Source organism: Paramormyrops kingsleyae, chromosome 21, assembly GCF_048594095.1.
Source record: "Paramormyrops kingsleyae isolate MSU_618 chromosome 21, PKINGS_0.4, whole genome shotgun sequence".
Lineage (NCBI taxonomy): Eukaryota > Metazoa > Chordata > Actinopteri > Osteoglossiformes > Mormyridae > Paramormyrops > Paramormyrops kingsleyae.
In genome coordinates, this window is record NC_132817.1 from 14,662,529 (window position 1) to 14,804,163 (window position 141,635).

At 46.1% G+C, this 141,635-nt stretch overlaps 8 protein-coding genes across 12 annotated transcripts in view; 7 read left to right on the top strand and 1 right to left on the bottom strand.

The window, feature by feature from the left end:
• Window positions 1-389: 389 nt before the first annotated feature.
• LOC111836546 (follistatin-related protein 3-like) lies at window positions 390-7,398 on the top strand. Its single transcript, XM_023797911.2, has 5 exons — window positions 390-866; window positions 1,739-1,924; window positions 4,578-4,793; window positions 5,463-5,690; window positions 5,801-7,398. Exons 1-5 carry the CDS (start codon window positions 800-802, stop codon window positions 5,836-5,838), a joined length of 735 nt encoding a protein of 244 aa, XP_023653679.1. The 5' UTR covers window positions 390-799; the 3' UTR covers window positions 5,839-7,398.
• A 2,326-nt stretch (window positions 7,399-9,724) lies between these two features.
• Window positions 9,725-13,008, top strand: LOC140581530 (uncharacterized). The gene is made up of 2 exons (XM_072704465.1): window positions 9,725-11,864; window positions 11,964-13,008. Exons 1-2 carry the CDS (start codon window positions 11,092-11,094, stop codon window positions 12,427-12,429), a joined length of 1,239 nt encoding a protein of 412 aa, XP_072560566.1. The 5' UTR covers window positions 9,725-11,091; the 3' UTR covers window positions 12,430-13,008.
• Window positions 13,009-18,020: 5,012 nt separating this feature from the next.
• Window positions 18,021-25,920, top strand: sugp1 (SURP and G patch domain containing 1). Its single transcript, XM_023798131.1, has 14 exons — window positions 18,021-18,114; window positions 18,863-19,025; window positions 19,309-19,412; window positions 19,756-20,007; window positions 20,531-20,654; window positions 20,868-20,971; window positions 21,873-21,996; window positions 22,349-22,662; window positions 23,009-23,115; window positions 23,278-23,455; window positions 23,543-23,649; window positions 23,948-24,093; window positions 24,514-24,643; window positions 25,337-25,920. The coding sequence occupies exons 1-14, from the start codon at window positions 18,096-18,098 to the stop codon at window positions 25,361-25,363; spliced, it is 1,899 nt and encodes a 632-aa protein (XP_023653899.1). The 5' UTR covers window positions 18,021-18,095; the 3' UTR covers window positions 25,364-25,920.
• Window positions 25,921-27,894: 1,974 nt separating this feature from the next.
• stk11 (serine/threonine kinase 11) lies at window positions 27,895-48,183 on the top strand. Its single transcript, XM_072704491.1, has 11 exons — window positions 27,895-28,053; window positions 28,929-29,949; window positions 34,750-34,833; window positions 36,731-36,820; window positions 37,855-37,987; window positions 38,195-38,331; window positions 38,683-38,810; window positions 39,905-39,962; window positions 41,609-41,814; window positions 45,735-46,001; window positions 47,895-48,183. Exons 2-10 carry the CDS (start codon window positions 29,666-29,668, stop codon window positions 45,953-45,955), a joined length of 1,341 nt encoding a protein of 446 aa, XP_072560592.1. The 5' UTR covers window positions 27,895-28,053; window positions 28,929-29,665; the 3' UTR covers window positions 45,956-46,001; window positions 47,895-48,183.
• A 1,457-nt stretch (window positions 48,184-49,640) lies between these two features.
• LOC111836536 (CACN subunit beta associated regulatory protein) lies at window positions 49,641-63,086 on the bottom strand. Its single transcript, XM_023797896.2, has 10 exons — window positions 62,973-63,086; window positions 60,357-60,435; window positions 57,945-58,090; window positions 57,271-57,332; window positions 57,029-57,191; window positions 55,396-55,540; window positions 54,910-55,062; window positions 54,185-54,413; window positions 52,803-52,956; window positions 49,641-52,489 (listed from the first exon to the last, which is right to left on the bottom strand). Exons 2-10 carry the CDS (start codon window positions 60,402-60,404, stop codon window positions 51,160-51,162), a joined length of 2,430 nt encoding a protein of 809 aa, XP_023653664.2. The 5' UTR covers window positions 60,405-60,435; window positions 62,973-63,086; the 3' UTR covers window positions 49,641-51,159.
• Window positions 63,087-64,358: 1,272 nt separating this feature from the next.
• On the top strand, window positions 64,359-67,949 carry atp5f1d (ATP synthase F1 subunit delta). 2 transcript variants are annotated; one of them, XM_023797910.2, is made up of 5 exons: window positions 64,359-64,614; window positions 65,766-65,919; window positions 66,763-66,851; window positions 67,399-67,554; window positions 67,874-67,949. In XM_023797910.2, the coding sequence occupies exons 1-4, from the start codon at window positions 64,495-64,497 to the stop codon at window positions 67,519-67,521; spliced, it is 486 nt and encodes a 161-aa protein (XP_023653678.1). In that variant the 5' UTR covers window positions 64,359-64,494; the 3' UTR covers window positions 67,522-67,554; window positions 67,874-67,949. The 2 variants fall into 2 exon arrangements, with proteins under 2 accessions (XP_023653678.1, XP_023653677.1); XM_023797909.2 differs by having other exon boundaries at window positions 64,360-64,614; window positions 67,815-67,949.
• Window positions 67,950-77,074: 9,125 nt separating this feature from the next.
• LOC111836687 (midnolin-like) lies at window positions 77,075-95,079 on the top strand. 2 transcript variants are annotated; one of them, XM_023798195.2, is made up of 8 exons: window positions 77,075-77,380; window positions 80,122-80,350; window positions 81,761-81,848; window positions 82,066-82,128; window positions 88,568-88,996; window positions 89,192-89,315; window positions 89,504-89,803; window positions 92,046-95,079. In XM_023798195.2, exons 2-8 carry the CDS (start codon window positions 80,130-80,132, stop codon window positions 92,318-92,320), a joined length of 1,500 nt encoding a protein of 499 aa, XP_023653963.1. In that variant the 5' UTR covers window positions 77,075-77,380; window positions 80,122-80,129; the 3' UTR covers window positions 92,321-95,079. The 2 variants fall into 2 exon arrangements, with proteins under 2 accessions (XP_023653963.1, XP_023653964.1); XM_023798196.2 differs by lacking the exon at window positions 77,075-77,380 and adding an exon at window positions 79,180-79,902.
• A 45,125-nt stretch (window positions 95,080-140,204) lies between these two features.
• The window catches only part of cirbpb (cold inducible RNA binding protein b), a 5,664-nt gene continuing 4,233 nt past the window's right edge, over window positions 140,205-141,635 (top strand). For all 3 annotated transcript variants that reach the window (XR_002836471.2, XM_023798176.2, XM_023798177.2), the window contains exons 1-4: window positions 140,205-140,332; window positions 141,132-141,241; window positions 141,370-141,476; window positions 141,562-141,635. The exon at window positions 141,562-141,635 is cut by the window's right edge. Coding sequence is in view for 2 of the 3 variants with exons in the window: in XM_023798176.2 (XP_023653944.1) it covers window positions 141,142-141,241; window positions 141,370-141,476; window positions 141,562-141,635 (281 nt within the window). In the remaining variant the exon portion in view is untranslated. The remainder of the gene's footprint in view (window positions 140,333-141,131; window positions 141,242-141,369; window positions 141,477-141,561) is intronic.

The window sequence follows — 141,635 nt, forward strand, 5'->3', positions numbered from 1 at the left end:
GTTTTGCAAATGATAAAACCAATGACACCGATACAAAGCAACGTATCTCAGTTAAATCTAACATTACTAAAGGCAAAGCCCACAGTTTACTTTTTTACTATTATTACATTAAGTCATACACCTAATGGGTATCACCAGATTAGAAAGCTACAGGCAACAGGAAATGTATGTATAGGCCATGGATTCCCACGGTGTGGGTCCCGCTCCGTCCGTTTCGCCAACTGTAGATTTATAGCAGGTTGAAGTTTTTCTCGTTTTAAAATGTTAATAAACATGCTCTGGAAATCATCTCGCAGCCACCACTTTCAGGTCCCGTGGTCTATCGGCTAAAAGAGCAATTCTCAGCTATAATGACCCTCAGTCCAAGCAGGTGATTCTGGGATTCGACCTTGGCTCAGCCCCCGGAAGAAATACGGGACTTAACCCAAGAATACAACTTCTTAATTAGGCCAATTCCTTAAAATATATGTGAAGGAACGATTCCCGCAAGCGTCTTTGGCGTCTAGCGAGCTGTGCTGTATTCCATGCTCATGAATGTTACTTACTTGCAAAGCATTGCCCGGCCCCCTCTTACAAACACTGAAGCCGTCACCAATCCCAGTAGCGGGCAGGTCAAATATTTATACAGAGGCAGAACGGGGCGACTTTAAACGCATTCATTCACGTGAGCCTTCGATTAAAACTTTTTTGACCTGTCAACAAGTCATAGCGATAGGTTATTAACCAGCACTAACCTATATAAAACGCTTATCTTTTAATTTCAAAATATAGTAGCTGCAAATTACAAAAAAAGACCGACATGAGGATTGCGTTTTCTGTGAATTTTCTGATACTTTGTGACATAATTGGACATTATGCTACAAACGGTAAGTGTCCCATATGATCTTTCTGGTGTTATCAGACTTTACTATTATTGTTTTGATGGCTTTCAAATTGACGTTCGTGTTCGTTTAAAAGTAGTGAACCGGTACACAAACAGATGTTTTTTAGGGTAGTGTGTTATCTGTTATTTTACAAAGAGCCTCCCAGTAGGGGTTTTAAGCTGAAACCCTTAAACCTTTCTCATATTCATCTGAAAACGTTTAACCTTTATAGTATATGCATTATAGGGATTGTCACAAATGTGTGCCTGCCGTTTTAAGAGTGGACTTGGCAATTAAAAAAACGTTACTTTCATTCCTTATAAAACATACAATGAAATAAAACAACTTTTAAAATAATCATATAGGATGTATGGATAAATGCTACGGTCTAATTCTAAAATTGTAAAATCCTTCATTGTAAATTGAAACTGATTTACATTTCTATTAAAAGGGACATAACGGTAAATGAAAGCGGTGTGCAATGAGCTGAGTGCAGCCTAACTGCTTAAGAGAGGCTTTTTAAGAGGGATTGACAGTTGTTTGTTAACCTCCATGATGCAAATGTTTGACTTTTACCGGGTGTACGTAAAACGTTCACAGCACTTTGGCAGCCGTATGACGGAGTGTTTATCGCTGTGGCAAAGTGAACAGTGAAATCCCAAGTCATTTGGAGTGTTAATAGGCACCAGATGGGAATATTGTGATCAGATGTTAGCCAAACGTTACATTAATTAAGACAGTTTTCCATTAATTGTCCTTACATGCTGCATGTAGGGATCATGGTGTATGTGTATATGTATTGACTTCATGTAGCGTGTGTATGTCCGTACCGCTCCGTAACGCATGTACCGCTCCGTAACGCATGTGCCGCGTAGGGGGGCTCTGCTGGCTGCAGCAGGGAAGGGAGCCGGCCTGCGCCATGGTGCTGATGAGACAGGTCAGCTTCGAAGAGTGCTGTGGTGGGAGCAGCCTGGACAAAGCGTGGTCCAACAGTAGCGCATCCATTAATGAGGTCAGCCTACTTGGATTGCTGGGTATGGTCCCCTGCAGACCATGCAAAGGTAAGAGCGCATTATATCTCTGCCACGTACAGTATAGTGAACACATTAACATCGTCAATTTAACATTGAAAGGACTTGTTTAAATCCCGCATAGCTCCCGATATACATATGGTTGTACGGCCTGGACCTCCTATAATAAATACTTATTTATTATATATTTAACTTTTTATTATTATTAATCGCGGATTAATGCCTGGGATTCTGGACAATTTCATGTTGATCGGTCTGAAGATGCTTAACTCCTGAAAGCCAAGGGCTCAAGTTCAGTTAAGGATAGTTTGTTTTTTCCATGGAGTTGTGGGAGCTGTTGCCAATTTGAAACAGGCAAAGTGCTGGATTCTTATAAAACGCAAATCTCTCGAGGGCCGAAAATCTTCCTGTGTTGCAAGTCTAGATTTATAGGTCCCGTCCTGTTCCCCACCAGTGAATCCTAAATTCTGATCTGAATGAGTTGTATCTGTGCCCACAGTCTTCTGCTTTTCTGGTGTTTTATAAAATACTTATTATGCATGGTATAGAGAGGTAGAAAGATCAAACGTATTTGTTTTAGTTATTTCTTCATATAATTTAAGCCCAAACCGTAGTAACATCATTATTTCTAAATGGAAAACAGGAGAGTTTTAAAATATTTTTGTCCATTTCTAAATAAATGTGCTTCCAGTTCTGGATGTTCCTTCAGTCGATGAGGACTTTGGGGAATCAGGAGCCAGAGCTGCCCTCTGGGATCGTTCCATCTTCTCCACATAAAGGGAGCGAGATAAATCTTGCATTCTGCTGGAAACATGTTCTTGGAGAAATTCTTCACAGAAATCTATTCTCTGATGAATGGGCTTCTGAACTGTAAATAATGTCGACCTGGAAATCGATAGCCAAAGTAAAGAATGCAGAACAGCCAGCTTCATCTTCTTCTTCTACCTACTACCCCTCCTGGACCATTGGCTGCTAACAAGGGACCTCCAGGCACCTTCTCTGCTTTCTGCTCCACCGGGCTGCAGGTGTATCCCTGTTCTGTTGGTGTCTGTTTCAAGGTCTCGGCGCCACCTGAACAGCCAGCAACTGCTGTCAAATCCCAGTTTCCCTTGGGGGTGTTGGGAAGGGCGTGGCTTTGGGTTTGAAAGGGTGCGCTGAGTATTCATTGGGTCCTGCTATTCTTCATCCACTTTCCTGGTGGGCTTCATGTTCATTCTGCTCCAACTCTGGTGAAAATAAGTCATATTTTGCCGGGGCGGTCACTATTTGCCAAATACAGTGGTACGTCGGTATACGTCCGCTTTGGAATAAGTCCAACTTGGTATACGTCCTGTTTGGATGCGAAAAATTTTGTTTGGTATACGACCTTTGTTTGGAATATGACTCACGAGCTAGAACTTGTATGGGTCAAAATGAGTCACGACGCCGCACGCTACCCTTGTTTACCTCTCTCGAGACAAGTACACAGTAGTACACAGTGAAGCAGCAAATCAGGACACACACCAACAGAAATGCGCACAAAGACTGACTGAAAACTCAAGGAAGGGCACATGATATTGAGAGACAGGTGTGGGCAATTAACAGCCCATTAAGGACTAGGACTAATGAAGCACAGATAAGGCCTATCGACAGATACCAAAAGGATCAAACATTAAGAGAGACTAGAATAAGGGTAACTGAACATTACTGCAAACAGGGAAGGGAGCAAAACAAAGAATCGTACAGAAATACAGCAAATAATAACTAACACAGGTTACACAAGTAATCATAAATGTTAAATTATAAACGTAAACCCATGACACAAAGAGCCTGGATGACACAGCTGCCCGCTTAGTAGCAACCCAAGGAACAGGAGAACACACTAGGAAGCAAGAAGAAACGTGATGGCCAGCGGCACCTTTTGGCCAAAAGGGGAACTGACATACAGCAGGCGGCTGAACAGGCATACACATGCTCTCATTATCCAGTGTTTCAAAGCAGTGTTGGTACTCAGACTTATGCAGTCCCTTTAACCTGCACTTTCCTGTATGTAATAGGCAGTTTTTGAAATGGCCATTTCCTGCCAGTTGGTGTGAGTTAAGAAATGCCACAAGAAGTCCTGAGCATTGTAGCAGACAGTGCTGGCCCTTCAGACGCAAGGAAACAACAGGATATTAGAGAGCTTCCAGCAAAAAACACTTAATCCCTTTTTACTGGATTTTTGGGGATTGTGCCTGGGCAAGACCAATTTACACTTGAGTAATGGTGCTGGAGATCGGTGACTAACCAGAGTAATGTACCCACCATGTGACGTTCACACAGTCTTACAGCCATGCCTTGACCAGGCACTAGATTGTGTTGTTAAATCTGTTCCAGTCCAGTCTCATTCTTCCTCCAGTTCCTGGAAGGCTTTGTTTATGGTGGGGGGCGTTTGTCTGGATGTGTATTCATTTCCGTGATGTGATCTCAGTGGGTGGGTGGGTGTGTGATCTGCAAATACTCACCAGTTAAACTGTGAATCAGCTCTTCCGTGTTCCTCAGAAAATGTAAGAAAGCCCAGTTTCTCACAAATCATACTGTGCTTAAGCTGTAGGGATCATTCCCGCAATGGAAACTACTGACGTTATCAAAACACTTTTATGCCGCCTTTCGAGGGAAGGAGAATGACGAGCTCCTGGCCGTTCCTGACATGCGATTTTCACAGAGACGTGCGAGGGGGTGAACTGCGGCCCGGCGAAGGTGTGCCAAATGAAGGGGGGCCGGCCCCAGTGCACGTGCTCGCCGGACTGTACCAACATGACCCGGGGGGAGCCCGTGTGCGGCAGCGACAGCAGCACCTACCGGGACGAGTGCGCCCTGCTGCTGGCCCGGTGCCAGGGCCAGCCGGACCTGGAGGTCATGTACCAGGGCGAGTGTAAGAGTAAGCAGAGCTTTCTGGAAGTCATGGCGTCTTCAAAAGCATTTACTGGCAAACAAAGTATTCAAGCAAAATATGGCTAGACATAAAGGGTGAGCTTCTATAATCATAATAATAATAATAATAATAATCAGCATAATCACCATGATCCACCCATCCATTTTCGAACCGCTCCAGTACGGAGGAGTGGGGGCACACCCTGGTGGGTTGCCAGCGTGCCACGGGGGCACACACCCTCCCCATCAAACCCTTTAGGCAAATTAGAGATGCTAGTTAGCTGGATTACAGGAGGACTGTCACCCAGTATTATTACTAACCATCCATCAAATTTGCACCGTTTATCATGCTCTGAGTTGCAGGAGACTTGAGGCCTGTCGATCAGCTAGATAACTTGTTGGATTTAAGGTGCCCCAGTTTAAATGGACCCAGACTACCTTAAATCAGTCTTTCAAAAGTTGTTTTGCTAACCCAAATATCTGGCTTTGTGATACAGCCTCGTGGAGCCTACTGAATACTATTATTATTATTATTATTATTGATAATGATTTGTTGATTGTTAGTTTACTGGTTGCTGTTGTTGTTCTTACAATAAGAAGGCAATTTGACTGAAAACCCGACGTATTTAAGGAGGAATGGAGGAGTAACAAATGTTTCTGCCCCCCCCCCCCCCAGAGGACTGCTCCAAGGTTGTGTGCCCAGGCACTCACACCTGTGTCACAGACCAGACAGAGAGTGCCCACTGTGTCACGTGCCGCACTGCCCTCTGCCCATTGCCCCTGATCACAGAGCAGTCCATCTGTGGCAACAACAACATCACCTATGCCAGCGCCTGCCACCTGCGCCGGGCCACCTGCTTCCGTGGGCGCTCCATTGGCGTTCGTCACTATGGCCCATGTTCGGGTAAGATGGGGACATCCCCCCCCCCTTGTTAACTGCATCAGTGAGGTCATCACCACGTCGGTGAGGTCATCACCGGCTGCTCTCATTGGACGCTGTCCTGTCTCCCACAGGTATCCCTCTTAAACGTGCTGTGGAAAATGCCCTGTAGCACTGGTTGTTCCGCTTCTCTGGATTCCCTGCGATTGACGTAGTACAGACTGCCTGGATATTTTCCCGTTTCTATAAACAAAGAAATCAACCACTCCTTGTTCAGCGACTACCTCAGTTTGTGACCATTCGCAAGTACGACAGTAATCAAAGATTCATTTTCTGACCAATGTGCACATATTCGACCAAATTTCCTGTGCCTGACAATTATGAATGCCGGGGTCAGAGAGGTCTTTGACATAGAATGTTCTGAATGTTCAAAGGATGAAAGAAATTGAGAACAGAAGGCTGAAGTAATGTTTTGAGCATGGTCGTAGTCACACCTAAGCTACCGTGATTTTAACTCTGTGACTATTTCGCTTAAAGACTTGGGCATTGGAAAGGAATTCGGTCACTAAACCAGGAGTGGTTATATAAACCAACATATACTTCTCTTCGGAACAGTAAGATCTCGGTTACACTTTATTTGACAGGGAATAAATTTTTAGTAATAACTCAGTTACTACTGAAGTACAAAGCATAAATATAGCAGCTACTTGAGATAAAAGATGTGTCATGGTTCATTAATGATGAACAAACATGAGATCAATATGTCACGTGTTATTCATTACTTGTTTCTTCAGTAGTTCACAAAGGTTTACAGAATTAACAGATAAAGTAACAAATACAGTAATTGCTTGAGATAAAACATGCATCATGTTTCATTAATGATGAATTATCATGAGATCAGTATGTAACTTCATTTCTGGGTAATTAATACACGATTAATGGTATGACACTATATTATTTGTGCCTTGTCAAGTAAAGTGTTACCAATATCTTTACTCGATTTCCCTAGTAAAGAAGGGGGTGTGGAAATTTCATTTTTTGAAAGCTATCTGATCAAAATGATGAGATTATTGAAGAGTAAACATGTAAATGATGGTAAATATCCATCCATCTTCCAACCCACTTATCCTACTGGGTTGTGGGGGGTCCAGAGCCTATCCCAGAAGCAATGGGCATGAGGCAGGGAACAACCTTGGATGGGGGGCCAGCCCATTGCAGGGCACACTCACACATGCAATTTAGTAACTCCAATTAGTCTCAGCATGTCTTTGGACTGTGGGGGGAAACTGGAGTGCCTGGAGGAAACCCCATGACGACACGGGAAGAACATGCAAACTCCACACACATGTAACCCAGGTGGAGACTCGAACCCAGGTCCCAAAGGTGTGAGGCAACAGTGCTAACCACTGCACCACCATGCCGCCCCCTGATGGTAAATATGTAACCTGTAAATAAAATACCTCCTATTTTTATAAAACACAAGGTTAGCAGTCTCTGGATAACTAAACACTCAGTGGACTGTTATTTCTTCATTAAAATGTCCAGAGATTTTTTTTTATTGCAGATTTATTTTCGTTATAATTGATAAAATTACAACAGCAATATCTGATTGTGTTTAGATCTGTTGTAAATCTAACTCTGCTTGCTTGTAAACTTGCTTGTTAATAGAGGTATATTGTATTGTGACAAGTAATTATTTTTATATTGCCCTTTAATTACACATTACAACGAAGTCTGTCTGTGTCGTCTTGTTCAGTTCAGCATTACTCATTTTCCTGTTGACATTTTTGATCTTTTTATTTTTTTGAGAACCTGGATCAATTATGTTGTTCTTTGTTGCATTTTCCACCCTGGTAGTGATTTGAGAACCAGATTGTTCCATATGTACCAGACCACAGAGCTGGGTTTACAGCACATAGAACACAGGACCTGTCCTTACAGTAACTGGAATAGTGTCATGGCTGAACGAGACCTCAGCTTTAACATGACTGAATACAGAATGCAGTACCTCATGGGAAAACTTCTTTGCGCAATTTCACTTTGAATCTCCATATTTTTTTAAGAATCTGCATTGTTAAATCCTGTTTTAATCATGGTTCTGCTGGCAGAAGGCTACTCTGAGCAGCGGGCTGCTTCCAGGCTCAAAAATCCTAAGACCACAGTACACAAAAACAATGTGAAACAGGAGACACTGGGAATGACAAAAACCAGACAGCTAGAGGGAGGAAGCCAATTGCTAATGCCAGAGACGACCGTCAACTTATCCAACAGTGCCTCATGAATCGGAGGGTGACATCAAGTGCCCTTCAAAAGGAATGGGAAAGATTAAGTGCAGGTGTGAAGTGCACTGCTAGGACAGTTCGTATCAGGCTCCTGGAAGCAGGACTGAAGACCCATAAAGCAAAAGGAAGAAGCCCTTCATCAGCGAGATACAGGGAAGAACCAGGCTGGAGTTTACAAAAAAAATGTAGATTTTACACAGACGCATACCCATAAATTGAGAATTGAGTAAAGATTTTGCTACGGTCTCTTAATATTTTCCAGAGTCGTATATGATCAAACTAGACTCCGCCTCTTGAAAGGGGGTATGACATGAAGGGCATTCTAGGCCTCGAGGAGAAGCGCTGCTGACGTCTAACAAACAGCTCGCCGCCCCCCCCCCCCCTCGGCCCCCACGGGATCCGGCCTGCAAACGGGCATGCGGCTGTCCATAGCCACGGGGAGGTGGCCCCTCGATTGCCGTGGGAAGAAGCCATGCTCGAGGGGGGGGGGGGGGGGGCTGCAGGGGAGGTGCTGTTCTGACTTGGATCTGTCGGCTCGTATGGAATATTCCTGCCTTGTTTTCATCTGCTTGAAAGGCTGTAGAAGCATCTGATTTAGCTTCAGGTCCAGTCTTTTAAACTCAGACCCAAATGCTGCTCTTAAACAATAAAAAGTGCAAAAGAAAAACAAAAAAACAGTAAAAATCGTGTCAAGATTTCTTCTCCCTTGTTTTTGTAAATCTGCAAAAAAAAAATAAAGTGGAATACGATGCCATCCAACTTCAGCCATTAAAGTTTACAATACTGATACGAGAATATGTGATCTGATCATTCAAAAACAAAGTGATTATTTCAATACGGCTTATGGAAACGGCAGTTAAAGTTCAATAATGCTTCTGTGTATACTATATTTCTGGTTGATTGCTCAAATATGACATAAGTCTATACAGATCCAGCCGCTTAAAATTTCCCCACTTTCCATGACAGGTCCTTGACAGGACCTTGACTGGCTCTTGGCTGGTCCTTGACTGTAATGAGATCCCCCACGATGATGTAATGAAAAAGGGGGCCGGCATGATCCACCCCTCAACTCTCTGTGTGTAAAGTACTTGCAATGATCTATCCATCCACCAGGGAGAGCAGTAATCTGAAGTGACTTACCTGAAATCAGGTAAGATACCTGAATCAGGTATTGTAACTACACTGCAAAAAATGAAAATCTAAGCAAGTACAATTTTCCTATATTTAAACAAAATTCCAATTTCATTAATAAACTTACTACACTGCAATAAATGGCCTGTGAAATTTAGAAATAGTTTCTGTTGTGAGGCAAAGATGGCCTAAAACTGTCAAAATGTGTTTTTAGTCAGTTTATTGATGAAATTAGAATTTTATTTTACTTCCCTCTTTGGAGATGAGGCGGTCCCAAGATATGTCCAATACAATAATTACAGGTCTAAACAAAGTATTAAGACTGATATTGTCAAGCAATGAGAGGTATATGAAAATTAATCAGATTTGAAGCCCATTAAGCTTGTTTGGCACAAGATGAAAGATTTCATCCGCAAGGAGGCCAAGCCAGGTACAAAGCAGCAGCATGTCCAAGAGTTATTTTGGGAGAAGAGAGTGACCGAAGATGTTTGTGACAGACTAATTACAGGTCTAAACAAAGTAATAAGGTTTACTGTGGAGAATAAAGGTGTGTTCTTTCTTTCTGTCTGGCTAACACAGCCGGATAGGCTGCTGGTGGCTGCGCATCCACTGGGGGGGGGGGGGGGGGTGATGTGTGAATGTGTCATTAACTTCTCTGCTTGGCCACAATGAAACAATGAGACAGATGAGACAGATGTTTGAAGCGGTCAAGGTGAGGTTATTTTTTTAACATAAGAAACACTGCTTTCAGATCATAAGAACATAAGAACTATACAAACGAGAGGAGGCCATTCGGCCCATCAAGCTCGCTTAGGGAGAACTTAACTAATAGCTCAGAGTTGTTAAAATCTTATCTAGCTCTGATTTAAAGGAACTCAAGGATTCAGCTTGCACTATGTTATCAGGAAGACTATTCCATATTCTGACTATCAAGCCAGTCGGTTAAATAAACACTACTAAACAGTCATTACACACTACCAGTCAAAATTGTTGTTGGCATGTAAATTAGAAACCAGAAGACTATAGTGGAAAAAAAGTATGATCGTCTACCAAAAACATTTATACACTGTATAGTCATGACTGACATGCTGAGGCTGGGTTTGAACCAGTGATCCAGGGAACACAAGCACACAGGCTTAGCCCACTGAGCCACACAGGGACCCTGGAAGTGCATGAAAGTTCACCATAGCAAATACCCTGAGCAAGGAACTGCCCACAAGCACAAGAAAAGTGGTGGGGCTGGGGGCTGGGGGGTCAACTGAATGTGTGAAAGTCATTAACATCTCTTTTGACTGGTAGTATGTGTGTGTTTGTGTGTGGGTTTGCATAGATCACATTTGAGGACCAAATTGCCCCCAAAGTGTAGTAAAACCTGAAATTTTCCTACTTTTGGGGACATTTTTTGAGGTCCCTATTTGGATAAACACTTTTAAAGCCTCTGGTCACAAATTTTTCTGAACACATACAAATCGAATTTCAATGAAAAAGTTGGCCAAAATTTCACATCTGTTCACGACTATACGCTCGGGTGGTGAACAAAAGCACTGGCAAAGTCTTGCATTTCTGAAAAGTTTCAATACGCAGAAAAAGGCTAGTCACATTAGAGCGCTATTTCGTGAAGTCTGGTCCACCATCTAAACGGCTAAACACACCAGAAGCCCCTGAAATAGAAGAAATCACAAGACAGAAAACACTTTAACATCTCTCCATCACAGAGCCGGACTCGTCATCAAAACTGTAAGCTCCTCTAAACCCAGCTTATTGTACCTTGATACCTTGTACGTTGCTTTGGATAAGTCTGCTAAATGCTTTAAATGTAAATATAAATATTGTACAGTGTAAAGCCATGTAGCAGAAATGACTTGGGGTCAGTAATCCAGGAGACATGGAGGTGTACAGTAAATATCCATTGTCTTCCCAACATCAGTCACTGAATGGTATTAAAAAAGCACTGGAGAGTTCAAAGCATACAATTCTCACAGTCTATCAGCACCACCAACATTCAGATGTAAATGAGCTTCAGATGTAAATGCACGCTGGCCGACCAGATCACCCCCCCTGGAAAGAAAATATCCCTATTCCCTTTTATTGTCCTTGGTGATTTTAACAGAGTGAATCTACACCAGGAACTTCCTAAACACAGACAGCATATCGACTGCCCCACCAGGGACAACATCACACTGGACCACTGTTACACCATTTTAAAAGATGCCTATCGCTCTGTCCCCCGGGCAGCTTTAGGACATTCTGATCACTGTATGGTCCATCTTATTCCAATTTACAGGCAACAGCTTAAACGTGCCAAGCCTGTAGTCAAAACTGTGAAGAAGTGGACCAATGCAGCAAAGCAGGAACTGCAAGACTGTTTTGACTGCACTAATTGGACTGTCTTTGAAGCTGCATCTGATAATCTGGATGAGCTGACAGACACTGTGACATCATACATCAGTTTTTGTGAAGATGTGTGTGTCCCGACCAAGACCTTCTGCACATACAACAACAATAAACCATGGTTCACTCCCAAACTGCAACATCTTCACCAGGCCAAGGAGGATGCCTACAGAAGTGGTGACAGGGCCCTGTACAGGCAGGCCAGGAACACGCTGACCAGGGAGATCAAAGTGGCAAAAAGAAGCTACTCTGAGAAGCTGAAAGAACGGTTCTCAGCCAATGACCCTGCATCAGTGTGGAGAGGCCTGCGAGATATCACCAGCAACAGACGACCCCTACCCCCCGCTGAAGCAAACAAAGACCTGGCAGACGAGCTGAACAACTTCTACTGCAGGTTTGAGATAAACAGATTCACACCCCCCATCCACCCCACTCCAGAGACAATAACCCTCATCACACCTCTCACCCCCCTATCCTCCCCCCTGGAACTCAGAATACACGAAGCGGAAGTGAGCCGGCTGTTCCAGAAACAGAAAACCAAGAAGGCCCCGGGACCAAACGGTGTATCCCCCTCCTGCCTCAAAACCTGTGCTGATCAGCTGGCTCCCATCTTCACCCGCATCTTCAATAGATTTCTGGAGTTGTGTGTAGTTCCCTCCTGCTTCAAACGCTCCACCATTATCACGGTCCCCAAAAAACCCACCATTACAGGACTGAATGACTACAGACCTGTCGCCTTGACGTCTGTGGTCATGAAATCCTTTGAACGCCTGGTTTTAGCCCATCTAAAGGACATTACAGGACACCAGCTGTACCCCCTGCAGTTTGCCTATCGGGCAAACAGGTCGGTGGATGATGCAGTGAATATGGGGCTGCATTATATCCTGCAACATCTGGACCGTCCAGGAACTTATGCCAGGATCCTGTTTGTGGACTTTAGTTCGGCTAAACGAGCATAGATTTTAACGAGCAGTTAAAATCATTTCAGATCCGTCACATCCTGGACACAATCTTCTCCAGCTACCCCCCTCTGGCAGACGCTACAGATCTGTTTACAAAAACTGTTTACACTATACCTCGCACCTTAAAATTGCACAGTGTTACTCACCTGTGTATATTTATAATTTTTCACATTTGTATTGTATGTGTGTTGTATTGTACTGTATTTGTACAGTATTTCTTGTATAGGGTATTTTGTTTTTAAAGTGTCACTTATTGTAGAGCTGGGTGATATGGCCTAAAAATAAAATCTCCGATTTCCGATTTCAATCGATTCTCCCCTCCCCTACACAAAATCAAACTACTTTATTTAGCTTTTTTTACTTTAGACCACACCTTTAGGGGCAGTGTGTGGCTCAGTGGGCTAAGCTGTGTGCTTGTAATCAGAAGGTCACTGGTTCAAGCCTAGCCTCAGCATGTCTGCAGCTCCTTGAGCAAGGCCCCAACAGGTGGCCTTCACAGACAACTTATTCTTCAAAGATCAAGTTGAGGGAGGCATAAACACAATTTCCCCACGGGGATCAATAAAGTGTCAGTTATTATTGTGAACACTTTTAGAAAGGTTTCTCTATAGCTTATTTTAAAACTGGCAACAACACAATACACCCTCAAACTTATAAATAAAAGTAATAAGTAATATTGTAATAATAATAGAAAAAAAACACATAATTTTATCATGTCAGCTTAGTATTAAGTAAATACTTTATGCCATTGGGTTTGACATATTATATTACAATTCCATATTAAAGAAGTAGCAACACCTTTCTTTGGGCATGTGCCATCTTTTCCCCTGTCATTGCCATGTTGTTAGTGAATCTGCTACAGTGTTAATTTACCCATGAGGAATGGTGCATCGCATTAGTTCCGCATTTGGCGCTTGTGTGTAAAAAAAGTAATAAAATCGATTTCATGAAAACACATCGTCCTGAACTGTAAATTCGAATTAATCAATTAAATTGATTTATCGCCCAGCTCTAACTTATTGTTTGTGTATGAGAGAGTATCAAACTGTGGGAAACTAATTCCTTGTGTGCCCCAGCACACTTGGCGAATAAAAGCTGATTCTGATTCTGATTCTGATTGCTGCAGCAGGTGAGGATCATGAACTCCCAATCACCTACAAATTCTTTAATCAATCAACAGTTACAGTATCAACAATCAATGGCTGGACAGTTGATACAGGGACAATGATCACAACACACGTCAGAACAGCCTTCCCAAAGCCAACAAACTGAACCCTATTGAAAATTTGTGGACTATGCTTAAAATAAAGCACTTTAAAACAAATCAATATACTGTAGGACCAAAGTGCTGTACAAAGGATAAATAAGAATAGACAATAAACAAACCAATAAAGCATATTAAAATAAAATAAAATAAGTAAATAAAATAAATTAAAAAGAAAAATGAGCTTTTTTAAGTCATAGCAAAGACCATTCAATCATTTAACCCTGTAAAAAGAAAAGTAAAGTTTTTGTAAAGACAGCGCCATCTAATGGTATCACCCTGCAAGTGAATGAATGGGCGGGTTTATAGTCAAATATAGGCCCACCCCTAGAAGAAGGGGGGCTCTAGCTTCCGGCTGGTATTTGGAAGGAACTTGGCTGGGATTTGGCTGCCAGCCAGACTGGAGGGGAAATTTTAAGTGGCTGGATCTGTAACTTTATATTGTGTGTAGTGTATACAATGAGGCAATCAAGACAGGAGCATCAGGATTTTCAAGTAAAGCCTCTGGATTCAATGCTAAATACCTTGCAAACACATACCACGACTGATTTACCGGCTTTGTAATATACAGGCTATGCAGAGCGTCGGTGAAAGGCTTCCGCATGTTCACGGCCCCTGAGGGTGTGAAAACGGCTGTAATTATAGAACGAGCGAATGTGTGACATCATGCAGTAACCCAAAGTCGCGTTCTGCCCAAGGGGGCGTGGCCCACGTCACGTGACCACAGTGAAACCCATGTTTCTGTGGGCAGTACAGTTTCTGTACCCAATGCTTCAGTGACTCCACACTGCCGGCTGACTCACTGACCACTGCATTCCTTCATCGCTGTCATATCAAACGCTGTTATATACGTGCAGATGATGCACTAGTCATAATCATTTCCCCACCGCGCCCCAGATGGCCTCACAAAGCCGTGCGTCATCCCTTCTCCTACCAGATGATGACCTTCAGCAAAGCCTGCGTTCATCTGGCAAGGTCGTCTTCCCGATGAGAGCCGCCTCCGCTCCGATGACGCTTCCCATCCGTATTGAGAAGCTGCTCCTGAATCTGAGAACATCTTTTTTATGAGAAAACTCTCATAAAAGCTTTGGGAAGAATTGTGGCCTGTAGTGTACCCTGCATCACACTCTAACCTGGGACATACTGATCGAACAGAGAACAAATATGCCGAAAATCCTGAATTCACATGCTGCCGAGGGAAGGAGAGACTAACTTGTGCCACAAAGATGAAGGACTGCGGGGACGATGTTTTCATGGAAAACCATCTGCCTGCTCCTGTCCAGGTGACATCTGTCTGGCGAAAACTCCAAAGGCCCTTTGCAGATTAATGGGTTGCGCAGAGTGCAGCTGTCATCGCTGGAATGGATTAATAACTATATTCCAATCCACTTCCAGCAGATTAATAAACCCAGGACTGCAGGGGACCTGGGCTTCACATACAGCTGGGTTAGGCGATATGGAAAACAGTTTATCGCGACGATAGCGGAGGCAGAAATTATAAAGTAAAAATCAGGTGGGCCAGTCCCATAACAATTTGTTTGGAGATAAAATCACTCTACACTCAACTACATTTTAAAATCAGTTTTTAAATGACCTGTGGCATTACTAAGGCTAAACGAACAGAGAGAAAGAAAAATCTATTTGCCTCTCAACAACACTTTTCCTCTCCCTGATCTAACCACACACACACATACCTGTCAGACACAATCGCTTTATCGTACTGTATCACTCGCCGTAATGCTGGGGGGGGGGGGGTCAGATCCTTCTGGTTGGGTCCAGGACCACTTGTGCTGTTGCAGAACTATCACAATCATGTTTTTCATATCACTTGATATTGATCATTATCGCAATAAAATTGAAGTCATTATGTCAAGGCTCTGTTTCTGCTTAAAATTCCCAACACAGGAAAAAGGCCCATATGTGTGTGTGTGTGTTTTCAGCTTGGAAGTTGCAAGACTAAGTGTTGATGTGTCACTTGAAGAGCTTGCACTCTGTATGTTGTACTGGATGATACTTCAAGCATTTTTACCTTATTTATCCACAATATCTCTGTTTCACGAGGATGCTGTGACTGCTGAGCTGTCGCTTTCTTCACTGACACTCGCAGTTTCCTCTGACTCATCGATTCTATCAACCTTCCCGTGTTTTATGTCCCAATTCAGGGGCTGAATCCTTCAGTGGACACTGTGTCCTTCGCAGGTCAAAAGAAAAACCCACTCAGTGAATCTTGGGCCGCGAAGGATCCATCAGGTTTGAAATCACTTATATCACCCTTTTTCCCCATTCTGGTGTTTGGGTGACCATTAGTTTTCCACATAAAACAGACCACACTTCAGGTCTCTGGTGTATGCTGATTGGCTGATTAAGTGGCTGTAACCCCCGGCACCCTGCCAATCAGTGATGTGGGAGGTACGCCATGTAGTCACAGCAACCAATCAGAGCAGTCACATTAAATTCAGGCTGCAGTGTGCGGCTTCCTGAGCTTCCTGTTTATGTAAGAGAGACCAGCCATGAACGGTCGTGTTTTAATGAATGTCAGACCTAATATAATACATCTGATGGCTTGTGCATTGACGACATTTCCGCAGCCGCTTTGGTTTTAAAAGCTTTAATGAAGCTCAGTGATGTTCCCACTCATAAAAATGCTTTACTGCGTATGCAGCTGCAGCTTCCAAAACGCAGCTTCTGGCTCCCCTGAAGACCTGTACGTGACAAGCAAACACAAAATGCCCTGCTGTCACCTTCTTAAATACACTATCCAACTATAAGAATCCCTAATGATGCATTTTTCAGGAAACGACTGCGAATTGCACAAATATTTTGTTTTGAAGATAAACACGAGTGTCTAGCTCAACACCGTCACCTTGAACTAACTAATTATCTTGGAGCATGTTGGGATGGGTAATTCATAAAACGCAATCAGGGCAAGACCAAAATGACTTCAAGAAGAAAAAAATGTTACCAACTTTATACTAGTCAGCAGTGTGAAGTTTTCCATGACGCATTTCCAGGGTCATTAATGGCGTGTCGGCACACCATAAATTTCCGCCCTAAACTATCTTCTATGGCTTTCGGTATAACGATGTGAATGTACATCGAGAAGCTACAGGAGAGGGGTCCTCCAACCACTTCCTTTGATCCATCCCTAAGCTTCCCAAGAGACTGCATGAGAAGACAGACTCTGCAGTTGTCCTCTGGGGCAGCCCTGGAAATTAAGCCACACTCATTAACAGGGCTGGGAGCTTAATTGGTCCCAGGAAAGCCTGTTTCACCCATAATAGCTACTTCCCTCCTCACTGGCTCTTTTGTTTTTTAAACTGTATTCCATCTGTTTTAGTTTTCACATTATTCTTCACCTTACTGACATTTCCTGTGATTTATGTATATAGATGCTAAATACCGTACGCTCATGGGCCACTTTATTAGGTACACCTGTTCCACTGCACACTGAGCCAAATATCTAATGAGCCAATCATATGTCAGCATCACAATGTGCAAAATCATGCAGATACAAGTCAGGAGCTTCAGTTAACCCTTTCAACACCTCTCCTAACATCAGCCCAGTATTTGCCACAACCGCCCAATACACCCATGTATTATTTTACTCAAGCACTAACACACCTTGTTTGCCAAATGAACACCTCATTGACTCATCCAACAAGTCACTTTATGGAGAACCACAGAAATTCTTGTTCATTCTTGTTGTGTTGTTCTTAAGTTAACTATGCTATAATGTTAAACTGTGTTTCTGAGCAAACATACACTTACTACCTAGAAAAACTTTAAACATTTCCTTTGACTGTCTAGCATAGAACTGTATTTGCTTGGCTGATGCATCCATCCACTAAATTCAATAAAACTTTTTTTAAAATTTTCATTTGTTAATACTGGATATTTCAAGCATCTAACTGAAACAAAGCCTCTTCAATCAGCTATTACTGGGTTATAAATCAGCATATTCAATGATTGTTTCCTGCTGCTAAGAAAAATATCAATGCCCATTCGTTTTCCATAACCATTAATTTGATGCCGTCTCATCGGCAGCCTGTCCCCAGGGGTGGACGTAGCATAAGGTGGGCTAGGCACCTGTCTGGGGCCCCGAGAACTAGAATATTCCATCACAGGGGAAAAACCCTACATTCCCACAATAAGATCAGTTTAGAAACAGTAATCCATTCAACAGCAATACTCCAGAAATGAGCTGTGGGTTTGGAAGATGGATACAGAACCATCACCGGGCTGTTTGTTACACAAGTAAAAGTTGCGGTAACACTACCCTCCGTTGCGATAGATGGCGCTAGCACTCTCATCATACTAAAATGAGCGATGGCAGAAGAAGAATATCTAACGTACGCCGGAAGTTACGTTATTATTTTTTTAAGCAGAAATAAGTGCAACGATGGAGACGAGCGAGACTGGTAAATTATCAAAAATATATAATAATAATAGTCATTAGTATAATAATTTTCCGTAGAGTCACGTAAAAATGTGATGAGGGCTTGTGAGTTTTGGCTAATGTCTGATTTGAGGCGGTTAGTTGGGCCGTAGCACCCACCCTTGCCTGATCCGTAGCTAACTTGTTACCAGTCTGTACTGCTAGGTGTAATTGTGATCGCATACCAAAATCCTTATTTACTCCAGTCCTCTACTATCTAATTTCCGTCTTTGGTCTGTTATGATTCAGCGCAGTATGTCTTTTCAGCTAGGGTCGTAATTATTTCTTAAAATTAATAATCGATTTGAACTGACAGCTGACAGAAGTTGTGCGGCGATAGATGTTCGCCGTTAACTACCGCAGATAAGGAGACCTGCCTGAATGAGATGACTATTATTTCTTTCTCAGTATGTTCCTGTCTTAGTCATTCGATCACTTATCGCAATGATAAAATCTATAAAATAAAAATGTCTTGCCAACTTTAATTAGTGGTCAACAAAAAACTAAACTCACTTTTACGAGGGTGATACCGTTTAAAGAGAGATTACGACTTTTACTTGGTTTTACATGTTCGTCATGAGGAAAAGTGGGCGTGCAAGCAGTTGCACATTTTGATATTTAGGGTCTCATAACAGAAGCGTCTTAAAAAGCTATGTGGCTGCACTGCAGCATTGTGAGCTTCTAACAGATGTGCACAGGGTGTGTGAGTGTTTTCCACGTTTCACTACCAGGACGGGCCGGGTGGAAGTTAAAGCCTGTGCAAAAGAACAAGATGACTGCAAACATTCTGCGGCAGGAAGAACTCATTGCACAGAAGAAGCGGGAGATTGAGGCCAAGATGGCAGAGCAAGCCAAGAATTACCCTCAGACACCTAACAAGCCAGTAGCACCAAGGTAGGTATCCAAATAGTGCACAATGTGCTCTGTGATGTCAACTGCTGTGCTTCAGGGGAGTAAAATGTCACAGTATTTTGCAATTTCGAATGTGAATTCATTTAGTGAAAATATCATGCTGTATATACGATGATACCTAACATTTTTCATCTTGTGCTTTTGAGAGATGTACCTGGCTCATAGATAAAAGTTAATAGAAAATTATAAAAGCATCTTAATAGAAAATAAAAAATACATCTTACTTTGGTTGGTATATATGTTTTATGTGACTCTCACCCCACAGCGCACCCAGTGTTCAAGCCTCAACATCCAACAAGTTTGTGAATGATGGCAGCTTCCTGCAGCAGTTTCTCAAGATGCAGAAAGAGAAATCAAGTCCTGATTTGGGTACATTGTCCTCGATAGGAGTAGGATGTGTTATACACAGTTCCCCTAGTTCTTCGTAAGGTGAAAGTTATTGACGTCAAGAAAATTGGCTAACTTTAAGATTAGCAACTGGCAGAAGATCTGTTAAATGCTGGTAACTTAAAGGTTGTCTTGGTATGTCTTTGCTGTGAATTGCTGGATAAGAGAAATGAGATGACATTACCCGACACTCTAAATATCATCTTTTAGGTTTTGTGTTTTTTGGTTGATTTTTATGCGAAAGTGAAATGTATGGAAAATGAGGTGGATTCGTGCTGGGATGAGGATGGTTTTGAGTTACACAGAAGTGCTGTGTCTGTTGTAGGTTCCCCTAGCAGTGATTCAGACCAAGCTGCATCGTCCTCAGTGGGGCCATCTGCAGGTGGCGCTCCAGCACAGAAGAAGACCATCCTTATTGGGAAGAGGCCCGGTCTGGGCATCAGCAGCATGCTGAACCAGTTCAAGAACTATTCCCAGGCCAAGAAGGTGTCACCACGCCCACCCCGACCCAGCGTCTTCGTCTCACCGGACGACGATGATGAGGAGACGGACGACTCCCACTTCTTGGAGGTCAAAGGTAGCCCATTAGCGTTGTCTTACAGTAGGGCAGTGTTTCCGAATCCAGTCCTTGGGGGACACACAGTCGGTCCGTGTTTTTGCTCCCTCCCAGATCCTTGTCTGTGTGTCCCTGACGACCGGATTGGGAAACACTGCAGTAGGGAAAAGCACATTCGCCTGTACAGGCACAACATAAATAGCAATGAAATTACTCCCTCATTAACATATAAAAGGTTACATGAGGGTGTTACAGTTGCATAACCAGTGGTTGGAATGTGGACCTTCATGCCTATTAGTTGTGCAGTCACTTTTTAGGCCGCTCGTTTAAGACTGAAGCTGAACTGGCCCTAGCGTAAGCAAGCTTGTCATTAGCAATTAGAGGATGATTCTGAAAGCACTGTTATGTTGACCTGCTGATTCTGTACCAGCAAGAGCCTCTGTACCTATTTAATCCCCAACAGGACCCCATAACTCCTAGTGATGGTGTAGCTCTGTGTGTATGTGTGTACAAACAGAGGCCCAGTACTCATAGCCTGTTAAAGTCTCCCCCCCAGAGGACCCGGAGGTGCGCACCGTCCTGGACAAAATGGCGGTGTTTGTGGCGGAGGGGGGGGCGGAGTTAGAGAGGAAGGCCATGGAGGATTACAAGGACAATCCCCTGTTCTTGTGAGTCATTCGTCCCTGTGTCTGTTTGACTTTTGTGTGAAACCCTCACTGCGAGGGATGGCTGCAGGGGGGAGCATTTATTAGGATATATAAGGACAAATACCGGCAGAATTAGACTTGCCCATTCACTAGGGTTATTACCGTAGTAATCACCAGAAGTAATGTACATACGAAACCACTTACATTCCTCTTTCTCTGTGTGCTTTTATACAGGTTCTTGTATGATAAGAACAGCCGGGACTATCTGTACTACAGACGCAAAGTTGCAGAGATAAGAAAAGAAAATCCCAAACCTGCAGCCCCTACTCGTTCTTTTGGTAAGCCTGAAAGTCTGAGAGAACTGTTTTTCACACTTTTTTTTTTAATGACTTGCTTTGGGGAATCATGCACGCTTATTTATGATCGAGATTGTCTCCTATGAGAACGCCTCTTAGCTTAATGGCTGTTTCGTACATTCCGGCCTTGTCGACGGCCGCTTTCGCTGTGATCCCCGCTAATGTAAAATCTGCCCTGTGGCTTTTCCAGTTCTGCTTAGCAAACGTTTTCCATACAGTGAAACATTTCAGCATTTCTAATGCTGGCAGGCCAGGCTGCAGGAAAGTGCTCGATGTGCTGCTTGGCTAGAATTTGGCCTCGATCATGACAATGCATTCTGTGTATTGCAGCACCCATTAAAAATAGACTTTCAGGAACCTAGCTAGATGTTTTCTAGAATATATATATATATATATATATATTTTTTTGGAGGCTTAATTTGGGCTTTTAAATGCCAGCTATGAAAATAGGTTACTGTAACTGGGGTTTTGCAAATGATGACAAAATAAACTGGAACATCTGTGAACTTTTAATGCCTGTTTTTTTTTTTTTTTCTGTACATTTACGTCAGAGGGTGACACTGCAGTTCTAAGGAGATCATAGTTTTGTTCCTGCGTCAGTTACGGGTGTTTTTGTGCTTCGTGTTTGCGCAGTGGCCTTAGGGTAAAGGTTTAGCAAAGCTAATACGACTGTGATGAGACAGTGAAGCAGTCCTGCATATATAAGGGTCACGACGCTCCGTGTTTAATAAATGTAGCGTAGCAACTGCATTTTTTTTCTCCCCCCATTCAGCCCACCGCCTGCGATCCACCCCTCCTTTCTCATCCCTCACTCGCTGTAGACTCTAAATGGCAGCCTAATAGTTGTGTGAGTTGAACCCCAGTACTGATAGACTGCTTAAAGTCTCCCCCCCAGTGGACGAGGAGACGCAGCAGGTGGCCGAGAAGCTCGCTAAGTTTGTGGCCGATGGCGGCCCGGAGGTGGAGACCATCGCTGCCGAGCATAACCGTGACAATCCAGCCTTCAGGTAGGACCCCCGCTCTCCGTAGTCATGATGGCTTACGGGGTATTTAGCTAAATAAAGGTGTAGAACCTGCATCCACTTGTACCTGCAGCCATCAGGTTAAGCTCTTGTACCCTTGTTCAGTGTTACTGCTCTTTAGAATCTGCTTTTATCTGAATTGACTTGTGTGTAACGCTGTATGCCGTCTATGTAGCCTTCTGGTAGATTGCTTGCTCACGGGGTGGCAAATGCAGGACCTCGGAAACCTCTCGAGTCTTTCGGTTATTGACCGAAGAAAGCAGTCATGGATTAGGAGGAGGAGACTGAGCAGTTGTGGTTTAAGTAAGGCCTGGATGAACTTGTCTGCCCTGCGAAGGTTCTTGTACGAGCCCCACAGTGCGGCGCACCGCTTCTACAAAGAGAAGGTGGAGGAGTTTCGTCAGGCCAAGGCGGGGCAGAGCCCGCCGGCCCACACTGCGGAGGCTGCATCGGGACGCAGGCGGCAGGGAGGACCGTCTCCTCATCAGCAAGCCAGCGTGGGCAACCCGGCCCACTATGCCGAGCCCGCGAGCAGCAAGCGGAAGCGGAAGAGCCGCTGGGGCTCGGAGGAGGATCGTGTGGATATGCCTCTGCCTTCTGTAGTAATCCCCGCTGAGGCAGACCCAGAACCGGAAACGGCCACCCTCTCTGGTAACCTCATCCCCCGCCTCGCTGCTGCCACCTACAGTCTTCCCTCTTTCCACAAATCGGATCTGTCTAGACCTGCGTTTCCCAATCCGGTCCTCAGGGACCTACAGACAGCCGATATTTTTGCTCCTTTCCAGCTCCCTGTAGGGAGCAGAAATGTGGACTTTCTGTCTGGGAGCAAAAACATGGACTGTCTGTGGGTCCCTGAGGATCGGGATGGGAAACACTGGTTTAGACCAACAAGTATAAAGACTGAGTGACTGGGTATAGACTGATTCTGTGATGACTTCTCCGGCTTCTTAGGGATCTGCGTAACATGCATTCTGTGACTGATCTGTGTCTGTTTTAGCTCAGGAGCTCAGAGGCCTAGGCTACAAGAAAGGCAAGCCTGTTGGCCTGGTGGGAGTAACAGAGCTCTCTGAAGACCAGAAGAGGCAGCTTAAAGAGCAGCAGGAGGTATGGACTTGATGGCAGCTAGATGGGTCAGTTACACTGTGAAGACTGATGGTGAAAGGGCAACAGGTGTATGTATCTGTGAAAAGCAACTGATGTGGTTGTTGTGGCAGGAGTAGTGCAGTAAGGGTCATTGACATACCCCACCCACCCCTGTGCGCTCAGATGCAGGAGATGTTCGACATGATCATGAAGCACAAGCGGGCCATGCAGGAGATGCAGCTGATGTGGGAGAAGGCTGTGCGTGACCACCAGCACGAGTACGACAGCGACGAGGAGGTCGACGCACAGAAAGGGACCTGGGAGCACCGACTGCGGCAGATGGAGATGGAGAAGACGCGCGGTAAGAAGGACCCCCGTCGCTTCTGGCTCCCGTTCTCTCTCTTTCGGCTTCTGTTTCTGGAGAGCAACGGAGATCGTGTCTCTTCAGAGTGGGCCGAGCAGCTGACAGAGATGGGCAAAGGCAAACACTTCATAGGTGACTTCCTGCCTCCAGAGGAACTGGAGAAGTTCATGGAGACATTCAAAGCTTTGAAGGTGAGCCCTGATAGTGCCTAAGGTGGATGGTGTGTGTTTCAGTGCTCTTTGTATACAGTCAGCCCTTGTTGACTGTTTTATATGCATAGAAATGTAATATATACTATAAACTAAAACATTTAACTAACTGATGCTAAATTAGAACCTATTCCAACTGCCAGTATTTATTAAATAATGTCATATATGTGTGTGACAGAGTAAGGAAATCGTGTCCTGACACTAGATAAAACTGCCTGAACTTGCTTTTAATGGCAAAGCTTTCCAGTCTGTGAATAATACCGTCTGCGTATGGATGCAGGAGGGGCGGGATCCCGATTACTCGGAGTACAAGGAATTTAAGCTGACGGTGGAGAACATCGGCTTCCAAATGCTGATGAAGATGGGCTGGAAGGAAGGAGACGGCCTCGGCTCTGACGGGCAAGGAATCAAGAACCCAGTGCACAGGTGTGCCCTCTGCGTTTCCTTTCCTCCATCTGTATTGCACTTTAAACTAGGGGCTGCCTGTACTTCTGTTATGAACATGTCACACAAGTCTGTCTAAGTTGAATTTGTAGGTAAGTTGGAATAATAATAGAGTTCATCATAATAATTATTACTATATAGTAATAATGAAAGTGAATACATACAGTGCTGAAGCCGCCTGATGTTTTCATGAGCGTCAGAAAGTGCATATGTTTGTTATGAACCATTGTATTTAACCCAAATTTATTATATAATGTCCTTTATGGCAGTCCGTTTGTAAGTACGAGTTGACTGTAAGTTGGACGTTCTTCATCTGGGGAAAGGCTGTACTTTAAAAGCATGAGTAACCTTTTTAAGATGGGATTTCATTCTGGGGTTCTTTGCTCTTGTGGCATGTTGCAGGGGCACGACTGCCATCGATGGCGCTGGGTTTGGGGTGGACCGGCCCGCCGAGCTGACGAACCAGGATGACGAGTATGACGCTTTCCGCAAGCGAATGATGCTGGCATACCGCTTCAGGCCCAACCCACTGGTAACTCGACCCTACAGAGGCCGCCTGCAAAGCATCATGGGATAGTTATGGGCAACGTGCTCTTGTTCACTTGCCGACTCAAAATATTCAGTAAAAACTATTAAACTTTGTCAAAAAGACATTGTTGCTTTTATCACATTTTAAATATATTTCCTGAATGCAGCCAAAATAGTAACCAATTTTATGCCAGGACTTTAACTTACGGTCTCCATTTGCCCTCGCTAATGTGTGTAATTTCTGTGGGCTTCCCAGATTACTGTGGGTTTCCTCCCCCAGTTCAAAAACACCCAGATAAGCAGAGTCTTAAAATGACCAATAGCAGGGCTATTCAAATCACAGTCCTCATTGGCCAGGTCCTGCTGATTTTCCAGCCTGCTTTTACCTGTGAGTCAGGTGTGAAGCCTCTGGCCAATCAGAATCAGTAATTATTAAACTGACTACCTGGGAGAACTGGATTTGGAATCGAGGGCCATGATAGATTTTAGACTTATTGTGACGTTCTGTATTAGCAGTTTTGGGATATGAAGAGGCGGAAATTGTTTCCACCAAGTAATACTGAATGTCGCCACAAGGTGGTGTATAAGAACCACAATGGAGAAGAGAGGCAATAGGACTATTTGGAAAATATTGAAGGACTAATTTTGACATTTCAAGGCGAATGTATAACGATTACTGTTTTTTCCCTCCCCTCAGAATAACCCAAGAAGACCCTACTATTGAAGCAAGGAGCAATACAGTTACTGTTTTTACAGTTGTGTCAAAAACTGAGATGGTTAAGGAAGCTAATCAAATCAGCTTGCGGTAAAAGGGGATTTGTGATTGCTTTTATTGTAAAGACAAGCGTATAGTATCCCTGGCTTCTCTGGTTACCCAAGAAGATGTCTAAATAAGTTCTTCTTTCGCGTGACACGGAGAGTCGAAGGTCAGTAATTTTCGAGCAGCTTGGCCTGTGTTTTATAGAGCCACGCTGGTCTCCCACACATGGCGATTGACTTCACATTCACACTTTTTACCGCACAACTGCTAATCTTAAACACAGACACAATCTGTTTAAATTAATATTAAGCAGTGCTATTTGATGTTTAACAGTATTCAAGATGTTTCAAGAACCAAAACGACAGTTTGCACCAAGTGAATGTACCTATAATTTTTTCCATACAATATATGATTTTTAAGTGGGTGTTTAGTACTACATATCAAGCTTTTAGGTTTAATTGCATTATTAAATCTGCCGTATATGTCATGTGGCCGATTTAATAAAAACATGGTTCCTGGTCCCTTTGTTTATGAATGGCTGTTTTTCCTCCCACTGGGGCTAGTTTGCGCTGTAGTTTTGGAGATGACTTACTGGCTAAATTCATGAATATTGAAGATGAACTGTGAATCGTGACTAGCAAGATTGCCAATGAATACACATTAACCTCCACTCACAGGCCTGATATTGTGCTGTATGTGTGAGAAAGCTGTCCTGAGAATTTGGTGCATTGTGAACGGCAAGTGAAAATAACTAAGGTTAAACATGGCTGTCAGTCTCATTTTTGTTATACCCTTCTTTAAATCCGTCTTGGTAACCACGTTGCAAATATGTTACAATGGTTATTTGCAGTTGCCAGCTCTCTCGCATCTGGAATGACTCACGCTTTCAGACTGTCACGCTCACGCAAGAAATCGTACAGCAAATCTATATTATTCCATTACAAACCTAAACATAGATACATCAAAAGCGTGGGAAAGTTCGCAAACCATACAGACTTTTCACAAGGTAATGAAATTGTTGCATGGATGTAAATGCGCCTGCATGTGTGTGCAGACTTATCTAGAATAGAAAGTCAGCTGACCAAAGCTGTTAAGATGTTAAGCGGCCACAGCGTTGATTTTGCAGACAGGCAGTCCGCATCTGTGCTGCATCTTCTTTTTTAGATGGAAACCCGTGTGACACGATTTTTCGTCGCATGGTTTCAGAATGTCTGCACTTGTTGCTTGAGTTGGGTATGAGCTAGTGGCAGTTACTCGTCCAAGTCCTCTGTTTAGAAGAGTAAGTTTTAATGCGACGACAGAAAAACATTTGACTAAAACCATGGTGGGACCGTGATGGTGGACGTTTAACATTTGCGGTAACACGCATGTCAAAAATACGATCATATCCGAAATATTTTTTTAAAAACTACAATTTCGGCCCACTGAGCTAACGAACAGGTACAGTATCGATGTGCTTTTTTGTGTGGTTAAATATTTCTGAAATTATTTTTTAAGTGAAAGCAAATAGTGTTTTGGACATGTTCAATCGGCATACATCAAGGGGTGTTGCAAATGTGTATATTTGAAACAGCGTATTAGTTCTATAAAAAAGCTATTTTAATTTAGGTAACTCTAAATGGCGTAATATGACTGACCCCATAAGGCCATCAATCCTGGGAGTTTGGGTGAGGGAGTTTTTGCTCCGTAAAATTACTTCGAGCCAATCCCCATGGGCAACCTTTTTGCTTCTACTGTCAATTAATGAAGGGAAAAACCTGAAAATAAATAGACGACGGCACGTACCTAGATTCACGCCTCAAACAGTCTCAGATCCCTATCCATCCATCTCCATATTACTCGCTACGAGATCTGAGAATTACCCCCATCACCTACCGGTGCAATGACCATTAACAGAGAATGCCCCCCCTCCCTAGTGGAAAACTCTGGCTGAAGTTAGTTAACCGAGGATGTCGGTTGTGAACGAATCGTTTAGCTGATCGGACTCAAAATGGTCGAGAAGAATCATTCCCGTCTCCTCTATGCATATTTTTGAACTGGGAGAAAACCAGTATAGACAAGGGGAGAACCCCCTCCCAACACATACACTGAGGAATTGGAACCCCAACCCTGGATGTATTACGGTACAGTGCTACACAGTTATCCAGCGAGGCGGCACCCTGTAATAAAGAGTTTCCTAAAGCTAACCACATGATTACTCAATTTACTGCGGCAAACATATAAAAATTTACTGAAACGACGTAAGTGTGGAGATTGTGGTCACTTTTCTATGCCTGACTTCTCAGTCTGAACACATTCTGCGAGCATTTCTGCAGGCCGGCGGTAACCCCTCATACGGCGAACAGCGGGTTTGACTGGCTTGGCATGGCGCACTATAACTCCGACGATAACATGTACCTTGCATAGACCCGCCTTTATAGAGTATAGCTAAGACGAGGGACGTGGCGTAAGCCAATGAAATCACACGTTTTCGGTGACGAAATTGACGCGTTGACGTCAAAGTGGAGTAAGGGGGAGGTAAACAAGATGGCGACAGCCTGACAGCAGCTGCAATTAGGAGTGCATACCTCCAGCTAATATTTATACCGAAACCAAAAGAATATATTCTTGGTTACATATCAGGTGCGACGTGTGACAAACATCTGGGTGTCAAGGTAAGAGTAAATGCGATACAAATAGTATCGGATATGTTTGCTTAGCTACCGTAAATTGCCATTCGGCTAGCTAGCCTGATCATTCGCTTCTACGGGAATGTACTTGACATTGTGGCCGGTTAGTTGGCCAGTGAAACCCGGCATCTGTCAATCAAGAGATAAGTATTCTGTTTGGTTTCCGTATGCATGCGGGCACCAAACAGCGCTTGGAAATGTAAGAGTTAAATTGTACATAAAGTCAGGAAAGCGTGTCCGGCTAAATCTGACGGTGTTCGGAGTCTGATTAGAGTCCACTTCGCTATTTAGCGCTTGTAATAAACAGCTATTTGTGGTCGCGCAAGGCGTGTAGCTAACTCCTGAACTGACGTGAATATTTTTTACCGATCACGAATAAGTGTAATACCAATAAGTCACGGCGTGCTACAACATGCCGTTTTAGCCGCCGCAGAAAGCAAGATATGTTTGGCTGCTTGTGGTCAGTTGTGCAATGATTTATATTCAGCTAGTTAGTGTGCTAATACTTACCGTCCTAAGATACTAGCTAGGAAAGAGTGACGCTGGCCAACTAGATGTGGAAATGCAGCATTTAGCCGGTTGACGCTTGGACGTAAATGAATGGCAAGGCGTTTTATTAGTAGATAATGGCTGCGTGGCGGAAGGTCTGGATTTGTAAATTAGTCGGTATTCCTGAGGCATTCTTTCTATTTATAATAAACAAAACTAAAAATCGAAAGTATTCTTGAGTAAACTTGTAAAGTAATGAAACCTGAGCCGGTGTGGTACAATACGTCTGTTTGACTGGTATTTGAACAAAATAATGTAATGCTTTGTAAATAAACACAACTTTTTTTCTTTTTTTTTTTATCTTATCGCAGATATCTTTTGGGGCGAGATTTTGTTTGTTTCAAGAAAGTCGAGTATTTGGTAGATTCTCGCCAAGTCGGACGTATACTGCAGTAGTGATCTGGATATATATATATATATATTATTATTTTTTGCAAACCAGCAGTACCAAAGAAGACCTTCTGAATGTGAGACATCGCTAAACTCTTCTGGGGGAGGAGAGATAAAGCTAGCTGTTTGTCAACACTACAGCTCATGGACTTCTGACACAGGCATGCCCAGCAAGTCAGGATCTGAACCAAAAATATTTTTGCAGGATTTTGCGTTGCTTAAAGTGGGAAGTCCCTAGGAACCTGTCAGTGGAATGCAGCTACAAAGTCAAACTCCGACGGGAGTTATGCTATTGACGTTTACCATAGACTAGATCCACTATACTCTGGACTTGAGATTTGCTTGTCCCTTAATATATTTCTAATTCACTCTGCTGAAACTCCAAGTCTCCAATTCCTTGGAAGCAGTCTGATCTTATGGAGCTTAGTGTTCAGATCTGATAGTATCACACTGGATCAAGCCTGTTTTCTTCAGAATATCCTGGATCAATGTGGCAATATTGTTCTAGTGTCTGAGTGCTTTCTTACACTCAAAGTTCTGGAAAAGTTTTTCCAGTGTTTTTGAATTATTTTCTTTCTTGTGCCGAGTTGTCATTCCACACTGCTGGGGTGTGATCTCTGGGGAGGAACTGTAGCTCTGTCACTGTGGGGGGAAAAAGATGAGCACTGACGACCTGCAGCACTTGGACTACCTGCCAGAGAGCGAGCTGGTGGGAATGGACACCTTTATCCACCGCATTGATTCTACGGAGGTGATTTACCAACCACGCCGCAAGCGAGCCAAGCTGATCGGCAAGTACCTGATGGGAGACCTGCTTGGTGAGGGCTCATATGGCAAAGTCAAGGAGATGCTGGATTCAGAAACTCTGTGCCGAAGGGCGGTTAAGATCCTAAAGAAGAAGAAACTGAGGCGAATCCCAAATGGGGAAGCGAACGTCAAAAAGTAAGTGATAGGGCCTGTCTGTCGCTGAATGGTTTGAGAAGGGCTGCTCTTTGCACTGCTCAATAGAAAGAATGTTGAGATTGGTGATTGGCTGCACTGATAAATCACATGTCCCCTCATTTCTCCATATACATGTGCTTAAGAATTGGAGATTAATATAATGGTTGTTAAGCTCATAAATTTGGGCTGAAAAGTAGCACTGTTAGCACAGGCAACCAATCCAGAAATTCTACTCCTTAAAAGAAAAAATGACATGTTGTGGGGAACTTGTGACAGTATACACTGTCTATTGTTGACAACAGAATAATGTCAAGTTCAAACCAATCTAGATTAGACCAGATATTCCATGTCAGGGAGGACACTTTGAGCTAGGACAGGATTTGTGATCTACTATTTCAATTAAAAGGATCTGGATTTCAGTTAAGCACTGAGCTCCTGCTGTGTGCTCATTGGTCTGCCTCATATAATCGTGCATGTGAAATGGCTGGCTGAGTCTTTCAATCAAGGAAACAAGCCAGTCAAAGCTCAAGCTAATTAGCCATACAGAGGAGCATTTCAGTATTAAAGTAGTTTGTAGAACCTGAAGAAGCTCATAGTGTCGTCTCTGACCATGGATTACGTGGTCACCCTAATCTAGACACAATAATGACTGTTATTGCTAAAGTAAAACCCCATGTTGATGTACTGCAGTATCTGAACAACGAAAGCTGGAGGTATTCCTACTCAGCTGGGCGATTGACGATTCACTGAATTTAGGCAACAGACTGTGGCTTGGTATTTATAATGAAGCTGCCTTCCAGTAACGTTCCAGCAGGCCTGCCTATACTCACCTGCAGACATAAATTACTATGCTGACTGACTGTTTTTTTTTTTTTGTACAGCCCAGCGAAGATGTGTCAGTGGGTGTGTGTGTGGTGAGGGTGGCGACTGCCATCATGGTGAATTTCCAGTTCTTTAGTGATTGATGTAAATCTCCATTGAGGGCTTTAGTGCACTGCTTGTTTCTGTTTTGTTTACACTGTAAAGGTTGCTCAAATGCCACTGTTTTTTTTTTTTACATAATGGATGAGTTTCATACCTCCTAGGATATTTCAGATGGTGATAAATGGGTTTGTTGCATCACTACTAAATTAAGCATTTCTGTCTCTCTCAGCAGAATCGTGTGATTTAGTCTTTGTCGGCAGAAGATTAGGTCTAGTGCTGATTTGCACAGACGATTGTCACCAGCCAGTCGAGTCCAGTATGGACTCTGTTTGAGTATTTCCTGAGTGTTTGTGTGTAAATACACTCATCGGCTTTCCTGGAATGGTTGGCAGTTAGTCCTCCATGTTGCTGGTACGTGGAACAGTGCTACCAGGCAAACGCTGACCCTGCGGGCAGGTTAACCGGCAGATGCGGGAGCCTCAGTCACTGGGGGTCGGCCCGTCACCATGACACTGAAACCCACGATTATCAGTGAGAAAATGTCCCAGGACAGTTGGCATGCCGGTAGATGATTGAGCTATTGAATAACAGTAGTCTCTTTCTAGGTGGGTTTAACTAGTAGGTAACGTCTGTATGATGCATTGTTTTGGTGATTTGACGGCATGAAGGGCTTGCAGATACACTGCATGAAGGCCCAACAGGGCCTGTGTGTGGCTGAACAAGTTGGTTGGTATGTAATGGCAGCTTTTGGCTGTTTGTGATTCTGTACTGGTCCTACATAGCTGTCCGCAGCTCCCTTTGATAACCAGCATATGTTGAGGTCCCTCCAGTTTGACAGTGTGACCGTCAGGATCTCTGCTAGGTAGCAGGTTTATCTGTGAGCTCTTGGTGCCCAGTGGGGGCAGTGCGGGTGTGTCGCAAAGTGCCGCGTGACCTCTGAGCTTTGCGACCCACGCGAAGCTTAATCAAACCCAGTGCGTGTTCCCTGGCACTGCAGTGGGGCTGATAGTTCCCTCAGCGTGGCCCGGCACTGCAGCGGGGCTGGCAATTCCTTCGGCGTAGCCCTGGCACTGTAGTGGGGCTGGCAGTGTCGTATAGCTGCCAGTTCCCTCAGTGTGACCCCAGCACTGCAGCGGGGCTGGCAGTGTCGTGTGGCTGGCAGTTCCCTCGGCGTGGCCCCAGCACTGCAGCGGGGCTGGCAGTGTCGTGTGGCTGGCAGTTCCCTCGGCGTAGCCCCGGCACTGTAGTGGGGCTGGCAGTGTCGTGTGGCTGGCAGTTCCCTCGGCGTAGCCCCGGCACTGTAGTGGGGCTGGCAGTGTCGTGTGGCTGGCAGTTCCCTCAGCGTGGCCCCGCTGCTCGCAGTGCCTGCAGCTTACCTGACCCCCGGAGCAGGCAGCTATCCTCGCCTCGCCGACGATCCAGGGGAGCCGCTGCAGCTTTAATCACCCAGTGTGCTTTAATTAATGCCTCCTTGCTGCTGGCCCTCCGGCGCAGGCTTAAAATAGCAGAGTTTAACTTCTGCCACTCTAATGTTTTTTTCTTCTGCTGAGATCAGGCTCCTGTAATCTACTCCTTCTCAGTGTTGCAGCTCTGCAGGTCCTGGGACCTTTTGCTGACTTCTATCCGGCCAGGACAGCAGATGGCCACCAGGGGTCATAGCGGTGAAGGACAACGGGCTCGTAATTTGTTTAGTTTCAGGTGCTGCTCTAGGTACCCAATACGGATACTATTTTATTATCCAGTAGAAAACCTGATTCTCTAAATGTAGAGAGAAAAAAAATCTCTCTGGATGAAAGCATCAGTTTAACAGTGAATTACAGTCAGTATTTGGCATACTTGAGGATCCTTTGGTCCCCAGGCTGCAGTCGTCCTGCTGGTGTGTTAATGTTGTCTCTGTTTAACTTGCCCTGGACCATTGTCCCTTCATGTTAACCTTCAGTTTGCGCTTGTGTGTATGGGCAATGACTCATTGTATATCCTTGTTAGAGTAGTTAATGTCAAGCTGAATGACCGCTCCGTGTGGGGGGGTTAGGCAAGTCCTCCTGGCCCCCCGGTGGTGCTGCTCTGACTCCTGTTCCTGGAAGGGGGTGGTCTGCCTCAGCATGGTTTTGATGAGGAGTAGGACCGTTTGTCTGGGCCTCCCTGCATCTCTCCTTAGTATAAATTGACTGCTTTGATTTTTGTTGGGATCTTAATAGGTCAGTAGGGTTACTCAGTATTTTATAGTGGGGGCAGGGGTGTTTAAAATACATATTCTCTGCGGTCTTGGCGGTGATATGTCGTTCGGGTTCGGCTGCTAGATCACGTTACTCTAGTCTGGTTCGGTCTTAGTGTGGCATTAAAAAACAGCTGCAATTTCATTTATATTTCTTGCACTCGGTGCAGTTCATAGATGAACAGTAGTTTAGTGTCATAGACTCTGTGGAAAAATTGAAAAGTTAATTGATGGTGGTGATCATCTTTGTTGTATTTTTATTGGATTAAATGTTTGTATGTTGAACACTTTTATTTTAAAAGTATTTGTCGTGTAGTTTGTGTCAGTTCAGCCAGAGTGATTCAGCAGTTTTTCTTGGGAAGAACGACAGGGAATTTAATGGAAACTGGATCAGAATCTAGACACTAAACAGACACTAAACATACTGATGTTCACTATGCAGGTATGAATGAAATAGTTGTTAAATGTACTGATCTTTTTCTTTTGTGTTTTCCTTTTTTTTTCTTCCCCCCCCCCCCCCCCCCCGTAATGCTCTGATGTTTACAGTGATTAATGTGAATTAGTCAGCCTTTCCGAATGCGCCATCAGTGTGTTTGCTGACATAAACAAGGAAATTGCGTCGGGCCCTCAAACTGTTATGTAACATCCGGCTTGTAGGACTTGTCACTTGGTGTTAATTTTCAAGTGGCGATGTTCACTGTCATTACTGCTGCTTGGGGGCTGTAGTCTTGCTGGCTTGAGAGATTTCATTTTAATTAGTGCCTGATTGAGAGGTGAAGTGATGTTACAGTTAATGACCTCAGTGGAACTATTTACAGCATTTGGGGGGGGGAGGGGGCCCTTAAGGGCCCTGATTGGACAGCCCCGTTAGCATTTTATTGAATACTGGTGAATTGGAGACTTTACAGATGAGATTGATTGGTCTGCGTATGAAAACCCATGGCAGTGTATGTTTTGGGTCCTGCCATGACACCTGCTGACTGCTTCTCTAAGGTCGTTTGTCATTATGACTTTCCAGCGTATTCCGAGTGGTGCAAAGCCCACGACCCTCTGGCTCAGTGTCTGTTGCTTTGATCCTTGACTGAAGAGCAGGCTGCAGGCAGTTTTGGTGGGTGGACGGGGGTTCTAGGGATGTGTTAAACTGCACTTGCTCGCTGAGATTTTGCACCATGTGTTATTTCAGGAGAAGGTCACCTGAGCTGTGCTGTAAAATCAGAAGGTTGTAGGTTTAAAGCCCCTGATGGACCCTACTGTTTTGTACTGATAAAGGTATTAAGCAGACTCTGCTCACTGAACACTGCTTCAACACTACCTGAGCTGAACCAAACAGGCCCATATACCAGTTTTCAGGACTGTGCTATCATGTGTACCATCTGTTTTTACTCTCGCAGGAACATTGAATTTACTGAAGGAGCTGTTGTGTAATCAGGGAAGGTCGTATCTGCCATTTCATCTCTGAGTTCTGTGCCGAGCATGGTTGTCATTTGGTTTTCTGGGCATTAGCGTTTGGGGTGAAGCCCTTTTGTGTCACACTAATGGCCTCCGAGCTGGGCGGAGCCTGGGATTTCGTCGGCCATTTGCACTGTGCCCATGTTTGCCTCGTCTCTCAACCCTGCTCACGTCGGCTGACCTTCGACCTCTCGAATGCCTCTTTCTTTCAGGGAAATTCAGCTGCTGCGACGACTCCGTCACAAAAACGTGATCCAGTTGGTGGACGTGTTGTACAACGAGGAGAAACAGAAGATATATCCTTTTTTTGTTGGAGTGAGTTATATGCCATGTGAAAGGGGGAGGGGGGGGGAATCTCGCCGCGTTCTTGTTCTTTCTTGACTGGTGTCAACAGTGTGTGTCGTAAGAACATCTCTCAGCTTTGGCCCACGTCGAGATTCCGTACTGCTGACCTCGTCAATATTCTTGATTCAGTGAATCTGTTAAAATGTCAGGATTGCTGTCCGTATTTGCAGTAAGGAGTGTAGTGCATGTCTGTGTGATATAGTCTATGCTGCTTGTGTGAGTGTTGTTGTGTGCCCACTCTCCGGCTGTGTTGCGTTTCATCGCTCTGTCCACAGAGGGTCTCTCTTGCGCTTCAAAACAGAAATCGGAACTCGCAACTGCAAGTGGACAGGCTGGCCCTCGCTGGAACTGAGCTCGTGTCAGGTGGCGCTGCAGTACAGGACTTGGTACTCACGAGTACCGGACCCTGGAGTATTTTATTAGTGTTTTATCGCGTTGCTCTGTGAGTCTTCTGAGAGATGACAGTTGTAAGAAAGAACTTTCATCTTCGCGTGGTTTATGACTCGGGCTTTTGCCGTGGCTGAAGTTTGAATCCAGTGAGGCGGTGAATAGCAGCTGTCTAAACTCATGATGTGCCTGGAATGAAGTTCCTCTCCTCCTCTGGCAGCTTGTAGGAACATGCTGTATGGGACGGCTGCTCATTCCTGCTGCTGGAGATCTACCACCCTGCAGAGCTGAGCTTCAGCAAAGCTGAGCTTCAGCAAAGCTGGCTCTGATACGGAGACGTCACTGGAGGCCCCGATCGTCCTTATTGGGCGTGTTAAATTAGGGCCACGCCTAGAATCTGCAGGGTGGTCCGTCCCCACGAGCAGGAATGAGCAGCCCTGCTATAATGGGCCTTTTACCAAATGAAGGAAAGTCGTTGCCTGAAGCTTCTGCTGTTGCGCTTGGTTGTGTCCGCTTTGGCTGCCTCGCATAGCATCAGAGACGCCACTAAGAGAAGAAGCTGCACTAGCAGCAATGACACCTTGATCCTGCACTAACACACTAACTGTCCTCATATCTTTGTGGGGACCATCCATTCATTTCTATGAGCAAAACCCTAATCCCAGCAGTGACAAACTTAACCTCCCGCCCAGCCATAACCTTAAGTCACACAGATTGCAGTTACAGATTTTTTATAAAATTGAAAAAAAAAAATGGTCCCCACAATGCCAAAATAACAGGTTTTAATCACATTTTGGGGACATTTTGGGGTTCCACACTCACACATTCCCTCTGCCTGCACACAAACTATCTTTTATTGTCGGGATTGTTTCTTAGGAGTCCCCTTGAGGGGGGGGGGGGGGTGATGCAGTGGTGAGTCAGCACTGAACCCCCCCCCCCCTTCATCCCATTTAGTTCCTTCCCTGACATCCTTCAGGCAGCAGGGGGGTTGGTGCCCAAAGCTGTGGATCATAGCCTCCTTTGAAGGGTGATGGTATTCAGTGGTGTCTCTGGCTCACAGATGAATCACTGTTACCCAGTGTGTGTTTCTTTTAGCTCAGAAAAGTATAATGATGAATGTTAGCAATTTGTCCTGCCTGCATTTCTCCTCTTTGGAAAGGCCAGTTTTAATGACATTAGTTTGTTTTATTGGGCACCACTAAGATATTCCATCTCGTCAGCTGATGTGTAAGGAAATGCATTTATCTAGCAGATGATGCTCTGGATGTTTTGAGGCGTTTCCACGTCCAGTGACCTAATCGCGTTGACATGAATCCTGGTTTAATGTTGACGATTCTGCCTTCAGTGCTTTACTTCTGACCAGATGATTACGTTCCTCGCCCCCGCCCCCCCCCCCCTCCCGGTGCTGATGCGTGTCCGTTTGTTCCTCCCATGTTCATTTGCCCTTGACGGCTCGGTTACGTATATGGTGATGGAGTACTGCGTGTGTGGCATGCAGGAGATGCTGGACAGTGTACCAGAGAAGAGGTTTCCTGTGTTCCAAGCGCATGGGTGGGTATTCTACTCTCCTCTCTTCTCACGTCTCTCTCGCAGAATGGCCACCCTGAACCTCTCCTTCAGGGTCGTCAATGCTCTGAGGTGCTTTCTCAGCTCAGAACAATATTTACTTAACGTTTACTATTTAATACACTTTAATTGTATTGTATAAAGACTATTTATATAAGCTCTGGAGAAAATTAAGAGACCACTATATTTTTAAACCAATCTGCATTTTTTAAATCCTGGTTTAATCCTGGTTTAATCCTGGTTCTGCTGGCAGAGGCTACACTGTGAGGCAGGCTGCTTATAGGTTCAAAGTTTCTAAGACAGCAGTGCACAAAGAGGAGGTGAAGCAGGAGACACTGGGAACGACCAGAAACCAGCCAGGTAAACGGTGGAAGTGAATTTCTAATGCCAGAGACGACCATCAACTTATCCGGCAGTTTCTCATGAATCAGAGGGTGACATCAAGTGACCTTCAAAAGGAATGGGAACGATTAAGTGCAGCTGTGAAGTGCACTGCTAGGACAGTGTGTATCAGGCTCCTTAAGCAGGACTGAAGACCCATAAAGCAAAAGGAAGAAGCCCTTCATCTATGAGAAACAAGGAAGAGCCAGGCTGGAGTTTGCAAAAAAAAAATACCCGGAAACACTCCCATAAATTGAGAAATCAGTGAAACTGAAAATTTTGCTGTGGTCTTTTAATTTTTCCCAGTGCTGTACGTAACACCGCAGTCCAGGGGAAGCCATTTCGCGTCACAATATGCGGGTGTTTCTCAAACCGCTCCTCAGGGAACCCGCAGACGGTCAGTGTTTTTGCTCCAGTAGATTAAAGAATAACAGTAAGTAGAATCAGCGGACAATAAGAACACAGAATAAATGAGATAAAAGGTAGGACAGTAACTGCCTTTTGCGTGACCCAAGTGAAGGCACAGGCTGTCTTGTCATGGGAGCGCTGGTGACGGCCCCCAGGACGCGTCTGAAGAAAGGCTGTAGTCACACGTCTGAGGGATAAATCTGCATCGACGTGATGTTTGTCTCCTGCAGGTACTTCTGCCAGCTGATAGATGGCCTTGAATATTTGCACAGCCAGGGAATCGTCCATAAAGACATTAAACCAGGGAATCTGCTGCTGACTACGGATGGTGCCCTGAAAATTTCAGACCTGGGGGTGGCAGAGGTGAGGTTGGGGGTTTGCAAATAGGGGAGGGGTGGGGGGGCGTCATTGTTGGTGGGTAATCGAGGCAGTTTTGGTGAAAGAGTTTTGGCCTTAGTTTTTCGAGTGAGGCCGAGTAAGATCATGAGTGGATGGAATGAAGAATTGTTGGTGACGCTGTGTTTCCGCGGAAGCGATGGGGCCAGGTGAATGGGTGTACTATCTGTGTAGGCGCTGCACCCCTTTGCGGAGGACGATACGTGTCGGACCAGCCAGGGTTCGCCGGCGTTCCAGCCCCCTGAGATCGCCAACGGCCTGGACACCTTTTCAGGGTTCAAGGTGGACATCTGGTCCGCGGGTGTCACATTGTAAGTGATGGAGCAAATGTATCACCCACAGGCAAATATTCTGAGGATCGAAGGAAAAATGATTGGTTCTCTCTTCGAACCAATCAGATGTCTTCGTCCCACCTGCTTTAGTTCCTTGGACCCACCTCCTCAACAATCTGATTGGTTCTGTCTCTGAACCAATCATTTTTCCTTCTGCCCTCAGAACACTTTTGTGTAAGTGAAACTCCCAAGAGCGTGCTTCACCCGTATTTTCGGTTACCTACTGCGATGGCATCCAGATAGAAAACGGAATAATTCTGTCAAATGTTGTTATATTAAACATTTAGGAAGAAGAATGTTGTGTTTTTTCTGCCCTCTTTTCCTTTGCAGATACAACATTACAACCAGTCTCTATCCGTTTGAAGGAGACAATATCTATAAGCTTTTTGAGAACATTGGGAAAGGGGAGTATCACATCCCTGAAGACTGTGGGCCGCTGCTATCTGATCTGCTGAGAGGTGAGGCTAGATACTCCGGCTGCAGTGTGATCGGCGCCCCCTACCTGCCACTCCTTTTCTAATGAGCCATCAAGCCTGTATAATTGCCTGACTGTTACAAGTTACCGCCAGTAGAGGGCACTGTAATAACACAGAGCGGGCTTAGTGCCGCAGTAGTGCTCCGAGTGCATCGACGGGGAGTCCTGCACTTGTGATGGCGGTTCCCGCGTACGTGCCATGCGGCAGCCTGGGTCGCCGCTCTCTGCCGGCTTGGCCGTGACCCGCCCACGCCCGCCTGCTCCGCTTTGCTGCACGTCTCCCAAGATGAGTCACTCCTTAGCGTCTGCGTGAAGATTACGGCCTGTATGTGAGTGCAGCACGTTACCCCAGGCGGCGTGACTCGTGCTGTGGCGGAGCGCCCCCCCCAGGAATAGCGGTGGCTCTTGATGAACGGTGATGCTCTCATCATTGTAATCAGTCCATCTCTACCCACCCCCCCCCGTGCCCCTTAGCACAGCTGTGTGTGCTGACGCACCAGCACCCGTCAGCGTGTCTGAAACGGGAGCCTCCATCGCTCTCCTAGTGTTGCAGGGAAAATCCCGCACTGTCCCTCACAGTGCGGTCTGCAGTCTCCCGTCTCCCGGGGGGGCGAAGTGTCCCCGGTGCGTGGCCGGTAAACGGCGGCTGAAATGCACCCTCTTCAGGAGCGACGGAGCCACTTCAGCCGAGGGCTGCTCCTCTGCACCAGGGCACGAAAAATGAGGACGAGGAGGTTGACTTGCCGATTTACACATTCGGTCCCTGATCCATTTCAGGGTCGTTCACTCGCTCGTGGTTAAAAATAAATGTGACGTGTCCAAGCAAACGGTCTGGCCGGGCAAACGGAAACAAATGCATGCCATCACGCTGTTTATTAGAAGGGCAGCGATACCATTTGTGAATTTCTGAGTTTACTCTAGAGGGCAGGGAGCGAGCAACAATATTGTCTGAAAATACGTGATTGTTAGCGGGGGTGGTTTTCTAATAATCATTGATTCCGTTTTCTCGGAAGTGGGTAAATAAATGATGTGTGGCTACAATTGTCAGCTGGTCTCATTCCCATTTGTTTGTCGCAGGAATGCTTGAATATGACCCTGTAAAGAGGTTCTCAATACAACACATCAGACAGCATAAGTAAGTATTTTCATATACTGGTTTATTTCTGTGGATCTTTACGATGCAATCTGATTTGGTATAGACCTCCTTGTTTTAGGGCTTGCTTTGGTTCACTGACGAGACGTTTTAGCCTCTTCTTTACGAACGTCTCCCTCTTGGGATGGACAGGTAGATATTTCGATGAAACTGATGTGATCGCCATTACGGCTCCTCTGTGGCTGCTGTCTGCCAGTTAGGGATTTGACATTCATAGGCGTGTCCATTATGCTTAAAAGTAAATGCTTTTTTTCCCAGTAGAACAAGCTCCAGAAATCTGTAGTTAAGATGAAGCTTTTTCTAATTTAACTTTAGTTTGAAAAACGTTGCAATAACGCTGAAATAGCGTTACCCGCTGAAATAGCTGAAATAAGAGCACCTGTAATCTGGCAGCAAGAACAACCATTAAGTTTAGACTGAGGATTGCAGAGAAAGGGGCAGATTCCCTTTGTGCCAGCGTCTGACTTAATGATCCATGTTTTTCTCGCAGACGTTTTTATTAATGTTATACTACTACAGTTTCACAGTTTGCCTTTTTATTAGGAATTTAGGTTAATTGCCTCAGTAAAGGTTACCAGAGCATGACACCCCTCCACCCCCAAACTGGGGAGAGTCTTCAGAAAGTGTAGTTTGCTGTTCTGCTTAGTGATTGGAATTTGACAGGTTTAACCTTAAGGTTAATATGGGATTAGATCTACTGTGTTGGAGGCAGGGACTGTGCTTGTGCCCAGTGCAGAGCATAATAGCCCAGACCCATTAAGTTAATTTGTGGCGACTGACGGGCTAGAATAATGTTTTGGCACATTTTAATACTCGATTCACGAATACAGACATTGCCAGTGCGGCTTGAGCTGCCGTCTCCATGGCAACAGTGGGCCGTGACGTATCCGTATGCTGACGTAATGCTCGCGCTCCAGGCTGGTGAAGCATTTTAGGGGGGGGGGTGCTGGGTTATCCTGCCTCTTCCTGACATGCTGATTTTAGAGGGCTCCCACTCCCCGCCTCTCTGCGGCGGAGGTGTGCAGATGATGCCCCCCCCCCCCCCCCACAGTGACGTGAGCGAGCTTCTGAAGCTCGTCTCCTTCAGACCAGAGCATCCAGACCTAAAAGGGCCAGAAAAGGCGACCTGCTGCTGCCTAGATTCCTGCTGATTGGTGTAAGATTCTGTGATTTAAAGGGGAGTTTCGGCTAACAATCGCCCCCATTTTCCACAACCATATCTGTTCATTTTTTTTTTTTTATTGAGGGGAAAAAAAAATATGTTCTCCTTGTATCACTGTGCATATGGTTGTGTAAGGAGCTTATACACACACTCACCGTGTGCGCTTGGCGGCGGTCACACTCGCCGTGCGCTCTTGGCGGCGGTCACACTCGCCGTGCGCGCTTGGCGGCGGTCACACTCGCCGTGCGCGCTTGGCGGCGGTCACACTCGCCGTGCGCTCTGGCTTGGCGGCATAATCACATGCTGACCAGGGTACAGAAGCGTAATCGCCCACACCAAACGTATCCATTATTTATATGAAATATTCTCGGAGTGAGACGTGAAACATCAGGTACGCAGGAATGAGGTGAGAGAGCATGATGGTGGTTTGGTGTAATCATCCTGACCTTGTCCGCCCCCCCCCCAGCTGGGTCCGTAAGAAACACCCCCCGTCAGAGCCGCCGGTGCCCATCCCCCCCAGCGCCGAGTGCCGAGACCCTTGGCGGAGCATGACCGTGGTGCCATACCTGGAGGACCTACACGGCTACACTGACGACGACGACGACGTGGAGGATGACGAGTTCTTCGACGGCGAGGATGAGATCATCTACACTCAGGACTTCACAGTGCCAGGTGCGGCTCTTAGGCTGAGCTGGTCCGCCTCAGTATTTCCACGTTTCTCTCCTCGCCATCTTAATGAAGAGCACAGATGAACACTGGGAGTCTTACCCTATAAGCTCGAGCATGTTTGCCTGGTTTTTACAAGTGTTTGTGGCAGAGATAGAAAGTTCAGGTCCAGAAAGTACAAATCCAGACCATGATTTTGTTTCAACCAGCTAGTTAAGTACTCTGTGAATCTGACTCTTTAAGCCATGATTTTGTTTAAACCAACCAGTTGAGTGTAAAGAGTCAGTCATCAGGCATCCAGCATACTGTTATATGTTTTTTTTGTGTCCTGTATCTGATGAGGAATTGTAAGTAGGGCTCTGCTTGATATGTGTCCACTGTTGCATTTTGGTGCAGGATATTAAATTTGTTTAGTTGAGTTAAACGTTTAAGGGCCTCAGTGCCACATTCTGTAATGGAGTCTCCTTTCGTGCCTTTTGTTTTTAAGAGACTGGTCCTCGTCCAGGTGTAGGTGTAGGTCAGCAGTGAGGAACAAAGCTCATGCGGTCACGAGGTGTAGGAAACAGGAAATGGAAGACAGGAAATGGGAGAGAGGAAATGGGAGAGTGGCAGGACAAAAAGACGCCTCAGTCACAATGATTTTAATTTTCCTTTTTATGCTTAAAATAATGTTTTATTCATCAGTTCTAAGATGTATTTCTTTTGAAACTGTTAGCAAGAAAGCCTTCAGCAATGGAGCTTAAATTATTCTCCCATTCTATTCTGAAATGGTTTTCTGTTGGACAATGGATTGAAAAAGGGCTGAAACGTGTGTCTGAGTGCGTGTGTTCACGCGCTCGCCCGCGTAGTCGCTGCGTAGGGCTTCCCAGGGGCGTCATCTTAATGGGCTGGAATGAAAGCAAGCGCACTGCTTACTGCACACTGTAAATAGCATGGTGTAGCGTGTTACAGTGGTCATTGGGTGGCCAGTATTTAGGACGCTTAATTGCCAGTGCGTGACAGGCTCAAGTCTCTGAAGTGGAAAATGTCGCTGTCAGCTACAGCAATGTAAAACATAGTAATTCAGGGCGCGAGGCGTGTAGAAAGTGCGGAGTGTAGGGTGTCGCGCGGCTCGTGCTGTGACAAGTCTGGGTTTGCGTAGCTGTGTCCTGCGGCTTTGTGCATGCTGGCGATCATCTGACCAGCTGGACGTTTCATTCATATTCATAATTTAAAAAAAAATAAAAAATCTAAGTTCCTCTTGCGTCTAATGGAGATACAAGCGGAAGGCTGCTCTGTTGTGGGATGAGTGTTGGGCCTGATAGGCTGAAGGTTTGCTGTGTCATGAAAGTTGACTCTAATGTTGACTTTTTACAGTCTGGAAGGTCTGGGTGTCAGTGATGCATGAGGTAGTCGGTTACCCTTTGACCTTTTGCCCCAGGTCAGCCCCAGCACTGCGTGCCCACAGACCGATGGGCACGTAAGACCCGGTTTCCGGGGGATGGAGGGTCTCTGCACTAGCTAATTTCTCCCAGTGCCAGTGACTTGGCTTTCTGGTAAATCTGTTCAGTGTTTCCTCTGATTATAATGTTTGTGCTGAATGGCAGGCCGGTCTAAGTGGCACGGCATCTTGGGAGAATGCGGAGGTAACAATTGCGTGCTTGTGCCGCCCATCTCCCAGCGATTCTCCTGCCGCCTCCTGACTCTGGCGTCTCCGCAAATGAATCACCGTGAGCCGCATTTAACCGGAAATCATCTTAAGCCGAAGCCGCTTCCTTCTGTTTCTGTTCGCTTTATTCCTGCCTCGCAAGCACAACGCAGAATGATGCGTCTGGTAATTGTTTCATTCGGATGTGAACGGTAGCCTCTTGTGGCTTGTTTTCCGACATGCATACCTGGGGCCTGAACCTCAAAGATGAGAACTTAAGGTAGTCTGGGCTAAATGTAAATGAACGTTGACAAAGGCCATTTAAACTGGGGTAGCTTAAATCTGACAAGTTATCTAGATAACCAACAAATACTGCTTCGTGACAAGTCCCTGTAGAGCATGGTCAGTCTCAGTCTCGTACTCTGACTCAGACTGTGTATGAAAGCACGGATGCCATTTTGTTTAGGTAGAGTCATCAGCACGTGGATTATGGGGAGAAGGTTAAGACTGTACAGAGGTGCAGTGTTGGGCATTTCAGGTCCAGAAGCTACAAATTGAGACCCAGGATTTGTTTCTACCAACCAGTTGAGCATAAAGAGTCAGTCACAGAGTAGTCACCTGGTTAGTAGAAGCAAAATCTTGGTCTGGATTTGTAGCTTCTGAACCTGAAATGCCCAGCAGTGTGCGTTGAAAAACAACAGAAGACCTCGTCAAGAGATTAATCTTGAGTTTGTGCTGCCACCTGGAAACGGCTCGATCACATTTGACTTCAGGCTGCCGCGTCTTCAGTGTGATCTTTGCTGCTTTTTATTTTTATTTTTTTTTTAAGTGTGGATGCCTCCCCAGAGGGGGTGTGAGATTCAGTCCCCCTAGCTTGAGGCCTTTTTGCGGCCTTTAATAGTCTGCATCACGCATCAGTCGTCTCCCCTTCCTGACTCGGTCCATCTCTCCTGCTCCCCATCTTCCTGACATTGGCTTTGAACTGCAGATCTGAGGTGCAGCTGCAGTGAATTCGCGATGACGACTGCAGGACGTGTCTCGCTGAGGTCATCATCAGGGGCTTCTTTCATGTATCCTGTCTGGGTGGTGTTTACCTACCTGTGCATTCGTGGGGTGGGGGATGTCTGTACCTTTGTCACATGCAGGTCGATGCCACTGAGCGTTTCTGAAGTTGGAAGTGTGTGTGATGTGGTAACTGACTGGTGTTACGGAGCAGAGCAGACCGTTCTGCTTCCTGGGTGACCAGTGTCATTGTCTCTTGCTACCTTAGTGTTCTTAATGACTTCTTGTACCAGGGGTGATTCTAGATTTTTTTTTAAGGCAGGGTGAATAAGAGGGACCAGAATTCATACAGTGGAGCCAACCTTATTAGCCAATGATATGTTTTGAATTGGTGAGTGACAGGGGATGGTGTGCGCTGGGAGCCAATCAGCTTTCAGCTGGGGCCTGTGCCCCCTGCCCCTGTATACATCCCTGCCTTGCGGCGCTTTTCCACTGGCATACAGGAACCGACCTGTACCCGAGTCGTACCGCGAAGAGAGCCTAGTTATAGCGCAGTTCCAGCTCGCTTCGGGTTTCATCAAGGCATTGACGGATTTGAAGAGCGACAGTGACGTAAAACCAAAGAGGCGCCTATTTTCTGTTCACAGGGTGTACATAACGATTTATTATGTGCTAATTTCCACCAATTTGCTATGTGCTAATTCCGTGAGAATTGCATCAACACTATTCGCATCAAACACTATTGGAATTAGCATTCGTTTGCGTAAATTTGCATTAGAAATCCGTTCCGTTCAGCCGTTCTATACTTTAAGTTCCGAGTTATTAGAAATGCATCAGTACATCGTGATGTGCAATCCCGCTAATAATTAATAATATATAAAATATTCCCCTTTTCCTTCAGATAATCTTTGCATATTGACACAGATCACCAGTATCTCTGTTCATTTCGACCAGTTAGTTGGTGACACAACTAGCCTGGTTTGGTCATACAGGCCGATGTCAGCATGGGTACGACTCGGTTAATTTACAGTACGGCTCGGTTCTTGGTGGCAGTGGAAAAGCACCATAATATACTCGCAGGTTCTTGACTTGGTAAGCTGTCTTTTTGTGCTGTTGTGTTTAATCTGATCACAAAAGCAGGGCAGGGACAAATAGCCTTTGGCCCAGTGCCAGCATGGTCATGGCTGAGCTTCAAGGGTGTCCAGCATCACCCCCCCCCCCCCCCATGTTTATTCTTAGTGCTGCTGATCCTGGTTGATTGGACTCCCCCTGTCATTTTTGCCCCCACCTCCCTCAGGCCAAGTTCCTGAAGATGAGGCGGAGCCTAATGGGCAGAGCCAGGGCCCGCCCAAGCCCATGTGTGTGAACGGCACGGAGCCGGGCCCCCACGGGGGGGTCAGCGGGGGCAGCTCCAAGGCCGCCTCCGACCGCAGGTCCAGCTCCTCCTCCAACCCCTCCCGGAAAGGGGTGGCCGCTGTCAGCCGCATCCGCAAGCTCTCCGCCTGCAAGCAGCAGTGACCTCCCTGTGCCCCCCCCTCCCCAGCCCGAGCGGCAGATTGTAGCGGTGAGTGCGGAACGTGCCATTGGGTGGGTGGGTGGGGGGTCGTTCGGGGGCAGTATTTCACATTTATGACTCCTATCAATTTGAGCCAACATTGAAAGTTGCCAAGTATTTAAGAAAAGAACAAGAAATTGTTTTAGGGTCCTTTGTGTCGTTGGCATTGAAATAAAAAATTATTCAACCATGTGTCCATCTATCTTCCGTCCACTTAGCATTTATACGGTAACGGAAGGGGGGAGTTGATGTGTGCAGCATAGAGAGCATAATGCTGGCCGGCACAGTGCACACTGACAACCTATACGCACATGGCACAATCCCCCCCCCACAACTAAAATAACAAAACAAAAAACTCTTATAGTCATGAATGGAAACTGCTTTGATCAGATTCCAAAGAAATGGAAATCTCCTGCACTGTATCATTTATTTAAGACTTATCCATTCATTGTTCTATTCGGGGGGAGGGGGGGGGGGTGGGTCCTATCCCAGGTGCAAGGCAGGGAACAACCCAGGATGGGGGTGCAGGGCAAACTTACACACCATTCAGTCACCCACGCACACCTACGGGCAATTGGGCTACTCCAATTGGCTTCAACATGTGGGGACAAGGGGGGGTAACCAGAGTACCCAGAGGACATGGGGACAACGTGCAAACTCCAAACACATGGAGCCATAAGGGAGACTCGAACCCTGGTGCCAGAGGTGTGAGGCAACGGTGCTAACCACTGTGGCACCATGCCGCTCCATATTACGAATTTTGCACTCTGTAAAAATTGATAGCATGGCGAGATCGGCGGCCTTAGGGTTACCGTCCGTAAGCAGATACTGCTGCTTTTGGTTGCTGTTGTCGGTGTTAGTGTTTGCAATGCTAATGCCGCGCTGCTGCTAGTATAATGGGGGCTGGTGGTTAAATGAGGCAGTGATGCAGGGCGGACAGCCAGCCTGATCTGCAGTATAACATGATCTACCTGAGCAGCGTAGACAGGCCGAGCTTCTGAGGGGCGTTGTAGCTGCTGAGCAAATGGGGGGGGGGGGACTTTTCCCTCTTATTAGAAGGGTTTGGGTTTGGGAGGGGCGGGGGAAGGGTGACTCACCGATTTTAATAAGATTCAGCGGCCGTCTTTATGAGTCATCCACGACTCCTACGCCTTCCCCACATCTGGGCGGGGGTGTTTGTGGTAGGGGGGGGGGGCTTTTTCAGCAGCCCTGGGATTGCAGAGTGGCAACGAGATTGGCTGGAAGCCTGTGCAGCCTGTGTGTGTTTGTACTGAGGATGAGTCATCCTGGCATTAGGGATGGGACTGACCTGCAGGGGGGGGCAGCGGTGAGTGGGGAGATACCCCCCCCCTTACTCCCATTAAGATGCTCTGCTCGAGGTCCTGCAGATTTCATGCACGTTGAGCTGAATGCTACTGCTGCTGCTTCTTCGCAGACTAACAGACTCGCCAGGGTAATCGGCGTGTCCCTGTAGCCCCAGCTGCGCAGCTGGGTGTCCGTGGTAACTGGAGTCTTTATGCTCACTCGTGAGACTGATTATTGTCGTCAGTGACATTCCGGCACACACACACACACACACACACACACACCGCTGTGTGCTATTATCCTTCCTGATGTAACCCTGAAGGCAGCTTCCGGCTGCGTTTGTTTCTCTCTGGGAATGAGATCAGCGTCTTGGGCAGCGGCTGCATCGCCTGTTTTTATCTTGTCACTTGTCCCTGTGATGTTTTGCTAAATGGGAGCTGCATCCATGTACGACACACACACACACACACACACACACACACACACACACACACACACACACACACACAGCACTGCCGCAGTCAAAAACTTTTTAATTTTAATGCTTTTTTTTCCCCCTCCATCTCTCTCTCTCTCCCCCCCCCCCCCTGTATTCAGGTATATATTTCTCTCCCCCCCCCCCTTTCCTTTTGGGATCCTGAAACAAGAGTGAAGACCATTCTCGCTCCCCCAGTTTCTCCCTGCACCTGCTTCTGGACCGGGCAGATTCCTCAAGAGGATGCGATGCAATGCAAGGAGGCGCACCCAATGTTTGCGTTTATATTTTTTTTTTGTCTCTCTCTTGTTTTTTTTTTTTTTTTAAATTGCATTTTTTCTTTTTGAATGTCTGCGATGTTTGATGAGACGCAGGGATATGAGGTGCAGAAGTGGTGTGTCTCCATTCCCCCCCCCCCCCCCCCCCCCCATCCCTCCCCAGCCCCCCTCCTTGGGCACTGGGTATCTCGTCCAGCCCCGTGACCTTGCGGGACACTTACCTGCACGACAGGATCTTCTCATTCACAGACGACCTTTATTTTTCCAGTTGCTACCTGCAGTTTAAGATGCACATTGTGATAAGCAAAAAAAATTATGGTAATAATAGAGAATATCCCTAATGATGACTATTATTATTACAAAAATGTAAACCTGCATGCTGTAAACGTGGCTCGCGGAAGGGAACTGTACAGTGTAAGAAAAGCAAACGGACTTAACCCTTTCCAACCTGGGGTAGTTGGCTTTGTTTTTGGTTTTTATTTTTTTTCCCATTAAATATTTTTTTTATTATTATTATTTATATAAAACACATCCCAACCAGAACAGATTTGGTCGTCTGTTGTGATTTATTTTCTTTATTTTTAGGCTTTGGGAAGAAGAGAGAGGGAGAGAGAGGAGGATTTTATGTGTCTTATGGCGGAGAGGCTCTGGCGTCTTTCATATCAGTCACACGCACAATCGGGCACGTGTTGCTCTCCGAGCGTCTCCACCGGCCAATCCCGCCGTTTAGATTAGTCAGTCACCCTCGCCACCGGCCAATCCCACCGTTTAGATTAGTCAGTCACCCTCGCCACCGGCCAATCCCGCCGTTTAGATTAGTCAGTCACCCTCGCCACCGGCCACCTACCTGACTAACCTGGACTTTGATCCGCCCTCGTGCCAAAGTGCATTACGGTGTCGCCGGGTGGGGTAGGCGGCACTCTGACCCGAGACGGTGTGTAGCCAGTTGCGATGCCCGCGTACAAACGCCTGAGCTGCTCCTGCTGATCCCGGCCATCGCGGGATGCGGGGCCCTCAGCACTGACCTCAGACTCTCACTGAGATTTCAGCAGGATTAGGGGGCATCAGGATAGGATTAGACGCTAAAATGGAGCCGCGGTTCTTGGACAATCTGTGTCTGTTGTTTTCACGCAGATTATTACACAGACCGAAATGCCAGAATCTGCTACCTAAAGGTTCGATCAACCGTCATTCTGTATTTTAGCAGGATTGTTTTTGTCTTACAACAAATGTATCTTAGGCATTATTACTGTTATTAGTATAATTAGTTATGATAATTAAATGGACAAATTTTTCAATGGAGTGGCTGGCACAGAATGAAATTTTTGGGGTGTGAAATTTGGACTGTATAATGCCCATCTTTTCTTTCTTTTTTCTTTTTTTTTTTTTTTTTTTAACTTATAGCAAATAATCAGGTTGTCGATGAGAGCCAGTGCCAAGTTCCTTCTGGATCTTTAATTGATGTTCGATTTTCTTGACTGTCATGAATGCTTTTCAGTAACTTGGTGAAGCAAAACAAACTCTGAGGGTTTCGTTGTGGGGGTGGGGGATTAGGTAGCAGAAACCCAAGCTCCTTACAGTCATACAGAGTAATGGTTAATATGTTTATTGACAAATCAAAAACAAAAATATCTAACAAATTAACGTTAGTTGGTCCCTCGACAAATCTGGGAGGAATTCAGAAAATGTTTTTCACAGTCAAAATATAATGCACAATAATGGCTTTAGCCACTGAGAACTTTCACGTATGGTTTGTTAAAGTCTTACAGTCCCAAGACTATTTGTCTAGTTTCATTGAAATACAAAAATTTAAATAAAAATGGTATCTAATGGTGTCCTGGTAGGTTGTGCTAAAACTCTTCACTCTGTCACATGCAGACTTGCACAGTAATGTTTCGGATGTCGGACAGGCTACGTGTTTTACGATGACCGATGTTTATATACCATCTGTATCTCGACATATATCGGCAGAGACAAAACAAGGAGGTATTTTCTTGTAATATTTGACTCAATAAAAAGATGCCTTTTATGCTTAACCCTAAAACGTACATATATGATCTATTCCGCTGCCGGTTATCATAATCCCTTTACGTCAGGTTCTAAACAGACCTTCCTAGATACGTATTTGGTCATTTGCGCTGGGGAATGATAGCAGGCGTAGGTGTTGCTCATGGCCGTCGATCTCGGGCTGGCTGGGAGGTATGGCACCCCACCTGCATACAGAGAAGCTTACTAAGGCTCATAAAGACACCGGTCCTCTACATTCTGCTCTAAATGAAAGGCAAATTTCAAGCAAACCTGAAAGACAGCTTCATGCTACAAGACTCCAGAGGTAACCAAATATAAACCCTTATCTCATTTCTTCATTGTGAACTAGACGGGTTCTTGGATGCATCAAACGTCATATACACGTATAAAGCACAATGCATCACTCATCAGGCGTCGTGCGTACGTGTGGAGTTCATAAATTCTAGATAAAATTAGCTAAATAAATCTCCCATTATGGATGCTTAAGTAGGAACTCGGAACTCCTTAGGCTTGATGTCATTTCGCCGTCCCGACTGATTGAAAGAGCGAACGGGGGAAAAAAAAAAAATCAGAAGGTATTTGCCATACAGGGAAAGTAACACAGGATTTTTTCATTGTCCACGAACCAAAAAGTTAAGACGCAGCAGCGATACAGACCAATGACCTTTGTGACACAGGGCCACGGGTGTAAGACTAAGGACAAGAAGAACCAGGATTCACAGTGGCGTCGTCAGTGCAGTGGAAAGGCCCTTTCAGCATTATAACACCCCGTCTCGGAGGTAGCTGTACTGCAACTTGACCGAAACGAGATCCAGCTCTGAGGACCAGGTGTGGCCCTCTGTTGGAGGATTCAGCTGCTGAATCACAGACAGGGGAGGGACTAAATGTTTATATACAGACCTATTAGCTTTTTATACCTCCTCCCCCCCGTACAGACTGTAGCTGATCTATGGGGAAGGTTGTGGGTTCAAATCCCAGGGAGCGAACATAAATTTGAACCCTTCCCTCTACTTTAAGTTGCTCTGGATAAAAGTGTTAGATATAGTAATATAAAAAAAGGTCTGGAAGGCATTGCTGGGAGTTACACTGGGCTGTGGTCAGGGGACACAGAGACGGCAGTAGCTATGCACTCCGAGCTGCCTTTGGGCACCTGGAGGACCCTGTACAGCCGATCATCCAGCCCCAGGGCCAGCTTGTCCGTCAACTCGGCCACGATCATCTGCGGGCCGTAGCCAGTGCCGGGGCTGCCGGGCCTGGGGGGCTCGCCCTGCTCCGATGCTGGAGGAGGGGAGTCAGAGGCTCCTCCTCCACCACCATCAGGGCTGACCTTTGACCTTTCCTCTTGGGCCTCCGCGCTGGGTATCTCGCCGGTGCCCTCGCCGCCCTCCTCGTCGGCCGCGCTCACGATCCGCGAGAGCTTGCTGTGGTAACGCACGTCCAGCGGGTAGGTGGCGCTGTCACCCCGGCGCAGCCCGCCGCGCTGCCTCTCCATGCCCAGTGCGGGGAGCCGCATGCCGGGGTCGCTGTACTGCTTAGTCCGCTGCCACTGCTTGCGCAGGTGTACGCGGGAGCGGTGTTTCTGTCTCACCGGCGACTCCTGCTGGTCAAACTGGGGGTCGTGCCGCAGGAACTCGTTGAAGAGCGCGTCCGTCTTCTCGTCGATGCTGTAATCCCGCCGACGGAAGCGGGGCAGCGGGCTCGAGTCCCGAGGGCCAAACGTCTCCCCGTGGGGAGACCAGTCGGCCGGGCTGCACCCCCCTGCGGTGGCCCCGGCTGCGGCCTCGTCCTCCAGCTCCTCCTCAGAGAGACGCATCTCGAAGCTCTCGCACACGCTGACTTTGCGACCCGAGTTGGTGAAGAAGTGCCGCTTCTCCGACGCCGTCTTGCCCTTGCCGCCACCAGGGGGCGCAAACAGCCGCGCGTCCTCCGGGGCGCGTGAGGGGGCCTCGATGGAGGCGTAGCCGCTGTCCATCTGCAGCAGCTTGCGACTCGCCGCCTCGCTGTCGCTGCCTCGCTCCGAGTCCACGCTGTCCTGCTTGACCCGGCCCCTGTCCCCCCTACCCACATCGCTGGGCAGCTCCACCTCCAGCTCATCCCCAGTGTCCTGCGAGGGATAGCTGGCCAGAGCCCCCCCCGCGGCTCCGCCCCCCAGCGAACTCACGCTGCCGGCGTCGCTGCGGACCGAATCCCTGTCGTTGTTGCTGCTTTGCTCGGAGGAGGCGTACTGCTCCAGCGAGGCGCGCAGGGTCCAGATGTCGCGGTACAGTGTCAGGTGCTCGGTGGTCTCCTGGCAGCCGTGCGATGGCCCCCCCCCGGACAGCAGCTCCTCCTCTTCCTGGGACTCCGACGGCCCCGCTTTCACTCCTGCCTCCCCGTTGCTACTGGCCGCTGCCACCTCCCCCGCCTCTAACCTGCAGGGGGAAACCCCAGTATTAACTGCCAGGAACCCCCCCCCCCCGGTCCACAGCGGGGTTTTAGCGCACAGTCATGCTTACCTGCAGTTTCACATGTTTCAGGATCATTCCCAGGACACACATACACATGCATGGTTTGTGTCGACCAATGGCTGTAAAGCGCTTTGCTGATTGGCAGTTACCACTAGCATGTCCGGGTCATATGACCTAATGATGGTCTTAAGATTAAAGATTATAATTGGCTGGGAGACATAGCCAGTGGATGGGGTGGCACCACGAGGCAGCATGATGGCCAGGGTATTAAAGGTACCTGCCGAGGGAAGGTGATAGCGTAGAGGTGGGGGCCCGGTGCTGGACGCGGGCGATGTGCTGGATGAAATCCAGGTGGGGTGAGCTGTGCTCGTCCTGGTCTGTGCTCTCGCTGGCTGCCCGCTGGCGCTGGAATTGGTGTCTCTTGGGGGATCCTGGGGAAAGAGACAGAACCGCGGCATAAATACAGAGCACCTCCCTGAAAGTGAAGAAGCTGTGTAATATCTGTAGTTGTCATGGGACTGGGGTTTTGGGTGTATATTAGCCGCATCCTTTATCTGTACCACCACCGGGGGCAAGTGCAATGTGCTGAACAGAAAACAGGCGCCGCCTCTTCTCCTGTCTGGCCAATCAAAGGAAAGTGCATTCCATGCGTGTCACTTCCTGTGTCCCGGAGGAATCCAAATGGAATTTCCTCGCTGCTGCTAGTGTTTTCCTTTGCCACTTTGGGGTTATTGGGGTAGAGTGGGATATACGCCCATTGCGGGCAGTGATGCAGAAGGTTCCGGAATATGGCAGCAGCCAGGTAGGGCGAGAAGCCCCCGTCAAAGTGAGAGGCACCACATCTGCTGTTTCCTGGGCATGTGTTTTGCGAACCAGTCCCATGTTGTTTAGAAAGCCCTGTTTTACATTACGCAAAGTAATTCTGTTCAATTACACTAAAGCAAGGGGATATTACTCAGTGTAACCTGATTAAGATTCATGTGCATCTGTAATGCGTCCATAAGCCTAATGCTAGATTCATTGACTACGGAACCAACCACCTCCTGGGAAATGATAAATCCCACTTTCTTCCAAATGTCTCATTCATCATTAAAGAAGAGGTTAAGGTTGGCAACTGGGTCCAACCAGTTCTTCCTGTCATGATAATTTTGACAATCAGACCTAATTTATCTTTTTTTTCTGCAGTTATGTTCTTGTGGCTAAACTCCTGTCAGCTTAGATTTATCTCCATGGTCAGAAGAGTCACACAGCAGATCCGCTGGGTGTTCAGCCAGAAGCAAACTCTAAATCTGTCTTTCACCTGGTTAAGCATTAACTTATCGCTGCTCAAACTCCAGAATGAATCTTCATCTGCTGATTACCACATACATTTGAATGTATTTCATTAGACAATAATCGGAGTACTTCATAAAGTAGCAGTTGATGATTTGGTATGGTAACCATTAGGCTGTTGGCTCACATCCCCCACTGATCACCCCTTAAGCTGTTACAGCGACTGTCCAGTCAAGAAAACAGCCATCAAACTGTGATCCACTTTGGTTGAAGTCACATGTGTGTTAGCGTAGCGTGTTAGCGTAGCTTGTTAGCGTAGCGTGTTAGCGTAGCTTGTTAGCGTAGCGTGTTAGCTTGCATAGCCACAGCACCCCGACAGACGCCCACCTCGCACGTCCAGGCTGGAGGCTCGCTGGATGCTGTCAAACTTCCACTTCTTGATCCTGAAGTAGGGGCTGATGCCCTCCAGGCTGGCGTGGCGGCGCAGCTTGGTGAAGATCTGCAGCACAGTGCCTTGGCTAGATGCTGCAGTCGCCATGGCGCCCGTCGTTCCATCAGCGGTGACGCCGATCCCCGGACTGCTCCCATTCCACTCCTGTGCTTCCATGATGTCAATCTGCAGCATTTTTAGAGCAGAGGATTCTGGGTAGTGGGGGAAGGGGCAGTTTCTGTGCCGCCCCCCCCCCCCCCCCCCCGCCACCAGTTCCCTCAAAACTCTGCTTTCACTAACATAGACAGGCTGACCCAGATGCCCTACACTCCATTCTGTCACTCTTTCAACACAGAGTAACAAGGACTGTCACTTCTAGTCTATATACTTTTTCTATGTTCTTAGCTACACAAAGTGATGTGCATTACAATGTACGCCTTTTATTATTAACAGGACCCTTTGAACTCTCAGGTTTAAGGACCTCCATGATGTAGCTGGCAACATTCATTCTGATAAACAGAAAAGAGAGCCAACAAGTTCTTAAAAGCTTGCCAAAATCCTACAGGGAACCCATGGCTGAAATAAACCATTTAGAACCACCACAGCATGTTTATCCAGCTAGCTGTTCCGTCCCTGTAAGCGGTACAGTGCTTTTGCTATTACTATGGTCGCGTGAACTCACTGAGCGGGAATGGGGCAGCCGGAGGTCGGGAATGGGGAAGCTCTCGTCAAAGTCAGCATCCGCAGTGGAGTTTAAGGCATCCCCCGGGAGGCCGGAGCACGTGCCGAGGCCCACCTTGGCCATGGCGGTCTGGGGCGGCACACGCACCGGGGGCTGGGGATGCACGGGCAAAGTCAGGCCTTGGCAGCCGGCAGATAGCGCCGAAGCTAAGCTAAGTGAAGGAAATCCACATCACAGCAACCAAGGTCATCTGGAAAGAGGCCATTCGCGGGGGGAAAATCCCCTGCTCACGAATAGCTGACAGACATTTTAAACTGCATACACACCAGTTCCCAAAAACATTCTTATTTGTTGCCTGATTTAAATCTGATTTCAGATGCTAATTTAATTTAGTGCTTCTTGCGAAGCCTTGATTTGCTCACTCGGTGCTATCAGGGCACCGTGACGCTGGCCCAGGTTTTCCAAACTGGCCTTTGTTTTCATTACCTGGAAGATGGAGAGTTTGGGTTTGGAGGAAGGCTGTTCGGGGGACTCGGGGATGGTGAGGATCTTCAGGGCAGGGGGGGGCAGGTGGAGGTTAGTGAGGCGGGCATTCTTCAGGTGATGAAAGTCTCCCTCGGTGAGTGTGTACCTGATGTGGGGGGAGAGGGAACCTATTTTCAGAGTCAGAATCAGAATTTTTTACTGCAATTGCATGATTGTGCACAAAAGAAATCTATCACAGAGAGATGTGGAAAGTTCAGATCCAGAAAGTACAAATCCAGACCAAGGTTTTGTTTCAACCGACCAGTTTCATATTCTGTGACTCTGACACTTAATACTCAACTGGTTGGTCGAAACAAAAGCTTGGTCTGGATTTGCACCTTCTGGACCTGAATTTTTCCACATCTCTCTGTAATAGATTACTTTTGTAACTTCGCCAACACTAACTGTACATCACAATGAAAAACTAGCTCACTCTGAATAGCAGCGTCAGTAAACAACAAAGACACAAGTCAAAGGACAGATTTGGAAACAAGAGATAACAGATGAAACTGCCCTTTGACGGACATCCTGATTTTGCCGGGTTCGACAAGTCCCTGGGTTAACAAGGCAGGGACTTGCATTTCACTTCTTTAACCAATCACAGTCTCCATTGCATGACATCACTACATTGGCCGGTTTTTTTCTCATTTTTAAACCCCAGGCTTCCAGCCATGGAGCCAAGGGGTGTGTGTGGCTCAGCAGGCTGTGATGGGAAGGTTGCCTGTCAAAGCCTTCATCATTATGATTATCATCATCTTCATCATCATCATCAGGAAGTAAAGACCTCATCCTGACGTTGCTCCTTCCAGCCTTAGCAGCTAAGCATGTTCCTATGTTTTGTATCTCTGACATGTCCCTTAACAAAAGGGATATACAATTAAAACGATACTTTAAAAATCTGTGAAGCTTGCTCCTTCACAGAAAACACTGGTTTTAATTAATGTGGTGATGTCATACAATGAAGACTGTGATTGGTTAAAGAAGTGAAATGCAAGCCCCTCCCATTGTTGCCAACCCCCCTCACAAAATTTATTTCTGCCTACACTCCTTGTTCTGAGCCCTTGTTTTCCTTCATGGGAAGTTCTGAAAATTTGCAGAGTAACAATTTACAAACAATGGGCATAAAATCATAACGGGGTGTTACAAGGTGTAAAAACACAGTCAAACAATAAATGCAAAACTGTAAAAACTGTAATGTATCTCTTTAAATAAAGATGTCTGTTAAGTAAATATGTCCTCAAATATTAAGCCAGCAAATGCATTCCTCTCTAGGGCCACAATGCTAGAATCAGGGACCTCTTTATTCTTACAACTTTCTCAACCAAAAATAATTTGTTTTTCTTCCACAAAACTGCCTCAGAATATTGACCTGCCAATCAAATCAAGCAGATTTGTGAGCTTCACCTAGGAAAGCTGCTGTAGGTGTATGTGACAGCACATTACGCTGTGTTCAAAACATCTGACACTAATTGTCAGGTTTTCTCTGAATCGGAGTTTTCACCGAACTCTGGAACAGCCTGCAGCTGGGAAGCTGTCAGAAGGCCTCAGTGTTTGATCTCGTCTCGCGAGCGGCAGGAGCGTGGCGCTGGCTGACCTGCGGCCTTTCTCCTGCGCTTTCCTGCCATGGTCGAAGAGAGCTGACTCATTGAATGAGACGCGGCGGCCCGTTGATCCGGTGGACAGGAAGCACTCCGTCTTCACGTCCTGTCCACTGGATGAGGACAGGCAGTCCTCCTCGTCCACCCGGATGGTGATCTCTGTCAGGGTGAACAGAGGGGGTGCTTAGGGCAGTCCAATGCAAACATCTGACATGGACGCCAAAAGCTACCTGCTTACCTGGAACCGGCTGGTATTCCTCCACATAGGTGGTGTTGGTCTTCTCAGGATCATCACTGGCCCTGCGTGGTGTGAGCAGAACATGACGCTCTATTTACTCTTTCAGAGCAAACGCAACCCGACCTTAAATAGAGGCTGAGCTTAATGGAGTCTCTGGAGTTTCACACTTTCAGCGAATTATACAGCTGGATCTTCTGCAGCTAGCAAGAGTAATTCAGGTTTGCAGCCAAGGTCAGATATACTATTGTTTATAATGATACAAAGTAATAGCGAAATATTAATAAACCGCAACGGTTTTCAGCCCTGGTCCTGGTGGCTCATGCTGCGTGAAAGTTTCCAGAACTTGAGTGCTCGATTGGCTCAGTTAGCGTGAAATTGACCCGATATACCAGGATGTCTCTGAATTTTAAAGCTTGTGTATCCTAAAGATGGCCCCATTGGGGGCAGCATGTGGCTCAGCGGGCGAAGCCTCAGTGCCTGCGATTGGAAGGTTGCCGGTCCGAACCGGAAAAGTCATGTCTGTGGACCCTTGAGTAAGGCCCTTAACCCTCGGTGAGTCATGGGGAGCAAGCTGGGGTTGGTGAAAATTAGAATTTCTCCATGGGGATCAATAAAGTGTCTTTTCTCTCTCCACCACACCTGCCTCAGCACCGTGAGTAAATAAAGCAACTCACCTAGAATAGCGGCGCCCCCCCTCACAGCAGCGGCGGCACAGGATCAGCAGGACAGACAGCAACAGCAGCGTCCCCCCCACAAAGACGCAGAGCAGAACCAGCAGGAGGACGTAGCCATCCTGCCCGCCAGGGCCATGCGGGAGATCCTGAGGGGGGGTGAGGGGGGTGGACACAATCTGCTCAACTTAACAGAGACCTTACAGAGAACAGGAACCTTCAAGTGAAGCAGTCCCACAGGGCGGATGAAGGCCTTAATAATACAGTACTTTGCAAAAGTATTAGGCAGTCAAAAAAAATGTTTAAGACTATTTATCTGGATAATAAGTGTATATATGCTCAGAAAAAATAGCTTTAGAATATTTGCAAACAGTTTCACATCCAGTTTCACAATAAAAAATAATAATTTCTCCAAAAAGTTACTGATGTCTTCCTGGATGGCTAGATGAACACGGCTTCAGGTCCCAAACCTCTCCTCAGGGGCACCTCAGCCATTCCATGTATTTGTTAAATTTCGTCACCAGCACAATTAACTCATGGGTTTAATTGGTTAGATAATGTGAAGAGGTGTTGATTAGCCTAAGAAGGTGAACTAATAGTCAACAAATACATAGGTTCACATGGTCACTGCAAATACTGGGGTGGCTTTAGGAATGGTTTTGAAATAGCTATGTTACAATATTTTGAAAAGATAAAATCATAGCTTTACAACAATATGACAAGATTTTGCACAATACTGCACCCGTTAATCAGTCCTGCACACTAGCTTGGCGAATTCAATTTTTAAAAACTTTTGGACTGCCTTACCATGAACTGCTTACACCAGGACATACCAAAAATCTTTCAGCCAAATCAGGATTTTAACTGGCCCGATACAGAACAGGGACTTTCCTCTACTTCAAATATTTTTTTTTCATGCATTTTCTTGTGCGTTTGTTGCAGAGGCGGACATTTCCGGTCCAGAAAGTAAAAATCCAAACCAGGATTTTGTTTCAACCAACCAGTTGAGTGCTCTGTGACTGTGACTCTTTATTCTCAACTGGTTCGTTGAGACAAAATCCTAGTTTGGATTTTTACTTTCTGGACCTGAAATGTCCGCCTCTGCTTTGTTGTGTTGTTGTTGTTTGTGTGGCCGTTTCTCGTTGTGCTCATTGATCTACGTTTCATTAAGCTTCAGTTAATAAAAATTGTATCAATCGCTCATCTCAAAGACACAGGGGAATTACAATCCCAGCCGATGCCAAAGCAGCTGGATCGTATGTCTAATCCCGGTCATTTTAAACTCCGGCCTATAAAAGTTAGCAGTGGTTAATTGGCCACAGTCAACCTGCACACCTTCTATTCTCTGGTGTCTTGTGTTCTCAACCATTGACTCCAAGGGAGCGTGTTACTATATTTAATTTGTGGCAGGTGAGAAATGTTTTCCACAATTAAAGACAGCGGCCACTGAAAGAAGCTTCAACCGAAAGGCATGATGGGAAACCAGCAGAGGACCAGCTCCCGTGACAGGATGCTCCGTCTCCTAGGTGCAAGCATAATAGGAAACTGCAAATCAACAAAATATTCTGTTTACCAAAGCATCTGTCGATCGTCACTACTGTGTTTGGCTAACAGATATGTCCAAAAAAAATATTAAATACACATTTCACACTGTTGTCAAGGAGGGACCTGTTTGGTGTATCTGTAGGTTTAACTCTACCTGAAAACTTAAGCTGTAATGATCAGATTAATAATATCCAAAAGTGAGCTGTCCGCCTTCTCTCTCGGTTACTTTCAAGAACCCCAGGTTGCCCCGGGTTTTTGACTATTGCGCTGCAGGACCAGAGACTCCTATCTGGCACTGGTGCCATCTATCTTTATCTCTGAATTACAAAAGTAATTCAGGTTCAAGTCTCAAGCTGGGAATTTGTCATTTATACTGAATTGCTTCAGTAAATATCTGACTTTACTTTAGAAATGGCTGAAATACTTTGCCGCCAAAGTTACTATGGAGGAAATAATCAGCAAATAAATAATAAATGTAGCTCTGGATGAGAGGATCAGCCAAATGAATACATACAAATGTAAACATGAGCACTGCTATTGAAACCACAACAGGTGTCTATTATGGCAGCCCATTGTATCCCTATGATCTGAGTGTGTGGCGGAAAATAATGACAGCGATGTTACACGAAGTCACAAAAGTGTCTTGGCCGTGTCCCTGTGTCCATGCAGCCCACGTGTTGCTGTTTTAATTTAATTTTTATTTTTCACCTTAGATGCACCCTGAAGTGAAAGACTGGTGAGAAAATCCTCATCCATATTCGATCCACAGAACACTGGGATGGAATCCCAGCCTTAAACCGCCCCCCAACACACACACACACACCAGGCCTAAGTGCTGGGGCCAGAGAAGCAGCAAGGCGGGTCTCTTACAGTGGCGTCGTCAGTTAGGTTTTTCACCAAGGTTGACTCATTGCTCATGGTCCAGGCAAGAAAGGGTGAGACTGTCCCCCTGAAGAGAGGGGGGGGTGACAATGAGGAAGGAGAGCAAAGACTCAGCATCTCGCAAAGTTCAAGGACAACGCCAGCGTGCTCAGAGCTGCCCATGTGTCCCCCTCTGCTGCTAGGAATCATTACAACAAATGCTGCAAAATTTCCTGATATCCAATAGACGTCGTCCATCACACCAGACCGACAGGCCATTATGCCGGCCAGACTATATCAAATTCAGCTTGTTTGAATGGAACTGCAGCAATCTGGACTTCATATTTTTATTACAACTTATACTATATAATATTTACATCCAAATTATTTTGTTTCCTGATTTCACAGCAAGTTTGACTCTGCAGTTAATGGGTTTTGAGACATCAAATAAATGGACTCTGAACCGTATTGGGTTATGGATTAATGTTTATACAGATGAATTAACCTTGCAGAACTAAGGTTTTTAAAAACTTGGATTTAGACATTTGCACTGTGTACTGCTCGTGCAATGATGGCTCGAGGCGGCGTCGTGACTGTTTCCGCCCATTGGCACGCGCCATTCCCATCTCGGCATTACCCCGGGCGTAGCACGTTCACCTGCAGTCACCCAGAACCCTATTTTTACATTAACTAAACCAGACTCGATTTCCTTACATTTAAATCGTACTGTTTAAAGCCCACACTACGAATCAATTAGTTCTTCTACAACCCACGTATAGGACTGGATCGTTTTCTTTTTTCGGCAGTTTTCGGATTTAAGATACATCAGGAAGAGGTTACAAATCTACAGACAAATTTTTACAGAAAAGGGAAATGCATGGCCCAGCTTGACATATTTATGGGAAGCGCTACGAAATATTAAAACTTTAAGAATTTGAATACATCTTAAAATATTGATTGTTGTTCGTCGTTTTAGTAATTTGTCGCGGGATCGTGGGGACCACCACCCCACCCCCCAGCAAAATTCATCGTGGGTATGTGTTTGCAAAAGTCGAGGGCCGGTTTTTAATGCTGCCCTGGGGGTACAGTATGTAAATCACCAGATAAATAAAAACATTCAGATGACGGTACACACCTGGCTGCATAATCTTTATCACAAACATCGCATTGAAAGCATTTGATCAGTTGTATATACACGCATATTCCAAATCGCAAGTTTCGGTGCCGTAACTTTAAAAGGCTTGAGTGATAAGAAACATACGTCTGAACCGACGTGTGAGTTACTATTATTAATTTATTGCGATAGATCAAGATCCCGTCCTTTTTGGGTATATGAGATTTCCCTTTCATGTTTGCACTGAATTATCCTTATTTATTAAATCAATTACAAGTCTAATTGTACAATTATTTGTTTAGGCTATTAAAGACTTTTATATTACCGCCGTGCATCAGTGATCGTTATCTATACCGCTCACTGTAATAAATATGAAACGACAATACTTTAAAGAGTCACTGCCAATTTTTATGACCAAATAATGAATAATATGTTAGTACATAAACGACTATATATACCTGCCTTACCTAATGCTGGAGTACTTATACAGTCTGAAGCGTGGGTAACTTTCGGACCACTTTAAAAATATAAAATAACGCGTACTATTTTAATGTCATATAATTTTACTAAGAAAAACCGCAATGCCACACAGTAATGATTATTTGGCAGCTAGTGTGGGTTATTCTTACTGCCAAATATGGAGAATGTGCATTGTCAGTCTTCTTCGTAGAATGCTTGGTCTATACATAGACTACAGCAACATAAGCAAATCAAACGGATATATGTCAAATATGTCTGTTCCGGGTATGATCCGGAGCTAGCCTGGAGCTATTAAAATTATTATTTCATATCACGTTTTGCACTTGTTTTAATTCGTTGGAACATATTTTATAACGTGACAAATATGGCACAGATTACGATTAGTTAGAAAATTTTTATTCCTTAGTCGAGGTGCACATTGTTTGGAGAATTTACGTAGAATGAAGATCACTTCGAAATAAAACAGTCGTCCTACGTCTCCCCAAACAAACTGTCAGCGCCCCATTTAACTAAAGCGTAAATTTCTACACATATCCTCAATGTGCGCTTCCTTTGCTCGCCAGCAGAATAGTGACATCCGACCGCAGTGGTGCTTCGGGTAGCATCACTTAAACCGTCACCGAGACTGACACACAACGTGAATGATAACTGGCTGATAAATCTATTTTATTTGAACAATTATATTTTATAATATTTCCGTCAAGGAAGATATCCGTTTTGCCAAAACTCAGCTGGAGTCGCACAGTATAGATCCGAAGTGGACAACTTATTATCGTGTCTACGATATTTCCAGTTTTTAAGTGCATCTTACAAAAGCAGAGCAGAGTGCGATACCCCTCAAATTTCCGTTTCTTATCAGATCACATATAGAGGCAAGTGTAACAACTCACACACGCTGGTAAATGTTTAGAGTCAGCTAAGAACGGCATCATCATATAAGACATTTCGTTATGATATTTTCGGCAGTGCACATAGCCACAATAGGTTATTCCATGCCTGAAAGAAAGACGATTCGAACGAACAAGACTCACCTAACTGTAATCTACCTGGTCCATGCAGGGATATTCGGTGTTAAAATAATGGAATCGGTCAGCTCCGAAATAAACGCTTATGGTATTTATGAATGAAACACTATGGGTTAGGACACACCCACAAGCCCGCTCTGGAAAGCACCATGTGATGTAGCCGATGACGAACTAGCTGGTTACGTACAAGCGGGTAATAAGTGAGTCTTTTTTTCTCCAAGAAATCGTGAAAATTCAGAGATGAAAAAGCGTAAATTTACCATCAACGTTATGCACGACTTAGTGATGTTTTATAAATACCGCAAGCTTCATCATTCGATTTGATGTTTTTAAGACAGATAAATTTACAAAAATTATTTTGTACCTAATTAAAAAGTATAATATATCACTGACGACTGAGGCACATGCAAAAAAAAATCCAAAGCTTTCTTAAAGTGTACAAGGTTTCCAAGGTCGTATGATCGGCACCTTGTCCAAGGTCCCTTAATACCCCTTTGTTACAATTTTGCTAATCATTTGTCAACGGAGCGATTTTTAAAACCGTTTTTTACATTTTTATTTATACTATATTCAATCCGAGAATTAAAAAAATGTTGCTGGTTGTATTTGCTGGACACTGAATTGATGAGACGTACAGAACTAGAATATCGGTATATGATTTTTTTATTAAATTTTGTCGCGGCTAAACAACTACAAGACAATCGGTTTTATGACCTCTCCACCGTCATTGCACTCTCGTCATTGCGTATCCTCAAGTCGGAGGTTTATGCAAAAGTTGCCTTTGTAGAATCATACTTATAAAAGGGGTAAAACATATATGATACGGTAAAATAGGCACACATATATGTGTGTCTGTGTCTGTTAGTCTTGCTGGTCTGGATGTGCCACGTATTTTTTATGGTATAGTTATATATAAAAAGGTGTGATGCGCGTGGATGTTTCGATCTTCGATATAGTTATGTGTAAAGTTAAAATTATCCTATGCCGTAACACATGCTAATACGCATTCTTTATTTGACACTCTGACTGCGCCACCTCTCGGTTAGATATGCAATTTGAAATAGTGAAGAATATTTAGCAAGTTGGTGATTTTGCAACAATTAATTCTGTAATTTCTGTCGTGGATATTGTACATTATTTTAGACGTAAAATTTTAATGAATATACTGTAAGCCTGGATAAATCAATCCATCCATATTCCAATCTCTTATTCAGTACAGATACCTGTCCCAGGCAACACAAGTCACAAAACAGGGGAGATACCCCAAACGAGATGCCAGACCGTCTCAGTGCGCTCACAGTTACATTCTGTGGTCAATTTAGGGACACCAGTGTCAGAGAGAGCCTGCAGTTCAATTGACTTCATTTCCCATGGTCCTTTGCGGAATTTGCGTCGTGGGGGTGGATCCTGCCCTTGTCTCGCTTGCCCTTTTAGTGGCACGCCGCTTGGTGGACCTGAATGAAGGTGTAGGTTGCCGGTTGAAAGTGTGTTTTTTAACATCTCTTAAATACGTGCAGATTTAAGCAACATGTTTGCAGCTCGGTCTCTTGTTCGTCGCGCATTTCCAGTTCTGCGTCAAACACGGTGGTACGCCGACCCGCCGTCTGCAACGTCCCAGATGTCCTTCACGTTTGCCTCGCCGACCGAGGTAAAGAGCCCGGGGATAACCGCTGCGACTATGGCCTACAAAAAAAATACCTGGGCTGCTGGTTTATCTTATCTAATAATCTGTTTGAGGAGTTGCTAAATGTCATTCAACATTTCATTGAAATATTAACGGGATGTGGATAAATGAATCCAATGACATTGGCATTAGAATCTCTTAGCATGCTAGCTAGCGTGATATGTTGTCTAACCTCAGTTTTTGTACGGTTAAGGAAATGTGTTAAATCTGTATTTAACATTTAATTGTAGATTAAACGTTTTATAATTGTTTAATACATCTGCCAGATTTATGTTGTTCGGATCGCTGGATCGACAAAGGTGCAAGTGCCAGATAGGCCTGCTAAATCTTAGCTGTTAGCCGAGTGGTTTCCTCTAGCCTTTAGCGAGATTTGGAAAATATGCTAAATTAGATGCATTGCTGTCTTAATTACCGTTGCAACTATTAATATGATGTTGACATTTCTCATCAGTTCAAATAGATAGTTATTGACTGCAACCCCCAATTAAAACGGGGCGACAAGAAAGGTTGACGTTATGTCACCATACAGTTGGCAGCTTTGTGTGTGTAAACTTTGCCGAGGTGAAATCAGCTTTAGGTTGGATATTCAACAGATAATCAGATCCACACTCTCCAGACCCAGCGGCGGTGTTTCACTCATGCAAGACGGCATAAAGCGGCCAGATGATAGCTTACCGCTAATTTAGGGACCGTCGATGAATAACTTCCATGCCACGGGATCCAGAGACTCCAAAATGGGTGCAGATTGTAGAATTACCTGAGACACACCGGGCACAGCAACTTTTATTCATTTTAACCGTTTATTGTATTTGTTCCCCCATAGCTTCTAGGCTGTGGGAGCCAGTGATCCAAAATCATGTCCAAATTATTGTACTACGTGAGACTCGCAGGACACAGCAGCTATCATCTGCGAGGCTGTGGAATGACCCCTAATACCGGCTAGCGTGAATGAAATACCGCCGCTAGGTCTGGAGAGTGTAGATCTGAATATCTGTCGAATATCCAACCTAAAACTGATTTCACCTCAGTTCTCAGTGTTGATTAATCAGATGGTACATTTACGTGTACGTGTGTCTGCATGGCGCTGACCAGTGACTGCTTACTGGTGCTTGTAGGTGTTCTATAAGGAGGCAAACGTGAAGCAGATCGACGTGCCCACGCTGACCGGCGCCTTCGGGATCCTTCCTGCTCACGTGCCCACGCTGCAGGTCCTGCGGCCTGGTGTGGTCACTGTCTTCAATGAAGATGGTTCTTCTGCAAAGTATTTCGGTGAGAAGCCCTGTTTTAACACCTTATGTTGTCTGGCCTCATTATTTTCTTACTTAAATTTGGTGTTTGGTTAGCACTGTTGTAGCGCAGTGGTTAGCACTGTTGCCTCTCACCTCTGGGAGCCGGGTTCGAATCTCCGCCAGGGTTCCCTCTGTGTGGAGTTTGCATGTTCTCCCCGTGTCCTAAGACATGCTGCGGTTAATTGCAGTCGTCAAATTCCCCATACGTGTGAATGCTCTGGAATCCCACAATCCTGAATAAGACAAGTGGATATAGACAATTGATAGATGGAAATTTGATATTTCACATCCTACTGTAGTAACCTGTTTCCATTGACCCTTATGGAGCGCTCTTAGTTTAACGCTATCATTTTAATGTTATTTTGTAGCCTTTCTTGTAAATGATGTGCATGAAATATACCGTGCTGAGCTATGCAGTGCTTTCATTTCTGTTTGGTTTTTGAGAAATCTGACTGTCCATAATCAGAATACACCATTTCTTGCATAAAATTAATGGGGCTGTTTCTGGATGGATAAAGCAGTAATACAAACGGTGCGATTGTTTTCCAAGTGTAACTTGTGTGGCAGTGATGGTGAATAGAGTATTTCCTGTTGGTTTAATTAGAAATTGAGCAGTATTTAAGCATTGTACTGCCCTGCTGTGGTCATACGATTTTCTTAAAAGTGTTGACTTAGTTTCTGTGATGCAGTGTGGATTGAAAGATAATTTCGTACAAGGCACAGACATACTGAGAGATTTAAATGTTGACCATAGTCAGTGATGCCCTTTCTTAATCTTGCTTATCAACACACTGCGGTCAGTAAGGGTGCCTCTGTTTCTCAGTGAGCAGCGGTTCTGTCACAGTCAATGCGGACTCATCCGTGCAACTACTGGCCGAAGAAGCCGTAACCCTCGACAGCCTGGACCTGGCGGTGAGTCCTGCTCTCTTCAGAGAATCCAACCCGGTTTGTGGATTTTCTGGTTCAAACACACTTACTTAACCTTATAATTAGCTGATTAAGATGTGTTTGAGCAGAGAAATCAGCAAACTGGGTTGGATTCTGGGCCTTCAGAACTGGAATTTGGGAACCCTGCTTTAGAGCATGTAAGCAACGATACTCTTCGATTTATGCTGATGTCGTCGTTCTTGCAGAATGAGGCTGTCATGGGAACTTTCACCTCTATCTGTCCAGTCATGGGCAAATGCCTCTTTTTATTTATGAAACAGGCTTCAAACTTGTGTTAAATCTCTCATAGGTCAATTCTATGCCAAGGTTCCTTTGATGTCACATCCATAAACCTGCTGTGTTTTTCTAACTGGTAGATTTTGTAGATTTGTCTATATTCCGCCTAAGAGGTTATTTGAAAAGAGATGCAAATTCACAAATTGAGACTTGCCCATGCTCTGAGGCATTTTGTTTGCTAATACTAGCGTACTTGTAGTATTTTGGAGTTAAAGGCTAATGCTGCTTTTCCTAGACGGCCAAAGCGAACCTTGAGAGGGCCCAGGTTGACCTCGGGACAGCCACGGACGAGGTGTCCAGGGCGGAGGTACAAATCAGCATAGAGGCCAACGAGGCCATCGTCAAGGCCCTGGAGTAGTGCCTCCGTAAGTGCCTCTGTTGGTACCTCCAGGTGAGAATCATGCTCATACTCCACCACCTGTTTACATTATAATGGTCTGCTCAAGTGTTTTCAGTTTATTGATTTATTTATTTTTTTAAAACTAGCCTTGCTTGATCTAAAAGTCATTCCTGCCTGTTGCTGTATTATTGTATCAGCGCTCTTCTTAATATAAATGGCTTCTTTATCTTCCCAAGAACAGTTGTTTCTCTAGTGAGATGGAATCAGCTCCGTAAGAAATATTGTGTACTGACCAGTGACGTATTTCTTAGGTACTCTGTTATACTGGCGTGAAGGAGTGACTGAAAACCGTCTGTCTCCATCCCTGCAGATTCAATTCTTTAAGCGCAAGACACCTGTGCTTTGTACAGTGGATGAAATTACCAATAAATTTATTTGGAATAACACTTCTGTGCCCTGTCAGTGTGTGTTTTCTTTTTTCATATTCCTTGGGTCAGATTGTGGGTTTCTTTCCCTCCCTGCTCCATCAGTAACTGCTCCATCAAACAGAACTGACATCTGTCTCTGCCAGAAATAATAGTTCACTTGCTTTCCAGAAGGTGTCGGTAAAGTACCTTTTTTTATATTGGTACGCTTCGGAGAGTTTCCTTCCCTTCTCATTATTTGTGTAGCTAAGATTTGTCATCTGTTCTTATAAGGAAATAGTACTGATTAAATAGTGTCACAGAAGCAGGACGTTTTCTGCTGCATTTTATTTTGTTGCTGTTGCAGGAATTTTGTGGTTACTGAGTAGTTTAGATGGTGGTTCTCCATCCTGTTCCCGATGTCTCCCCCCTGCCGCGATGTTTGCAATCCAACCCCCGCTGCTTCCACCCTGCCCACGTCCATTATTAGCCTGTTAAGGACCTTATAAGCCTGATCAATGTAGGGTTTAGATGAAACTATTACATCACATATAAGAAAAGGGACCGCTTTTTTTGCAGGACGCTTTCCGACAGACTGATGTGGCCTCAGCTGACATTTTGCTCAGGATGAAATGAGCGACTTCAGCTGACAATGGCTGTTGAATTGCGTTTCCGTTTGCCGTGCTGCTCTTTATATGGGCAAAACTTGAATGTCCAGACCCCCGTCGTCCCTTCGGGGGCGGGTGTGTTATCACAGCCCTATAGCCATTGTTCTGTTCGTGGTCTGTGTGATTGGTTCCGGAAATGCGCTCATTGTATCGGGAAAAACATTACTACAGTTTGTGGTGGATTAAGCTGGATCTTTTTTTTTTTTAAAGATTCCAGTAAATGGGCTGTTCATTCTTTGGGTTGAGATGGGGGTTTTTTTTTTTTCCCGCTGTCAGATAAAGGAGCGTTTTTACAGGCGTCTCCCTCCATGGAAAGATCTCCAAAGAAAGTTGGCGACAAGGTGCTGATGTCGGACGCGGGAGTGTAAGCGTGGGCGCAGCCATGTCCTTCAGCACAGCGTTTCCCCGCCCAATCCTTCGGGGCCCCCAGACGGTCCAGGTTTTTTGCCCCCTCCCAACAAAATGAAGAGTGATTGTGGGCGGGGTTTAAATGTAGAGGGAGCCTGGTGGGGGCCCGATCTTGATTTCCTTATGTCCAAACGTCCCAAATGTTAGTAAAAGGTTCAAAGCGAACGGTCAGTTTTGCGCTAAGAATCATGTTTTTTTCCATAAGGTTTAATGCTAATATCTATTAATAGCTCTAACCAGACATTCAAGGGGCAGCGTGTGGCTCAGTGGGCTGAGCCGTGTGTTTGTAATCACAACGTCACCGGTTCAAGCCCAGCCTCAGCAGGGCTGCAGGTCCTTCAGTAAGACCCTTAACCCCCCAGGTCCCTGGGTGCCACTACAGGTGGCTGCCCTTCACGGACAGCTTGCACTGCAAAGAGCAAGTTGAGGGAGGCATAAAAAAGAATTTCCCCACAGGGATTAATAAAGTGTAAATTATTATTATTTCTCGAATGTATGAGATATTCCTGCATAGTGCTTTAATTTCTGCCCCGTGTTTTTGTATTTTGACTTATTTTGCTTACCCTAATGCTGCCCAAACTTCACCTACTATCGAGTCTTTGCTACGTAGAGAGTGTTTAAGAAGCAATTAGTTAATAAATGGATAACTTGATGCAGTTTCATGAGGGCATTAGGAATTAATAAGCAAGAATATTAGCTTATGGAAGTTTTACTTGCACAAAAATGTTCTGAGGGCAGAAGGAAAAATGATTGGTTCTCGCTCAGCCAATCAGATTTTGGATGAGGTGGGACCAGGCAATCAGATACCCCTGACTCTGTACCTGACAGGGCTTTCTAATTCTGATTTAACCCCTTGATAGTGGGTGATTGGACCTGCCTGACAGGCACTGTGCTTTGTTTCCCCTCATGATAGAGGGCTTGTATCCATGTTAAACTGTATGTGGCTCAAGGGATTAGGGCACTGAGATCTATGATTGGTTGCCAGTTCAAATCCCATGTCTAGCAAACCAATGCCCTTAAGCAGGATGCTTAATCAGCTTCAGGGGTGCAGGATACTGGCTGTCACTGGGAAATGGCTGCCCCAAACTAGTTCTCACCTGTCTTTGGGTCTCATGGAGCGCCAGGTGGTATCGCTGAAATAGCAGTTTCCCCATTGGGATCAATAAAGTAATGTGTCTGGCACATCAGAAGGTTCTAGGTTCAACTCCTTGCTGACTTAAGCATGTCTCTTGGGGACAGTGTGGCTCAGTGAGTTAGGACTCTGAACTCCTGTTCATAAGGTTGCTAGTTCAAATCCCAGGACCAGCACATTGTTGTCACTGTTGGGTCCCTGAGCAAGGCCCTTAACCCCCAGGTGCACTGCACTCTGGTTGACCCTGTCATGTGACCCCCAAGCTTGCTCTTACCTGTATGTATGCCTTACAAAGAGCAGGATGGACTGGGTGGGGCGGAAGTGTGGATTCTTTATTTGTTTTTGTTTTTTTTAAATCATAGTGGAAGAATTTGTGGAACTTTGGCACATTCTGGCTTCATAAACTGTAATCTGTGAATAAGGCTGCAGTTGCTCACTGATTGGGGACTGAATATGGGTGGATGTTTGGTCATGTGGATCTTGCTCCTGGTTCAGGGAGCTGGCTTTGTGAGCAGACCTGCAGCTTCGCCTTAACACCGATGATGGGTTACTGAACACCCGTATTTGCTCGGTTAAACCTGTTTGAACATCAACAATACGGTGATCATGTTAACAAACATTTATAGCTGGGCACTTGATCGATATCTGTAAAGCTTGTTTAGATATGGCTGGGTGGTCACTGCATAAGAAGATGACACACAACCCTCCCAGACTTTAGTCAAGCCTGAAACACCCACCTTCAGGCAGTTAATTGGCTTTAAGCCTGACACAAAAACAATGAATGGCTTTCAGGTGATGACCCACATGTGAGTCTTTGTGCTTGTCTATGATATCTGTGATCTATGATGCTGGCTGCTGTCTTGTGTTTGTTTCCCGTTGCCCTGAGAACAGACGCCGGCCTTATATGATCTGCCGTTCTGTTGTTTATGGTTACCTGAGGCTACACGCCCTGCAGGAACCCAGTGAGCCACTAACACCTGCGCCGTATGGGTCGCACATTTGTGGAGACCTGCACAAACAGGTATTTGCATTTTATCTTAGCATTAGATTGTATCGCAATCAGTGTGGTATAACCGGGTATGTGAGATTTGTGTGAATCGCATGTGGAATTCCAGCCTTCTGGAAACAGGTGTCGGAGTCGTAGCGCTTACTGGTTGCCCTCCTGTAGTGCTAACAATATTTACGACAGTCTCCAAAGCAACCAGCATAGAATACAGATTTATTGCTTTATTCTTTTACATGACCAGCCATCCATATTTTTTCACACTGCTTCACAGATGAGGGTGGTCGTCTTGTCTATACGGCTGGAAGATGCTCACATATACAAACATACATGTGTGTTGATAAATACGGCAAGAATTTTAAGTCAACTTCTTACGTAAATTTAATTTGCTTTGTGTTACTATGTATAGTAATACAATGAATGTACTTTAATAGATTGTTATGTCAAGGCCATTGAGAAGCTGGATTAGGTGTTGTGTAATCATACGATAGAAGTATGCTTACAGGTCTATGGGAAAGACCAGCTGCTGAATTGTGCAATATTGTTCCAGAATTGGCTGCTTTGACATGTTTGTTTTTTTTCTTCTTTTAATTAAAACCTAGGCATTGTTAAAATCACCTGTATGGCAATTTAGTCGAGAAGCCTGGAAGACATCATCAATCATAATCATCGACATCGTCAATCATAATCATCGACATCATCAATCATAATCATCGACATCATCAATCATTAACATCATCAATCACCAGGTCTCTCTGTCTGAAGTCACAGCTTGTTTTGGGGGATTCCCAGATGTCAGCTGAGAGATATAAGTCCTGGACCATGTTCCTGTGGTGGTTGCCCACAGCTCATGACCACTGCTAAGGATAAGGACATAGATTGACTGGTGAAACATGGGGCTCATCCGATCATTTTAGCTTTACCCACAAAACTGTATCCATCAAACCTTTCTGCCTGTCAGTCTCACGTTCCCACATACCAGCACATGGACAACATACCAAGGTACATTAATGAAGGAGTTTAAGTTAGACTCTCTTCCCTCACATGAAAGGAACAATTTATTCTTTTCCAAATCAGCATCATGGCCTCAGATTTGGTGGCACCGATTCCCATCCCTGCAACTTCACGCTTGGCGTCGAGCCACTCGAGTGCGCACTGGAGGTCCCGCTCTGATGACGGCAAAATCATCAGCAAGGACCAGGGACGTCGCTTCTACTCCTGATACTAGACATCTTTCCAGCCAAGGCCATATAATGACATCCATGACATGAGCCCATGATGTCATTACAGGGGTGGAGACTAGATGCACCCTTTCTAGAGGCAACACCCAATGTAAACAACTTTGAGCCTGCGCAACAAATGCAGACACACCTCTTACTACATACAGGAAGTGAATAGCATAGAGTACTGACCCAGGTGCCCCAAATTCCAGTAATGCCACCTATAGTATGAGCTGGGCCATACAGTCATATGCCTTCTCATCTCGTCATATGCCAACATAGTACATGTAGATTGCATCAGTATGTTCCTGTAAAACTTCACCTCACTGAAGTGTATGAGAAGAGCAAGTTGCTTCAGTTTTCTGTGGCCAGACCAGAATATGGATTGTTCCTGCTGAACCCTAGGTTTATCTACTGGGCTGAGTCTTCCCTGCAGTATCTGGGGACAGACTTGATCGGGGAGGATGAGAAGCGTGGTCCCTTGCAGTTGGAACATCTATTGATCCCCCTTTTTAAAAATAGAGGCCACTGGCCCTGTTTATAAATCCAGAGGTACTTTACTTCCCTGGATGGACAAAGGCACCTGCCAACTAAAGGAAGTAACAAATTTTACATTCTGCACCTCAAAGACACATATAGGCCTCCTTCCTGTCCACCAGTAGAACCTCCAGCTGCACATCCCACAGCCTTGCACCAGCACGCTTGCCATCCAAAAGGCCTTGCACCTAACCCTCCAACCTTCACCATACTGGCGATCCCTCAAAAAGGTTCCATGTAATTATTTAGGGGTGAGACTGGCTGAATTACATGGGTGGCCTGGATACCGGGCACTCACCAGTAAACCAGCCTACATCTGTCTCCAGGGGTGTGTCCCTGTAACCTTATTCTGGGCTGGGCACTCCTGTTTCGTTTACTGCATTTCTTTAAAAGTCTTTTTTGGATTAATAGGCACTATTAATATTAACTCAAACCTCAGAACATATAGCCCTGTGGAAGCATACAGACACTGTCACCATGATGAAGTCACAATCGTGGTTCGAGTCCCGTCGAGTCGAGTCCAGTGGCCTTTATTGTCATACAGTGGCACAAAATAATGTTCCACCGGACCACAGTGTGACATACAGACAACAAGTAACAATATAAATATTAATATATATATACACACACACACACACACAGACACAGCAAGCGTCACTGCATTCTTCCTCTGAATAAGCCTCATAGTGTCTTCTTCCTTATGATATTTCTGGAAGTCCCTAAATAGATTCCTGTATTAAATGCTGCTCCGCTGCTACCTTATCTCAAAAGGACGGCTTTGCAAACATTGCAACGTAGGGCTACAAGAATGATTCCTGGTCTTAGAGGAATGTCTTATGAGGAGAGGTTAGCTGAGCTGAATCTGTTCAGCCTTGAGCAAAGGAGACTAAGGGGGGACATGATCCAGGTATATAAGATTCTAACAGGTCTTGATGCCATTCAGACAAATAGCTACTTTAATATTAGTTTAAATACTAGAACTGGTGGCCATAGGTGGAAATTAGTGGGAGGACATTTTAAACTGAATTTGAGAAAACACTTCTTTACACAGCGTGTGGTTAGAGTATGGAATAGTTTTCTTGCTAGTGTAGTGCAAGCTAAAACCCTGGGTTCCTTCAAATCGAAGCTAGCTTATGTTCTTATGTTTCTTATGGGCCAATCTGAGTTCCCATTTTAAAGAATTTCCACACGGCTGACATCTCGATAATTTGTAGTTTTAAGCCACGGGCCTCAGGGTTTTACTACGATATGTGACGCAACCTTACAATCTTCACAACCAAGGTAAATTGGGCAGATTCAGGAAATAGATCAGGCCCTGGAAGAAGCTGTCGTTGAAGCCAGCAGAAGTGGCTCGGATGCTCCAGTACCTGCTGCCAGAACGGAGCAGGACAGAGAGTCCGCGGGAAGGATGGGAGGGTCTTCTGTGACACAGAGGCTTTGCAAATGCAGTGTTCGTGGAAAGTATCCTTGCTGCAGGGCAGAGAGGTCCTGATTATCTTCTCCACTGCAGGGAGCTGCGATCTTGCATTTCGCAATTCCCAATCCGGACAGCGATGCAGCCAGTCAGAACACTCTGTGGTGAACCTGGTTCACCCACTTCCTTCTGTTTCGGTTTACGGACGAAGGGGTCAGGGAACAGTGAGAACACAGCAGGAAAAGAGGCACCACGAATACCACCCGCCGGAGCTGTTTACAGAGGGCAATTTTGCCTCACTGCATCAGGCTATCCGCCATTGCTTGGAGGTAAAGTCCTTTCTGTTTTTTTTTGCCAGGCAAATGGACAGAAGTGTGAGTCATATGTGTGAGTCACATATTTTAATTGTTTGACTGTCCTGCCTGATCGAAACTGGAAGTGTAGACAGTGCCAGTCCTTAGGGGGCACGGACAGCAAACAAGCCAGCTTCTGCTTATAAGATCCCTGCTCCCTCTTTACCACACAACACTAATGCCCCCCCCATCAAGAGTACAATTTTTTAAGAAAAAAAACCTTTGGTATTTTCTTGATTTTCCGACATGGCAAACCAGGCATATCAAATTTGCTTCCTGAAGCCACTTGCACCTGCCTTAATTTTTCAGTTACAATTGTCAGATTACATTTGAAAAAAATATAGGATGAAAATACAGTAATATGAATGGTATGTGTTACTGCACCAATCCAGTGTGTACACATCCTATCCTGATGGTACTGGAACCAGTGACTCTCACAGAGGTGCAGGCCCCTCCCAACTTAGTCTCAATGATTCAAGAGGATGTTCTGTTACTCAGTGGTGTGCCAAGGGACGTGATCCTGCAGCCATCGAGGTGACAGAATGCTAGCACAAACATATACTACACATTAATATTTAATATTAAAAACATGTACGCTTTGCCTAAAAACAAACAAGATCTAAATAGTTTGATATAGGTGGTGCTCAGGCTTGAGTAAATGGACATAATGACACTCAGAAGATAAAGTGAGGGGCAGGAAACAGGGACAGGATGAAAGACAGGCAGTGACATGGATAAATAATGAAGGGGACACCTCAGAAAACGCCTCATGTCCTTGTACTGGATGTTCAAACTCCACCAGGCATTGAGTCAGCTTTGCCGGAATCCACAGGATGGAGTGAGCAGGAGATATTTCAGCCAATGGGAGGAGTCAATGGGTGTGACCTTCCCCAAAACCAATGGCGTATGTTTTCATATACAAGCCACCAAGTGGAATGAACAGCACAGCATCATCAAAACATTACACAAGCATACGCTTCAAGAAAAGATAAAAACATTGACTCAGTGTGCTGGTACGAGTGCGCGTCTGAAATACAGGACACACAAATAGTTCTCCTGTAGCATCTTAGATGGCTGTGTTTAGAAGCCATTGTCTTCTTCTTTAGCGAGAAGCATGACATCACAATTCAATTATGAGACCAATGATTTCTCGTTAAAGGGAAAAGGACTTAGCCTGAATTTGTTATGTATATCGATCAGTACGTCATATTCGAAACACAACAGAAACTATAGCATTTGTTTATGAGTATTAACCTGTAAACCTATATATAAAAAGTTTGTGTTACATAATTATATATATATTATGTTATTAGATATGATTCCCTTCTATATTATAAAATCATATATATATATGTGTGTGTTTGTATATGCATATATATGTGTGTGTGTGTGTGTGTCTGTGTGTTTGTGTGGATTAGGTTTATATTACATTGAGGGGACCAAATGTTCCCCAGAATGTGAGAAATACCTGTTTTTTTTACCTTGTGGAGACCATTTTCCTGGTCCCCACAAAGATCTGTGATTGCAATTTAAAAAGTAAAAATGCCAAACGTCTCGTATTTTGTTTGGTTACTTATGGTTAAGGTTATGGCTGGGTAGAGTTTCCCCCATAGAAATAAATGGAGAGTTCCAATGGATATACAATTACAAACCTGTGTGTGTGTTTGTGTATGTGTGTGTAAACACAAACTTCGAGACAGGCTTAATATCATTATTAATGAGATTACATCGGTTCCTGTAGTCCCCTTGTTGTTTTGTTGATTTTATCTTATTATACCGCACGTCAAAAAACAACTTCCTTACTGCTCTATCCAATAAGATGTGTGTGATTTTACAGGAATGACGCTGTCTCGTGTTTTCATTTGCTTGTTGCCTAGCGATTGTTTGCCTCCCTCTATCTCGCCCTGTCGTCACAAGATGACGTCTCTTCTCCTCATTAGCGCTGCTTAACCCTTTTTAAGGTGGCTCGAGCGAAGACAAGAACCCAACCGCACCTTATATACTTACTTAGAAATTATATACCACTTCATAATACTGCAATACATTTAAATAATTTTTGTAGTCAAAGACAAATTATCCCTGATTTCATTATTATGGATTCGTATAAAGAGTACAATTTCAATTTGATGTTAAATGCATAATAATAATAATATGGAACAAGCAATGTAAATGTTCTGTTATAGTATGTGACCGCTGAAGTCCAGTAATGTTACATTACTGGAAGGCCTTCTCAACTATATTTATCACGTTTTCAAATTCCTTATAAGACTTGAATACTGTAGCTTATTTGTCACAACATGACTGCGCACTAAAGAAGGCTGATGGCACGTAGCTGTAACTGAAGAACATTTCGAAAATTACACAAGTTAAAAACGTGTTCTTGAACTTCAGATCGCTGATGTGACATATTATGGTATCAAAGTATAGCCTCGATAGCGCCCAGAGCCGTACTGTGGAGGCGGTAATCCTCGAAACTCCCAAGACTACCTTAAATCACTGGCTGACAGGACAATTACTAAGTTCTCCACCCAGATCCGAAACAACTCAGTTAAGAGGTGTCCCACCTCGACAGCTGCATTGTCTATGAACTAAAGCGCCTGGGACGTATCGCACTTGTCTGACAGAATAAAGGCTTTCAGCTACTTTGTGAGGATTTGGTGCTTTTCCCGATAGAACATTTTTGCGTTATTTCGGATTTACACTGTACAACTGAGGAAGATTTCAAACTACGGTGATTGGTAAGTTTAATTATTACATTTTCATCTTTAAAATATAATTACTTCACAGCCATTATTATGTCGTTTGAAGCCTAGTAATGTGACTTATTGCCATTTTAAACACTGCTATTATGAAAATTATAATAATACACGTAGCATGTACGGAGCAAGACTGACAAAGGAGATCGTTGTGAAGTAGCTTTACTATGCGTCGATATTGCACAGAATGTACAGAACAAGAGGGACAAGTCGGCCAGCGACGTTTGAGTAATTAATTAAGAACAATGGGGATGAAATAAACGCGTCCGCCAGCGATCACTACGCTCGTACACCGTTTGCCTTCCCTTTGTATAATATGCCAGGAATTGTGTTATCAAAGGGAACTGTTGTCATGTAAGATTGCCTAACACCCAGGTCGGGCATTTTCCCCCTCTGCATTTCTGCTCACACGTACACACGCTATATGCACACCTGCTTGTGGTGTGGGCCTAAGGTGACTAAAGCTGTTGTCATACAGGGCAGGATAGCGAGTCACATAGAAACCATGCATCCACAGCCTTTTGGGAGAATTTCACGCGGCGATCCCACCTTGCCCTGTTATTTAACCTGGCGAAAACAACACTAAAGTATGTATCACGTTTGTGTCGAAACCTTATAATAGGCTATTGCGCTAAATGTGTATCTGTTACTGCAGAGAACGTCTCTGCCGTGTAATTCGGAGTTAGTTTGCATGCTTCATAAATTTGTCTAGCAGGTAGTTTTTCTAGTTAGATTGTCTACGCTCCGTTTCACATATTCATCTATCTAGCCATTTGAAACCTGCAAACACTTTAAAAGATGTAACCGTACTTTCCCACCAAGTACCGAAATTTGGATACTTTAGAGAATGTAGTATTGATTCCTTAACCCATAGACTGTCCGTGGCTCGTACACGGATAGAGAATGAGGCGGTATGCAGCTCATACGATTAGGCTTGATATGCCTGGGAGGCGGTTGGTTCAAGTAGCGCCTAATACTATGGCAAGTCCCTTCGCCCCAGCTGCATTGGATACCCTTTTGTATGTCAGTTTAGCCAAAGGCGTCCACTAAATATTTAGATTTACCAAATGGAAAGTTTAGCATAAGCAAATCAATGTTTGTTTTCTGTTTGTATTCAAAATACAAGTGAATTTTGGTCCAAATAAGTATGTTGATTTTTAGTGTCTCGTTAGAATGTACCTACTAGTAGTTTTTTACTAAAATAAAATAACACATAATAATAATAATAATAATAATGATATAAGTTGTTATTATTATTGTTGTTGTTACAAATATGCAGATTTGAAAATCGAAAGCATAACCAAACTTAAACAATCTGCTTTGTGTGCTATATTGCCCAATTCGCAAAATAATGCGTGTTGGTGTTTCACCGCTAGAGGGCGGAATGATTTCCCTTTAAAATTTTAGTGTCCGTCGGTTACTTCAATGCATCAGCCTACGTAGGGGAGTATGACTTTATCAGGTAATTCACATGACTGCAAACATTAATATTGTTATATTAATAAAGACATGGTTTAAAACTAGTATAGCTTTTGCTTAAATATTGGTGAACGGGCGCAATGACGTTGTCATGGTTTTGATTTTTCACTTTGATACTGATAGGACTGAAAACTGCAATCTCACTATTTAGCTCGCATATAGTCTAAATTCATTATCCACTTTAGCCAGGACATGTGGACAGGACAGGAAATGTGCCGACTGTCCATTTGTACTTCCTGCTGAGAATCCATCCATCTACTGACTTATACTGGTAATGCTTGCTGATTAAAGCAAAACTAAAGAATATAATTCAGTTTCAGAGATAAAACATTGTCTCGTATATCGCATAAGTTCCTGTGGTCGTGTCACATTATGAATGACTGGAGAGGGCGGGCACAGTTGCGTACCTAAGCGTGATTCGTCACATTAGCCGTGAATTGATTGGTTATTTTCACAAAGCGTGGTAGACGGTTAGGGGTGGAGCCTATCCACCACGTGGGTGGTTTTAACCGGCTTGCGGATAGGTCATTGCTAGCAAAGTCTACGCATTTATTCCGGTGATAGGTCAGAAGGACTTTGTGCGGTAGGCGTGGTCTCAGTGTGGAGGAGCAGGGCTCCGATGCGCCCGCTGTCGGTGATTTTGCGCTGGAGTCGCCGTGAGCAGCATGGGCAGAGACCGGAGGACTTTGTTACTTTTTTAAGGCGTGTGTAGTTTTGTGGAACCTGACGCCGAAAGATACATTCTGCACACATTCATTTTTTTAGCTCATAAAATAAATATTTTCTAGCATATAATTCTTCTGCCTTTATTTGAACATGCGGAAATAAGTCTACAGATGATTTATACTGCAAGGTCGATTTTGCAGTACAGATTCTATTGTTAGCTCAGTAGCTTTTCAGTGATCGACGTATGCAGTCTTTAAAACGGGACATCTGTTCTGGTCGTGGGATCGCAAGCACACCCCCGTAACCGAAAAGGAAAATATAGAAATTAGTAATATATGCAGAAAAAGGGAAAATCTTTGGTAAGAATAGCGTTCGTTATCTATTTTTTGGCTCTAGGGGGACAAAAGGGAAATACTGTGTACGTGGATCACTGGCTCAAGGAACCACATAAAGAATGCTTTTGTCCCCATCGACTTGAAGACAGATCCAGTTAGAGTTGGGGATTTTTTTTTCCTCCGCAGCCGTAAAGTTATAGAAATTTTAAAAATCCTCCCTCGGTTTCCCATTTACAAACTCAGAGACTCGAATGGACCAGCATCCCACCGCCAGTAGCTGCACCAGTCGCGGAGCTCCGTCCTGCGAGGCCGTCCCAAGCGAGCCCTCCATGAATGTGCTTATTCACTCCACAACCGGCACACGCTTCGAAGTTTCCCTTCCCCTGGAAGAGACGGTGGAGGGGCTGAAGAGGAGGCTCTCGCAAAGGCTCCGCGTCCCCAAGGAGCGACTTGCTCTGCTGCACAAGGAGACGTGAGTAAACATGCACATGAAAATGACCCTTCAGGTGCGGTTTGCACCTGGTCTGAAAGAAGCGCTACGGCCAGCTTTTTACAAAATGCTTTCAAAAAGCTTCATTGGACGATGAGGCCAATGGAATTTATAATATGATCATTTATACAATTGAGCGTTATACCCATCAATTGCATCTAATTTTTATATAGTCCTAGATTGCTTATTTTTTCTATTATTATTATTTTACGGTTTCCCGAGACGGAGTGACTTAACTGATCGACCTAATGTGTATGGGATATATTAAGTGACAGGTAAATTGCTGTCAAAAATGTTGCCACCAGCCTCCCCGCTTTATCGGTCTGCCTCGCTTATTAACGACAGCGGGCTGTGCAGACATGTTTATATTCGGCATGGCAGAGGGGATTTATGCTGTTTCGGCGTGTGTATGTGCGGAAAACGGGGGGCAGGGCAACTGTAAAGTTAAATAATATTGCAATTAGCATGTAAAGGAGTCCTGGGTGTAATTGCGCAATGCTTCATGTAATATAGGACCACAAACTGTCCGTATAGGTAACTTCGAATGTGTGCGTTCTGTGTCTGATCATAACCCTGAAAATAAGCAGGAAATAAGCTAATGCTATTTCCATTTCGGTAACGTCTTCGAATGCTCGGATCATCGTTTATAAGCCGGATGGATCTTGCTTACTGCTGCCAGTTACAGATCGTTCTCCAGGACGATTGCATCCACTTCCCGTTGAAGTAACGCTTTAACGTCAAAGTAATGTCGAAATGTCTTGTGTCACGTTGCAACGCGCGGAGAGTTTAACCCCCCCACGGGACGGGCATTGCATCAAAGTGGCGTTTTCTGCATGAAGTTGACATGGAGTTTTCGATCGGCTTCCGCGCGCGGCATGAATGCGAATCCCCTGTAACGTGGAAACATTTGTCTTAACGTGAATCGAAAGGTAACTGCTGCAGTCTGCGTTTTCGATTTCGATGAATATGCAGTGAATATCAATAAATGAATCAAACACGCAGCAATTATGAGTTTTATTATTATATGTAGGCCAGACGGGTACAGACATCAGATACAAAATAAAGTTTATATTTTGGAATGTTAAATACACGGATGTAAAGCTGTCTACGTGAATATAAGAAGCTTCAATAGACATTCCGCATCCATATTAAACCAGTAGGTCGGATTGTGCAGTGATGTCATATCATATTGGCGAATTTCCTTTTCTGTGTTTCGTTCTTATCTTTTTATGACACTCTGGTAACTATCTGCATTTCAAGGTCACTGAAAAACAGGAAGGACTTAATTTTATTATTGTTACATTGTTATTCTGTTCTTTTGTAGCACAACTTAATTCATTGTATTTTTTTTTAGAACTTATTTTTCATTCTTTTGTTACTTTTTATCCACAGGCGTCTACATTCAGGAAAGCTGCAGGATTTTGGTGTCTCAGATGGGAGCAGGTTAACACTTGTACCAACAGTTGAGGCAGGTTTGATGGTAAGAATTATTCCCATGCATTATAGTTGCCCAGTAAAACCCATGCAAACAGTATTATAACACTTAGCTGTATACCGATGTTGCATTGACTAGCGAAATTTTAATTAAATTAAAAATATCTAATGTTTTTAATGGTGTGATGCAGCATGTTTGCAAAAATAATACATGGTTTTAAATGTGTGTCTCTCTCTCTCTCATTTTCTCTGTGTTTGTGTAGTCCCAAGCCCCAAAGCCAGAACAATCCATCATGCAAGCTTTAGAGAGTTTAACAGAAACTCAGGTAAGATTTTTTTAACATTTCTATATGCATGTAGTAATGTAGAGGTTATAATTATACTATGATTTTGTGCTTTTTTTAAATTGGGATTATGAAAGACCAGTTGGAGCCCGACTAGTAAATTGCACCCAAGTCTAAAGAAAAGGGGGAGTTGTGGTATTCTGCAGAGGTAAATACGGATCTGGCTAAGCTATTAGCTTCCCAGGCTTTCTGTAATCTCTCGGCCCGGAAAGGCTCGCCCGCTAGTCAAGGGCTGTGCATATTTTAAGGAACTCCCTCTGGTCTCCCAGCAACGTCTATGCGGGGTGTGAAGAGAGGCGAGTCCGGGCAAGCCCCGCCCCGCATGTGCGTCAATCCCGCCGTCTTCTGCGAAGTCAGGGCAGCGGCGGCGCGTGCGGTTTGCTGGCTCGTACGGGCGCGCAGCGCGATAGCGGGCCTTCCAAGAAACTCTGGTGGTTCAGCAGCGGTTTATTTTAGTCCGGGCGTCATTCAGCGGAATTTAAAACAGGAATCATTCACACTGGTATCAGCATTTTTTACGCTATGTACACATTTTCTTTGAGTATCGTTCTCATTCATTAAATTCAGGGTTTTGAGGAACGGAAAATGCATTGCAGTCTGCTGGCTGTACCTGCCCCACCCCAAAAATAGTTGTATTATTATTATGGTTGTTATAATAATAATAATAATAATAATAATAATTGGGTACAATGACAATAATAATAATAATTATTATAATGATGATGATAATGATAGTGTTATACACATCACATAAATTTATGGTCTGTTCTTACATAATTGCACGTTGACTGAATAGTTTTCTGTAACTTTGATATGTTAATTGGTATTTAAAATGAATTTCAGCATTCCTAGCATATTTGCAGCTTAGCTAATGCACCTCTGTTTACATTTTGCGGTAGCGAGAACAGACGTCTTTCTAGTATTGACAAGTATAGGTGTGCGGTCATCTCAAAACTGCTGGCGAATGAGTATCGGGGCGCATCTCTGCGTTTGATATGCAGATGAGGGGGTGCTGTGTAAATCTGAATGTTTCGGGCACCGCGCTGAAACTTCTCACATGGAGACCCATCCTCCAGAGCAGGGCACTGAGGAGTGTGTGTCTTCAAAAGCCGGTGTCATGGGCCGGCTTCCTGTGTGTATTTTTAACTTGGAAATCCTGCGTGTTGTGAGTTTAGAGAGGGGCCTCTGAAGTGCGCGATCTGTATTCGAGCGTGCGGTGGTGGTGGCACGACAGGAAACGCACCGTCTTCGGTGCATGGCTTCCCCCCCCCCCCCCCCCCCCATCGTGCAAAGGACACTTCCCTGTGGAATAAAAAGAGAAGGTGAATATTTAGCCAGGTACAGGAGTGAAATGTAAGACATTGGCGGTCTCTCATTGAGCGGCTCATTGGCCCCCTGGTAGCCAACCAGAGAGAGTGTCGTGTTCAGGAGCAGACACTGATGGCTGATGGAGACCCCAGCCTCCTGACGCCCACAAACGCAGGTTCAAGAAGCAGTTTGCACAGCGGGACTGGCTCTGGACTAGCACTTAAGGGGAACATTTAGTCCTCAGCTACTATATTATGTTGCAGTTATGTAGTCTGTGGTAATCATGCAACTTTTATGAGTCATAGGACATCATGCGTGGGATGGGGGGGGGTGACCAGATTAATCATGGAAGGGGTCAGACTTGGACAAGGGACATGTCACTCGTAGGCGGGTTTCTGTGTTCTTAGAGGTTACTTAGATTGACGTCGGCCGTTTTGCGCTGGTATCGAAACTGCCCAGTCTCCGTGATTCGAGCTCTTCAGGCGTGAGTCATTCACAAACGCGCACGGTGTGTGTCTTTGCAAAGGTGCACGCTCGGTCTGGTGGACGCAGTGGGTGAGCTGCAGTCTGGGCTGAAAGTGTGCCAGCTGCTTGTGTGGCGGCTAGAGGACGGGGCGACTAGGGAGCCGAACCCTCGCGGCTCCCGGTTCGAGGGGCTGCTCTCCTTGGATGCCGCTCAGAGCATCGTTCATTTTGGCTGAACACCCTGCGGTGTGAACCTCGCTCTGGTGATTAAACTGACGGACTGACTGGTGCTCCTCTCGGCCTGTTAAATCCTGCGTTTTGTGTTTTTTATATATTTTCTTAATATGATTTTGGCCGCAGTCACAGCGGTTTGGATGTGATAAAAGTGGCGGCGTGAATAAACACTGTGGGGATGAGTGTCTGCAAGGGGCCATAAATGAAACCCATCTGTACGACTGTGTCACCGTTTCTTACAGTAACTGCAGTATGTGGAGCTTTAGGGAGTACAGCCCTGTGGCTTTTTGCTTACATCGCCATGACTGTTTCGTGGCACCTGGGATTGTGGCCCCGGCTGTTGTTTCAACCCCCCATCCCTGGCAGCTCTTTCCTGTACTCTGGTCTGCCTGGGCTTTCATCTCGGGCTCCAAAACAAGCAGCCGAAAGTGGTCAGGGGGTGGCTGTGGTCTTTGGCCCTGTGTCAAACCGCCGGGCTTCCCCTTTAGTACTCCCCTTTAGTACTCCCCTTTAGTACTCCTCCTTAATCCAGGCCTCAGCAGACGCTTCTAACAGCTCGCTGTGGCTCGGAAACCCGTCGACTCAGAGAAGCGAGACGAAAGCGGATGACTCCGTCTCTCATTCCGTTTTCTTTTCCTTTTGTGCTTTATTTTCCCGTTCATCGCTTTTGAGGAATGGCCCACTTCCCTGTCAGGACAGTGCATTATAATTCCAGACATTAGTATCTCTAGCAGGCATGTGATTAACGCTGTTTCTGCCCCCCCCCCCCCCCCCCGTTTTATTCGGCTCGGTCAGTGGTGCTGCCGCTCTGCTCTGTTGATAAATCGAAGGATGCGAATGAAGTCATTTGAGCGTCGTGAGTCAGCGGCCAGCCAGGCCCTGCGGCCCCCACACCCATCTGCACCACTGACACCCTCCAATGGGGCCCTGCGATTGGGTGACCTCTGAGTCAGCTGTCTCGCACCAGGTTGGTCTCCCCCCATGCAAAGGATGCTGGGTAGGATGTGCCATGACAAGACCTGAAAGATGGAGGGCGACAGTGCAGAGAAGGTCATGAGGGGGCTGACTTACGCACAAGTTCTTATTCATATATTTGTGGGGACCATCCATTCATTTCTATGGGCAAAACCCTAATCCCAAGAATGACAACCTTAACCCCCACCCAGCCATAGCCTCAAGCATAAGTAACCAAACAAAATGCAAGACTTTTGGCATTTTTGGATTTTTGATTGCACTAACAGATTTTCATTAAATTGAGTTTCCCCTTGACAAATGACATTTGGTCCCCACAGTGTAATATATGCATAACCCACCACACAGACGCTACAAAAATTCTGCAGTGTTGTGTGAACGGAAAGCATTTGCCTTTTGAAACTGCTTGAGTGTGATTTTTCTTTTCTTTGCTTATGTTTTTATAAGTATCATTGGTGCCTTTACTCCGTGAGGTCTGCTGTGAGCCGTATGAATGTTCATGGCTACGCTGAGAAGATAAAGGACGTTTCCGTTTACCTGCCCGGTTTCAGTCCCGCCCAACATCCCACGAGGCCCTTGGCTCCGCCGGCGAGCCGACAGACGTGTGTTTCGGCGAGCGGCGGCTGGCAGGCCGGACCGGGCTGAGTCACCGCGCCTCGGATAAGCGGCTGGCGGCTTCTAAGCCCGGTTTGGGCTCCTGTGCTCTGCGTGAGCGTCGTAAAGAGGGAGGGGTGTGGATCGGCGGGGGGGGGGAGTACAGTCTTTGTCTCGCTCTTGCCACTGTGAGGGGTGGGTGTGCTTTCCTGTGCATGACTAAGCCCCCCCAGTGGGGGGGGGGTCGTCATTCCATGGTTCACTCTGAGGTCACCGGCCTCAGTGACGATAAGCAGACCCCCCCGACGAAATAACTCACCTGAGGAGAACATTACGTTACATTAGCGTTGGGGTCAGGGTCAACCAATCCCTGGGGCACCTGGGGGTTAAGGGCCTCGCTCAGGGCCCCAAAAGCGACATTCTGCTGACCCTGGGACCTAAACCAGTGACCTTCTGCTCAGGGGCACTAACCTACTGCAGCAGGCACCCGCCGCCTGTGCTCTCGAACCGCGACAGCTAATGCTTTTGATTGCAGTGTCTGTTCTGGTCAGGGTTTATCAGCTGACTGCATCTAAGGCTTTGTCTCCGGCGCCACTGTTGTTTAATGTTGGTACGGAAACGGGTGGGGCGGGGGGTGAGAGAGGCAGTTTGCTGGGAAGTTACCGCCTATTCCTCACCTGCTGCCTCTCCCACTCAGCCCACAGCTAGTCACCCCCCCCCCCCCCCCAGGCATAAAGAACCCAGCCATGCAGTGGTATGCGGCCACTTTTATCCAGAGTCATGGGCGGAGCCTAAGGACAGAGCTGCAGCCATGACAGCATTGCGATTCGGCCTCTGCTTGACGCCCCTCTGGTTCAGGCCAGAAACTTACTAATCGGTTTCACTTGCCTTTTAAACCACTAAATCAGTCTGTATTCACCTGCTTTATATTGATTTTTTTTTTGTTTGTTTTTGAGCAACCTGATGTGTTGATACAGTACCGCACGTGTTTCTAACGCAAACCGATAAATTGGACCTCATTAATCGCCAGTCACCCAGAAACCCAGCCGAAACGTTCCAGAAGTGCGTATCGGAATTCCTCTGCAATGCCCAAGACTGATTTTGCACAGATACTTCTGCCTCAGTGCCGTATCATTTGTTCATAGTAGGAGAAACATAAATCACCAGTGCGGCTGCCAGGCTACCTGCTGCGTGACTGTCAGCTGAAGAATCAGGCCCCGCGGTCCGGCCCACGCGTAGCCGTCTGGGGCAGTGCCTGCGCAGGCAGCGTGCCGCCGTCTCCGACCGGAGCGTCACAGCGGGATCGAGGCGCTTATGAAAGGAGAGAGTGCCGAAGGAGGGGGTGGAAAGTTTTAGGTGCCTCTTACAGATCTGATGGATGTGGGCGTCTGCCTGCTAAATAACTGTGATGGCACAGATTTTTGTATACGAGGGGGGGGCGTTAATAACAGGCGGGAACTTTCCGCTGCACGTTTCTTGAAAGAGAATTGGACTGGAGTTGGTGTCTGTCCTTTGATTGACAATGGGTAGTTTGCATGGTGGGTGTCGAGTGTTTGGATATATGACGTGACTCGGTTGTGATGAGGGACGTCCGTCAGGAAAAGTGGATTTGGGGGCGGGCGGGGGAGGGGCGCTGTTTTGGCCTGGTGTGGATTTTTGGGTGGGGGTTGTGATGGGGAGTGCTCACCGTCCCCATCAGCTGCAATGTTCCGTCTGTGGGAACTGAACTCGGGGAGCGTCTCTGGGGGTGGGGGGGAGGGGAGCTGCAGGGTGGGGTTACTCTCATTTGTCACACTTTTCATCACAACCCCGTTTCCCAGCATGCCCCTGATTTCGGGAAGGTGGCGCCCATCTGCTGCCTCACAGGAAGTCGCTCGGTGAATAACCCGGTGTGAATCCAAGACCTCCGTCTCTCTCTACAATCAGTTTATCTATTCGGCAGACCCTGTTTATCCAAATCAACATACAATAGAGGAAGCAGGGTGTGATTTAATCGGGGGTTAAAGGCCTTGCTCAGGGACCCAACGGTAACATCCCTCTGCTGACTTGGGTATTTGAACCGATGACCTTCTGATCACAGGCACAGAAGGAATGAGTCCCAGATAAAGTTCACTAGCTGTCAGTTTAAAACACAGCGTGTATGGTGCTTTGGATAAGCGTAGTTAAACGTGATGGATTTTACCGCAGCTTGTGAGTCACGAGCTCTTTATCTTAATTATGCGTCTTTAATGTCCAAGGGTGAGGTGGGTCGGCTCCCCCCCCCCCCCCAAAGGGTAACCTCTGAGTCAGGATGGCTTTTGAAGACCCTCTCGTTCTGTGTCATGTGGCCCAGCTCTTGCCCCTGTCACCTCCAGGAGGTGGGGGGGGGGGGGGGGGGTGAGCTCTCCGCGGGGAGGATGCTTGGGGTGGGGGCGTGACCTTTGTGCGCAGAGTTTCTCCATGGGACGTGTCCGCCGCTGCTCTTTAAGTGGCACCTGCAGCCTGGGATGGGGGGAGGTGTGAGAAAGTGGGGGCCACGACGGATCCCACAGCTGCACCATCGATGCCGTGTGGTTTGGATCCACTGCCTCTCTTTTGCTCTTTTTCTCTCTTTCTCTCTAGTTCTCTCTCTCTCTTCATGGGATAGTTTCACTCTCACATCTCTGCTGCCTCTGAACAGGGGACAGTCCACAACACAGCTGACACTGGAAGATCCCTTCCAGTTGACTGGAATTGTTCTGTGCTGACTGGGAAGCCTTCGGGATGTGTTCGGTTTTGAAATGAGCATTAATGTTCCCGCAAGACTCGGCACCTGCAATGATCAGAAGTGGGCCGGCTTTAACCAAGACCCTCCCCTTCCTGTCTGCAGGTCAGCGACTTCCTGTCGGGCCGGTCGCCGCTGACATTGGCGCTGCGTGTGGGCGACCACATGATGTTCGTCCAGCTGCAGCTGGCTGCGCAGCAGTCTGGGGGCCAGCAGAGCGCGACGCAGGCGACGCATCCTCCGCAGGCGACGCATCCTCCGCAGGCGACGCATCCTCCGCAGGCGACGCATCCGCCGCAGCTGCATCCCCGGGGCGGCGCCGGGGCCACAGGGGGCCCCGGGACTAGCGCTGGCACTTTCAAGATCCCACACCGTTCCCATTCTGCAGCCCCCCCCTCGGCCGTTTCAAACCCCGCATCCCCCACTGCCCCCTTCGGCCCCACCCAGAATGGCTGTCTGCTCCCAGGAAGTCCCCTTCACTCGCACCCGCACCCTGTTTCCCAGAGAGCCCCCCCTGCCATGGCCTGCCCAGAGGTAATCACCGCTGCTTTTCCCTGACTTTGTACGCAAAGTGTTTTACGCGTCTTTCGCTCCGGGTGGGTTGTTTACGGTGAGGGTTACGACGCAGGTCTTTCTGGGTCTTTATTCTGCTCTCCCGCTACGTCCATCACCCGCTGTGCCTTCAGGTGAACGCAGAGCCGTCGCTGATTCTGTGTCTCTGTCCCCCAGGCCGCTACCGGCTCCAGATGCCCCCCCCAAAGTGCCGCGGCCCCCCCTCGCCTCCGCAAGCCCGGGGCCGTCATCGAGAGCTTCGTCAGCCACGCCCCCGGGGTTTTCTCGGGGACCTTCTCAGGTGCGTCTCGCTTCCTGCCGTCGGCTCTGCTTCATTAGCAGATGCATGTGGCCAAACGTGGGCCATCAGTCTGAATGATGTGCTATTGCTCATCTCATTCTGAGGTCCTAAGCGGTTTGGTAAGAGTCACTTCCTGCTGGCTGTCTACTCATGCACTGACTCCGCCCCCCCTGCCCCTCCCCCTTCAGGCACGCTGCACCCAAGCTGCCAGGACAGCAGCGGGCACCCCCGTCGCGACATCAGCACCGTCCTGCAGATCCTCAATGACCTCCTGAGCGCCACTCGACAGTACCAGGGCACGCCCCCCTCGCTGGCCCATCTGCGCTGCCAGGCTGGCTCGTCCCCTCCCCCGTCACCGACCGCTCTGCCAGCCTCCCCCACTCTGGCCGCACCAGTGGGCCTCGCTACCTCACTGCCCCCCGCCGGCACGGCCCCTCTGTACCCGCTGGTCAAGTGCCAAAGTCGGATCCGCGTATGCAACCCTACCGGTGAGTGACCGTACCCAACCTGTGCCCACGTGTGTGCGCATTCCCCCCTGATCACCAGCGCCTCTGTCCTCTGGCTTTTTTTTTTTTTTACCCACAATGCACCTGGGAAAGCATGTTCGGAGGGTCTAAACTGCATTGCCCCGGTCGCCTAGGCAACATCTGGCTGCAGTTGGACTACAGTGGGAGGCCTGCACACTGCTGCGTCTCCAGTGGCAGCAGTGCAGCATGTGACATCATGCCGAGTCCCCATTCATAAAACACTGCGGTTTCTGTCCAGTGACTGGCAGCCCGTCAGCAGGGTGAGGGCAGGGGGGGTGAGGCGGGTACTGGGGGGCAAATCAAGCCACAGAGGGAACTGGATTTTTTTCTGCTTCCACTTTTTTTAGCCACAAAAGCTGAGCGCTGTGAGTGACTAAGAGCTGGATTAGCTGCCCCCCCCCCCCCGCCCTGCTCAGTCCTCTCATCCCCCCCCATCCCCCCAACCCCAGGAAAAATTCTCTCCTCATTAATCACAAGTCACGCCCGCTCCGCGACTCGACAACGCGGGCACGCGGGCCAGACGGAAAGTTCCGGACGCTTTCAGCTGAGGAGTTAGAGTGCCCCGTCTCTGGCACGCATGGGTGATTTATGAGCGGTGAGTCACGTCCCGTGTGTTATCACGCCAGCTCCCAAGGTGAACCAGTCCACTCAACGTGGTAAACCGCCATCTGCAGAGGAGGTCACCTCCCCACTGCCTGGGGGTGAAATTCCTCACTGCCCCCCTTCCACTGCACCGTCTCTGTGTGCAAGGGAGTATGCAGGGGCGGGGCTGAAAGCTGATTAGCTCCCAGAGTGCTTCCACTCCTGTCACTCACCCATTCAAATCATATCATTGGCTAATGACAAGACTGTGTGAATTATTTCCCCTCTAATGCACCCCACCTTAAAGAACCCTGGAATTGCCCCTGTGTGTGTGTGTGTGTGTGTGTGTGTGTGTGTGTGTGTGTGTGTGTGTGTGTGTGTGAGGTCAGAGCAGAAGCCATTATGAGGCAGACGTTTCCTATGATGAGCCAGTGTCCTCTTCAGGAGACAGACGGCCGGCCAACGTGCCTCTTAAATTGATGGTCGATTCCCGTTAGTCGGACGGTCCGGAAGGGAGCTGAGCATCAGCACAGTCGGGGCAGAGAGGCTGCAGGAGCTGCTGATGGCATCCAGTAACATCTGGAGAGTTTCCCTACTTTCAGGGCAGATGGGGCAGGAAAGGGGGGGAAAAAACAAACCTGTAAACAAAGCCAAAAATGGAAGGTGAACAGCACTTCCTGCTTATGTGGAGACTCATTCGCACAAAGCAAATTCTCTGCCCAGGGTTACTGCACTGGTATATAGGAATGCCGGGAATGAGGAACTGGGAAATAAATCAGGGTGAGTGCCCCCCCCCACCCCGAGGCCTTCGGAAGAAGGGGCTTGCGGCTTGTTGACTTGTCACTGCCTAAAAATGTATTTCGTGTGGTGATGCTAGCATGGCTGGATATCACATGGCTGCAGGATTTTCCCCAGCCTGCTGAAAGGATTTCAGGCTTTAGCGTCGGGGGTGGGGGGCAGGCCGGCGAGGCCCGAATGTAGTCTGTCCACCCCAAGATCCCCTCTTCCTTCAACCTCGTGACCTTGTTCACCTTGTGAACAGGGTCTCCCCCCCCCCCCCTTCACCACCCCCCCAGCTCCTGCTACAGTGGGTCTGGAGACACACGTGGTCGTGTGGGGGTGACATGTCTGCTGATCATTCTCAAGGAATGTGGCTTGTCCCTCACGCCGGTTGATTTTACATATACAGTATTTTTTGGGAGGGGGGGGGCTAGTGTTTCCTTTGCTTTAAACCAGTTTCCTCAGCCATGCTGTAGAATTTTACTTCTGAAACATGATTTGAGCTGAGGGGAGGTGTTTATGGGGACGGCTGCTGACTGTCACTTCTCACCTCACAGCTGTCTGACTGAAATCGTTATTTTTGGCTCTGCCACTTGAGTCCCTGCTTCAGGTTTTAATCACCAAGCTGTTAATTAGGAGGCTTTTAGCAGTTTTCGGGGTGCAAAGTGCTGCGTGGAGAAACCATGTGAAATCGCTGCCCTTTGCTATGAGTCATAACAATTAATGCAAGAAATTTTGTGTCTGTTCAGATTTAGAAAGAAGGACCTTTTTGAAGTGCTTGAATTTTTAGCCCCGTAGCATCCCACTGACCTGCCCCGCCCCTCCTGTGCGCCCCCTACAGGTGACCGCTTGAGGCAGACGGAGAACCGGACCATGCGCTGCAAGGTGGAGCGCCTGCAGCTGCTGATGCAGCAGCGGCGTCTCCGCCGGAAGGCTCGGCGGGACTCGCGCTCGCCGTACGCGTGGGCACTGCCCGCGGGCGGCCGCAAGGCGGGCCGCAGCAACAGCAGCAGCAGCAGCGCATCCAGCGAGGCCTCCTTGGGCCTGGACTTCGACGACGCCGTTTGGAAGCCGGACGTGAAGACAGACCTGAGCTCGGAATTCATGGTGGCATAACGGGGGAGGGGGGAAATTCAGAGGAGGTCACACGGTCAAGTCGTGGGGATGGAGCCTATAGACCACTTTCCTGGGGGGCTGGATGCCTCCCAGCGTCGCCTCACTGGTGTGCCGTTCTTGTCTCGAACACAAGAAGCTGGAATTTGGACATCATAGGACTACAGAATTAAGCATGAAAACAGCAGTGATTACAGGACTGTACTGCCTTTAAGAAATAGAATACAGCTGATTTCAGTGTTGCTAATTAGTTATATTTTTTAATTTCCTGAGGTGCATGCTGGATGAATGCCCGCGTCTGACTGCAGTGGGACTATCCATGTTCTGGACAGTTTCTGCATTAAGGGACGTGTGTCCTGATACAGGAAGGAAGGGACACTATGACATGCTCCGGTCTCTCGTGATGGACTCCTCGTATCCGCCAATCAGAATCGAGTATTTGATTAATACATTTTTTTTTTCTCCCTCCCACTTTCATATTCCAACAGATATGTAGCATTATTCACAAAGCATTCAGGTTTTCAAACGGTTTTTGCACATTTTTATGATTTTTTTTATTTTTTTTGGACAGTTGGACTTCTTGCAGTGATGCGAGTGGAAACATGAAAGATTAAATTATCGAAAGTTCTCTGTTATCGCAAGGAGACTGTCAAAAACAGCCTGTCTTATTCAGATGATGCTCAGAGAAAACACACAGCGAAGATAAGAAATACAACTGCTTTAGAAGGCTATAGAATGTTAAATTTAAAATGAGAATCTATTTTTGTTTTTTTTTTTCTTTTCTATGTGCTGTTTGAATAAAAACAGTAAAACCAGTACAGCTTGGTTGGTTCAAGCCGGTAATTCAGTAAATATTCACGGTTTGTCATATACGGTCATTTAGTCATTCTTGATTTTAAAAACCTCAGATGTGTGTAAGAATAGGTACCATTTACAGTGCGGAAGAGAGAGAAAAATATATATATATATATTTACCTATCAATGTATCGTCTTGTTGCCTTTAATCCATTTCTATGTGTGTGTGAGAGGATTTGTTTGAATTCTTGTAGGCGGATTTCTGGGTGTGGCCAGTGGCTGTGATTGGCTGCTTAGCAAGCCGAAACCTTGGGCTGTATTTGGGTACGCTCTGGGTAATTCTTGTAGGCATGGCCGTAGTATAGAGGTGGGTCTGTTTGACGTGTAGGAATGTCCGTTTTATGCTGGGAAAACGGTGACAGTATTTGCAAACCATCTCGGCCACGAGAATCTTTTTATTCGCCGCGAAGAGTTTTGTTCATCAGCTGGTCCGACCAGATGCTTGAACACAGTCTGGCTGCGATTCCTCTCTGCGCCCTTCTGGAGTGAGGAGCCTTCACCCTAACCCACCAATCAGTTTCGAGCTATTCTAAAAAAACATCGTTTTCCAGTGTCCCTCGCTCTAAATTGGTTAAACGTGTAAGGATTTGGGCTGAAATAAGCTTGGCTCATTTTTATCAATCAGTGCCTCAAAGCTGAGTATTGCTTACATATCAGATTGGACATCTGAAGGTCATTTGCTGCTAACTCGTGGTGTTGTGGAGAAAAACACCCAGTGTAAACTGGAGTGTATACACGCAATTCTCTGGAATATTTTTGGATTTTTTTCCCCCTGATGCCGAAGCGTGATTGACTGGGTCTGCAGATCCCTGCGACATAAGCGACCTACAGGCCGCTGCAAATCTCAAGGCACACGGACATTTGTATCATTCTACATTTTTGTCCCCCTAAATCTTGTGTTTTTTTTTTTTAATTCCTTTTAATTCCTTTTTATCTGCAGTCTGAGTTCAGTGCTGGAAGATGACCTCATTTAAGTGCCCTTATCCTTGATGGGAGGTGGATTTTGGATTTTCATTTTTTGCAGCATTTTGGCAGTTCTGGGGTTAAGCATCCCAAGTTCTCTGCACCGTTAAACTTTGCCCTTGACTGAGTGGAATTCAGTCCTTTCTGGTACTGCTGTTTATCACTTGTACAAACCCAAATATGGACAAATTACTTGGAGCTGGTGGTTGTAATGACATAAGAAGCCTTGTTCTATACAATAATGCCAATCCCTTGGTCTGGTATGTGAGAATGATTTCTGTTTAGTTTGTTTCATGTCCTTCCTCCTCTTTCGTTTTCCTGTGTTGCCATCCTGTCCCCATTAACAGTAAGGAATCACGCTCCACCCGTCTGCAGTACTGTGGCTGTAGTTACAGAGCCGTCTGTTAACTGTCTAACAGCATTTACTGTCTCCCGGAATCAATGTATCGGCAGTAATTTTGGGCTCCTATGACTCCGATGCTTTTACACTTGACATTTTGCGGATGTCAAAATGTTCTCGCTGTACGTGCCTGACGTATTCGACAGACGAAGAGACCCAGAGTTTATAAAATGATGATTTTACAGGGGTTTATGGATTTATGTTTCAATCACCTCATGTAATTGCGCCTTCATATTTGTAGCCAGCCAGATGAATTGAGACATGATGATTTGCTATGTTCTAGTGATAGGCCAGTGTAGCACGTGTGACTGTATTAATTTATGAAACCAAAATGGTAACTGTGAATTTAGGTATCTTAGTGCATTTAAAAGTGGGAGGGTACAACTTAGTTATGGATAAAGTGTCTTTTTTTTTTTTTGTGGAAAAATGGAAGTCATTTTCCAAAAAAAACTTTTTTTTTCTTAAGCAATACATTTCAGTGTGACTTGTAATAGAACTTTTTCTTATTTAGGTAATAAATTGAAAAACAAGCTTGAAAACGGTACTTTTAACTGTCTGTCTTTTTTTGTATTTCTGCATGTGAGAGATTAATCGTGTTCCAACGAATTTTCACTGTTCTGACCTAAATGATTTGCCTGTGCAGTCTTTCAGTTCATGTTTAACACCGAAAACAAAAAAAATCGAAATACAATGGTTCAGTTTCTTAGTCAGTTTCACTTTAAGTGTTTTTATTTCCAGTAGACCCAGTGTTTACCAATACTTACATGACTTGTCTGGTTCAGATTCCTGGCTGAAACTTAAACCAGTCTGTTTGCAGGGTCGAACAGAACGGCCCCATGTTAGCATGGTTGCGATTGTGGCCTGCGTGTGTATGCAAAGCATGTCTGTGTGCGGGAGTTTGCGCGGTAAAAGCTCTCTCTGCCCTGCATCCGGTGACCGTATGCAGTGGGCTTCCAGGAACGTTGGTCATGTGATCTCTCCTGCACAGGTGGCCGTCGCAGCGATCGTCGTGTATACGGTGGTGCCTGTCTCGGGAAAGATCGTTATGGAGAGTGTGAATCTGCAGTGGTGGGTCTTTGTTTTAAGCAGCGGTTCATGGTGTTCGTTCCGCGTTGGAAAGAACTAGACGCGCCAGCAGCCACGTCTTTAAGCAGAAGCTGAAGTCGCCAGGACGCTCCCACGGCCTGTCGTGTGACTGCAGCCACTACAGAGCGGGTTCTGATTAAGGAACCGTGGCATTCGGTCTGAGAAACGGCACCAGTTGTCCAATTTTTAACCTATTTGAATCGGTTATGGACTCAAATCTACAACCGCTATGTCTATAGTTGTTTGGGTCTAATGAACAATCTGTTAATGAAAGTGCTCTTATCTCAACAGAATATAACAGATAGGCATCATAGATACTGAATGTTCTAGTCTGGTTCTGTAGTGAAACAGGTAGTGGTTAAGGGCTTAGCGTTGCGATACAGATGCTACTTGTTCCATGCTCTGGATAAATGTGTCAGAAAAGAAGGTTAATATTATTATTGCCGTCCTCGGGTGGACGTCGTCCTAATGATCTCTTCTGTGAGTCGTGTGACTCTGAGCATCAGACTGTTCTCCAGTGCTTGTTGTGTCTGCCGCATGCAAACGACCAAAAGTAGAAAGGGGTTGTGGGCGTATGGCTCCAGCCTTTGCAGGCGTTTTTATAAGCAGAATGCAAAGGGTGGGATATCGTACCCTGGAGATAAGTTGATAAGGAGGAAGGGAGGGGCAGGGTGCCAGAAAAAGGCTGAGATAACAAGGCCTGCATTAAGGTCTCGAGGCCTGCATTAAGGTCTCGAGGCCTGCATTAAACACCTTTTTTGTTTTCTGATTCTATATGAAGACACAGCTGATAGTCATCATGTATAGATACACAAGTGACAGGAACAAAGTGCACGGACATAAAAAAGAAACTAAAAAACCTGAATGAAACACAGGAAGTCCTTCTTTGACAGGAAGTGGGGACAGTTGCTGTGGTGACAAGCTAAAACAATTTACCGCTCACCCCCCCCCCCCCCAACTTCTTCAGAAGTATATACAGCCCCTGGGAAAGTGGCAGCCGAGGTTGATACCGAGTTATTTGGATAGCATCACGTCTGGCCCTCTCTCTGCTGTACGTCAGGAGCAGGTCATTTGAGTAAGCGAGGCATTTAAGAAGAATGTCAACAGCGACAAGGCAAACGGCGACCGCCCGAGGCAGGGCTGCCCGGTGACGTAAATGCAAATCACACGTTTCCTGTTTGAAGTAGGGGAGGAAATCTCTCTGAGAAATGTGTGGTGGGGGGGGGGGGGCATATGGCTCGAGAACTACATTGTGTCCATTTCAGCAAAGGTTATGCAAGAATGTGCCTTCCATAATGTCGTTCTCGGTGGATCAGTAATGACGGAAGGGCGCACATCTGTGCCGTTGGGAAAGCCTTGCGCTTCCTCTCCTGATGGTGTCGCATCTCTGTACGTAAAGACGCAACTCCCTTTGAAGGTTTGATTCACAACTCCCTGAGCTGTGAATCAAAGGCCAAACAGGAGAGAGGGTAGGTGTAAATGAACGCGGGCGGCAGGAAAGTTGGAGGTAAGTCGATTGTTATCGCTGACATGAAATGGGTCTTCGGTTTCCTCTAAAGTGGAAGTCTGAGGTGTTGCGTTCTGTTGGCCGAGCGACGGCGCGGCTGAAGAAGTGGAGCCGGTCGGCTTGGTTTCGCTATTGGTGTGACCCCAGTGCTGACAGAACCCCGCTGACGCATATCTGTCCGTTTACAGTGCCGATCTGCATCACAGCCTCTTCCGGGCCGGGAAGAAGCAGGATTGCGGAAGACAGCAGTATGTCCAAACAGCCTCCAAGAAAACCACTTAAATTGGGATCAAAGACTAACAGGAGGTCCATGCTCATAGCAAATAGGGACTGTTACCAAGCCTAACCGAGTATCAGTCCACCAAACGGGTGGAGGTACCAGGAAGGTCTCTATGTCGACACGTTTCTCCATAGCCATGTTTACACCATGGGCTTTAACCTCTCCGTCAAGGACTATGATGCCGGCTCACACGTTCGGTGACCTTTGACCTACGACCCTGCCGCTGACATGAGGCCGTTCAGGCGAGCTTCACCGCATCCCTTTCCACTGATCTGCCTAATGGCTCTTATTTGCTTCGGGTCCATCTTCTGCTCTCTCCACTGGCCACACAGGCCCCGTGCTTGTTCTCTTCCACCGGGTGGGTAACGTCAAAAAACGTCAAAAACAAAAACCACAGAAAGCGAAACCTAAACGACGGGCCCAGCAGCCTGACTCTGACTTTCAGTCGCTTCATTCTGCTTCAGAGAGGCAGGGCTCCATAAATAACAGCTTAATTACAGACAGTAAAAAGGCAGTCGTTGGCTCCATTACTATCCACCATCTTGGGTGCCAATAACACATCCATTTGCGGTGGGGGGATTAACTCGCTTTAGGAAGAATTCCTGCCCCCGTCTTTATACATTAGACTGCAGTAGATTAGCTGCACAAACAGTAGATCCTCACTGGTAGATTTTCAGCCAGCGGCTTGGAGCATCTGCCAAAGCTGAGGAGTGACGTGCCCTGAGGGCAGAAGCCTCGCACTCCGCCCTCGGGTCCAGGAGACGCGCTAATTACCGAGGGTGTGGCCTGGACTTGTGCAGTTTTTCTTGAACGAACTCTGAGTTCCTTTTAACTTGGGCCCAACCCCATCACCTGTGGTTGATCTTCATCTGGCAATCTCTGCTCACTAATGAGCGCCCAGCCTTATTTCCCTTCCTGCTAATGCAGCAGGGGCGGGAATGGAGGCGTGTGACACAGGGGATCGCAGTTTCTGTAAGAGCAAGGGTGCGGCGTGGATAGCTTCACAGTAACTGGTGAACACTAGCCGTGCTGGTGTTTACCACCAGTCAAACCACATGTTTGCGTGGGGCCCCGACATTTGAAGCCCCCCCTGTTGGCCACAAACAGTTACTAAACTAAGGGAGGTGGGGGGGCAAGGGGAGACCCTGAAGTGACTTCTGGAGTGAGCTTCCAGAAGCAACAAACCTGCCCCTGAATGCTAGCATGCACTGCTGAGCAGTAAAAAAATCCACTGTTTATGAGTGTGACTGTGTATGATTACTGTAAGAGGAAAAGTTAAAGGTATGAGATAAGAAAGCATAGTCCATTGAACGAAGAAAAGATCTTATTTCTGTAAGCACAGAGTGGATCTGTATGGCTGCATTCACCATGGATCCTTAGAAGTTTCTCAGCCTCTTTTGGCCCTTTTAATCCCTTTTAAGCTCTTTTGGGCCCTTTTCAGCCAGCAGGCAGTGGGCTGCCAGTGTGGGCAGGCCTCTAGGTAGCGGCTGGCAGTTCTGTGGAACTCCGTGTGGCTTTCGCAGCCGCCCCCGCCCCTAAGTGCCCCCCCCCCCCCCCCCCCTCAGCTGACCCGCTAACCGTCTCGGCGCCCACCGGGGCCCAGCTAACCTGGCCGTCGCGTGCAGCTGCAGAATCGAAAGTGACAGGCGGGTGGTGAGCGCAGTGCGTCTCTCAGGCATTTCGCTTCCTGTAAGAGTTCTTTTTGTCTTTTGGCAGCAGAATCGGTTTTGACGTGTTTATTTCCAGGTAACCCGTGGCGACCCAGCCGGTCCCTGCAGCGGCAGCCCAGTTCATCTCCAGCGACGTCTGATGTCTGACAGCGGGGGCCATGAGGAAGGGAGGCGTCCTGTAGAGAAGGTGACATCCAACACAGGCCATATAGGCTGAGAACACAAACAATAACCAAGGGACTCTTTTACAGTTTTCTGCAGCAGGACAGTTGAGTGAAAACAGAATAGATCCCCTTCTGAGATTCACACCTGCAACCTTCTGGTCATATGACATATTATTCAACCCCAATGCCAACTGCTCCCTGGGAACAGTTCGGCAACAAGAACGCAGAAGCTTGGATACTTAGGAAAGATGGAACTAAAATCTCATACGTGTAATGACAGGCTCTCCCTGTGAAAAATAACCCAGACCTTGTGTTTTGTATAACGGAGTGATGTCTCCGCCTGACCTCAGACTTATTGCTAGAATTGTCGCCTGTTCCAGACACAGTGGATGCATTCAGTCTATGTCATGTTGTGCTCGTAGTGACATTTTGGCCAATATGGATGAACTGTGGCCTAAAAGTATGGCTTCTCTAAATCGTGACCCTCTAAACACCCAGGCAGACACAGGCAATGAAATAATTTGGATTCCTACTGATACAGCTGTGCGTTGTCGTGAACCTAGTCATTCTGTATTTAGATTGGCAGATGTGCATTGGGCAATATGACTGAGAAGCTCCGATGCAGACAAGCCACGACAAGACTGGAAATGAGTAACAGGAACTGCGCAGGATCAAGGATTGCTCAGCGGGAAGCGACAGACGGATCGTACGCATGGGCGCCCGTCTCAGTCCTGATTAAAGGATGCCGTCTGTCAGCACCTCAGCTATGTCAAGCCTTTTGTCTGCTGACGTTTTTAGGGGCCATGTCAGGACTTTCTTTGGCAGATAACGACTAAGCATAAATGCTGTCCATCAACTCTCCATACCTGCTCGTAGCCAGATACACTGGCTTAATGAAAAGATATTGCATAAGAGTCAAAAGAAGAAGGGCGCAGGGGCGGAGCCAGACTTTGTACAATAGGGTGGTCAGAGTAGTCCCAATGTTTTTACTGAGGTGGCAGTGGGGTAATATTTTGCAAACTGAGCATGGGGGGGTTTCCCCTCAATTTATGAATCATCTTGTGATAGAGCAGGAGACAAGCCACAACTGGACTCATCGACGGGCTGCCCTGATTTACAGAATTAAATCTCCCAGATTTTGTTTTAATGTTGTAGGTGAGGGGTGGCGAATGAGGCGGCCATGCAGTTACTGGGAGGCATGGTCCCCCCCCCCCCCGGCCACCCCTTAGATCCACCCCTGGATGAGTGGCTCGCTAAATATAGTCGTGGCTCCGTTTCGGTCCCCTTGGCCGCTTTCTTCCTGTCGTACATGGAAGCACCACGCACATGGCACAAAGGTCTGTGCCCCCTACCCCCGGCCAGCTGTTGATCCCACCCCCTGCACATGATGGGGCAGATCCTAGGTTAATAAATCGGCAGAATTGAGGGGATAATTATGGCTCTCTGTTGGGAACCACCAGTAGACAATCACCCAATTTGCACCAGGTTATACTTTGTACTGTTGAGTCGGGTTGGGAAAATACTTGGGTGACCCGATACTCCCTGGCAGGGGGGGCACTGCGAGCTACTTCTTTTAATGACAACAGTAATAATAATGATGAGACTTTATTGATCCCTGTGGTGAAGTTCTCTTTTCGCCCACCCCATCTTGCTCTCCATGACGCACAGACACATATGTAGGAGACAGAAAGCTTGCAGCGGTGCCCATGGGGCTGGGGGTTTAGGGCCTCGCTCAAGGGCCCACAGACGTGACTATTCTGTCAAAGTCGGGCTTGAACCGGCAACCAAGGAAATCTCAGGCACAGTGGCTTATAAACTACTTAAAAACTGAACGGCTCCTGTGTTTCGCTAAATAGTTCAGTTCTTCTTGTGCTTTGACTGGTTTGTTTCCTTGACTGAATGACTCATCCAGCCATCTCATCTTAACATTAATGGCACATGCATGATTATAGGAGACTGACCAATCAGCACACAGCGAGAACTCAGCGCTTAAGTGAAATCCCAGTCTTTTTAATTGAAATGATGGTTCACAAATCCTATCCTAGCTCAAAGTGTCCTCCCTAACATGGATCATCTGGTCATCCTGGAAAATATAGATTCTAAGAAGCACATCATTTCACACACTAATGCAGATCTCTGGAGAAAAGTCGCTGAAAATTGCTGAAGCCCATTAGACCGTAAAGGATTATACAACCATTTCTAAACTCGAAACTGAAGCCTGTCCACAGGCCACAGAGCCGTACTTAGCAAATGTGTTGGGGATAGTGGCAGGTCTACATAGTAATGGCTGTCCTGATAAAATCTCTCCATGAACTTGGAATAAAATCATCAGTATGGTCAAAAAGATCTTAGAACAAAGTTCGTTAAGTCAGCGTTCATCATCCCACCATATGTCAGATACTGATGTTTGGGGAAGTAGTCAGAGAGAAACTGCTGCCCACTTAAAATAACTTTAGCTCATTTAAAACTGGATGACTCTGATGGAAGAATGTATCGTGAAGTGATTAATCCAAAATGGAACTTTTAATATAAGGTGGACTGCTGGTAAAAACCGAACATAGCATTCCGCCGGAAGAATCTCTTGTGGTGATGTGTAGTGGTGTGCGGGTTGGGGAATTTTTTCTCTTTCAGGAGCTGGAAAAATCTTCGAAAGAACTATGAATGCCCTGTATGAGTAAATGCTATAGGAGAATGGCAGACCATGCCCCTGAAATAACCTTGAAGCATAGCTCACTCATGTAGCAAGACAACGATTTCAAACATGCAACTGGAATAGTCTATAGTCCAGTGTTTGGGTCCCTGATGATCAGATTGGGAGACACAGGTCTAGACTAAATCCTGATCTACAGCTGACTGAGATGTTGCAGCGGCCCCTTTAAAAAGTATTTCATTGTTAAAGGCCCACAAATGTTACATAGCGTAGCTAAAACAGTTCTGCATGGGGACTGGGCCAAAATGATGGCATACCAATACATAACCCTGAGTAACAGCTACAAGAAGCATTTAGTTGCAACATTGTAGCTAGAAGTGGTGAATGTAATGGTTACTAATTACTTAGTCACAAAGGGTTATTAGCTGATTCATTGCTATCGTTATCAAATGTTTTTTCAGTTTCTTTGATCTAATTGCCATATTTGGCTGATGATCTGATGACATCCATTTATTCATTAATCCATCCATCCATCCATCCATCCATCCATTCACCCCCCAGACACAAACGTGGTCAGAGTCACGGGGAGGGGGGGGGGGCTCCTGCTCTCTCACCCGCTGCCCACACATTTCTCACCCAAAGCAGGATACACCCCACATGGGATGTCAATCACCTCAGTACATCTGCTGACACTGATTGCTCAATATGCAATAACACAAATAATAATATTGGGGCAAATGGTATCTCATAGAACAGGGCCAGAACCCTGCACATTTTTGGGTTTCCCCTCATTTAACACACCTGATTCAACTCCTTGTGCTAATTACCACCCAGCTCTTGAGCTGAATCATTTATGGAGGAACAGGGAAAGAACTAAGTTACACAGGGCTCCGGCCCTCCAGGACTGGAGTTGGGCACCCCTGTCATAGAATTATATATATACATTTTTATTCAAAAAATTCTCTCATTACTTATGGCTGTTTGCTTGTCATAGAATAACATGTATCATGTTGATGATATTGCAGTGTATTGATTTTGTCTTTGATCCTGACTTTGTCCCATGTGCTCAGTGCTAAGCTCAGTGTGCAGTGTGTGAGTGAGCAGAGGTGGGCAATTCAGGTCCAGAGAGTAAAAATCCAGGCCATGATTTTCTTTCAGCCAACCAGCTGAGCATAAAGAGTCACGGTCACAGGGTCACTCAGCTGGTTGGTTCTTGGTCGAGACTTGAACTAACCACCTCTCTGAATGAGAGCAGCTGGATCAGGTCATCTGCTCCTCCTACAGCCAGCTGAGTGACTGGAGTGAGCCTGTTACATGACAAAGGGAAGGACGATCGACAGAGCAACTCCGACAAAAAAGGTGTTTATTAACATACAGAACAGAACACAATGGGGAAACTAGGAAAAAAGGGACCATGAGAGGTCGAAAGCAAGATACTAACTAAATGAATTACAAAGAAAACGAACCTTAAAACTACAGCTAAGACAGGGAGCATGGATAATTAGGAACACAGGGAAAAAAAGCACAGCTACATATACGCAGTAATAACTACATGAACTACAGGTTACAGGTACAATCACTGACCAACACAAGGAATGAGAGCAGATACATAAATCGACAGATAACAAGGGCTAACAAGGGGCAGGTGTGGACCATAACAAAATCAATGAATCAGCACAGGCATGGGACAACAAGAAACGGAATACATCACAATTAACAAGCACAGGAACTAGGAAACATTACCAAACACAGAGGTGAACAACACTAGGAAAAAGGACTAGGAACAAAAGTACAGACAGAACAAAATGAAACAAGGCTTGAACAAGGCAAACCTAAGAACAGGAACACCAAGATAAACAATAACAGACACTAAGAAAACAGAAAACTAGTAAATAATAAACTGTGACTCTTTATATTCAACTGGTTGGTTAAAACAAAAGCGTGGTCTGAATTTTCTAAAATAAAATTCTCAACATTGTAGTCTGGAAGGGATATGCAAATAAGATTAACAAATTAATTTTTGGTAGCAAGTGATTGGTGCTTGCTGGTGACTGTAGCCTCTGAAAGTCAACGGACATGGGTGACACTTGGCTAGACAGCAGCTAGCTATGACCCGCAAAGGGCACCAGCTCAGGCCCCAACATCCCAGCTATCCACTGACTATTTCATCTCTTTCAAGCGAATGTCATAACCGGTGCGGTTTGGGAAAGGGGCGTGGCCCGAGGTTTGAGGGTTTGGCGGGGGCAGGGTAAGAGGAAGAGTGCCAGGCCTCACCTATCACATGGGAGGTGCCACACGCCGGCAGGAAGGCATGTGAGGATTGTGATGATTATCAGGAGACAAACAAACCCTGCCGCCTCCCAGTTCTCCACCCCCCCGCCCACTCTCACAACAATCTCACGGTTTTACAGGTCATATGAGGTCCGGGCTGCTGCAGAGGGAAACATCCGCCACCGGCGTGTGAATCCTTACTGTATCTGCTCAATGATGAATATAGAAGTCCATTGACGTTCCTCAATAGACCCTCCTGCTCTCTCACCCGCTGCCCACACATTTCTCACACTCCGGCTGTCACCAGATCCCGTGGCAGGAATTTTACAGAAATTCGGTCGGGTTTTTAGAAGCGAATGTTCATAGACACACTTTTAAACAATGTGCTTATATTGTTTGTAAGCCTCTTAATGGCAGGAATTAAATACCAGCAGCAGTCTGATTAATGAACACACAGTCTCCTGTTCATTATAACATGTTTACTGAGGAAGAGATTAAAAGCCAGTTGTCTTGCCAAGGCAGAACAGACTGTGGATTAATAGACAAAGGCCTCATAGTGTGACTCAATTGTCCAGATTATTAGCAAAAAATACACTTGAGCTAACTGACCTTTCAAAGGTTATTCTTAAAAATGAGACAGGGTTTTTAGCAGATATTGTACAGTAGAGACATAGAAGGCTTTGATCCGAAATCATTGTCTCTTATTAAGCCAATGTGTATAATGATTGTCATTTCTTATGAAAGGAAATTGTTAAGATTTGGCACAGAGTGGCTTCACTGACTCGTGGTCCGGATTTAAGTGAGGTAAAAGACAATATAATACATTTTTAAAAATCAGTAACGTGTTGTGACCTCAGTCATTATTTGCATATAAATTCTTGTTTCTTAACTGCTGGAATTTACACACAGGACACAAACAGGCACTGATCCTATCCTGCTCATTCCGGTCCGGGTAGTGGGGGGTGGAGATGGGTTTTTGTGCCATGGACAGAATGGCAGTGGACATAAATATGGTTTTCCACAGAAGTTTGTGCTTCACTCCAGATGTCCTCTTAAAGGAAATTGTTGTCAGGATCCCTCCCTGTCCTGTTCTCTTGTTTTTTTCCCTCATTTGGCCAGCAGGTGTCGCTGGCCATCCTGTTCCCTCCACAGTCTTGTAGCCCCTTAGTCCCTAGTGTGTTTGCCTGCTCCCCAGGTCACCACATGGTTTAACAGACCAAATGGTCAGCTGCCATCCTGACTGCCCTTTTGGTTGTGGGTTCAAGCCTCAATTAAGTGTTATTTAATGTTGTTTTGTGCTCTTGGTTTAACACGTTTATGTATCTCGTTTTGTTTTCTGCTCCCTGTTTCATTTCTTTCGTTTTCCTGTTTTAGGTTTTCTTGGTGTTTCGAACCTCTCTGTGCCTGTATCTGATGTTGATTGACCCCACCTGTTCCTCGTTGCCCCTACTCTCTTGATTTTATTATCCTTACCTCGTTCCCAGTGTGTGGTTATTAATCCTCTATGACCCGCACCTATGCCTCGTCCTGCCTCAGTAGATGTGTGTTTTAGTGCCTGCCTTTGTTCTGCTCCTAAGTGGCCATTGTGGCTGTTTCCCAGTGTAACTGTGTGATTGTTACTTGTATCCGTGATAGTTATTGTCAGTTTCCTGTGTTTCTCCTTGCCTTTATTGTTGTAGCTCCCTGCCTTAATTTCTGTTTTATCAGTTTTGTTTTGACCCCTCGCGGTCCCTTTGTTTTCTGGTTCTCCCTTTTCTGTTAGTTTTGTTAAATGAACCCTGTGTTTTTTTAGAGCCGTTACGTGAATCGTCCCTTGGCCTTGCTTTTCCGTGTTCCGGAGGGCCATTTACTCCCCCCAGAATCACCTTTCTGTTTGTCCTGTCGTGACCCTGCTCCATTCTCACCAGCTCCCATGGTGCTGCCTCTCAGCCGACTCTTCATCCCCCAGGTTAAGCCCGAGGAGGCCCCCCTGCTTCAATGTTTTGCCTCCAGTCTGTCAGACCCCCAGTGTTCCATCAATGGTCTTGACCTGTGCCTCCCAAGTTCCTTCACCCTATGTTTGCTCCTTTACCTCCTGGTCCTGTTACCTTTGGTCCTCCATCTGTGAAACCCTTGCTGACCCCGTATCATGTCCCAGGTCCCGTTCTCAGCTCCTTGTGTTTCACCATTCATCTGAGTTCCCCTCTGGTGTAGTTTCTTGGTTCAGTCTGTCCTGTTATCTGCTAGAGGTTAGTTTTCAGTGTTGCCCTGTCTCCGGATATCTGCCCCTTCATCCTGTCCTGATCCTGGCAGTACCTTGAATGCCTGGAGATGGGGGTATTGCCTGCCTTTGTTCTGTTCCTTAGTGGGGCATTGTGGCTGTTTCCCTGTGTAACTGTGTGATTGTTAGTTGTATTCATGATAGTTATTGTCATTTTCCTGTGTTCCTCCCTGCCTCTTTTATTGTTGTTCCTGGTGTTGCTCCCTGACTTAGTTTTTGTTTTATCAGTTTTGTTTTGACCCCTTGCAGTCCCTTTGTTTTCTGTTTTTTTTCCCCTTTGTGTTCTGTTTTGTTAAGTAAACAATAGTTTGTTGGTGCTGCTACATGGATCATCCTTCCTTCGCCCTGCCCCGGCATAATAATTGTCCCTATAATTAATATCACATTGAAACATTCCCAGCAGAATGTCTGGAAATAGTTTCAATTTCATCAGTTTTGTACCTTGTTGAAAATAACAGTGGCTCAGAGTCTTGAGTTGTCACCTCACCCGTTTTTCGGGGTGGGGGCAGTTGCTTCCTGCCCCCACCCTGTGTATAATTAACATTTTCTTCGTGCAATGCAGCAGTTCAAAGACATTAGGCTAACTGCCGTCTATGTGTCGCCCCTCCTGTGTAAGTGAGTGCTTTGTGGTGGATCACCATCCTATTCATGGTACCCTGTGCTGCCTAGAATAGAAACCAGGCTCCCGTTGACCTGCCCTAGATAACACAGAGGATAGCTGAATAGATGCTATGCGCAAATTATTTGTCTGTGTTACTTGGCTCGAAATATAACAAACAGGTCCAGGTCATTCTGACACTGATGAATGGCCTCCCGAATGAATGATTAAGATGAGGCCTTGATGAAGGTAACTTATTTACAAGCATGAGAGGTCCAGCGTGAACCCAGAATAGCAAACAATGCCTGTGAAAGGGGCTTTTGTTAAACAACACGGTCTTTTAATTAAAATGTGTGTGTGGGGAAGTGACATTGAATAGTTTAATGTTGCGACTGGTTTGCTGTCATTTTTTGAACCGAAACCAGGACACCTTATCATGTGATTTCAATTGTTTTATTGGAGAAAATAATCTTTCTGCATTTTATTTTGCTGTTTATTCTGCTTTTTGGTCTATGGATGCAGCTACTAGCGCAACGCTACTGGTAAATAATGCAGTCCAGGCAATCAGCCCAAAAACACATAGGAAAGCAGAGTTTGCTACTGCAAATCTACATTACATTACAGCTCTATGGGGTAATAATCTTAATAATGTTTCACATTTAACATCTCATTCCATTTAGGCTGCATGAACTTATCATTCAAAGAACTGAATAAGGCGAAAAGGCTTTAAATACCATTGAGAGAACATTGGATTAACTGCATTTCTGCGAAACTCTTTCCAAAGTGCACATGTTCTTATGAAATAGTTAACAGAACTATCTGTCATTTTGTCAGGAATTACCAAGATTACAAGTCTGTCTCTCATTATTACAAAACACATACGAACAACCCACAAAGAAATTAAAGATCTTCCAATAGAATCGATCAAATCACCTGGTGTGACTCTCAGTTATTGTCTTAGTTACCCATGTCCTAGTGGGAGATAATCATACTGTATTGGCCACCAGCAGAAATATCACTCTTATTTTCTGAACCAACTAGTCCTAAAAATCAACCTAATAATCACGACCCCTCCCGAAAGTGCAGTACGTCCAACAACTTTCATGATTCATGATTTTATTTGCCATGTGCACAGTTATACTGGTACAACTTGCAGTGAAATGAAAGTCTGGCTTGTTCCTGAGGTCAAAAGGATAATATTGATAAATTAAACAATTTCAGTAAAAATAGTGGGGGGGGGTAGACGAAAAACACAAAACAAAGTATAACTTGCAGATAAATAAAAGGCTATCTATGAAAAATACTATAGAAACCAGTGTGTGAAATAGGGTTACATCCAGCAAACACGGTAGGCAGTGTGCAAAAGGTGCAGTGAGATACAGACAATTGTAATGAAGTCATAGGCCTTGTCCATGCTGAGAAGCCTGATGGCCTCCGGGTCAGAATCTTGTCTTGAGGCTCTCTGTTATTGACCATTGGGCCACAGAGGCAATTGTGAAATACACACACTCCCTGGGTAACGATGGGGTTACGTTCCGATAAACCTATCCTAAAGCGAAAATATCGTAAGGCGAAAATGCATTTTAAAGCTAACAAACATCATAGCCTAGCCTAGCCTAACCTACCTTAAACATGCTTAGAACACTTACATTAGTCTACAGTTGGGCAAAATCATTAACACAAAACCTATTTTATGATAAAGTGCTGAATATCGAATGTAATTTATTGAATAATGTACTGAAGGTGAAAATGGAATTGGAATACCGATTGTAAAGTAGAAATATCATAACATGGACCATCGTAACTCGTTGTACAATAAAGCAGGTAGTTGAAAGTAAATCAAAGGTTTAGCTTGTGGCGCTCCGTAACTATTCAAGTACACGGGCTGGTTTAGTTGAGCTGATTTGTTTACTGGGACACACATACCAGGTGTCATTGACAACACATCAGACACCTTCAGATGGTGTTTATGTAGGCAAGTGAAATATACCTTCATAATTCTCCATGAAGGGGCTTACCAAACAACCATATTGTCGGAACATTCATTTTTGTCGACCACTGCTCATCTTGTGTTTTTTGGCACTGTCTTCTCTGCACGTTATCGTCAGGTTAGAGGAGCAGAGGATTGCTTCCTGTTGCTCCCAGTTATGTCTGCGCCGCAGGGACGTCAACACTAAGTCACGGCTCTGAAATCTAGCCGCATTTGTGATCAAACCTGCCAGCTAGACCCAACTCATGAGCAGACACTTCCTCTTTCTATGAATCAAGAAGCAGAACTGGGTGGCACAAGATCTGGCAGTCAGAAATAAAAAAGAGTCCTCCCTTCGCACACAGCTCACAGAATATGACAGCCTGACCTCATTTTGGTAATTCACGTCAATTATTTTTACCGCAGTCATTCCTATTTCACCTTCCTGTTATAAAAACAAAATGATCGCCTAGCAATCGCTGCATGTCCAATGGCAACTTCATTCCACAATTTCATTTCATCCATCTGGAAATCCACTTCGGCTTCTCAGAAACATTAACATATTTAGCCTCTGGCCACAGCATCCACACCAGCCGGGGAAAAAAGGTGACTGCATTTCTTTTGTGACATGTTTGCAGAAATAGCATTCCAGGGAAATCGTAAGTAGCCTGGCCCGTTTCGCTCAGTTTTTCATTTCCGGTGTCGCTTTGATATGGTCAGGTCGCATATTGCAAAAAATCACAGGTAAAAAGTCAGTGTTTGTTGACATATTCTGTATTTTTTTTGACAGTACTAGTCATAGCTGGATGCGCAGATCAGTGTGATATTGCCTGCCTGGAAGAGAGACAGTGACTCAGCCTAATAGCTCAACATGAGTTTAGTCGAAGGCTGTGGGGAGGAAATGTGTTTCGCAGAAGGGGTTATCATACTTATCAGAGTTAAAACACCGTACTGCTCGGCACTTATGGAGGGTCAAATCGGAGGAAGTCATCATACTTAATCCTTCCCATCTCCTCTCTCCACACTTATTGCCACCATCTTGTGTTTTTCTCCTTATCTGACTTCTGGGATGCCCAGTCACTCTGGAAGCATCCCAGTACCGGCGTGTGCTAGGCAAATCAGAAGATCAAAGCCTTGGATGTTTATTATTTTGAACCGGGGGCTGTAGCTGTTGTCGGTTAATGGCCCTGCAGCCTTGGAACTCCCATGACTTCCTCTGAAAGGGAATTCTGTCATCTTCTAGAAGATGGAAATCAGGAAAGTGTGAAAGCGCAATCGTACACTGCACCGGCACCCATACTGTCGCTGTCATCATAAACTTTGGTTTTTATATAATAGTTGTGTTGTGGATTCATTAGATTTCTATAAAGTTGCTATAGAGGATAATAGAGAGGACAATATGGTTCTTCCCAAAGGGCCTTTAATAGAAGTACTGAAGCTACCTTAATTGTAAGTTTTACTATGCATCTGCTGGCGCGTTCCAAACTAAATCTCATTGTATTTACAATGACAATAAAGCATCTTTATCTTTATGCCCAACACAAGGGGGTCATTCAGACAATGAACAGCCGACTTGGTGGTCACATGCTACTCTTAGCAGAAGCTATTCTCCTATTTTGGCAGCTGCATACTCCTTACCAGTGATATAGGCTTGCTGGGGAGGGTGATGTTTATTTAGCAGCCATTTTTATCCAAAGCAGAGCAGGGTCAGCCAGTTCTGGGAACAACTGGAGGTTAAGGACCTTGCTCAAGGCCTCAACTGCAAAACCACACTGGCAGCTGCAGCATTCGAACCCTTGACTCTCCAATTGCCGGCACGGCATCCTAACCCACTGAACCACACAGCCCTACTGCCGATGAAGAAATTTCCACACGCTCCTCTTACAGTGATTTTCCACTAACGAGTCTCTGTATGTGTCTTTTTATTCATCTTGTGCATGTAGACAGGCAAATTGGAACTGAGAAACAGCACGGTTCAGGCCCAGGGCGATTTCCATAGTGTAGATTTGCATTTGTTTGTCTAATGCTGCTCTTTTTATTGTGTTCAGCTTCTATGACTCACGATTCTGTCTGCATTTCAGTCAGGTGTTCCTCATTCATCATGCTTGTGTATGAGCTCCGCTGCTCTGCACACATTCCTCATGTCCTCCAGGCTGCGCCCCACACATGTGCCCCTCCCCACCTATGACCTATGACCTATGACCTACCTCCTCCATCCAATGACGCTCCGTCCCACCACTCCTCCCAAACCATCCAGATGAAAGAGGGCCTGTCTGTCCCTGGGGGCTTGACCATTGACCTGGTCCTTGTAATGTATGGTCTCGGCCATGGAGTGTGGGCTGTTGCTTGAACGAGACGCAGACCGAAACTCTTTGGCTACAGCAGTGTGGTGAAGAAGGGTGAGAGGTTCAGGGCGAGCAGTTTGAGAGCAGTGGGTGTTATCAGCGTGAGTCTGGTGGCGGAACAGAAAGATTAAATCTGCCTGTTGTAGCGGAATTTTTAGCAATTAAACTCCATACCCGTATATTAAGTGAGAAATAATTGATTTATGTACCGTTGATTAATTAATTGTTTAACGGACTTAGAATGCACGTGGTCGGTGATGGCCTGTGTTGCCATTGTTTGTGGCAAGTGCCGTCCTGCTATGGACATTAGTGCTGTTGCCTAGCAACATCGTGAGCCAGTGGGCAGGGGGCCTCTTTACGCGAAAAACACTCTGTTCATCGTCGCTTTTCTGTACCCCTAGTTTCTTGTTTTTCCACCCAACTATTTTAAGCCGAAGGCTTTGCCCCCCATGATCTTATTTAGGAAATATTTCAATGTGCATTGTCTGCCTTCATTCATCGTTATTTTCTTTGTAAATTGCCTGCTGAGCACATCTGACCTCTTCCTTGATTTGAGCTTTTGTTCACCAGGACTGCGTGGGCGTCCGTGCTTTTTATGGGGGGGGGGGGGGTTCGGCAACAGGAACTAAGCCACTTCACATTTAGGCTCGCTGCATGTTTATTATGCACAAATTGTTTGCATCATTTATTTCTGCAGGGGCCTGTACCTGCAGTTACATTAATTTACCAGTGGTTAATGCTGGTTAATTATAGTGCATTTGGAGGCCAGAGGTGATTATATTTTTGGGTAGTGAGTAGAATTTTCTCATCTTGATAGTTGCTGACTGGTAAAGATAGCACTTTTCGAATGGACTTTGTGTGTGTGTGTGTGTGTGTGTCTGGTTATTCTCAGCATGCTGAGCATTCAATTTTCAACAAAAACAACCTCAATAAGAATTCCACGTGTCAGCTGTTGCCAGGCATCTTAAATGGGCGAAGAGTGTTAGGGGCGGAAACATGGAACAAAGTAAAATTAGATTGAATCCAACGAGTGGATATCAGTAATTGATATTCCTAGAAAACTCATAACATAGGCGAGCAAATGGGCGGGTGGCTATCGGTTTGAGTCTAATAGATTAATGCACTGTGTTCATTGTATCTGTTTTAGTCATACACACACAAACAGCAAGGGCATATTAACAAGAACACAATAGAACGCCATCGTTTAATAAGCTCATTTGTTTTTCTTCTAAATAGGTCACTGGCTGATTGCCCTCGGGGGCTGTTGACATATTTAAGCCCCCTGTTAAGCCCCACCCCCTAACACCAGTGACAGAGTCCTCCCCAGCTGACGTGTATAACTTCGGCAAAACAATTACTGCACCATACAGATGTGGTGACTGTTGCCATACATGCAGTACACACCTGTAACACATATAAAATATTGGTTATACGCACTCAAAAGCATATAAAATCTTCTTCCTATAAATACAGTATTAGGGGGTAGCTGATTTGGCCAGCGCACATATAGCTGCAGACGTGCTGCCTGAACACATCCGCCTGAGGGATTTTCAGGTTTTTACAGGCAGTGTGCATGTAGAAGCACTACTAGTCTTCCTCCATTGAACTTCATCAGCTAGCCAGCTATATGTCCTGTGTCCTGACTAAGACGCACTGAACATTATGTGTGTTCATGTATGTGGTTCAAGAATCACACAAACTGATGCATTATTTAGAGTCACCTGACCACCGAATGTTAAAATCCACTGTAGGAGAGCGTAGGGATGGTAGACTGATATTGACGGATCACAAACAGTCCAACGTGAAGACCAGCAATTAGGTCGTTGTCAAAATGCAAAAGAAAAAAAACAAGGTCAAACACACACACACACACAGACACACACACACACAGACACACATTTTGCATCAAGTGTCTTAAACGAAAGCAGCCAAAAAAATCTGACTGTGTGCGTGGGCGGTGTGTGTGCAGGTCAAAGGAGGAGGTTGCCCCGGCAACCTGTTCCTGGTCCAGAGTTTAGCCATGTGTGATTCTGTTGAGTGTCCCAGCTGGATCTGCTCTCTGGGGTCATCAGTCAAAAATAATGTGGACACATCTGACAGTCCACCAGCAGCCAATTCTGCACCGCCCTCTCCCCCCCCCCCCCCACCTCCATGCTCACGGGTGTGCATTTTCCATCACGTCAGTGTGCTGTCTTCAAATGACCTCGTTCAGGCCAATCAACCTCCTGTCAGAATATTTTCAATACTGTTTTGCACGCTCCCTCAAACTGCTTGCGCTCTTCTTGTAGAGACTGCTCAGGACTGACCCCTGTATGTCCCAATATCAGATCACGCAAATGTCCTTGGGCTAAGGTTAACCTTACTAACTGTGGGGGTGAGTCGGGTGGGTGGTACCGCTGTATACAATGTGCACCAATCACTGGGTCTCTGAGATGTTCCATACCCTGGGTCTGCATGTCTGCCACATTTCCATTCCTTTCTCTTATTCTGAGTTTGCTGCAGTCTCAAATTAAGTTCAAAGCATTTACTACAGGCTCAGGCCTCTGCCAGCAAGACAAAAGTACAGTCATTTCCCACAGAGATACTGTTGTGCTGCAAAGTCTTCCTTCAACATAGTTTTGCCTCATATTATATAATAAAAGCTCCCCAAAAATCTGGCTTTATGACCCCAAAGTTCAGCCTTGAGGGGGTAGTCTCCCACGTTTCACTGCCAGACACGTGACAAAGACCAGAACACAAGCCTTTGAAGGCCAAAGGTGACCTACGACGGACAAACGAAATCCATCAGGTTTCAGCAGAACTATAAACGTCTCAGTCAAACCAGGCTTTCGCATTTACCTCATATTTCAGCACAAAGGCCTGCAGTGCATGTGGAGTTTTTGCTACCTTAAAGCTGCTTCCGCAGAATTATGGGAGCATTATATACAAAAGGTGCAATTCACCAGCCTTCCTGCTAAATTGCCATCAAACTGGCAAGAGGGGGGGTATATTTTCCAGGGAAAGAAACACAAATGACAGCCTGTTAGGACATGGTGCAGAACCTTTCCGGCCAAAGTTTCCTTTCAATAAACAGCTCATTTGCACCTTCTGTTGCTTGCAATGATTATATGTTTTCCAAATAACGACCTCAATGAAACAGAAGTGGTGGAGCAGAACTAAACAAGTCAACCTCCAAGCCCACGGGGGCGGCTGCATCGTTCGTTCCCCAGTCCTAACACACCTCCTCCCTCCACACGTGTCGTTCTGGTTCACATTCTCTCACGTGATAAGAGGGTTTATCTCTCTGGGATTTAAATAAGCTGTGGAAAATGTATTTAAAGACCAAAGTTACTGGTTTGTATAAAGTTGTGGTTATCTCTGTTCAGAGCCGGAGTTTGCATATGCTATCCCCACGTTTGCATGTGTTTCTGTAACGTAAAGAAAAATCACGCTGGATGCCTCTGCTGAGTGTGTTTAAAGACGTATAATGCACAGCTTGGAATGCATCAACCCACTTGTAGCACAGTTACTACACATTTGGCTTGCACGTTTGTACTTGAAGACATTATTTTCACATTGATGAGCCAAAAACGCTTTTATTAGTGGATGTACTTTCTTCCGCCAATGATTACACATATCCTTTCAGCTTCTGTTAAATTTAAACTGTGTCCTACTTCTGGAATTTTAAGCGGCGTTAGTCAGAATTAAAGATTATAATCGCCCATTGATTTACTATCCTGATATGTCTGGTTGGCACTATGTGTACAGTAGAAAATGAATCAACACCCATCTGACCAATCAGAATCAAGAATTCGACAGTACCATGGAATAAATGCAGATTAGCTTTGCTAGATTTCCTGGTTGCTATGTTATGGTTACAATAGCAATTTGAAAATCAGGGACCACACTGCACTGTGCAGTGACCTCATAAGCCCTTCCGGAGAATCCTCAGCTAGCGGTTTCTGGTCATGGGAAAATTCCTCGGATACTACAGTTTTCATTCCCGTGGCATTGATCTGTCTGGATTTCCGTGCTTCAAGAATGCTCTTGTTTAGTCACAGTGAACATCTTCCAAACACGCTCTACATGCTTGCAGGAGTAAGATCGGAACTCGATAGCCGGCTTAAAGGGAAATGTTCCTCACCGGTCGTTTAAGAACCTTCACAGAAACCCGTTTTTTTGCACAACAGTAGCACGAGCCTTGTGAGAGCACCATTCGAGGCCTGAGCGATCTGATTCGTCACTTTGAAAACATTCTGGAGCCACGGCACCCTGGGTGTCACGCACTGGCGAGGTGACAGCGCGGAATGTTCCCCAATGAGTTGTCACATTTGCTGCTAGCTGGGTTGTTCGTCACTGTTTTCAAAGTCAGAGGAAGCCATGGGGAAGGAAGGCCATCTGCTCTACTTCACTGTCTGCTGTTTCTCTGTTTTTTTTCTCCCAACTGAGAGCCTATTTAGGCATCAGGGCTGTCATCCTTGCTATAAAAAGAACTGTGTCCTGGCCATTCGCTTTTCTCTAATTTTACACCCGGTTTAGCATTTTCTCCCCTCAGCCACCTTTGCCTGACCCTCCAGGTGACCCGACGATCGTGCTGTGAGTCAGATCTTCCCCCGATGGTGCCCTCTGTCGCCACGGGCATACGTGAGTGGCGGTTAGTCGCCCTGGCGCAGCGGTTTATCTGCAGCGTTTACAGTTTGCAATGCGACTGAGGCAGGAAACGCCAAACGGCGGAGAATCCTACACGCCGTGCGCTTACCCTGTGAGCTTCAGGATACGCCCCAGTATAGCTCCGTCGGCGCAATAAGCACCTGCTCTTGTGTCATTGTGACATGCATTAGATCTGAACAGCTTCCCTAGGTACACAGGCTTGCAAACATGCTTTATGCAATGTCCACTAAAATCTTATTATAGAAAGTAATAAAAGAATATGACGTAGTTTTTATAGTCAACTTTCTTGACAGACCTATCACAAGATATATAAACTTTTGAAAACACTGAGTAATATATGTAAATGTATGACTTCGAAATGAATGAATTTTGGACCCTGTGAATGTTTTCGTTCCTTCTATGATGTAATTGCATATTCGATCAAAATTGAGCTCTGATCGACGTCAGGCCTCTTAGGCTGTTTTAGAGTGAAAATGACAGTAACCACACGCATATGGTGGACAGCCAAACCAACTTTGAAGTCCCTTTTCTCAGTCGCTGTGCCTTTGCTCTTGTAGGACACTGTACCATGTTTTATCGTTTGCTTGCTAACTCGTATAATGTCACGTGCCCTTTTTTTGTATATGCAGGTGTCCCTCAGCACATTATAAGCGCATCATGAAAGGGTCTTGAGGGATGGTGGAGTGGCTCAGTAGGCTAAATCGCTCTTTTGATGATCTGAAGGTTGTTGGTTTGAGTCCTGGCCTTGCTTTGAGCAAGGCCCTCAACCTCCCCAGTTCTAAGGATGCTTCATGCTGGCTATCCAGACCACGATTTTGTTTCAACCAACCAGTTGAGTAATCTGTGGCTGTGAATCATCATACTCAACTGGTGGCCCACCTCTGGGACCCCCCCCCCCCAAGCTTGTGCTGTATGTGTGTCTCATGGAGAGTAAGATGGTGTAGGCAAAGAAAAGCATTACAATGTAACTGCACACATACTTCTGCAAATGGCAAATAAAGCATAATTTCATTTGAGGGCAGCCATGCTAACAGATGCCAGGGGGCAGCAAAGTTGAGGGCGGGGCGTGGGGGGGGGGGGCCCATAGCGCTCTCGCCCACTTTCTGTGAAGCTCCTGACCTTTGTCGGTGAGACCCTGGCGTGCTAAATACCACCGTTGTTCGGACAGCGGCAGTCCTGCCCGCAAGCACCTTTGCAGGAAGCGTGCACGGCAGCCCCCCCGCTGTGGCCCCCGGGGGGGCCGCCCCCACAGCCTGCTGGCTGCACATGCTCCCACACCGCAGGCTGAAGGTCACACGAGCTCGTCAGCACTGGCCAGTTCCACCTGCCGCTCCGTAAGACGTCCGCTTCTGTGAAGCATTCCTGCACAGACACATCAGCAGACCACAGGTACAGAAAGTACTGAGAAAAACAGGCGGCGACTTAAACTTTTCATTTAGCAGATGCTTTTGTTTATCGAACAGCACATCACAGACATATGGCTGTTGAAGAGTCGACTAGACATAAGTGCAGCTAGGCTGAGCTTCCAGTGAATGCCCAGGCATGCACAGTTTAGTGAAGGATATCATTCACGGGTATATGGGCGTGCCCAGGGGCACCGTAAAGAGGGGCAAGATAGGACTGAGTGACAGGGCCTCTAAAATATTGCCTGCTATTGGAGGAGCCAGCTGGCCAATGGCATGTGAGAGCACAGACACAGGAGACCTCAAAGGTCCTTCTAGAAAAGAAGCCGCAGATGTTTCTCAATATGCGTGCTTGACCGTAATTGTGTTCTTGGGTACCAGTTCTACCAATCTTCCATTGCCCAAGACCAGAAGTACCGAGGACAGTATGAATCTTCGAATGTCGTTCTCGCCCTGCCGCAAATTCGCAAAGATACGTCGACGGCATCCTCACCGAACGCGACCAATCCCATGATCCATTGCACCCCAAGGTCATTGTTGGAAGGCAAGTTAGCAAGACCGTTCTTGCCAAGACCACAAGCGCCATCTTTTTTGCTCTCGGTACTGAGAAAGCCCCACATCTCCCTTATTGCTGTCTGAATCTGGCATGAAACAGAAAAACAAAAACGAAAAAAGGGGGAGAAGTGTGTGGTGCTGCTCTGTGCCTGGATCAGCCAAGTGGGCTATTTTACTGGCAGGTTTCTCTCCGTGTGCAGAAAAGCATGAAATACGTCAACACAGCTTCTAGTCTAGAATTAAATTCAGATCACAATTACAAACAGTGTAAGACAAAACCTTTAATATGTCTGTATGATAATGTGGCTTTATGTGTGTGTAACATGGATAGAATCACTGAAATACCATTTATTAACATCAAGCCACTGACAGGGAGTGAATTCACCCCAAGCCTTCAGAACAGCCTCAGTCCTTGGAATGCTGTTATAGCGTAACATGTCTGGAACCGCATGTAGTAGGACACTGTCACATTCTTCAAGAAGACAAGCCTGCAGTTATGTGAGGGGGGAAGGAGGTGGGATTCCACTTCACACGCCACATTCCAGAACTTCTCATGGAGGTCCACTGACGTGTTTATCGGGTTACCAGGGAAACCGGGACGAAGTCTTACTTCCCTCTACTGCTCATCAAACCGCTCTTGGATTTGTTTAGTGATGTGTATGGGGGCATTATTATTTTGGAATATGGGAATGTGATGATGCAACATTATGAGTTTCCACCACTAGGGGCACTTTGACCATTATATGACCATGCAGAGCAGACCATCAGACAAATGAGCCCTGTGTAATAGCCATGCATCTCCACTTCTGATCCCCAGATGTGCTTACCAGCTAGAAGCTGACATTACAGGTTGAACCCTTCCTTTGGCTTCCTCCAAATTTGCGCTGTAAAAGGTGAAAGATGACTCATTAGACCATATTACTTTTCCCATTGTTCAAAGGTCCAGGTTTCATGTTCATAGCGGCAGGTTATGAGTCATTGTACATTGACCTTAGATGGAAGTGGTTTCCAAAAGTCCGTCCTGCATAGTTCCCAGTTCATGATGGTTTTGGTTGAGATCATGTTACAGAAGTGCTGATTCAGTTTGGTGGTCATTTCTGAGACCCTTTATTTGTCATACTCAGTAAATGACTTGTTTAATATCCGAAGATCCCTCTCTGTGAGTTTCAACCATTCCTCATTCCTGATGCAGTTTGTCCTTTGCTTCTGTTTCATAGGCTGCTATGATTTTGAAACATGAAGCAGTTTTTGAGACCAATGCATCTGCAGTTTGCCCTCTGCCCATTCAGACTCTGGGGAACTAATGTAATTGCCTCATGCTGCTCTGAGTACTCACAATACTCACTGAAATACTCACTTCTGATTATATGAACTTTTCTGTAGCTCACAGATAGATAGATAGATAGATAGATAGATAGATAGATAGATAGATAGATAGATAGATAGATAGATAGATAGATACTTTATTATTTCAGAGATCTACGTAGTTACATTAAAATCCATCTTTGTGTGGTGTCTTTGTTATTCTGACAACCACATGTGTCATTCACATCAATTCAAAAGACCTTAAATTAAACAGAATACCCCTTTGATGGCACGTATCATTTTATAGCCCGTGTTAAGGCCAACAGAATTTATTAAATTGCATCTGAAAGAGAGATGAATCATAAAGGACAAATAAGCTCTACTGAGAGGGGCATAATGAAGTCGGAAAAAGAAAATAACCACCAACAAAGATGCAATAATTATATCAATATAATATACGGATAACTGCATAATTCATGTACATTAGCACATATTCCTGGAGGCAAGGCCGTGTATTACAGAGACAGGGTGTGTCACTTGGAAAGTATTCAAATGAGGACAAGGACCTATTCAGTGACCAGGCTTTTCCCTAAAAAGCAGTGTCCAAGATGATGACGTGGCGCTGTCTTGTGGCAATGTGTCCATGACCGATTGCTGGATTTCTTCACATGACTGTCCAGCTTGCTGGTAGCAGATGAAAAGGTTGCCGGAGCCCTTTCTGCAAGGGTACGAGCTCACAAACTCCGCTGCTTTGAAACACAACAGCGACGAGAATCTATTGTGCCGGGGTGGAATTATGCAAACATGGTGCCATCCGAATTCTATATTGTCATTTCATGATTATACATACAACCAAAGACGGTTTGCCATAGCAGTGTCAGCAAACAACTAGAAACAGGCAAGATATTTTTCCCGTGTCCGTACTGTTGAAACAGACTGAATGTCTGGACTTAGGAAGGTTTTTCCATGATATGGGAATAAGAGGAAGGTACAGGCCGTGCAAATGGGCAAAGATGTTGCTGTTAAAGCAAATAGTTACTTCAAAATCAGTTCAAATACTAGAACTCGTGGCCATAGGTGGAAATTAGCGGGAGAACATTTTAAAACAAATTTGAGGAAGCACTTCTTTACACAGCGTGTAGTTAGAGTATGGAATAGTCTTCCTGCTAGTGTAGTGGAAGCTAAAACCCTGGGTTCCTTTAAATCAGAGCTAGATAAGATTTTAACAACTCTGAGCTATTAGTTAAGTTCTCCCCAAACGAGCTTGATGGGTCAAATGGCCTCCTCTCATTTTTTACATACATGCTGTGTGTAAAAATTCACATTTACCCGATGCTTTTTATGCAAGGCAATTTACAACAGGGGAGGGAATTACTTTTGTTTAAAACACAAACCCCCTTGAGATTTAAACTCACAACCTTTGTGTTATTAGCTCTTTTTGTCGAGCTACAGTTCCTTTGCTTCTTAAAAACCAATTACAATGGAACCAGTATCTTGCAAAAATATCTCATTTAGACTCAACGCTGAAAGAAGAATTTTTTTAAAAGGTTCCCTGGGTGCAATTAGTTGACTTGAGATTGACAGGATATCGCAGAATATGGGCAATCAGGGGTAGAATTAGGATAATCAGTATTGTTGGTCAACTGGAGATGTCTGGACCAGGAGATAGAAAGCAGCACCCCCCCCCCCCACACACACCTCGCCGCCTCTCTGCCTCTCTGCCTCCCCCGCAACGTGTATGTGTCTGTTCCAAATGGGCAGGGGTGTGGGTGGAGTGGGGAAGCGGGGGGGTGGGGGGGGAACATGGGGTCCAGATTCTTGGAATCATTTGCCGAGTTCATCTATGTGGAGGCGTAATGTGTTCCTGGAGACATGACAGAAAGTAAAATAAAAACAAGACAGATAGAGGGGAAGCGAGAAAGCAGGAGAGCGGGTGCTGAGGGCTGGACGAACGGGAAGGTAGGGAGCGCGAGGCTGGGGGGGCCGGGGTTTGAGTGAAGACGTCCTGATGGCGGAGAAGCAGGAGAGAGGAGACGGCGACAGCGACCCCCTGCATGCTGTCCCCCTCACGCATCTCGCGCTCCTGCAGCCATCGCTGCCAGCGACGCAGATGCCGGCAGACAGGTCAAGACGGAATCTGCCTCCAGCACACACGCAGACAGAGACAGGCATGTGCAGGCACAGGTGCAGATGCTGGTGCAGACACAGACGCAGGTGCAGACGCAGGCGCAGGCACAAACGCAGGTGCAGACACAGATGCAGACGCAGATGCAGATACAGGTGCAGATGCTGGTGAAGACACAGACGCAGGCGCAGGCACAAATGCAGGTGCAGACACAGATGCAGGTGCAGACGCAGATGCAGATACAGGTGCAGATGCTGGTGAAGACACAGACGCAGGCGCAGGCACAAATGCAGGTGCAGACACAGATGCAGGTGCAGACGCAGATGCAGATACAGGTGCAGATGCTGGTGCAGACACAGACGCAGGTGCAGACGCAAATGCAGGTGCAGACGCACAGACGCAATGACATGCACAGGAAGGCGTCCATATGCACCTCGTAGCCTGACCCACTTTGGTGATTTTAATAAAACTTCTCCTGCTCTGCATCGGTAAAAACTCAGCCCTGCTAGAAGCTCCACAGCGAATCTGACGTTTCACGTGGAAGGAGGTACCTGACAGATGGGCACCATACACTGAGTTTTATCTAACGGCAGCAGAAGTGCTGGACTCATCTATTGGATTTCTGTTGCTATCGGCTCACAAATGAGCTGGACAGCATGACCATGACAGATACACCGTCACACTGAGCATCCATTAGCCGGGATGGTTCGATAGCACATTCACCTTAGCTCACCCATACAAAAACACCAGAGCCTGACCTTTCCTCCCTGTTGGATCAATGGCACATGATTGACAGGCTTGGCCGAAGGCCGTCACCAATGAGGACAAATGGTCATTGTGCCTGGGGGGCGGAGCAATGACCTTAATGGTCACATGACATCATTACACTGGGACATCATTCAGCACCAAAACCAAAAAACAACAAAAAGCAGAGTCTGATTCAGGGTCAGTGGAAGAGCTGGTTGAAGGCCTTGTGGCCCCCGAAGCAAGCCTCACACCCTCCCCCAGCATGTTCACCACCCAGTTTCACTTTGTCTCATTCGCATGACAGTAAGAGTTGTCAACCAGGGGGGGTTTGCTAAGACGGAGCCCTAGACAATTGACCATCTTTGCCTTGCCAGGATTCACCTATAGGGGGCAGCATGATCGTGCAGTGTTGCCTCACACCTCTGGGACCTGGGTTCGTGTTTCCGCCCGCAATCCATGTGTGTGGAGTTTGCATGTTCTCCCTGTGTCGTTGTGGGGTTTCCTCTGGGTACTCTGGTTTTCCCCTATGGTGCAAAAACATGCTGAGACGAGTGGAGTTACCAAATCCTTCATAGGTGAGCTTGTGTGAGTGACTGGTGTGTGAGTGACTGGTGTGTGAGTGACTGGCGTGTGAGTGACTGGCGTGTGAGTAACTGGCGTGTGAGTGACTGGTGTGTGAGTGACTGATGTGTGAGTGACTGATGTGTGAGTGACTGGTGTGTGAGTGACTGGCGTGTGAGTGACTGGCGTGTGAGTGACTGGTGTGTGAGTGACTGGCGTGTGAGTGAATGGTGTGTGAGTGACTGGTGTGTGAGTGAATGGTGTGTGAGTGACTGGCGTGTGAGTGAATGGTGTGTGAGTGACTGGTGTGTGAGTGACTGGTGTGTGAGTGAATGGTGTGTAAGTGAATGGTGTGTGAGTGACTGGCGTGTGAGTGACTGGCGTGTGAGTAACTGGCGTGTGAGTGACTGGCGTGTGAGTAACTGGCGTGTGAGTAACTGGCGTGTGAGTGTGGCCTGTGATGGGTTGGCGTACAATCCTGGGTCTTCATCCTTGCGCCTGAATCCTCTGGCACAGGCTTCGGACACCAAGCCACCCTGAACAGGACAAGCGGTTACAGAAAATGGATGGATGGATCCACTCCTAATCCATGGACATCAAGTGTGTTTCTCAATACACGTTCTTGACCATTCTTGTGTTCTCACGTACCCGTTTTACATCATCTTCCATTGCTAAAGCCCAATTCCAATACTATGAACAGAAGTATAGTGGATAGTAATTATCCCCAGATGTCAGTCTTGCCCCGCCCCAAATATCAAGGATACAAGAACAATCCCATGATTCATTGCACCCCAAGTATGTTCTTGGGAGGCAAGTTAGCAAGACCGTTCTTGCCAAGAACACAAGTACAATCTTCGCTTTCTTGATATTGAGAAACACCCCATGAAGGAGATGGCAGCAATTAGAAGCTGGGCACAGAAAGAAGGGCTGAACTAGAGCAGGCAAAGTAGCATCTGAGTGCTCAGTCTAGAAATATGGTGTTTACTCTGGCAGTTTATCAGAAATCTGTCACAAGAAGGTAGTGGAGGAGAGTAAACAAAAAGGCACGGTGCAGACGCTTCGTGTCAGTGAGCGTGCCACGATGCCTGGTCCGTGTCTACGGCCACCACAGGAACCCTGGTAGAAATCAGTGTGTGGAGTCTGGTCTTCATCAGCTGCCATGCTGCTGAGTCCTTCAAACCCCTGTTTTCTACAGGCAGACATTACAACTGAGGGAAACGTTTAATCGTTTGGGGATGAGTTTCTGCATGAATAGCTGTTTTTCGGGGATGGGAATCGGCGTTTCTTACATCAGCTCGGAAAGACGGCGAGAGGAAGGGTGCAGAACATGTAGAAGAGCTGCCATGTTTGTCTGAACAGGCGTGTGAATGTTAGCAGCCTACGCAACAGACTTCTGGGGGACTGGGGGAGGGGGGCAGAGCATGCAGTGCTGGGTGGGGGGGGGGGGTTTGGGAGAGAAGATAGGCGTGTCTCTGTGCAGCACGACACCGCTGAGAAGACACCATAAAGTATAGGTTTCCCGGCTCTCAAACGTCACCGTCTGTGGTGTGGAGCTTCAAACATAAGCTGTCACTGCGCTGTCACTGCGCTTTGCAGTGTCAGGTCTGCGGGGACTAAATACGGAAGCGGGGAAGTCTCAGACAAAAGCACTCCTCCTGCTTCTAAAACGGGCAGCCTGCCTTTCTCGCCGAGTCATTCACAGGCCTGCCTTCGCAGACGGCCGTCTGGGCTGAGCTTTCACTCCAGTGTTTTATCTATCAAGAATCTGAAGGAAGTTATGCATGAAAAGGCCCCTCAACCCCTCACTCTGGCTGTCTCACTCCATGGAGAGAATCTGAGAAAATGTCTCAGGAATAAAAATTCAGTGTCACCCTTTTCCCCAAATTGACCTCACGCACATTGTTCTGTAGCAGTGTTTCCCGAGCTGAGTCCCGAGTCCTCGGGGACCCCCCCCCAGACAGTCCATGTTTTTGCTCCCCTCCCAGCTGTCAGCAGGGAGCAAAAATTTGGGCTGTCTGGCAGGGAGCTGGGAAGGAGCGAAAACGTGGACTGGCTGTGGGTCCCGGAGGACCGGGTTGGGAAACACTGTTCTAGAGTCTTCAAGAGGTGAAACTCTGATGGCTATGAGCCAGTGCCAGTGCCAGTGCCAGTGCCAGTGCCAGTGCCAGTGCAGCACAAGGGCTGCTTTGTGTGGGCGCGTGGTGGCAGCAGCGTGGTGGCCCTGAAGCTGTTTGTAGAGCAAGCTGGAATGGGGCACCTTTGCTAAATGATGGGCTTTGCAGAACGACCGGTCAGGCTCACCGCCGGCTCCTTGCTGACTCTGGTGTGCGTTCCGCCAGGTAACAATCTGGCCGTCTGAATCTCACAAGCATCTTTTCTATTTGGGTATCATAAATATTTCCGTGTCTGAGATGCAGTCTCATATTTGGACAGGATTCCTCTGACATGATCTCTGGCGTACAAATTCGAGAGAGCAAACCGGTGAATCCGGGGAAAGGTGCATCTGCGGCATCCTCAGCATCGCAGCTGTGGGCCGCAGTGCCGGCGGGCGGGCGGGCGGGGGCACCGGCTTGTTTGCTCAGATAGAAATCTAGGCAGGCCACTGCACCAGGAAACAGGGCTTTTTTTCATTTCTGTTTTTCTCTGCGCCACTTCAGGCTCCTCTGCAGTTTCGGTGTAGGGATCCGTGCGTGTGTCTTCGCACTGCTTCACTGCTTCACACTGAAGTAGAGCCAGACAGTGATCGTGGGAAATCGCAGCTGCGCCGTCCTCAGTGGATAATTAGAAACTTATGAGCAAGGGTGTAGGGCCTGGGGGGGGGGTGCGGTGTAGGGCCTGGGTGGGGGGACAAAGGAGGGGAGGGGTTACATGTACCCCCTAATATTTAATTAGTCTTCATTCATCCCCCCCAATAAATAGACCTTTCTATTTAAATTATTGTGTCCCACGATATCAATCTCGTCGCCTACGCTGTTGACCATGAGGTGTGTGAATCGATTTTATAGGAAGTCTGAGAGGCTGGCTGAAGAACCACTAAGGCAGGACACAGGAGCTTGAGTCAAAAGCTGGGGTTCATTACTGAGGCCTGCAGGGGGGGGGTTGTACTGGCCCTACACCAGCCTTACAATTACTGTACTTCCTTAAGCGTGTAAGTGTGTGTTTGTCTGTTTTTGTCTGAGACGAGCGACCTGGGACTTCTTGGTGAAACCTTGTAATCAAATCCACACCCTATACCCACAATGCGCAGTCACACCCGCCCACACACTCGCACACCCACGCAGTCACATGAGTGCACACAAACAGGCACGCGCGTGCAAAATGCACGGGCTGCACGGCGTGACCTTGTGTAACCTCCCGGAGTCGGGCGCCGGGGCGGAAAATTCACCCCTTCCCTGTGTGTTTCTGCCCCGCTGGCGGTTCTGGCCCCACATCGACGCCCACGTCCCACACTTGGATGCACCTCTCATCTTAACAGGACTCCCCTCTCCCCCAGCCCAGCTGGCCGGCTCCCTAGCTGCGGTTGGGCTGGGCAACCGCTGGTGACTAAGGGTTATGGCCCCCCCCCAAGTGACTCACCACCTTCCTCCACGCCCATAGTCACGCACACCAGAGGAACCACAGACTTACCGACCCGTGGGCTACCATAAACCTACTCAATAGGCCAGTGTATGGCTCTGGGTGACTTTAATAACATTCGAAAAATAAGCCCTATCAAAAAGTAAAGAATGTTCCTCTTTGGGGAAGTATGACCTTGGAGTCGAAGCAGAACCTTGAGTCGGGAAATACCTTCAGTTTCCTTCAGGAACGCAGCTTCAGCATTTTTGGACTAAGGACAACAACAACAACAAAATAATAAAAACAAGAATGAAGAATGAAACTCTGAGAGCAGCCGGTGTACTCTCCCATTTCCGTCAGCAAAGATAAATAATGATTAATCGCACCTTCTTCCTGTCATACATTCCAAAGTTCCTACACAAAGATAAGAAGAATGAGAGAGCGAATTGATTACCAAAAGCCGCCCATATGAAGAAGGTCACGTTTTTCCAGATTGTCACCTGCATGACACCTTCAGAGAGATTCAACCGCCTTTTCAGTCATCACCACCTCAGCAGTCAGCCTCCCGCGTGCTTCTCCTACACCCTGGAAAATTAAAGCTTGTAATGTTTAAACCGAGCCCTGCCATTTTCCCACATCCCGCCCCCCCCCCCCCCCCCATGCCTGTCACTCGGTCTTTCTTACTAGTGCAAAGTTCACCATAGACCCCTACGACTATTTTGCCCACATTTTCTGTGTATGAAGTTGCCACATATACTGTTTATGACTTGAAGATGTTTCCATGAGCAAAAGGCAACGCATTAGCCAACGCTAGGGGCCGCCTAGGGTGCCCCCCAGTACCGACGAGGTTGGTATAATAGTTCAGTATGCAGCCCTGTTGCCTCACACCTCCAGGGTTGGGGGTTTAAACCTCCCTGATGTGGGTGTGAAATTTGCATAGAGCTCAGCTGGAATTCCAAATGATACATACATTGGTGAGGCTCCCGATCAGCACTGGGTGTGGCCAGTCAGAAACGCACCTTTTAGGGAATTCGATTATGACATGTACGAATAATACTCCGGATTCCAGCTACTAATGTGCTGGAACAGAGCAGTGACTCACATCTCACTCACAGAGTACATGGCATGCCGTTCCTGAGTCAGGAACAGCAAGGCACGTGTTCCCCTGCTCAGCTCCTTCTCCAGGTCCTCCTCAGGACGCCTCCCCACGCACATCCCCTCACGGCACGTGGGGACATTAGCGACACCCCCACCAAGAAGTCGTGGGTCACAGAACTCTAAATTATCCCAGCAATATCAGATACTCCGAGGAGCGAAGGGAAGTGGAAATTGTATTTAATAGCTGCAGACGAAGACAGGGCATAGCGACCTGACTTTGTTGGGTCTTGGTTTTGCGAGGCAAATAGGGTCTTGTGACACGGCAGCTGAAATGTTGATTTAGATGAACAAAAGGTCCGTACTCCTGAAGTTCAGCGTGTGTGAAGTAGTTTTGTAACTTCCACTTACACTCGGATAACCCACTGTGCACCGCCGCCCCCCAGTTGCATTCCGTGAGTGGGTGGATGGTTCAACACGGGTGCCGGGTTTCAAAGGAGCCCAGACTGTGTCCGATGAGGTGCCGCGACTCACCTCCAGGTCCCATCCGGCGTTTGTCCACCACAGCTGGGCTCTGGAAGCTGGGATCCTTAAGCTGGTCTGGTAATAGCTTCTAGGTCTGCTGCCACACACTGGTCTAAAGGAGTCAGGCCTAGGTTCTGTGCGGATAGCCAGCCTCCTGCTGGCCGCTGAGCAGTACTGCATCCTCTCTCATTAGTTAAATATCCATCCATCGATATTGCATATTCTGCTTACCCTGGTCACGGCTGTTGGACTAACAACCTTGCAAAAATCCACCCTATCTATGAAAAAGCTAGATATATACTAAATTTAGATGCAAACCGAAAATTTGCAGAGCTTTTGTTCTCCCTTGGAAGAGTTGTGCTGCTCGTGCACATGGTTGGTCACATGGCTGGTTGGTAACATGGCTGGTCACATGGTTGGTCACATGGTCAAGTCGCAGCGGAGGAGTGACTGAGGAGTCTTGCTGACTGGGCACTCCTGCTGACCTGTACTTCGTCAGACTCGAGCAGCATTGTGCTTTGAGTGCTGATGACGCCTCATCTGCATCAGTAGGTTTGCACACCGTGCCTGTGATCAGAGGCTCATTGGTGCAAAACCTGTGCCTGGCACAGCGATTTCTACATCTGGGCCTTGATCAAGGCTTTAACCTCCAGTTGCTCCGGGGGCTGGTTGACCCTGCTTTCCCAATCATGATGCCTTGGATAAAAGCATCTTATTGATAAATTAAAAGTCTAGGTTTCTTCTGCTTCAACTGCCTCTCCATGGCCGTCTGACTGTTTCAGAATGTTCTGATGACGCCAATCCCCTGCCTCACTCGCTCTATCACTCTCGTTTTCAGCACCTTCCTGTCTGACTGGTCGGTGGGTCGCGTAGGCGGGCAGGACAGGATGCGGTGGAAGGCCGGCAGGCTGCACTTCCCCATCTTGCCACTGCACTCCTGGCCCTCGGCAGTTATAAGCGGCTCAGTCTAGGTCACCATACGCCCACCTGAGCCTTACTCGTGCACACAGGCACAGAAACGTGCACGTGCACAGTCACACCGTCACTATACACGTGCACACGGTGGATGGCTCCTACACTGACAATCCATCAGCATGAGTTTGTTAAATTAATCATCGTACTGAGTGTGCAGATGGGGAGACATAGACTAAAGATGAGAAGAGCTGTCAGGGCGGGATTAGAAAAACAGAAATGAAGAATGAAGTAATGCAGTTGCCCTTTAAGACAGTTAACCGCATGCAGTAACTGGAGAAATCCCACTCGATAGGAAAAACATCACCCATAATGCATTTCAAAAACCCATTCGGACTAGATGTCATGGCTTCCCGAGGTTTAGGTCACATGACCGCGGAACTCACCAACCAAAGAAATCAAGTTATGCGGACTCACACTGTGCTGGGTCTGCCCATGGGGGGGGGGGGGGGCGTCAGTATCAATCATGCGGAGGTAAGCAGCCAAGCATGAGACATGAGGAACATCTGGGCAATGTCCGGAGAGACCCCAGGAACGTCCAGGGGCTGCTTTACTTCACCTTCTCCTGCCTGAATCAGGAGTCTGGATTCATATCACTTGACCTTCCGACTGTAAGAAGCAGAACTATTTCCAGAACAAGAAGTGATTGCAGCCGTGCCCAGGACAGCGGCACGCACACTCAGTGCTACAGTTGCAGTGTCAAGGGGATTCCACTTGTAGCCAAGGACACAATTCACCGTGTTGCATATAACGTTACACAAATAATATGTGCACAGTTCCGATCAGCTTGTACTCAGTCGAGAAGAACATATTTCACAAGACATAATTGTTTTTCAATTGTATCATTTGGGTTATTAATTTATTTGGTTTAAATGCATTCTTTATTTGTGCCTAAGGTATGCTTCCAGGATATGACAATACATCATTGTAATCCTACAAGAAATGTGTAAGTGGATGTTAAAAAATGAAATTAGCCTGAGACACTGCAGAAAGTCAAGTGATACGCAATTAATTTACGTTTACATTTACATATTTAGTAGGCAGTTTTGTCGAGAGCGATGTACAAGTGAGGCAACCCGCACGTGCTGTCAAGGAGTCGAGTAGGAATAAGTGCAGCTTGGCTGAGCTTCTAATGAACGTCCAGGTCAAGAGTAAGCAGTACTGGAGCAGGAGGTACACAGCAACCTCTAATAAAGCAAGAACCTAATAAGATTTTTCAAGGACCAGAACTGCAACATAAGAACACTGAGGAAGAGTAAAGAGGCACCAAGCTAGTAGAGGAACTCATGGAGCAGATGGAGCTGAGGCGTTTCTTTAAGGTGGAAGATGGATCTGATGGCCAGACGTGGTTCAGCAGCTCATTCCGTCATCGGGGAATCACACAAGAGACCCGTCTGGAGTGACACTTCTCGCGTGTTGAGATTAATCATCATATTAGATAATAATAGTATTAGTGAAATGCAGGGTTGGTTCGAGGAGCCTTGCGATAGCAGGTGGGATTGGTCTCTCGCCCCCAAGAGCTGCTCGGATGGACGGGGGGGGGGGGGGTCTCTGCCCACACAGCCGACAGAGCAGACGCAGGAGCCCAGCTAGGAGGAGCAGCGAGAGGATATTCACATCTGAGCTGTAATGCTGCCGCAGCCCTAAAGCACATCACAGACGGCATTTTGTCAGAGGGAAGAAAATCACTACAAATCCAGACACTCATAATAAGTCGATATTGGGACAACTCAAGACTCCTTGAAATGAATGCAAGAGAAAATCCATTTATCAGTAAATTTTCTATACCCACTTGTCCTATGTGAGGTTGCAGGGCAACAGGAGCCCCTCCTGGAAGCAACCAGGGAATAACCCAGCAGGGGGCGCCAACCCAACAAGAGAGAATCGATAGCATAAATTAAATAGTAATTTATAATTAAGCAGCATGTCATGTGAATACATTTACATCCTTAATGTGTTCTGAGTTTTAATTAATAGTAATCACATTAAGTCACTGCGCATTAGCAGGGATGATTAAATATTACTGTGTTGTGCTGTAGTCGTGAGTCTGTTCACATTATGCTGCAGAAATGGCAACAACAGCAAAGGGAATGTGACCATGCCGTGACCTGCTCCGGCGGACACTCGCACAGCGACACGCCAACGTGCCACGCGGGTGCACTTAGACAAGCCAAAAACCCAGGAGTTGTGATTTGAAAGGTGGGTATGTTTTCCATTTGCACAAAAATGAATACAGGTGCTCTGAAATTCTTTAGCTTTCTCATATGCAACTTTGGGCTTCTTTTTAAAACACACGCAACTGAGGGTGAAGTTTGAATGCAGAGCCGGCCGGTTATCAAAGGCCTGACGGCGATTCAGCTAGTCTGCTGTGCATAGGATTTGAACCAGCGACCTTCTACTCTCAGGCGCATAGGCCAAAACCACAGTCACACCCCACCCCCAACCAGCTTCAGCCGGTTACTAAACCTAAAAATCTAGCAAAAAACTAATCAGCAAGATGGTGACTGTGTGTCGAGACCATATTGGTGTCTGTATACTTCAAATGACGTCCAGACAAAACAAAATCGAGCATGTCAGCGAGAACGATCTGCCGCATGCTTAAAACAACCCCACCACCCTGTTCGTTCTGTGTCACGCCACAGCCCTAGAGGGCACATAATGTTTTTGACGTAGTAGACCCACACAGAGCGCAAATAGACACTTTGTGGCGAGTGCGTGAGTCATTTTAATAAAGGAGATGTCAGCTCTTTTAAAATGGAAGTTTCGCTCATTATTAACAGCCACTGTTGGTTTAATACTAGCAGCGGCACAAACAGGGAAGCCAACAATTTATACGATTTATACGAAACACAAGCATTCCACAGCAAACATTACGTGTTACTATTAACAGAAATACACAGATACGTATATTAATTTACAAAATTTAACATGCAGGGTGGAACTGCCTAATTTGTCCTGCCGACCAATCCCACGGCATCACATTTATCTCAGCCAGTCGTGGAAAGTGGGTGGGATCAGAAGAAACCAAAATGTCTGCCTCGGGGACCCTGCACAGGTGGTGTGCTGAAATGGTGATCACCGCGGTGATTATGGCTCATACCATGTTGTCTTGTGGAAATAACGTTGATTTTGTCTGAAGTATACGGCCAACTTTAGTCTTGGACCTTCCCACCTCCTCAAGCTGTGCCCGTCTCTCTATACTGCATCGACCTCAGGCCTGAGAACAGATACGTGAGGAGAATAATGGCTGGTTTCCATGACAACTGGGTCTTCCTAAATTGGGGGATGAGAATTATGGGGGATACTTCAAAGAGTTGCTAAAGGTAGCTGAAGGTAGAGGGGAGCAGGATGGAGCTTTACAAAGGCCAGCGGGAATGAACACATCCCTGGGGAGAGAGGTCGGGCAGCATCGGGCCTGCCTTGGGGGGAGAGGTCGGGCAGCATCGGGCCTGCCTTGGGTGGGGAGGTCGGACAGCATCGGGCTTGCCTTGAGGGGAGAGGTCGGGCAGCATCGGGCCTGCCTTGAGGGGAGAGGTCGGGCAGCATCGGGCCTGCCTTGGGGGGAGAGGTCGGGCAGCATCGGGCCTGCCTTGGGGGGAGAGGTCGGGCAGCATTGGGCCTGCCTTGAGGGGAGAGGTCGGGCAGCATCGGGCCTGCCTTGGGTGGAGAGGTCAAGCAGCATCGGGCCTGCCTTGAGGGGAGAGGTCAAGCAGCATCGGGCCTGCCTTGAGGGGAGAGGTCGGGCAGCATCGGGCCTGCCTTGAGGGGAGAGGTCAAGCAGCATCGGGCCTGCCTTGAGGGGAGAGGTCAAGCAGCATCGGGCCTGCCTTCATGGGAGAGGTCGGACAGCATCGGGCCTGCCTTCATGGGAGAGGTCGGACAGCATCGGGCCTGCCTTCATGGGAGAGGTCGGACAGCATCGGGCCTGCCTTCATGGGAGAGGTCGGACAGCATCGGGCCTGCCTTCATGGGAGAGGTCGGACAGCATCGGGCCTGCCTTCATGGGAGAGGTCGGACAGCATCGGGCCTGCCTTCATGGGAGAGGTCGGACAGCATCGGGCCTGCCTTCATGGGAGAGGTCGGACAGCATCGGGCCTGCCTTGAGGGGAGAGGTCGGGCAGCATCGGGCCTGCCTTGGGTGGAGAGGTCAAGCAGCATCGGGCCTGCCTTGAGGGGAGAGGTCAAGCAGCATCGGGCCTGCCTTGAGGGGAGAGGTCGGGCAGCATCGGGCCTGCCTTGAGGGGAGAGGTCAAGCAGCATCGGGCCTGCCTTGAGGGGAGAGGTCAAGCAGCATCGGGCCTGCCTTCATGGGAGAGGTCGGACAGCATCGGGCCTGCCTTCATGGGAGAGGTCGGACAGCATCGGGCCTGCCTTCATGGGAGAGGTCGGACAGCATCGGGCCTGCCTTCATGGGAGAGGTCGGACAGCATCGGGCCTGCCTTCATGGGAGAGGTCGGACAGCATCGGGCCTGCCTTCATGGGAGAGGTCGGACAGCATCGGGCCTGCCTTCATGGGAGAGGTCGGACAGCATCGGGCCTGCCTTCATGGGAGAGGTCGGACAGCATCGGGCCTGCCTTGAGGGGAGAGGTCGGGCAGCATCGGGCCTGCCTTGGGTGGAGAGGTCAAGCAGCATCGGGCCTGCCTTGAGGGGAGAGGTCAAGCAGCATCGGGCCTGCCTTGAGGGGAGAGGTCGGGCAGCATCGGGCCTGCCTTGAGGGGAGAGGTCAAGCAGCATCGGGCCTGCCTTGAGGGGAGAGGTCAAGCAGCATCGGGCCTGCCTTGAGGGGAGAGGTCGGGCAGCATCGGGCCTGCCTTGAGGGGAGAGGTCAAGCAGCATCGGGCCTGCCTTGAGGGGAGAGGTCAAGCAGCATCGGGCCTGCCTTCATGGGAGAGGTCGGACAGCATCGGGCCTGCCTTCATGGGAGAGGTCGGACAGCATCGGGCCTGCCTTCATGGGAGAGGTCGGACAGCATCGGGCCTGCCTTCATGGGAGAGGTCGGACAGCATCGGGCCTGCCTTCATGGGAGAGGTCGGACAGCATCGGGCCTGCCTTCATGGGAGAGGTCGGACAGCATCGGGCCTGCCTTCATGGGAGAGGTCGGACAGCATCGGGCCTGCCTTCATGGGAGAGGTCGGACAGCATCGGGCCTGCCTTCATGGGAGAGGTCGGACAGCATCGGGCCTGCCTTCATGGGAGAGGTCGGACAGCATCGGGCCTGCCTTGCAGGGAGCCGGCCCGGCAGGTAGCTCCAGGGGAGCTGTCTGCTGATGGCGAGCTGACTGGGAGGCCTCAGTCTGGCTTATGTCTGGAAGAGCCGATGAGTCTGTTCTTGGAAGGTAGCTAGTCGGCCATAGCCCCAGCACCGAGCTCCACACCCCCGCTCTCCATGCTCCACGCAACCCTTTCAAGAGCTTCCAGCAGTCACTCCTGCTCTTTAAAATCCACTTACATGTTCCATTCCTCTATAATGAGAACAAGCCGCAACCGTATTTCATCCTCTTGTGATTTCTTTTATCTTTAATTAATACATAAAAAGTGAAAGATGATCTGGACTAGGTTTGCGTGTCTGTGTCCCCTTGCTGACCTTGACGGGTATTTTTAAAATTTGTACGTACCTGATGAAAGTCACTTTGAACAAAACACAATATGAGATGTTTAGTCACGGACCATCATGAGCAGCAGAGAAACTTTTAAACAGGTCAGGAAGGCGACATGGCTCAAAATTTACCCTGGGTCCTGCAGATACTGAGGTGGTATTCGGGTGGCAGCAGGAGAGAGAACAAGAAGGTCAAATTTGGTAGAGAAACCCTTATAAACTCAGTGATCTGAGCATATGAATCACTTTATAGTCAGTGTATTAGACATCGCTAAAAGCTAACCCTAACGCTAACCCGTACAAAGTCCTAGGTCCAGGATTTAGGTGTGAAAATGCATAAGAAAGGTAGCAAGGAACCATCAGCTTCCATTTATGAAATATGTTCCATATATTAAACGTGGTACCACACTGAGAGAAAAGTAAAGATGAATAAAATCAAAATTTTTTGCAAAACATTTTCATTTGGTTTCATCTTTATTGTACTTTAAATCAGGAGGTTTACACCATTCGATAAATTACATTAAATTAAATAATAAAAAATACTCATGTTGATCAATCCCAAACTCAGACTGCCGGCTTCCTCTCAGAATTCAAACTGCGTTTATTCCGAAAAGCAAACCAGCACAGGTGACCGGGACAGCGGCGCCAGCTGTCACGAAATGCACTTTCTCCATATCCCACAGAACATGTGTTGCAACGTTCCTGCCGCATCCACCTCCGCGACACGCAGAAGCAGACATACATATTTACCAGCGCCTCACCCCCACAGTCACCATGTCAACAACTCCCTAACAGTTGCGTGTGCGCCTGCTGCACTTTACCGCTTCACGACAAACATCGCGATTCCAGCGCGGCATGGGGCTCAGTAGGCAGCATCGCTGCCTCACAACTACAGGGTCAGGCTGCATTCCTCCTTCACTTCGCTTGTCTCCAGTTTATATGCTCTCCCCCTGTCACGTGGGCGTTGTCCTACCTGGTAAAGGCACACACCAGCATCTCTGCATTTCCTGAATTGTGTGCACGCCTGTGTCACATGATGGACTGGCATCCCGATCAGTGTCTAGCCCTTTCGTGCACCAAGTGTTGCCTGGGGCATAATTCTGCTTGGCAGAAGTGCTTGGTAGATGTACAGATATCTCCATTCCTGTCGTTCTGAGGTTACCGACCACAATCTTGCGCTTTCCCTGGGCATGCTGTTTTTTTATTCAAAGAAAACTGAATCAAAAGGTAATTTAGGATTTAAAAATAAAAATATACTGCCAAATGTAATAATGCCCTAAAAATGAACATATCTATAACCATATATGATATTACAATTAGTATGTGAAATATCTGCATGATCAATTCGAATCAACTCATGAAATACAATTAATGAAGAAAACTCAGTGATTAATTTCTAAATATATTCCATACTGGCAGATGTTACACCTTCTCCAGTAGCAGCTGGAGCAGGTCTTGAAACGACGTCCAAAAACATGCAATTAGGTGCCGCTTGGAGACCGAACAATGAAGTAACACTGTCCCCTGCTGGTGCTTTTAGGCAGCGCATTCTTTTAAAACGTCAGCGAAATTACCCACGTGACATGAAAGTACCGAAATGCAGAGGCGTCGCTTTGCTTTGTGTATATTATTCATTTATCTTCCACAGCCGTTTATCCAGCACTTGGTCTCACTGTATATATCATTATCTTAACTATAAACTATAAATACAAAGTCAATAATAATATATTAACATATATTGAAATCATTTGAACATACAAATGATCAGATTTAAAGATACCCTTTGCAGCTGACATAGATTAATCTTGTTTAGTAAAAACATATATAACTCTTGGGCAATCAGGATCGGTACACCGTGATCTGATTTGAATTTGTTTTATGTGCATAGTTTTCAAGTTATGTAAGCGTGGTAGCATGCGCAGTTTTATTTTGAGTAACGGTAGCTGTGTAATCCTTTACCCCAGAAAGGTTTACGAGAAAGGGCATCAGACTGGAGGAGATACGCAGGCTGTGTGAACAGCAGCGGCCGGGTGGAAAGCGGAGCTAATGATCAGGAAGCCGCAGAACGCATGCGTGGGAGGGCATCCGTAGGTCTGCCTCGGCCGAGAAACAGGCTTATATTTAACTTTTCGCTGGTCTTCCCATCTGTGCTGCGCTATTTCGCGATGGACTGCAGTCTATGCGAAGCTGGAGCTGCAAATGACTTTTGGCTATTTAGCTCTCTTTTGTCACTTCAAAAACCCTAGGGAGTTTAAGCTTAAACTGTGCTTGCCTATAGCCTAGTTCACGACATGCAGTGTATTTCACAGACTAGTCGGCATCCACTATATTTGAAATTTAGAATACAATTTAGAATAATACAAGATATTTTATTTTATCACCTTGTATGCACTTGGTGAAAATCATTTGAACCAAACACAAATGTTTGACCAAGAAAATGGAACAAAAAACACAGTTGATCTATTTTTTTTTTACATTTAATCCGTACTAAAACTATAACAGACTCCGGATATTATATTTAGATAGCTAGTTCAGGCTACTGCATGTTACACGTCATTATGCATAAGAGTTATAATTCGGAAATAGAAAACCATCTGCCAGATAGCCACTATAAACGCCTAATCAATGGGTGTAAGATCAAAGCCCGTATTCCTTAATTATTGTGCAATAGGATTGCAAATATAGGTAGGCCTACTGTTGTAAGCCTAAAACACCAGAAGATGGCGCCAATGTTAATTTCCTGTGTATTTCTGTGTATCGTTTAATTACGACACATTATTATACACAACAAAAAAAGTATGTGAACCCTTTGGAATTATATGGACTTCTGCAGAAATTGGTCGTAAAATGTGATCTGATCTTCCTCTAAGTCACAACAATAGACAAACACAGTCTGCTTAAACTAATACCACACAAATAATTATATGTTTTTATTGAACACACCTTGTAAACATTCACAGTGCAGGTGGAAAAATTGTGTATTAGTTTAAGCAGACTGTGTTTGTCTATTGTTGTGATGTAGAGGAAGATCAGATCCCATTTTATGACCAAGTTGTGCAGAAATCCATATAATTCCAAAGGGTTCACATACTTTTTCTTGCAACTGTATTTGTTTGTGGGTAAGGATGTAGGACTTAGTGCTTATGAATGGATGGCTGCTCATTCAAATTCAGTGGCCTGCAGAGGGATTTCACTATTGGTCCCTTAAGCAAGGCCCTCAACTGCAATCACTTTGGTTAAAAGCGTTTGCTAAAGAAATAAAAAATAAATGGGTGCACTTCATGTATCTACTTTACTATAGTATACTAGGTGGTGTCCTTGTGTTGCACTCTTTGCATGTTTTTTTTTTGTTTCATTGTACATTTGAGTATAGTGAATAAACAATGAATTGAACTGAAATGGTCCATTACAGATGAATCATATACACTAGGACGTTTTCAGACTTTTTGATCAAGGGTCCATAAGAACATAAGAAATTTACAAATGAGAGGAGGCCATTCGGCTCATCAAGCTCGTTTGGGGAGAACTTAACTAATAGCTCAGAGTTGTTAAAATCTTATCTAGCTCTGATTTAAAGGAACCCAGGGTTTTAGCTTGCACTACACTAGCAGGAAGACTATTACATACTCTAACTACACACTGTGTAAAGAAGTGTTTTCTCAAATTCAGTTTAAAATGTTCTCCTGCTAATTTCCACCTATGACCACGAGTTCTAGTATTTAAACTAATATTAAAGTAGTCATTTGGCTGAACAGCATCCAGACCTGTTAGAATCTTACATACCTGGATCATGTCCCCCCCTTAGTCTCCTTTGCGCAAGGCTGAACAGATTCAGCTCAGCTAACCTCTCCTCATAAGACATTCCTCTAAGACCAGGAATCATTCTTGTAACCCTAAATCAGATTTAAGTTCAAAGACAGAGGTCCGGAACAATTTTCTATAGCAAAATCGCATTTCATGAACATTAATGAATTAACAGTAACGTTCAATGTAGACATCAATATATAACAATGGTGGGAAGTTAACATAAAGACTGGTTTAACACTCGCTAATTGTTATGACTCTCTGTCATTGGGTGGGGAATTATGACGAGTTTTGTTTGTGGGACGTTCGGTGGTTCTACGCTGTATATTTGTACTTCAATCCACATTAAGCCTTTTTACGTTAACCATACTGATTCATAAGGTTTACATGGTGTGTTCAATAAAAACATGAAAACATATAATTATCTGATATACGCTGTTTGTAGTAAATATATATGCATGTATAATTTATCAGTTATAGCTGCTTAGGAGATTATAGTTGTAGTTATAATTCTCAACATTCACAGAAGCTATTTAGTTTAATTTGTGAAGCACAAGGCCAAGTTTCTAACCACTACCATTATGTCCACATACTCTGCCTATTCCTGATATTGTCAAATGCCCAAAGAATTCACAATCGATATTCACAATCGTTTGCCAGGTGGGAGTGCTAGACAGCATCTGTTTCGTAGGAGTGGTAGTCATGAAGGTGGTTTGTGCCTCTTACATGAGAACACAATTTTGGGGGAAGATTATTGAGCTGAGAAAGGCTTCATGCGCACATGGCTCACGGTGGCTGTAAGGAATGTAGCCTTGAGTAATAGCAGTGTCTTAAACCCTCAGTCTAACAGGAACTTGTTAAGTAAATGATGGCTTGTCAGACAGGACTGGCAGCAAAGTCCAGTTCCACAGCCCTATCCCAAAAACAATCATTTCTGAGAACAAGCTTATTGCTAGATAATTCTTGCAGGAGCTATTTATTTTAAGCATAAAGTAAAATAATTTTAAGCATAAAAATAATCCAAATAAATCAAATCATCTAGGCTAGATGTTTATAATGTTGTGATTATTTTACAAACTTCAACACATTTCATTAACGTCTACTTCCCCCCCCAAATAAATAGACCTTAGTATTTTAATAAAGTTGTGTCCCCTCCTAGTATTAAACTCTCTTCTATGCTGATGTTTTGTACTTTTCTGAGCAACTCAGTCCAGAGGCTGTACATCTTTGCTCAAATTGCACTCATGTTCGTTTAATTGAATAAGGCTTTGAATTGCGCGTTACTCCTTTAAAAATATAATCGGAACACTATACACTGTGGTAATGAATCATTTTTATAGTAATAACGATTATTCTGTAAATGTAATTGTCATTGATAAAGCATTTTTCTGTTTAAAATCCCCACTGAAAGCTCACGTCTATTTGTAATACCTATGCTCGAATGTTGTCGTTTACGAAAATGTTTGATGAATGGGAGAACTCAAAGCACATATTGCATCACTGAAATAATTTCAAAATACCCATTTACCCAACTCCGAACCACTTTTGTACAATACAGAATCGCGAAGGAACTGGAAATATGTAAGTATTAAATGAAATACACCTGAAACAACAATGCTTTGTTTGCTTTTAAAGGAAAGCAAAGCCGCCATTAGAGTTTCTGCCTGACGCACGTGGGCTCTTTCGACTGCACCAGGCCTGCAGTCCACGTGTGAAGCAATCGCATCTTTAAATAACTCTGAGGTATATTTATGTATACGTGTATATATGATTAATAAAATCGGCGCTATAGCAGCCATAAAAGATTAGAGTAAATGAATGCATTTTACGTTATCGAGTAAACCCATACGATACGCAGGAAGCGATGGTCAAGATGACGTAAAGGGGAGTGCCTTATACTTAAATATTAAAGCAGGTATATTGTAATATGTGAATAAATGTGCTGTAGGACATATCATTGGATGACAGCTCGATTTGTCACGCCCTCTCTAGAAATATTCATGAGCTCGCGCCAGTATATGTCTTGTACAGGCGAGTCCATTTTGTTCCAGAGCGGTCGTCGTGCAGGAGGAAGAGGCTCGCTGTTACCCGTGGAAAGAAAGGTACCTTTTTGTTAATTTCCCAGATATATTCTGCTGTAAACTATTGAATAGCACTAAGAGACTACTTCAGTCTCGAGAAAAACGACATTTTTTTAACCGGGCAAAAAATGCTATATTTGATTTAACCGCTGTGAGTTGTGAGGTAGAAATTGAGGGGGATGTATGCGGTGTTTCATTAAAAAAAATATTCAGAGCGATGTTTCGCATTCTGTGACCCAAAAGACGCCTGATTAATGTATACTACGGGCTTATCGTTTTGCATAATTCGTCGTGCCATTATTGTTAGTGTTGTATTCGTTGACAATAAGTCGCTAGCACGAGCAGTGCTTTGGAAAACGTTCTTTTGTTGAGACGGAATCTCCGAATGGCGCAGATTTCGAAGTTAAAATGGCTGCGGCGCCCAAGGCTGCCTGGCGTTCGAACGGCGGGCGGTGTTGGCCGCTGTCGGCTTTTCGACAAATACTGTCGGGGGAGGTATTTTTCTGGAGTGGGGTCGAGCCGAGTCCCAGAATTATAGCTGCGAAAGAGCGTTTGTTCGAAGCCACGATCGGATCCATAAAAGCCGACGGCCATGTGAGAGGAACGTGGCGTGGCGTTAACGCGGAGCTGATTCAATCCCGCAGATGTGGGGCTCTTAAAGATGGCTGCTGCGGTTCGAACAAAAGGCGGGGGGAGGGGCCGGGGGCCGGCCGTGGCGCAGATGGATTTCTGCCGCCATTTTAGTTCCTTTCATGCGTGATAGGCGCGTTTCGCCTGAATGGCGGCAAGCCTAGTTTATTGATGCGATTTCCCCATCCAGGATATCCAACATGTCTGACGAAGGGAAGCTGTTTGTCGGCGGGCTCAGTTTTGACACCAACGAGGAGTCTTTGGAGGAAGCTTTCTCCAAATATGGCACCATTACTAAAAGTGAGTGTGCTTTCAGTTCCACGTGCGTCGCTGCATGCTCGATGTGAATGTGAAATTGCAGTAATTTCAGCCGTGCGTCGGCTGTTCTGTGTGTGCTTTTTGTATAATCGACGGTACGGTTTCTGCAGTCGATGTGATCAGGGACCGAGAGACACAGCGGTCTCGTGGATTTGGCTTCGTGACGTTTGAAAACCCCGAAGATGCGAAGGATGCAATGGAGGGGATGAATGGAAAGGTGAGTTGTTGTTTTTTTTTTTTGGCGCTGTTGGAGGGTGGGTGTTGTCTGATTGCAAGCTAACCATTTCTTCCCCCTCCTCCAGTCTGTCGACGGAAGGACAATCCGCGTGGATGAAGCCGGCAAGGGTGGTGGTCGCTCTGGAGGTGGATACAGAGG

Bases quoted from the DNA above. Each gene is read 5' to 3' on its own strand.
- LOC111836546 (XM_023797911.2), top strand. From the start codon at position 800: ATGAGGATTGCGTTTTCTGTGAATTTTCTGATACTTTGTGACATAATT. The intron at 1,925-4,577 runs GTAAGAGCGCAT...CGATTTTCACAG, and splicing joins CCCCTGCAGACCATGCAAAG to AGACGTGCGAGGGGGTGAAC. The intron at 4,794-5,462 runs GTAAGCAGAGCT...CCCCCCCCCCAG, and splicing joins GTACCAGGGCGAGTGTAAGA to AGGACTGCTCCAAGGTTGTG.
- LOC140581530 (XM_072704465.1), top strand. From the start codon at position 11,092: ATGAGCTTCAGATGTAAATGCACGCTGGCCGACCAGATCACCCCCCCT. The intron at 11,865-11,963 runs GTTTGAGATAAA...CCTGGAACTCAG, and splicing joins CTGAACAACTTCTACTGCAG to AATACACGAAGCGGAAGTGA.
- sugp1 (XM_023798131.1), top strand. The intron at 19,026-19,308 runs GTAGGTATCCAA...CTCACCCCACAG, and splicing joins AACAAGCCAGTAGCACCAAG to CGCACCCAGTGTTCAAGCCT. The intron at 21,997-22,348 runs GTAGGACCCCCG...TGCCCTGCGAAG, and splicing joins CGTGACAATCCAGCCTTCAG to GTTCTTGTACGAGCCCCACA.
- stk11 (XM_072704491.1), top strand. From the start codon at position 29,666: ATGAGCACTGACGACCTGCAGCACTTGGACTACCTGCCAGAGAGCGAG. The intron at 34,834-36,730 runs ATATCCTTTTTT...CGGCTCGGTTAC, and splicing joins AACGAGGAGAAACAGAAGAT to GTATATGGTGATGGAGTACT. The intron at 37,988-38,194 runs GTGAGGTTGGGG...CTATCTGTGTAG, and splicing joins CAGACCTGGGGGTGGCAGAG to GCGCTGCACCCCTTTGCGGA.
- LOC111836536 (XM_023797896.2), bottom strand. From the start codon at position 60,404: ATGAGCAATGAGTCAACCTTGGTGAAAAACCTAACTGACGACGCCACT. The intron at 57,192-57,270 runs GTAAGCAGGTAG...TCACCCTGACAG, and splicing joins GGAATACCAGCCGGTTCCAG to AGATCACCATCCGGGTGGAC. The intron at 52,957-54,184 runs GTGGGCGTCTGT...CTCTTTCCCCAG, and splicing joins CTCCAGCCTGGACGTGCGAG to GATCCCCCAAGAGACACCAA.
- atp5f1d (XM_023797910.2), top strand. From the start codon at position 64,495: ATGTTTGCAGCTCGGTCTCTTGTTCGTCGCGCATTTCCAGTTCTGCGT. The intron at 65,920-66,762 runs GTGAGAAGCCCT...TCTGTTTCTCAG, and splicing joins TTCTTCTGCAAAGTATTTCG to TGAGCAGCGGTTCTGTCACA. The intron at 66,852-67,398 runs GTGAGTCCTGCT...TGCTTTTCCTAG, and splicing joins TCGACAGCCTGGACCTGGCG to ACGGCCAAAGCGAACCTTGA.
- LOC111836687 (XM_023798195.2), top strand. From the start codon at position 80,130: ATGGACCAGCATCCCACCGCCAGTAGCTGCACCAGTCGCGGAGCTCCG. The intron at 82,129-88,567 runs GTAAGATTTTTT...TCCTGTCTGCAG, and splicing joins AGAGTTTAACAGAAACTCAG to GTCAGCGACTTCCTGTCGGG. The intron at 89,804-92,045 runs GTGAGTGACCGT...CGCCCCCTACAG, and splicing joins CCGCGTATGCAACCCTACCG to GTGACCGCTTGAGGCAGACG.